Source organism: Vulpes lagopus, chromosome 3 (genome assembly GCF_018345385.1).
Source record: "Vulpes lagopus strain Blue_001 chromosome 3, ASM1834538v1, whole genome shotgun sequence".
NCBI classification, from domain to species: domain Eukaryota; kingdom Metazoa; phylum Chordata; class Mammalia; order Carnivora; family Canidae; genus Vulpes; species Vulpes lagopus.
This window is the reverse complement of record NC_054826.1, coordinates 48,819,557-48,941,452: the sequence shown is the minus strand read 5'-3', so window position 1 is coordinate 48,941,452 and position 121,896 is coordinate 48,819,557. Positions and strand designations below refer to the sequence as shown.

General features: G+C 48.4%; 1 protein-coding gene and 1 long non-coding RNA gene across 9 annotated transcripts; one reads left to right on the top strand and one right to left on the bottom strand.

Moving 5' to 3' along the window:
• Positions 1 to 489: 489 nt before the first annotated feature.
• Positions 490 to 104,167, bottom strand: ERGIC1 (endoplasmic reticulum-golgi intermediate compartment 1). 8 transcript variants are annotated; one of them, XM_041747404.1, is made up of 12 exons: positions 104,009 to 104,167; positions 101,335 to 101,457; positions 91,537 to 91,699; positions 55,383 to 55,444; positions 49,368 to 49,440; positions 39,043 to 39,137; positions 34,812 to 34,936; positions 26,813 to 26,917; positions 21,758 to 21,818; positions 16,926 to 17,026; positions 14,356 to 14,478; positions 490 to 2,342 (listed from the first exon to the last, which is right to left on the bottom strand). In XM_041747404.1, the coding sequence occupies exons 2-12, from the start codon at positions 101,450 to 101,452 to the stop codon at positions 2,235 to 2,237; spliced, it is 1,134 nt and encodes a 377-aa protein (XP_041603338.1). In that variant the 5' UTR covers positions 101,453 to 101,457; positions 104,009 to 104,167; the 3' UTR covers positions 490 to 2,234. The 8 variants fall into 8 exon arrangements, with proteins under 8 accessions (XP_041603338.1, XP_041603331.1, XP_041603332.1 ...); XM_041747397.1 differs by having other exon boundaries at positions 101,335 to 102,827; positions 104,009 to 104,136; XM_041747398.1 differs by lacking the exon at positions 101,335 to 101,457 and having other exon boundaries at positions 104,009 to 104,130.
• Positions 61,281 to 83,640, top strand: LOC121486493. The gene is made up of 3 exons (XR_005986647.1): positions 61,281 to 61,768; positions 77,352 to 77,494; positions 81,919 to 83,640. It is a non-coding gene; the product is annotated as an uncharacterized LOC121486493 (long non-coding RNA).
• Positions 104,168 to 121,896: the final 17,729 nt, after the last annotated feature.

Here is a 121,896-nt window from a genome sequence, read left to right as displayed (position 1 = left end):
ATGCAGCCCTTGGTTCAAAGCTGTGGGAAAATATGTTAGCCTGTTCTCAAAGAGATTATATTCTATTTTGGAATACCTATATGGAACAACTCCTATCTTTGAAATTTTACCATGTACCCCTTTTCTGCATACATGAACTCGCTCTGATCCAGGATGACTGACTTGCACATTTTATAGATTTAATTTTGATGACAGTCCCATGAGACTGTTTTATTTTACTCTCCTCATTTTCACCTGAGGAAAAAAGAGGCACAGAGTGGTAAGGACCTGGCCTGAGGCTACGCAGCTTGAAACTGGCAGATCCAGGCATATTCTGTAGGGATTCAATAAAGGAAGGGCTGGCTTCATGGGGTCCAGATTTTCTGATCATCCTGATGGATCCTCTCCCCATTTCTCAATTTTTCTCCTCTAGAATTAAATTCCATTCTGACTGTGATCCCAGCCCCCAGGCTAGCCAGCCACAGTCAAGTAGAAAGAAACACACAGCAATACTTCTGAAAATCAGCCTTTTAATCTATTTGAGCCCAATGAGTGGGGAAAGAATTAAACCATTTTTCCCCCTTGATTTTAAGAGAACGGGTCAGAGGTGTCTCTTCCATAGGAAACCGACAGCCCTCATGTCCTCAAGAGTTTGTTTGTTTTTTAAAAAGCATAAAAGTGGAATTTCAACTCATGTGCATGCCACACATTTCCCCGCCCCACCCTGCCCACCCTCTCCAGGTGCAGGTATTCACATACCAAAGAGACTCCTTTCAGTAACTGTGGAACAGAAAATGAAAAAAAAAAAAAAAAATCCATCCAAGTGGCCACAGATAGCAGAGATAACCAAATGCAGTTTACACTCACAACATCAGTCAACTCATATGCAGAAGGGGACACTTTTCTAATTGGAATCCAAAGCCAAAAATTACAAATGGCAAAGACTTGAGCTATCCATATAGATCATTTAAAAACTTCCACTGGACACACCCCTTAATTACAAAAGTATGCAAACAATCTTGATATAAATGGAAAACAGGCAGGCAGCTCTCTCCCTGGGACACAAGGGCGTACCTAAAATTCCCTGGGTGGAATTCATGCCTGGACCATTGCCGCTCCCTTTCAGGACTAAAGGGGAAGGATGAGCGTGAGTAGCAGGGTAGGGATCTATCTCAGGAGAAGTGGGAAGACAGTGGAGCTGCCCTAGGAACCAGAAACACATGTGTGGCCCGTGATGGGGGAACTCAGTGGCAAGTGGGCCACAACTGGGCTGCAGAGAAGTCCGAGTGCTATGCACCCCTCGGGAGCCTGGAAGATAGATGTTCAAAGACAGGAGGACTGGCCTGCTTTGCTTCCCCCACCTAAGGCCGTGGCCTGACAGCAACTCTCTGGAAGATGGTGAGACATGATTATTTTAGGGCTGCAGAGAAGGATGCTTTCTGTCTGGGACAGAAGGATGCAAACCATGTCTGGTGTTCAAAGGATGTCTCCCAGGTTAAAACCAGCCCTTCCACCAAGAGATGCTGTTGCCACACAGCACAGGGGCTGAGGCACATTGGCGGGGGGCGGGGGGTCAGAGAAACAAGGTGAAGAGAGGAAGGGGAACTCGCCATCCAACGTTTCCAATGGGCAAACCCAAGTCACCACCACTGCTACCCAAACACTGGGCATCTGCCTCACAGGAGAAAAAGAAATGGGTGGGGGTGAGGGACTCAGGGCCAGATTCCAGGATGGGCAAAAAGGGACAGAGCAAAAGAGAGGGTTCCATCTACGGCGCCACATCTCAGGGCTTGCCTGGGAAGTTCCATTCTTTGTTGAAGGCGCCGAGCAGAGGCACCTTGAGAGCCTGGTCTGCAGGCTGGTTGCCCAGGAAAGAAACCCAGTGATTGGTGCATCCAAATGGTGGGAGCTTCAGGATTGTCAAAGCCTGGCTGAGACCTGGTCGACGTGGATTCTGGGCTGTTCCCCTAAGAAGGAAGGAACTGTAGCCCTCCAGGGAATGGTCCCTGATATCCTCGAACCCACTATGCCTGACTCTGGTCTTGGGGCTCCCCAGGAAAAGGGGCACCACAACCACAGGCAGTGGAATTCATCTAAAATTAAAGATGGGGAAAAGAGGTAGCTGCAAAACCGTGAGCCACCCCCGACCTCCCCCAACCAGATCCTGGGCCAGATAAGAGGGCAGGAGGAGACAGGGCGCTGGAAGCAGGGCTGGCGGTCTCCCTGGGTCCTTGGCCATTGGGCCCAGTGGGTCATCAATGCATCTTGCCCAGCTGGATCTTCTTCCAAGCCTCCGAGGCTGTGAAGATACAGGAGTCCAGGATGCCAGCGACAGTGAAGGTCCCACCGATGATGGCACAGATCTGAGAGGAGGGGCAGGTCAGAGGTCAGTGCTGGATGGAGCGCCAGGCCAGACCCCTCCCAAATCATGAGACCATGGAGCTATGCAAGTACAGATACTTTGCCCCATAACCAGCAGGGTCTGGAACATCGCCAGGGCTCAAAACTGCCCCCTCCATACTGGATGACAAATTTAATAATAATAAAAGCAGTCATTATCAGCTCCTTTAAATCCCTTATTAACTTTCTGAATGCAGAAGGAGATTATTAGACCCATTTCATAGGTGAGGAAACTGAGGTTTAGTTAGGTAAGTAAGTTCACACAGTAAGTAGCAGAGCTGTGACTTGATCCCAGGTATGTCTTCACCCTGGAGCCTGTTGTCTTAACTTCCACTCTAAATTTATCAGATTTTTATTTATTTATTTATTTATTTTTTAATTTATCAGTTTTTATGATCCCATTTACAGGTGGATGAGTGGAGGTTCAGAAAGGCAGTGCCATTGGCCCAATGTCACACAGCCAGGAAGTGGCAATCCGAAGTGAACTCGGATCTGACAGGTCCAGGCCTAGTGCTGCCTGTTACTGTGATCTGGGAGGGGCTACACAGGCAGCAGTGGATGGACTGGAGCGAGAAATCAATCTCTCACTCTCATAACCTTGCACTCACTGTATTGGGGGGATGACTAGCAATCAAATAATCACACCAACAATGCAATATCATAACCAAGCCAAGTGCTACAGAGGACAGGGGGCCCCATAGTGCTACCAGAAGGCTTACATTAGTGCAGAGCTTCTTATGGCACTATATACTTCGGGGACCAGAAAGTTCTTTGTTCTGGGAGGGCTGTCCTGTGCACTGCAGCATGTTGATTAGCAGCCTCTCGGGCCTCCACCCAGGAGATGCCCATAGTATGCTTTCCCTCCTGTTGTGACAACCAGAATGTCTCCAAACATTGTCAAATGTCCCCTGGAGGTGAAACTGCCCCCAGTCAGGAACTGCAGTAGTTGGGTGGATGACGATGATGAATGTCACCTGTATGTCTGTACTTCCTACCTTCCTGCCACATAATTAAATAGAAGTATGACAAAACAGAGCTTACACAGCACTTTCTCTGCACCAGGCAGGGCTTGAGTGCTTTGTGTCTCCCTCTTTCCTGAATCCTCAGGCCAACCCTAGGGAGTCCTACTCTTCTACCTATATTCCAGCCAAGGAAACTGAGGCACAGAGACATTGAATCACTTGTCCAATGCCACTGTGTAATTAGTGGTTGAACTAAGGTTCAAAGCTTTGGAGTCTGCACTCTTGACATGACACTCTGTTGCTTCTCAGGCATGAGACTTCTCTGCCTAAGTGAATTACTAACTTTGCTTTGAATTTGTCAGGATTCTACTTGTGACGATATCAAAACAATGCTATGTTTTACTCAAAATTTTCTGGCTTATCGGTTGCTTTCAGGTTCCATAAAAGAATCAAAGTATAGATGACAGGAGATAAAGGAAGTTCACAGAAGGCTTGTGAGGCAACTTTAAATGTATTTTTCCTCTTGAGCACATACTTCATGCCATTCATAAGAACTAATACCACCCATGACCAGTATGCCACTCCTCAGTCATGCACCCATGGGGCCCACACAAGGAAATCACTTTTCTGAGGTCACACAGCAGGCGTGTGGCAGAGTGAAGTCTGTCTGTCTGCCTCCAGAGTTCTCACTTTTTTATCTGCCACATTTAAGAAGCACTTAGATGACCACAGGACTCAGAAGAAGCCCAGTTGAGCAGTCCTCAAGGGCTCCTGAGACCACCCTGGACGTACCACTGGGTGGCTGGCCAGCTGCTGACACTCAACCAAGGGAAGGCTCTGAGAGACAGTGGAGCCTTCCTTAATGGACCCTCTGGTGCCAAGCAGAGGAGGCCAGGAGACACAGCGGAGGTGAGAGGGAAGTGAGAATCGAACCAGTGTTTATTTTTAAGATGATATTTCCATGAGATGAGCTAAGCAGAGGCCTGTGAGGCCCAAGACAGAACAGGTCTGTACAGATGGGCTGTAAGTGGAGCAGCTGGCATTCCAGTAATAACAGCCCAAGAAACCAGAGCAGCCCCCCAGGGAGTGAAGAGGGCGGGGGGGGGGGCGCTGGGGGGATTATTGTGAAGTGTTTTCAGCAGGCAAGGCCTCTCCCTGCCAGCCTCAGAGCATGACGCAGGGGCACTTTTCAAGGAACATGACGGCAGGGGAGCTGGTTTATTTCGGTAGAATGGATCAGATGATAGGAGATTTTACACCGCAAAATGCTTTTAGAGCTTGGATCAGAGAAGAGGAAATTGTGACTTAAGTGCAATGGAGAAAAAAAAAAAAAAAAACACCACACACACACACACACACACACACACACACACACGCTCTGGAACCCGAGCCTGCCTGTGATTCATAAACACCTGAAACCCAGCCTGAAGCCTCCTTTTCCTGGGCCAGCCAGGAGCAGGAGAAGACAACACAAGCATGAGAAAATACACAACTGCAGGGGAGCCGAGGTCCTGGGGCACGCAAGCCACTAAGCACCATTAGAGTGAGCGGCTGTCAGCCTAAGGTGAAGGAGGCCCTGCAGTGAGTTCCCATGTACATCTTCTGATATCACCCAGCTCTGCAGTACATCTCCCATAATCCTCCGTCTGTGGAAGGTGCTGGTCGCTGGTCAAATGAGGAGGGGGGATTTCTGGCACATTTCAGGGTGGGATAAGGCACCTCAAAAGCTGGGAGAAATCTAGCAGCCTCTCTAAGGAGGTGGCTGGTCATGGCCACCCTGTGTCCTGAGAAGGCCACAGCTCCTACGTCTCAAACACAGGGAAATCAATGAAGCCACGAGGCTGGACCCAATGGTGTATCTGTCTTTGGACGTAGGCCGTACATTGGTGGTGACAAGATCACAGGCTTCACCACATTTGTAGAGCACATCTCAAAAACAGACTAAGGAAAGAGCTGCTGAGAGGGATGGTGGCCCGGCATCTCTCTCATCCACGGGGATGTGCCAAGGTGAATGAATACAAGTGAATACAAATGAAGATAAAACCAATCAGACACCACCTTATTGGATGTGGTACAGGGGGTTCCTGAGCAAAGTGGGGATGAGGTGAGTGCCAGGGGGCCTGCTAGGACACCCCCCTGCCACAGCAGCAGTAAGGGCTCAGCCTTGGAAAGCTGATTCGTGGTTGTCACTCACTCACTCTAGCCAAGGACAGCCTTTCTGGGCCTCAGCTTTTTTTCATCCACGGCTCGGGGAAACCACCCCAAACCCTGCCAACTGTCATACTTCAGGAAGTTCCTCTGGAGCTCCCAGCACTTAGTAAGTGCTCAGTAAATGATACCTCCTCTAAGCTTGTGGTTGACCGGAGGGCTCCAACCTTGTTGCTAAAATCTGAGATTTTCTAAACCTTTCTGAGACCCACTCTAAGAAGAACAATGGGTAAAATACCACTTATTTCCCAGAGCAAGCCTCTGGGTCTCAATTTTTCTTTTTTCTACCTGGCTCTTTTAGCTGAGAACAAGCCAATTAATAGAAAAACAGGACAGCAAAGGTGTCCCAGGCACCACATGCGGATTCTTTGCAGCTGCCCAGGTCCCAAGCACTCCAAGAGCCCATTGGACAGATGGGGTAGGTGAGACCTCAACAGGATATTTCCTCAGGCAAGTGCCAAGAAGTGTTTGTGATGAAGCATATCCCTCTGGGGAAGAGTGCCTAGGCCAGAGGTGGTTTCTACTCTTTGACCAGTCAGGGAGCTCTACAATCTCCACAAGACTCTACCTCAACCCCAAACACTGAGAAGTTATGAGAAATACCTGATACAAAGAGGCTTCTGGTTGGGACCCCTCTTGTCATGTGCCCTTGTGTCATCCTTACTTCTCATACCTCTGTTTCCTTACTTTACAAACTGGGAAGGCTAGGGGCTCAGTGGTTGAGCATCTGCCTTTGGCTCGGATGGTGATTCCAGGTCCTGGGATCAAGTCCTGCATCAGGTTCCTCACAGGGAGCCTGCTTCTCACTCTGCCTATGTCTCTGTCTCTCTCTGTGTCTCTCACAGATAAATAAATAAAATATTAAAAAACAAAACAAAACAAAACAAAACTGGGAAGGCTAATCCTCAATCCTCAGGACTGCTGTCAGACTGAACAAGTGTTCTTGTCTCATGCACACACACACACGCACACACACGTTGCCATGAATGCCTGTCCCTTGCCCCCTCACCACTGCCATGTTCTTGTGCCTCCTGACCAGGACCTAAAGCAGGAGGATAACCTCAGGAGAGGGTGGTGAAGCAGGGCCACTGATCAGAAGGGGCCACCACAGCCAGCACATGCAACCCTACTCTGGTCCACAGCCCTGGCTCCAGAAATGGAAACAAGGACAATTCGATATCCAGGCCCCAGTGAGTCTGAGAGGAACGCATTTTTTTTGCTTTCATCAGAAGTCATCAATAATGCCCCTTTGTTCTTTAGCAGAGATTTCCTGTGGTTCTACCAGCTTCCCAACCTCCTACTAGGCTAGAATGAAGTCAGCTTGTCTACCGTGAAAAGAAGGGGTGTGTGTGTGTTTCCCTTACATTTTAATTATGGCTCTTAATTCCTTATAATATGGAAAAGACGCGTTCAGTCGCACTGGCGGGAGAGCTGAATCCCTCTGTTGTTCCACCAACACTAATGTTTTCCCAATCCATAGCCCCTCCCCCACCATTTACTTTTCCACAGTGGGCAGTGGAGAAGCAACACACACACACACACACACACACACACACACACACACACCAACATGAGGGCGGGGGTGGAGACTGTGGGCTCTGGAGTAAACTTTCCTGTGGTCAGATCCCAGCTCTGTTACTCTGGCCAGGAAAGCCAGGTCACCCCTCTGGGCCTCAGTTTCTCCCGTCTGTAAAATGGAGCTCCCCCTTCCCCATGAGGACCCAGATGACCTCTGTCTGGCTGCCTGCTGTACCACAAGTGCCCGGGGAACTGTTCATTCACTGTCCCCATTCAGGCAGCATTGCTTGAAAAGCTTATGGAAAAGGCACAGTATGAGGAAATAAATAATGAATCGGAGTCGCATCAGATGCCGGTGGCGGCAGACAGACTGGAGCCGCGGATGAGAACACCGAAGCTGTGGCTTCGCAGGGGTGGGGGCTGTTGTGGAAGGAAATTGATGACTGAGTCCTGGAAAAGTGGGGGAGGACAGGGTGTGATGGTCTCCAACCAGTGGCATCACGCCTGCCAGACCCCCCACTCCCTCCTCTAGGACAGGAGCCTGGTGGGAGAACCGAGTCCTCTCCCCACCATTCTTACAATGGGGGCAAATACCCGTTTCCCTCCCCCAAAACCCACCTCGGCTGAGCACCTACTGTGTGTCAGGCCTGAGATGGCACTGTCTTCTGCCTTTTTTTTTTTAAGATTTTATTAATTTATTCATGAGACACACACACACACACACACACACACACAGAGAGAGAGAGAGAGAGAGAGAGAGAGAGAGGCAGAGACACAGGCAGAGAAACAGGCTCCACACAGGGAGCCTGACGTGGGACTCAATCCTGCGACTCAAGGATCACGCCCTGGGCCGAAGGCAGGTACTAAACCACTGAGCCACCCAGGCGTCCCTGTCTTCTGCCTTCTTCTTCAGTCTTTCCAAGTACTACAGAAGTGGGCCGACCCCCATTTCATGGATGGGGAAGCAGAGGCTCAGAGAGGGACTGTCTTGTTCAAGATCTCACACAGCTACCCAACAGAGGAGGGTGATGACAATCCAGGTCTGGAAGGCTGCAAAGGGCCTGCTTATTTTCTGTTCGACCAGTCTGCTTCACCCCCAACTGGAAGGCTCCCTGTAGTCCCTGTCTTCATGAACAGATGGCTTCTTTGTATTTCCTTTCTCAGTTCTGTGAAGTTTTACATATCAAATGTCCTGAAGTAAGGGGACCCCATCAACAAAGTTTATGAAGTAAAAAGCTGTGTGGCTATAAAAATAAGTGTAGTTTGTAAGAGAGCTCGCTCTGTTCCAATATTCCTTATGTGTCTCAGAATCTGCCTTCAAAAAGCAAGCACCAGGAGGTTCCATAACACTGAGAGATCTGTGCAGACCCAGTTGGAGCAATCTGTCCCTGGTACACAATCCTCTGGGAGATCTAGCTCTGCTCAAAAGTTTGGAAAGATTGGAATGAAAGTTTTTTACCCATTTCCAGCCCTGAATAACTGAGCTGCTAAGGTGGGCTCTGCGCTACAACCTCCATAATAGAAGCTGTCGTGGTATGGGGGTGGACCAAAGTGTATACCCCTCCATTGGTCTGCTCAGTGTTTGACGCCTGCTTATCACCTGCCTGCACTGCCCCAGGTCTGGAGACCAGCGATGATGAAGGCCCTGCCCTGCCTTCCTGGAGCTCCTGGTCCAGGTACAAGAGACACACCAAGGGAAGTCTGAGCAGGCGACATTTGGGTCCAGCTACAAAGCTGGTCTCCTCCCTACTCATATAGCCTTAGTGGGTAAAACCTCCCTAGTTTTAAGCCTGTCCTTCTCAATTGTTTTATTTATTTATTTTAAAGATTTTATTTATCCATTTGACACAAAAAGAGAGCACAAGCAGGGGGATGGCAGAGGAAGAAGGAGAAGCAGGCTCCCTACTGAGTGGGGAGCATGACATGGGGCTCGATCCCAGGACCCTGGGATCACAACCCGAGCTGCAGGCAGACCCTTAACTGACGGAGCCATCCAAGCACTCGTTCTCAATTGTTTTCACTGTCTCCCCTGCATCCCATCTTCCACCCGAGTACCTAATGCCTTTTGCCTATGGCAAATCCTTGCAGATGGCTAAACAGCTGAGTGAAAGGTAATCAGATTTGGGCAGGAACATTTGTGAACCACCAGCCAACCAGTCTTAGATGGATAGTTGTAGTTGATGTAGGTTGGTTTTGTTGCTGTTGTTGTTGTTTTTGTGGTGTGTGTGTATGACAGTGATTTTATCACTCATGCTCACAATATCACCTTGTTTCCTGCTGTAACATTTCCTCTTCATTTCCAGTAGGGAGTCACCATATCAAATCATCCTGGTATCGGGGACTCTGTTGCTGGAACATCTTTGAGGGCCTTTGTTTTGGAGGATGGAGGCTCCCAAGCTAAGTGGTGGTGGTGGTGGGGTAGTGGACGTAACAGAATGAGCTCTGGAGTCAAGCCCGAGCCTTGCCATTTACTGACTATGTGACCTTGGATAAGTTTCTTTACCTCTCTGGGCCTCAGTGAATTCATACATAAAACAGGAATAATATCATCTACCTTGGAGGGTTCCTGGGAAGGTTAAAGAAGATAATTATAAGATCACCCGGTATGTAGTAGATGCTTAATGAGTGTAGCTATACGATCACTTCTTCAAGCAGCTGTCTCTTGTACATTTCTGAGTACCTACACCCAGGCTAGGCTCTGTGCATGCTAGATGCTGTGGACACACAGGGGCATCAGGCCTGGAGCTCATCATTATCAGGCCTGGCAATTCTAAAGTGCAATCTAAAGTTTGGGGGGATTATTTTCCTGGCCAGGAGCACCTTGAGGGCAGGGATTATGTCTAATACAGCTACACCTGCTGCCCAATGAGGCATGCCACTGCCAACCAGTACTTTCTGGTAGGCAAAAACTGTCATGGCCCAACTGTCCCAATTTGGTACTTTTTCACTTTTGGCTGTTCCTGCCTAATAGAATAAAACACACAAGGAAAGTGATGTGACACTCCTGAAGTCATCCAATCTGTCACCACAACCCACTTGAAGGCAATCCCAGAAAAGGGGCTTCAGCAAGTGGCAGGGGCAGGGGACACATGTGCGTGTGTGGGAGGAGGCACCTTGAAGGGGATCACTTGCCTGTTGTTAAATACCATGTGTTTATTCCTTTAGTGGTGGAATTTTCTGGAATAGCACAAAGTGGAAGTCTGAGCAACATGCCCTGGGTGCCCAGATGGAGAAGCCCTGTGTGGCCTGGTGGAGACTTCCAGGAGGAGGGATCCTCCTCTGTTCAGGCTCAGAATGGCCAGGTCCTTGGTCAACCATGAGGCCCTAGAGGGGTAACCTCGAAGAAGCCAGGTACTTGATAGGCACAGATGCATCAGGGAGGCCCCACCGGCCTCTCCCCTCCACACCCCCTTGAACTATACCCCATCTCATTCCAGCCCACCCACAGCTGCCTCCGCAGCCCTGCAGCCGCCACATGACGACATCCTGGCCTCTGGCCTAAGCCCTTTCTTAAGCAGCCCCTGTGAGGAGCTATTTGCAGAGGCCCCCATTTGGGGCTTGGGGGTTTTGCACACAAGTGTTTGATTTTAAAAAGGAGAAAGAGAAGTCACAGCAGGTGCCTCCACTTCCATCCTGGCCCCACCCCAGACTGCTAGGGCTCCTGGGGGGTCTTTGTGCTGTGTGTGTCTGCATGTGAGCGTCATCCCTACATCTGCCGCCTCGTGACAAGGGCCTTTGAAGCTCCACAATGATGCCATCTGCCAGGGACAGCCGGTTGGCTCACTTGGGGCTGACCCCATGGTTGCCAAGACAACCGTGATGGTGGCATGGGGCCGTCAGGAAAACCACCAGGCTAATGATGTCAGGAGGTTCACTCAGCATGGTCCATGCTCGAGTGAAGGTGGAGGGAGCAGAAATGGAGGTGAGGCTGATGACCAAAGACAGGAGGAGAAGGACATGGAGGCAGGGAGGTATCTGGTCCTCTGGGTTATAAAGGATAAGCTCTTCCCTGTGACTTCTTGGGATCTCCAGCTCTTAGAAGCCCATCCCCATTAAAAGAGGCCACATGGCCTTCACAAAACATGCTATCGTTGGGCACCTCTGCACATACTATTCTCTGTGCGAAGACCCTCTCTCCTCCACTCATCAATCTAGAAAAATGTCTCCCCATCCTTCAAGACCCATCTCTGGGTTTCCTTCTCCAAATTTTCCTTCCTTCCTTCCTTCCTTCCTTCCTTCCTTCCTTCCTTTCTTTATTTATGATAGTCACAGAGAGAGAGAGAGAGAGAGGCAGAGAGAGAAGCAGGCTCCAGGCACCGGGAGCCCGATGTGGGATTTGATCCCGGGTCTCCAGGATCGCGCCCTGGGCCAAAGGCAGGCGCCAAACCGCTGTGCCACCCAGGGATCCCCCTTCTCCAAAATTTCCAAACAAATGGGAGTCTTTGCACTGTGCATAGTGCCTGGTGCACAGCTCCAATGGAACCCTTGCTGGATGGGACTTCATTTCTCTGCATGTTCACATCTCTTCCCTACCAGCTGGGAGAAGTATAAGGATGGGGATAAAGTCAAATTCAGCTATCTTTGTTGCCCAGCACAGGGCCTGGCATGTGGTGAATTCTAGCAAAAGTTTAGAGAATAAATGAAGTTGCTATCATTTCTCAGTCACTTGCTACAGGATTTTCACACTCAGAACCTCAGCTATGTGGTATATAGGAGCAAATAAGAAGGGGACACGAAGATCCTTCTCAACTCTACAATGAGACAGGGGAAAAGGGTTTTCTCTGCCATTGCCAGTGCCGCAGACTCCAGGGCCTCTGAGCAGCAGACCACACCTGCACAAACACACCTACTCATGTCTTAGTTTCTGTCTTACTCTGGGTATGCACTGGGGTAAAAAAACAAACAAGCAGACTTGGGGTGCTACCCTGTAGGGCCTTGGGTAAAATCACTTGCTCACAAGTTCCCTGGCTTTTGGGTTAAAGGGTTTGTGCACCAGCTGCCCCGCCACAGTGGCTGACCCAATCCACTTGGTACCAGAGAGTGTATGCAGGTCCCCTTTGCTGTGTATCCTCTCAATCTCTATTGTGGTGGATCTTTAATTTCTGCCAGTCTGATAGGACTGAATTGGGTCTTATATTTTGAATCAAATTCTTCCAATTTCTATGGAACTCAGGTATCTTTTTTCTTTTCTTTTTTTAAAGATTTTATTTAATTATTCATGAGAGACACACACATAGAGAAATAGAGAGAGAGAGAGAGAGAGAGAGAGAGAGAGGCAGAGACACAGGCAGAGGGAGAAGCAGGCTCCCTGGTGTGGGACTTGATCCTAGGACCCAGGGTCATGCCCTGGGCTGAAGGCAGACGCTCAACCACTGAGCCACCCAGGCATCCCTCGGGTATCTTTTCTTTTAAAAAAAAAAAAAAATTTTTTTTTAAATTTATTTATGATAGTCACACAGAGAGAGAGAGAGAGAGAGAGAGAGAGAGGGGCAGAGACATAGGCAGAGGGAGAAACAGGCTCCATGCACCAGGAGCCGACGTGGGATTCGATCCCGGGTCTCCAGGATCGCGCCCTGGGCCAAAGGCAGGCGCTAAACCGCTGCGCCACCCAGGGATCCCCCTCGGGTATCTTTTCATGGCCAGTATGGTCTCTTCCATGAATGGTCAAGTCCTCACCCATTTTTCTTTCTGGTCATTTAACTTTTTCCTACTGGTTTGTAGGAATTCTCTCTCTGTAAATTCTGAAGATTATTCCTTTCTTGTGTGTGTGACAAATACCTTTTTGTAATCTGTGTTGGGTGTCTTAGCTTTATGTTAGGTGCCCTCTGTTGCCTAGAAGTTTCAAATTTATATGGAGTCAGAAAGCAGCAAAAGTCTGTCATGAGGCTCATAGAAGCACGAGCGTTCTGACACCCTTTGTATCCACATGGCTTTCTATCAGGCAGAGAGCTTCTCTTTGATGATGTCCTTTGAGTCCCATGAGGCCTGGGAGGCAGGGAGGGTAGGGACTGTTCTTGGTATGTAGTGGATCATAAGATGGAGACGTTTTGTTGCAGACATCTGACCTTTTGCCTCTTAAAATCCACCCCTCTGTTTTCTAGTAACTGACCCCTCTTTTTTCTATTGGGGAACCCCACCGCTCACAATCTTTGTCCTCATGATCTGACTGGGGCCGGCCAACTGGGTTGCTCCTTTCATTCTCTAGGTCACAAGATTGGAATGGGAGCTGAGTGAGGCCAGTGACAGTACTATCTTATCCACGACTCAGGTCAAATTACCGAGAAAGAAGCACTTTCTACTAGTAAATTCTATTTGAAAATGAAGCCAGTATAGAGAAAAACAGGAGAAAAAAAAAGTCCTATTCTTGACAACATTTGTGCCTAGATCCAGCCATGCTTGAGGCTTAGTTACCCCTCAACCCAGCTGGATGTTAGGTTGTATCTTTTCTGTAACAGAGTCCTGACTAATGCAAATCTAGTGAGAGCTAGGAATGAAAGATCCAGGATTAGACCCCTGAGCTTGAATCACTATTAAAAATATGAAGAGGTACAAAAGCATAAGGGCCTGTAGGCCTCAATTTCCAAATCTGTGAGGTAGGGATAATCATCCTATCTCTTGCATCTCAGCTGACTCTGGCTTACCAAACATCTCTGGGCCTCCTGGCTGAAGCAGGGTGCCGTGAGCCTACTGTTCTGCCTCCAAGAACACTTTGAATGAAAGGCCAGGAAATAGCATCCTTGATAGAAATACTCAGCATCAAAGAAAAATGACAACAGCTCAAAGCTGCCCCACAAAAAAATCAGACTTGATGGAGACAATGGCAAAGAGAGGGAAAAAAAAGAGAATAAATTTAAAAATCAAAGAAAAAAATCAGAGAACAAGCAGGCAGGAAAGAAAGTAGAAACCTGACAGCAGCAGCTATAGTTAGAAAATAGACACAGAAAAAAAAATGAGTTAAATCTTCACTGTAAAATTTCCACAGAAAAGGATAAACCCTGCTAAACCCATAAGAACAAAACCTGGAGAGAATCATGAACATCTCATCGAGCCATATAAAAATCTGCTTAACAAATTAAATTGATTTAGTGACATTTCCCTTTGGAAAATATTTTCTTGATGACATGCCATCAATATTGACACAATTCTGATAATATTTCTAAACATCCTAGGGATCACAATCTTCTGTGTACAGCCTGAGGTCCTAGCCCTGCAGGCTGCCTCCTGTTCCTTTGAGCACCAGTAGGGGTGCCAGGAGAAGGAGCCCATGGCAGGTGCCTCACCTACTTACCGTGGTGATGAACCTGTACAGAGGTTGCCGTCTCTCTGTGTACTTGACCGTGATGGGGCTAAGGTCATAGCGGAACCAGATGGCAGGGATGATGCGTCCTGTATGGCTGTAGGCTACGTACTCCTAGGGTAGGGGAAGAGAGATGGGGGATGTGAGAACCAGACATACAAACCATGGCTCATGGGGGGCGGGAGTTGGATTGCAGAGGGTCCCCTGGTGACCCACAAGAAGGGGCTTTCTTCTGTCTCTGGCCTGGAGCCAGACTCCACCCGTTCCTCTCACCCCTTCCCTGGAGGCTCTGCTGTCAAGCATCTAGAAGGGGAAACATTGCTGAGGATATTTTCAACCCTTTTGGCTGCTTGAAAACTGATTGTATGACCTGAAAGCAACACCAGAATTAGGTGTAAAAGGACTGGTGTGATTTGGGGTCCCCCAGAGTAAAAGCCTATTTCCCCCTCTAACTCCTGGCCATGAATCTATTCATTCACTCATTGATTGTTTACTGTTTACACCCCTCTCCTGGGTGCTGGCCCAGTGCTGGCTGCTGGGGACCTTGAGGGCAGGAAGCTCTGCCCCATCCCCAGAGATGGGTCACAATCTGGAGAAGGGAATGGATGTAGAAGAGTATTTGCAACACTGCCACATTGTCCATGCTGTGCCATAGAGGCCTGGGGTGCTGGGGGCACCAGCAACAAATGACTGACTTTCCCCTAGGCCGGCTGGAAGGCTTAGTGGGGAGGGGGTCATTCCAGGCCATATCCTGAGGTGTATGTATGTGCATGTGTGTGGGTGTGTGCAAGACAGATGAGTATAAAGGCCATATGGGGAGTGGGCATCTTAAAAGAAGGAGCACACAGAACTGGAAAGACAGAGGGACCCTACCACAGACTTCCCGAGATGGCACTTGGCTGGTGGGATTAAAAGGATGCTAATGAGCTGAATTAATATGGGTCCTCTCTGGTTTGGGCATTTGCTGGAAACCTCTGGGCTATTCTCATTTGTCCACAACAACTGTAGACCCGACTAAGCCATAGGGCACCCCCAATCTCAAATGCTAAGGCCCAAGCTCTGACCTACCTGGCCTGATGGCCCACCGCTGGCTCTGATGGGCACAACCCACTTTTTCCCAGGGCAGGCTGGGGCCAAGGCCACAGAGAGAGCTGAGCAGGCTGTTCTGGCTGCTGGGTCTTTGCCAGAGCCTCAGGGGAAGAAGCCTTCGGCAAAACAAGATCAGCTTTCTCCAGGGAGAGCTGATGGGGCAAGGTGACTGTCTGGGTCACAGCCCAAGCTAAGGGATAGAGGAGCAGCACTAGGTACCATTTATCCCAAAGCCTCCTTTATGGAAAAAGTGGTTTTTTAAAACATTGCCTCATTTGATAGCCATCTTATGAGATGGGCACCATCCCCATTTTACAAACGTGTAAATGGAGGCACAGGACTGTTGTGCGACATGTCCCAGGCCACACAGCTAGCAAGTGACTGAGCCAGGTCTGAATAGGCATTCTGTGTCTCATCTTTTCTGCTCAGACTGCTTCCATATCCCAGTCATTAGATGCTGTGAGCACCTGACAGTTGCAATGAGATGCCCTTCAACAGACAGTGAGGAAGAGAAACAGAACTCCCTTTGGAAAGTGACACCAGAATATTAATCAGCACAGGTAGATACAGGCAGTGGGACCTCAAGTCACTTGAGACAGACTCACAAGCCCCTGTTCAGGCTGAGTGGGTGATGTGAGCAAGAGGCCAGGCTCTGGAGCCAGAGGAGAACCCAGTTCTAACCCCCCCACTTGGACGCTCTGTAGCTCTACGACCACCTCTCAGTGCCAATGACTGTGTCATTGTCCCCAAATCTGTAACATGGGAACAATCACAGCCCCAGTCAGAGCTATCATGACTGGAAAAAATGGTAGAAGTAGAGAGCTTAGCATAATATCCAACCCATAGTGCTCAATAAATGGGAGCTACTATTCTATTATTATCATCACCTGTAAGGGGTTTGGGCAGCCCTAGAAGAAAAAGGATAGCCCTGAAGATAAAGGGATCCACTGGAGGAGCCTCAACTAATGTGTTCCAAGCATTCACATCCATTGGCAGGGTCATCTCCGGGGAAGCTAGAGGCTGTCCCAGCTTGAAACGATGGTTACTCATCCCTTTCTGCTGGCTGACTGTGCTCTGCTTCCCATAAAGGCCTACCTACTTCTCTATGACTTTGAGTACTGGGGTCCTAAGACATTCCTGTTAACCAATGGTCATCTGGTGATTTTGGATAAAGTGCTTGCACCCCGAGTGTGAGAGCATCTGTTGTGTGTTGACCAATCAGGGTCCTGAGTCTGCAGGACTGGGGCGAGACGCAAGGCTCTTCCTCAACCCCATCTCCTGGTTAGATTTCCTCCCCTTGACTCGGAGAATGTCCTCTCATCTTTACCCAGGGACAGAGCCTGGCCAGAGCAGCCCCATGGGAGAGGCCCCCTCAAGGTACCCAGCGGGGAATCGTGCTGAGATACGTGTCCTTTCCTCTTATGGCCAGCAGGGGGCGCAATTGCACACAGCTGTGCCAACAGATTACGTACCTTGTTGGCCACCGTGTACTGGTAGGAGTACCGCTGCTTGCCACTCTTGTCCTCGTACACCGTGGGCACGATCTTCAAGATGTAGTCGTGGGAGGCGAGAGCTGCAGGAAGGACACAGCAGGATGAAGCAGGGGGAGAAGCACTGCCCAGCTGGCAAGTCTTTCTATGTCACTTCAACGCTAAACCTACTCGGTGTCGTAGGGGGGCTTCCAAATTTTCATTACCAAACAACCTCTCTTCATTTTCTCCCCTGGATATTAGGAATTGAGAGACTCCATCTTATCAGGATCTTTATTCCTGTACCATAACGGATAATTAAAATTCTGGAAATTACTCAAATGGCCATCAACAGGGCAAACATTGAAGAAGGGGTCCTGGGAGAAGCCATTGTCCAAGAGGTATTGTAAAGTGAAAAGAACCAAGTTACAGAACGGAGTGAATACCATGTTTCCATGTCTGGGGGCAGGGAAGACTCACTCTCTATATGCAAGAATATATAGAATTTGCTGGAAAGATACCCAAGAAACCATTAGCCGTTTTAGCCTCTGGGAAAGGAAGAGGGCAGGTTTTCATAAAGATCACATTTCACTTATACCCCAGGTCCTGTATGAAAATTGTTGCTTTTGAAGCAAGTTGGGTTTAAGTTTTTAAAAGAAAGAGCCCATGATGGGGTGCCTAACTGGTTCAGTTGGTGAGCATGTGATTCTTGATCTCAGGGTTTTAAGTTCAAGCCCTGTGTTGGGTGTAGAGATTACTTAAAAAAAAAAAAAAAAAACAAACTCTATATATTAAAAGAGCCCACAAACCAGAAAAGTTGCATTTATGAAGAACTGATTGATTTCTTTCCCCATTTTCAATTAATGGGAGATCCATTTTCCCTCCACTTGGCCCTATCCTATTCCACTGTAACTCTTACCCACCACTGCTGGATGGCAGGAGGCTGTGGAGGGCAGGGACAGAGCCTTACTCATCTCTTGTCCCAGAACCCTGGATAGGCCTGGCACAGAGTGGACAGTAGCAAGTGCTTCCTGAATGAATGAACGGATGGGGGGATGGCTGGTCAGAGGCATGAATGGAAGAACAGATGAATCAGCTTCTGATAAGCATGAGGTAAGTGGAATCAAACACTAATTTGACAGGATGCTGGCCCAAAGCTGCCAAATATCACCCAGGAAAGGTCTGAATTCCCTTGGATCACGCTTCTGGGATGCTAAGAGAAGCTCAAGGACCCCTCAGCTATTGTCTTCTAGAATGTCAGGTCAGGGGTCATGGAGCTGAAACCACACAGAAATTTAGTCTTTTGTGTTCCAATCCTGGTCTACTGGCTCAATCAGTTCTGAGTCCTTGGACTCACTTGCTGTAAGAGGTTAGAGGATACAGAATTCCTGCTAATGCTGCATCGTGGTAAGGAAAGGGTGGTGCTTCCTGAACTGTCTTGAGATCTGCCTCCCTCTGAAAACCTCAGAAAAGGCTCAGAGATAAGCCCATGAAGACCCCAACATCCCTCTGCTTAAGCCCACAGTGGTCCTCAGGTGTCAGGAGCAGGAGAGTACCTCAGGATTTAAAAGGCAGGCACTTGGGCCTCAGTCCTGCTCAATGGCTCTGGAGTGGCTCACAATCTGCATTGTAAACCAGGGGCCCAAAGATCATACTTGAGATACAGTGCTCCAAATGCCCATTGCCCCAGGTTAAAAACTTGAGGGAATGAAAGAGTGAAAGCCTTATGAAAATCAGACCTGTAATAGTTCTGTTAAAATCTGTAGGGATGATCATAAAGAGATCATAAAGAAATAGGGATTATCATAAAGAGAAAAAATAAATAAAAAACACCCACAAATCCACCATCCACAAAAACCCATGGATTTACATTCTTGTGTATAAACTGCTAGGCTTATATTTATGCTTTCCTAAAATTAAATCATGCTGTACCCCGCTCCCCCCTTTTTTAAAGATTTTATTTATTCATTCATGAGAGACGGAGAGAGGCAGAGACACAGGCAGAGGGAGAAGCAGGCTCCATTCAGGGAGCCCGACGTGGGACCTGACCTTGGGTCTCCAGGATCAGGCCTGGGCTGAAGGCGGTGCTAAACTGCTGAGTCACCCGGGCTGCTACCCTTTTCTAAGAACTACACACCACAGATACCAGCACAAGACACAGAAAGTAATAAGCTCCACTCTGTTTTATTTGCTGCAATATACCCTAGCACTGTGCCTGGCATACAGTAGGTGCTCAGTTAATATTGCTGCCTGAATGCCAGCGAAGTTCGGACACATCTGCATGTATCTCATAGCGCAGCCACGTAAATGCACCCAACCAAGCCCCATGGCTAGGCTGCTCCTCATTTTCACTGTCATAAACAATGACCTAATGAACATTATTTTCTGCAATTTTTGCATACTCTCTTAATTATTTCCTTAGCTTACTCTCCTATGAGTAGAAATGATGACTCAAAGGCAATGACCACTTTTAAGGCCTTTGATACAATTTGCCAAATGCCCACTAGAGAGACACTGCACATTCTAATTCCACCCACGTGGATTCCTTGTAGGTGGACCCCTCCTAGGGGCTGCTGGCCCTGACCTGATCCAGGTAGGCCCATGTACTTTTTTGTGCTCACAGCCCCCTTCTCTGCTAGCATCTCATTGTGGAAAAATTCAAACACACACAAAAATGAGGAATCATATAAAGAACCCCTCTGGCATCCTATTCCCCAGTTTTAACAATTAACAACACACAGTCAATTTTGCTTCTTTTGCTTCATCCATACCCCATCATTCGCCCTACCCATTTTATCTTCAAGCAAATCCCAGACGTCACATTGATTCATCCACAAATATTTTAGAGATAAAGACTCTTAAAGAACAAAACACAACAAGCACAATGCCATCATCACCACAGCTAAAACATTCAGTATCACTCCTCAGTATGTTCAGAGACTGGTCTGGGCTAAGGAAAAATAGTTGACTAGAAGTGGGCGTTACTTTAATAAGGGCCAGCTCGGGCCTCTCCAAGGTGGTGGCATTTGAGCTGAGACCAACATGACAAGAAGCAGCCCTCAGTGGGAAGGTCTGGGAGCAGAAAAGGCCCACTGGGGAGACCAAGCTTGGAGAGCTGAGGGAATGCAAGCCGGCCCTACCCCTGGCTGCCTGTGTCTGATCTAATGCATTTTTCTTTCTGCAGAAGCCAGCCTGGGCAGGCAGGATTTTCTGCCCATACTCTCTACTGGTGGACACACTCTGGGTCCTTCCTAGCTCGGTTCTATGTCAGTATCAGGTAGCTGAAGAGTCTCTGCTACCTGCTGGCTCAGGTGGATGGCCGCCTTGGGGTGACATGCTGCCCTTCCACAGAACCACACCAACTACACCAACATTGGAAGGATCTGCCTCTGTTAAATCAGATGCTTGCTGGGATGCCTGGGTGGCTCAGTTAGTCAAGTGTCTGCCTTCGGCTCGGGTTGTGATCTCAGGGTCCTGGGATCAAGACTGATCAGGACCCGTGTTGGGCTCTCTGCTCAGCAGGGAGTCTGCTTCTGTCTCTCTCACTATCCCTCTGTGCTCTCTCCCTCTCTCAAATAAATAAATAAATAAAATCTTAAAAAAAAAAAAACAAAGAAAAAAGAATCAGACATTTGCATGAAAATGAAGAGGCACTGCTACATGCTCCTCCACTGCTGGAGGCGGCACCAATGGGCATGCACACAGGAGTAAAGCCAGGGGATAATGTAAAGCAAATACCATAAATATCACAAGCATTGCTGTGATAGTAAAAAACTAGAAACAGACATTTTCCATGAGAAGACAATGCCTTAATAAAGCATGGCAGAGCTGTTAGATGGGCGGCTATGCCTCTGGCACCACTGGAAACAAGGTACAAAAACTGTGGTCATGTAAAGATGTCCAGGACAAAAATCAGGAGGTAAACTGCTGTCTACTGGCTTTGAGACAATGACTTCTGCTGATAGACAAGGGTTCATGGGGATGCGGAGAAATGACAAATGTGACTTGTTGAGAGTCGGGGATCGGTCATGGAGAGAGACGTTTTCTTTTGCTTGAATTTCTGACCAGCGGAGAGCAGAATGCATTTTAAGAAACAAGAAAAGCCTTGTGGTTAAAAAGGTGAGCTCAGGTGAGGATATAAGGAAAGTCAAGGTCACCTGTCCTGCAGGATCCAGCGGTGAATCCATTTAAGCAGATGGGCCTCCTGGACCTGTTCTGCGAACATGTCCAAGGCCCCATGTGTGTGCACACGTGTGTGTGTGTGTGCAAAAATTCATTAGATCAGGCACCAGGTGTGTGCAAAGGTGTGTCAGTGTGCGACACTTTAGTGGGGCCAAGGTGTCACAGAGCCCAGCAGGTAGAGGACTCAGGGAGGAGGCGTTCATGGGTGGAAGGGGCTCCAGCAGGAGAATGTGGAGTTGGGTGGGCAGCAGCCCAGGTGGGCAGACCTGACAGGGCCACCCCCAGCCCTGTTCTCACAGTGCCACTGGAGCCACAATGAATTCTGGTCCCGCCAGGGCTCCCTGTGGTATCTTAGGTGATTATCTCAACTAAAAACAATTATGAGGCAGTAATGATAGCAATAATGATGATAGTAGCTGATATTCCCTGAGCTCTTACGAGGTGCTTGGAGCAGTCACGTACTTTCCCTGGGGCGGGGGTGGGGGTGCAACACGAGCCACTTCTCTCTCTCTGTAAGACAGGGCTGATTCCACCTTCCTCACAGGCCAGCTGTGGGAATGGAGCATTCACACCTGGGCTTATAATAGTGAGTGTTCGATAGACATTCCCGTCTTCCCCTTTCCTTGTTCCCAGTTGGGATATGGGATACATACGGTTGGAGGTGAGTCTATCTGCTCCTCCGAGAGCGTTGAAAGCTCCGTGGACATTCTGGACCTGTGGAGAAGCACAGTGAGGGGACTGATCCCAGGCTGCCGCCTCCTCCAGGCCTGGCCCTGGCTGCTATGGGATGGCCAAGTGCAGCCTGGTGCAGGGACCTGACCCAGCATGGCCTACCTCATAGAGAAGTTGCAGGGAGCAAGGTACACACATAGCTGGGGCCTGGCACACGGTTGGCACTAGCAGGTTTCCCATCTTGGGGCCCTGTAATATGCCACTCTAGCCTGTATACTTCTAGTCATCTCATTTAATGCCCCCGATGATGTACTGTTGAGCCCATTTTAAAGAAGAGTACACCAAGGCTTGGAGAAGCACTGAAGCTTGTCCAGAGTCACACAGCTGATAAACGGTTGAGCTGAACTCCAAATTCAGGTATCTGATCTCAAGGCTGAGCTCCTTTCAATTAAGCCACTTTGGAAATACAAGTAAGGGTGGGTGTGGGTCCCAGCACACGCCTCCTGAGATCCCCTACAGCCTTCGAAGGACTCAGGGCTGCTGGTCTCCCACTGTATCTGCTGCAGAGAACATACAGGAGCTGTGAAGAGCCCTCTCCTCATGGCAACTGGCCCCACTGTGTGCCCCTGGCAGGGCCTGCTGTGGAATAGGCTGAAGGCCGCATCCTACCACTTCTCTGAGGATGAGGGGAAACCATGTCAGTTACAGGAAATCTAAAGCAGGGCAAGGCATGCCTGGTACATGGGGCATGCCACCATAGGCATGGTTAACAGGGGCTACCAAGCTGTCACCCTGGAGGGCTTCCTGGAAGAAGCGACACACCGAGATCTGTAGGAAAGTGGGAAGTCAATCAGGCAAGCAGCACCTGTGAAGCATGAGCCCAGAGCCTGAGGAATAACCAGAGGCCTATGTGGCCCCAGAGGAAGGTGGGGGAGGTAGGACAGACTTCTGGAGTTAGGAGGAGGGGGACAGACTTCTGGAGAAAGGGCCACTTCAGGAGTAGTGGGAAGCAGTGGGCGACCTGATCCTTGATCCCGGTCGCAGGTGGCTGATGTTTATTGTGCACTTAGCAGAGCTTCACACTCTTAACAAGCCCAAAGAAAAGGAAAGTTTGTCCATTGCTTAGGGAATGACAATCTGAACCCAACAGGATGGTGCTACGGAGACAAGAGCTAGAATGCTCCCTCCCATAGTCATGTGTAATGGTTTTCTCTCACATTCACTTGTGTCATTATCTGATTAACTTCTGTTTTCCCCTCTAGACTGTATGTTCCACATGGGCAAGGACCACGCTTGTCCTCAGCAATGTGCACAAGGCACATAATGTGCGTAACAGGTGCTCAATAAATATTTGCTGCATGGATGATGGATACATGAACTGTTTTTTTTTTTTTTTTCACTTAAAGAAAATCTCATTTCCCTCATAACCATGACCAAGCGAAGGCTGTCTCTGTCTTGTTCTGCCAGTGGCACATAGCAACATAAGACTGTCCCCTTTGCTACCGTGGTCTGTCCCTTTCCCTTCTCCCTGCTACCCTGCCTCAGTCGGAGCTCTGCCTCCCCTGGCCTTGGCTGCAGCTCTCCTCTCACCTCCATGCTGGCCTCATGGCCCACCTTCCACACCAACCTGCCCCAGTCAGCCCCACCTGCCTGAATCTAACACGGGTCTCCCGCCCCACATAAAACTCAGCTCCCTGTTCCCCTTTCGGGACACTTCGGCAACCTCTCCAACTCTGAGGAGCAGTCACTTCCCATGCCTTGTTATAGAACATCGTTCTGAGGACACGGACATCTGCTACCCATTTTTTCTAAAAGTAACCTTGAGGGTCTTTTACATGAAAATGACCAGCTGGGTGTGTCATAGAATAGAAGATGTGTGAGATGCCCATTGCCCAAGAGCCTTCCCTGTGAGCATGGTCAAATCCTTCTCACCCTTCAGGAGCTGGCTTACATGTCACCTGAGAGGTAACCTCTTCTGGGAAGCCCTCCCTGACTTCCCAGGCTGGGAGGAACCCTATCCCTGCTTCCATATCACTGCCCAGAACCCTATGCCTCTCTTGTCCTTAACCCTCCTTGTCCTATATTATTATGTGTAGTTATCCGATCTCTTCTTTTGAAAGCAAGAACTTGGGGTAGCCTGGGTGGCTCAGTGGTTTAGCGCCGCCTTTAGCCCAGGGCCTGATCCTGGAGTCCCGGGATCGAGTCCCACGACGGGCTCCCTGCATGAAGCCTCCCTCTGGTTGTGTCTCTGCCTCTCCCTCTCTCTCTCTCTTTCTCTCTGTTTCTCTCATGAATAAATAAATAAAATCTTAAGAAAGAAAGAAAGAAAGAAAGAAAGAAAGAAAGAAAGAAAGAAAGAAAGAAAGAAAAAAGGAGGGAGGGAAGGAGGGAGGGAGGGAGGGAGGGAAGGAAGGAAAGAAGGAAGGAAGGAAGGAAGGAAGGAAGGAAGGAAGGAAGGAAGAACTCTTTATTGTTTACCCATCATTTAGCCCCAGGATGTGGCATGGAGCAGAAATTTCAAGAGGGTCTGATGAATCCATGACTGTATAAGGCACAGTAATAGAAGACCTGGGGCCAGACATACCTGGTTTCTTATAAGCTGTGTGACCTTGGGCAAGTTACTGAATCCCACTGACCCGGTTTCCTCAGCAAGAAGAACAAATGCCATCCAGCAACCGTATGGGAGTCTTTGTGAGGATTACACAAGAGGACACCTGTAACACGGCTCTCTAGGTAAGAAGGAGCAGACTTCCAGCATCCAGAGTTCCCACAAGGAAGGAGTGTGGCATGCCAAAGACTGGGTTTGAATTCTGGCTGTGCAGAGCTGAGCAACCCGGAACTCAGGACTCTATGTGTCAATTTTGCCGTGTGCACACTGGAGTTCACACTGACTTTTTTCCCAGGGCTGTGGTGAGGATTTGCTGAGCTGGTGGGTCTACAGACAGCTAGGGCACTGCCCAACGCTTAGTATACGGAGGGCTTGCCACCCACCACCTGTGTGTGGGCAAACCCCCTGTGGTTTGTTAACTCCTGTCCCACTGGGGGTGGTCACCACCCCACATTCTGTCTTCTCCATGGGTGCATAAACCCGTCAAAGGCTGGCAGCATGCTTTGTCTTATAGAGCTTGGTGCAGAGTTAGGGTGCAGATGGCAACAACAGTGGTACTAGCTCATTTCATTGACCACTGACTCTGTGCTTGGCACTGTTGTAAGGGCTTTATGTGCATTAATTCATTTTACCTTCGCCACAATCCTGTGGGGCAGATACTATTACCGTCCCCATTTGACAGATGAGATAACTGAGGCTCAGAGGGAATAAATAATTTGTTCAAGGTCACACAACTAGTAAGTGGTAGAGCCAGGACTGGAATCCAGAAAGGCAGGCTGGGGAACCTCCACAAGACAATCCCCTGAATGGAGAGATGGCACCATGTGGATGTGAACCCTGTGTGAAGGGAGTCTATAGCAGGGCAGGCTGTGCTTCACTGAGCATGAAGGCAGGGAGTCTGGCTCATGGCCCCCAGGGAGCCTGGGCCTTCTCTATTCCCAAGCGCTGTCTCCGAGAGGAAAATCTCTGTGGCCTCCAAAGGGACTGGAAAGGTGGTGACTGGCCCCTGAGGCTGGGCACAAGGTGCCAACGGGGAAAGAAGCACAAGCGACGTGGAGTGGAGAGTGGGGGTGTGAGTGTACACGTGCCTGACAGGCAGAATACCCTCAGGAGGGTGCACAGGGGAGGCAGTACCAGCAGAGAGGCTCAAAGCCAGACTCTGGGTTCTAACTCATGCTCTGCAACAGACTGTATACCCTCCCCGGGCCTCAACTTCCTCTCCTGTAAAATGGAGAAAATAAAGAAAGTATCCGCTTCTTGGGCTGCTAAGAGAGTGAGAGGAGGTCATGAGTATAAAGAACGGTGCTTGGCAGGTCCATTGCGTGGGGCAGTGTGGCATGCATGTGTATATGAGATGTTCTAACATGAGTGAATCTGTGCATGTCTCTGGGCGGTACTCTGTGCAAGAGTCTGTGCGTGTGTGTTTGGTGTGTGCGTTTAGGGATGGATTTTAGGGTATACATATGAGCACATGTATGTCAGGGCATACTTTTGAGTGTGTGTGTGAGTCTGAGTAGATGTATGTGCACATACGTGGCGTAATGGTGTGTGTGCCCCTGGTGCACACCACAATCCCTGGAGGGAATCTACCCTCCAATACCTTTAACCAGGAAACAGGATTCTCATCAAGGATGGCTTGGGTGCAGGACCCGGGGTCCCGATCCCAGTGCTGTAGCTGGAGCAGACACCTCCCCACTCTGAGCCTCAATTCCAGAATCTACCTTCTGGACCAGAGTCAGCGAGCAGTGGGGAAGAGGGAACATCCAAGCCCCCCACCTGCCTGCAGCTGGTGGAGATCAGGTGGTCTGTGTTTAGTTTCCCTTCACTGCTGCCATGCAGGAAGCTGCTGGGCTGGACCCGCTGGAGATGGCTCTCTTCATCCTAACCAAGGATTTTCAGGGGCTTCCATCACCATGGGACCTCTACTGAGTGGACGTGGCACTGGGCTGGAGGCCAAAAGGGCTGTAGAAGGGCACAGGCTGCACACTGGCATCAGATAGATCTGCTGGGGGACCCGAGACAAGTGGCTCCTGTGGGCCCAGCTCCATGACCGGGAAACACACAGCACCCCCTCAGACCTCATAAGGCCACGTCGGCATGGAGAAAACACTAGCACTTAGTGTTGGTTCATGGGAAGTGCATCCCTTTCCCCAGGCTTCAAGTCTCAGCCCAAGGTTCCTAGGGCACTGGTTCTGTCAATAAAACTGTAGGCCCATGCTCAGGAAGGATAATATGGAGGAGCTGGTTGACACAGCAGAGACTCAGAGATTCAGGTCTAGATAAAGACCACCTGACCTTTATCTAGTTCTATTCTTTTTCCTCACCCCTTGAGACGTCATCTTTGTGCCCAGAGAGGACAGAAGGCTCCAGGAGACACAGTCCCTGTACACCCACCCCCAGCCATGCCACCTGTGTGTACCCTGCTCACCTGCAGTGTGTCCCCAAAGGAGAGCTTGTGGATGACATGGGTCATGTCCGGGTTCTGTGGCTGGGCTGTAGCACTGTGTGTAGACACGTGGAAATTGCCTGGGACCTGGGGGAGAGATGTAAGTTTCAGGAGTAGTCTCATTGGCTGCCCCAGAGGGTGGGGTGCAGGTCTTCACCCTGGAGTCGAACATATCTGATCTGGCTCCCAGTGTGGTCCAAGCCATGGGACTTTGGAGGAGCTACTGCCCTTCTCTGAGCCTCAGGTTCCTCGTCTGTAGAATGGGGGCAGTAACAGAAGCTATCTGAGGGGGCCATTGGGATGATGACGTGAGAGAATACATGCAAAGCACCCAGCTGGGCACCTGGCACAGGCCAGGGCTTGAAATGGCAGCTGCCCACCAGCAACTTCCTGGCTATTGACCCCATGGTGGGTTGAACCATTAGGCCCACAGACCAACTGAACCTTCTCTAAATCCGAATCAACTCTGCTACTCACCCAAATTTGCCCCACCACCCCAGACCAGGGGACCCTTGAAGGCAGAACTATGATGGCCTTCTTTCCTCCCTGGGCCTTGGGGCCCTGGCAGGGTGCAGCCCAGGAGAGGTACTGATACCCTGCGACAAGGACCTCCCTGAATTCTGCTGGGACATCTCCGTTGTACCAAAAGGCCCCTTCTCTACCAGCTGCTCAGGCCAAACCCTAGGTATCATCTTTTTTTTTTTTTTCTTCTTTTTTTTCCCCTAGGTATCATCTTGATGCCTCGTCTTTCTCTCACACCTGACCTCCTGCCTACCAGGAAAGGCTGTCAGCTCCACGCTCACAATGCCTTGCACCCGGCCTTCTCAGGCCCCCACTGCCGCCCTGGCCTGGACAGTGGGGGCAGCCTCCCCACTGGGCTCCCAGCTCCTACCCTTGGCACTCCCAAGCCTTCCCTCAACAGCAGCCGGGGGCCCTTCTGAACCCTACATCTGATAGTGTCACTCCTACGCTCACTCCCTCTGGCCATACCAGCCTCCCTGTGGCACCAGGAATGGCGCTACAGGGTTCCCACCTCGGTCCTGTGTGCCTGTGACCCCTTCTTGGAACCCTTCTTGATGTGGCTCTCTCTCCCTGGTTTCCCACAGGCCTCTGCTCAGGGAGCCTCCCAACCTCCCTTCCCCAAGCCCCTTGGTCTGCTACAGCACTTGGCAGCACCTGCCACCTGATCTTCATCTTGTTCTCTTCTGTTTCCTCACTGGAGAAGGTTGGCTCCATGCTGGTGGGGAGTTGGATCTGATTTGATCTGCACTCCCCAGACCCTGGCAGAGGCCCACAAAGTATGTCCTGGATGAATGAACACGCGATGAATGGCCCTAATTCTTAAAATAGCATTTTTGATTTTGACATCTGGTAATTTCCACTTTATGGAAAAGAAAATTGAAGCTCAGAGCAGTGAAAACACTTGCTAAGGAACACGTCAAGGGCTGTGGTTTGAACTCATGGCTGTTTGGACTTCAGACTCGGCATACTGAAGCAGGACGTGATACTCCCTTCCACCCTTTACCACAGCAGCCCTGGGTTGACAGCCACATGCAGCCATCCCTTGGGATGTGCTGGGTTTGGGAAGATGGCCCAAACCAGAGCCTGGCCCTGGATGGGCCTCTAGCCTGTTGTGACACAGACTTGCAACAGAATATGAGACTGCATGACCCCACTGGGCCAGAGGAATGTATAGACTGTGGGGGCCACAGGGAGGGCCCCCCAGCTCAGTTGGGAGTGTCCAGAGGGGGCTTCTCAGCAGAAAGAACCCTCTTGTACTAAGGCTCTGAAGATAAGTCTGCATTACTTGGGAACAGGGGGAAAGGTATCTAGCCAGATGGAAGAGCATGAATAAGCACAGAGGTCAGAAACTGCCCAGCCCAGTTTGTGGGCATGTTTAAAGAACCAGAAGAGTCTGTATTATCAAACCCCAAATAAAAGAACAGCTCACAGAGGGTGATAGCAGCAGGAAACAAACAGACATTAGAGAGAGATGGGGATGTTCAGCAAAGGCCCTGAATGCCATGCTGAAAAACACAGAGTTTATTTTATTCCAGTTCAATGAAGGTTTAGTAAACTATATTAGAGGAAGGAATACAGCTTATAGTTTCTGGCTTAGCAGCAGGCCATCAAAGTTGGCTTATTTTGTAAGCATGCCTGTTTCAAATACAAAGTTGTGGGCTTCTTATAGAAATCCTTCTGTCTTCACTAGGACCTGAGCTTTGTGGACCGACCTGGGAAGGTACCAGGCTGAAAGGGCATGGCCTGACCTCAGATCGTAGGTGAGGCTGGAATGGAGTCTGTGATGTGGGCTTCAGGGGCCTAATACTTCAGCCCAGCCCCACCTCCCAGCTGGGGTGCCTTGGGCAAGGTCAGTAACCTCTCTATACCCATTTTCCCATTGGCAAAATGGAGATGCTAACCACAAAGGGTTACTGGGAAGATTAAAGGAGGCAAGGAGTGCAAAGCCAATGGCAGCTGTTATTAGGTTGTGTTCCTAGGATGAATATGTTTGTCATCAGAACAAGGACCCTTCTGGAACAGAGAACAGCATGTACACGGACAGGACATGGGGTAAAGCCCACTGCATCTTTTTTTCTTTTTTAAAATATTTTTATTTATTTATTCACGACAGACAGAGAGAGGCAGAGACACAGGCAGAGGGAGAAGCAGGCTCCTTGTGAGGAATCTGATGTGGGACTCGATCCCAGGACTCCAGGATCACACCCTGAACCAAAAGTAGACATTCAACCACTGAGTCCCCCAGGCACCCAAGCCCACTGTATCTTAAAAATATTTTTTAACTTCATTTTTCCTTAAATAACTAAACACATTTATATTATAAAAAATTCACATAATAAGGGGATGCCTAAGTGGCTCAGTGATTTGAGCATCTGCCTTTGGCTTGGGTTGTGATCCTGGGGTCCTGGGATCGAGTCTCGCTTCAGGCTCCCCGCAGAAAGAGTCTGCTTCTCCCTCTGCCTTTCTCTGTGTCTCTCATAAATAGATAAATAAAATCTTAAAAAAATAAATCACACCATAAAGTGAGGACTACAGGCCCCGTTGTCTATCACCTCCGGAAGTAAGAAACCAATAGCGTCAGGCATGTGTCCTTTGGAATTTTTCCATGCAGTGACATAGGGCCTCCAGTGGGCAGAGTTCAGAATGGGGTTTGGAGCCTGGTCCTCACACTCCCAGAGTCAAGTGAGTCAAGGAGGCTGGCTCCCGCACATCTGCCACCCGCTGCCTCCCTGCGAGGCTGTGACTCAGTGACCCACTCCCTCTCCACAAGGAATCCATCACAGGTGGCTGACTCATGCCAGCACACGCTGGGCTGAAGAAAGAAAAAGACGATGCTTTTAGAGCCTGTGACTTAGGAACCTACGTCAGTGTCTCTGTAGATTTTAGAAACATATAGATGGAGCCAGTCCCCAGACTCGAGCCCATCCTGCCCTCCTCCTGGAGGCTGGGTGATTCAGTGGGGAGTTTGGACTACTGCGGGCAGCCAGTGCAGCTTAGAACATGCGACCTTGAATGTCTGACTGCTGGCTGACTTCCTGATGGACAGATAAGGAGGCTGTGGGGCAAGTGTGAGCCTGATACTAGGAGATAAAGGGGCAGGGGCCAGCTACTAACCTCACCCATCTCGAGGGCACACTGTCACTGCTGGTTCTCTTGCTGAGCACCCCATGACTGAGAGCTCCCAGGAGGCATAAGCCAAGGACAGGGGAGGGTGGCAGCTCCACACCATGCAAAGGGACAAGGGCAGGGGTGGCCTGACCTGGAGGGAATAGACACAAGCGGTCATAGCTCATGTGACCAAGATGCTGGCAGGGAAAAGCAACAAGGGGACAGGAGACACAGGGGGAAAGCAGGGACCTGGTGCCAGGCTGCCTGGGTTCAAATCCTACTTAATTCTTTGTGCCTTGGTCTCCTCAGAGCTGTTACAAGGACTAAATGGGTATATCTGGAAAAGGGCCAGGTAAGAACCTAATAGGTGGCAGCCTTTAGGTGAGGGCTGGCATGACATTTTCCTAGAATCCCCAGCCCTCCCCAAGCAGAGAAGACTCATCTCTTGAACGTCCTCCATGTACATTTTATGAGCACACTTACACCCAGGTGACAGTGGGTGCTAGCTGGTGAAATCCTGGATGCTCCCATGGGTGGAAGATAAGGAAGACCAGGGAAGGGGCATCGATGCTTGTCCCTGTTCCCAGGGTTCTAAGTGCTCTGTAGTTTAATTTGCTCATATCTTATAACCTGGGAGGGCAGTACTAGTATCCCCATTTTACAGATGAGGAAACTGAGGCTCTGAGAGGCTCCACTGCCCAGAGTCATTCAATCAGTGAGCACCATAGCCAGGGTTCTCACCAGGGTCTGTCTGCTCCAAAAAGCCAGTCCCACTTCACCCCGAGCCAGCTGGGGACCCCACCACAGCCTGTCTGAGGGGAGCTGACTGCAGCCTTGGGCATATTTGCCAAGGGGAGGAGAGTGTGGTGCTGGGCTATCTCCAGGGTAGTGGTCCTGCTTTTCTTGTGTCCACCCCAGGCTGGGTCCTGACAGGTTCTTTGCTCATTGTCTAGGGCATAAATATTTAAGCCGGGCAATCACACTCCCGAGGGGAGGCCCCCACAGTTGGGATTTGTGTGTGTGTCTGCTCATCTTCAGCCATCACCCCTCAGACAGGCCTTCCCTTATGCCCCTATCTCAGTGGGGTTCCTCCCTTATGCTCCACCCTCACACCCTCTCCATTCTCTTCATGGCTGCTTCATCGAGATTACACATTGGGTTGAGGGTTTAGCTGTGGGCTGCCCATCACTCCGTAATTGACCACAGTGCCACCCAGGGCAGAGGCCACAGCTGTTTCTTTCAGGACTGCATCCCAGTGCCAAGTGTGGAGCCAGGCACACAGCAGACACTCAATAGCGAGAGGCATGAATTTATCAGCAAAGGATGGGGAACAATGGTCAAAGGAGTCAAGCAGTGAGATGGATGGTAACAACACAGAGGGCATAATGGACAACGTGGTCAGAGGAAGCGGAAGAAGTGGCTCCAGAGGGACCCCATCAATAAAATCTGTGCGTAAGCAGCAGTTCTCCAGGCACACAGGTGGGGGCAGAGCAAGAGCCTGGTCCTACCACCAATTCATCCATCACCCTGTGAGCCCACCCTCCCTCCTCTTCAAGGCCACCACCCCTCCACTGTGGCCTGGACCCCATGCCCCCTGTGCTTTCCAAGGCCTTGTATAGCAGCCCTGTTCTCTCCCATGTCATTGGCTTTCCCTGCAGCTCCTGGGTCAGTGGTCCACCCTGCCCATGCAACCCCAGCCTTCCTCTTTGATCCATGGTCTCTTCTATATTCTAGGGCCCAACTAGGCCTGGTCCCATCCTACCTGCCTGGATGCCCCTTCTATCTGTCGTCATCCCCTCATCTTCCTGCTCCTGAACACTGGAATATATTAGAAATCAGTCCTCAAACCACATTTGCATCAAGACCTTGGGTTCTGGGGCACCTCAGGGTGGCTCAGTCTGTTAAGTGTCTGCCTTCAGCTCAGGTCATGATCTCAGGGTCCTGGGATAGAGCCTTGTGTTGGGCTCTCTGCTCAGTGGGGAGCCTGCTTCTCCCTTTGCCCCCAACCCTCCCCTTAGCTCATACTGTCTCTCTCTGCCTCTCTTTCTCACAAATAAATCAATAAAATCTTAAAAAAAAAAAAAAAAAGATATTGGGTTCTTACCTTTTGATGTCATGGACACTTTTCCAACATCATCTATTCACTGATGACTCCCACATTCACATTCCACCTCAGAACACTATCCTGAACCCCAGAAACATCTCCAATTTAACATCTTTTGGGGAAATCCCAAATGAAACACATACAGAATTGAACGACTGTTTCCCAGGACCATCGCCCATAGAATCCATGCTTGCCCAAGCTTCTGTATCTAGAAAGGGACCTCCTGGTTGTCCAGAAAAAAACCTAAGAAGTTGCTTTGATTTCACACCTGTCCTCACCACCCACATCCAACTGATCTGTAAGTCTTGTTGACTCCACATCCCTAGTCTGCCCACTTGTCTCCAACTCCACTGTACAACCGTGGATCATGACCTCTGCTCTTGGCCCTCTCCTCTGCGTTCCCCTCACAGCTGTCATGGTGAGCTTTCTAAAGTTTGGCTGTCCAACAGAACTTTCTCTGATGATGAAAATGTTATATAGCACTACTATGGTAGCCACTAGTCTCTCTGAATAACGTACTTGAAATGTGACCAATGAGATGGAAAGACTGAATTTTTCATTGTATTTAATTTTAAGGAATCTAAATGTAAAGAGCCCCCCATGGCTAATGGCTACCATATTGGATAATCTAGTTCTAAACTGTAAGTCTTACTGCATTGCTTCCCTGCTTAAAACTCTTAAATGGCTTCCCATCACAACCACCATAAAATCTGAATCACAGAGCACAGCACTGACCTTGTGATTTATTTTTAACCCCTAAAATGTGGCAGATGTGACATTCTCTGCTTTAGCACTTGAGGGAGCCCCGGGGCTCTCATGGAAGAAGTCCACTGCCAGGAAGAACACACACAGAGGCCATGTGGGGAGGAGAGGCCCTGAGACTACGTGGGGAGAGACACGTCCAGTCACACCAATGGCCCAGCCTAGCCGTGCAGCCACCCAACAGGAACCATGGGAGTGGAGGGCACATGCCCTATCTAAAGGGGCAGCTGCCCCCCTTGGATCCAGATGGCAGTTGCCAAAGGGATGTGGGCCCAGTGTGGTTAGAGCCTTTGACTTTGAAAAGCCAGAATCTGGACTCCCAATCTTTAGATATTGGCTCTGACGTGTTTGAACGCTGTACAGGATGCATGTAACTTGTCTTTGGGCTGGGTGTGGCCAGTGAGTTCGCAATGTCTGAGTCAGATGTCAGGGATCAGAGGAAAGGTGTTCTGACAGAGGCTATAAGCGGGCAAGCCGAAGCCAGGGGTGGCCAATGGCTCAGTCTGGCTGGGATTGGGAAGGGAGTTATGTATGGAACACAGAGTGTGATCTTGGCAAGACACTCCACCTCTCTGGGTCTTAGTGTCCTTATCTGCAACATGGGGCCACCTCATGGGGTTACTGAGAGGCTCCCCGCAGTAATCCGTAATATGTAAGAGGAGCTGGAAAGGGTGCAGCAGCACGTGTGGAGCAACCTGCTGGTTCCCTCCAGGGATCCCTGGCACTCTCAGATGCACGTGCTCACATCTCGGGAGCTGAAGTTCCTGGTTCTAGCAACAAAACAATAGCAATGCCTCAGTTGTCCTTTGGGGCCTACCAGGTACTTTCAAACTGCCCCACTCTCCCTCCTTGTCTCCTAGCCACCAAAATGCTTTTCAGTTTGTATATTGTCAGTCTCCCCCTACAGCACAGAAGCTCCACCAATGAGGGAAATCTGCCCACTTATTCCACCTCTTCCATTCCTTTCCCCCTATTCTGGGCGGCCCCAAGCCAAGAACCTCCCTGCCTTGGAACGCAGGAGGCATCCCATAAAAGTGTCCCAAATCAATGGGACAATGAGCTCGTAATAGCTCGTTTGGTCCTCATATAAACTTTGTGAGCTGGGTGGTGTCATTATCACATCCTCCCCCTAAAAATGGCTAAGATGGGTACAGCGACTTGGAGGGGGCTGCTTGGCCAAGAGGGGTAGGAGCTAGGATGAACACTCAGGGCTGGAAATCCCATGGTTTTCTCACCACCCTTGGCCTTCCCTGTTGGGAAGAAGAGTAGCCCCTTCCTAAACCAGCCAGTGGGGGCTCCATGCCTCGGGGAACCTGGAACCCCCCACCGGATTCGCAGTAGGAAACGTCAGGGCACCCTGATACGAGTTAGGGTCTCGCTGGGGGGAGGCCAAGTGAGCACACAGCTCTACCATCCAGTTCCTGGTAGGAAGGGGACCAACGGGATGAGGATTGGGTAACAGGGGCCCATGCAGGGTCTCCATACCTTGTTGATGCTGAAATGCCCCTCAAAGCGGCAGCCGGCCCCATTGTTCACTGGGATCCTCATTGAATTGTCGATGTGCCCCACCTCATGCCTGCCCATCTCATCCTGTATGTCGAGCCCGACCACTGCAGGGGTCAAGGAGAGGAAAGAGTTACAAACACCTGAAACAATGAGGGGGGCCCTCTCCTTCCTGGACCACCATGCCCCATCCACTCCATGGACAGGTGGGCCTCAGGCCATGTAGGCGCTCACAGTCTGGGGCCCAGAGCCACAGAGAGGAAGGCAGCCAACAGAGGGGGAGAAGGTGATGGCTGGGCCAAAGGGGAGCAAGCCCACAATGCCCCATCCCTGCCACTGCCTGAGGCTGCAAAGGAAGAGGGGGAAGAGCTGGGGGAGGTAGCAGCTAATGGGGTGAGGTATGGAAGACTGTGGGGTGCAGGGGTAACTCTGCTAAATGCAAGGCTATAGGGAGAAGCAGAGGGTCAGGGTTAAAATGTCTGAATCCTGGCCCTGCCTTTTACCAGCTGTGGAACCCCGGCCAAGGCACATAACCCCTCGATGCCTGTTTCTTTCTCTGGAAAATGAGAGTGATAATAATTAGACCTTCCTTGGAGAACTATGTGGATCAAATAATGAATATGTGTAGAAAATGCTTAGAACAGGGCAGCCTGGGTGGCTCAGCGGTTTAGTGCCGCCTTTAGCCCAGGGCATGATCCTGGAGACCGGGAGTCCTACATCGGGCTCCCTGCATGGAGCCTGCTTCTCCCTCTGCCTGTGTCTGCCTCTCTCTCTGCATCTCTCATGAATAAATAAATAAATAAAATCTTAAAAAAAAAAAAAGAAAATTCTTAGACCAGAGTCTGGTACATAGTACAGGGCAAGTGCCTAACAAATGGCAGCACATGATGTGTCTCAGTCTCTGGATTCGTTGGGCAAACAGGTCCAGACAGTCATTCATTCATTTCACTCATCATTCATCCATTCACATCTTCTTTTACCCAAAGCCTAAACCTTCAAGCCTTGTCCTCCTGGAGCTTGGGCACTTTTCTGGCTTCTCAGTATACTGAGAATACTGGTATACTGGTATACTGGTATACCCAGTATACCGCCCAGTATACTGAATGGGACGGGAGTCCTGGTCCTTGATTCCAATGTGACTCTCAACTTGTGACTCAGCTTCCCAATCTGTAAAATGGGCAGGCCCATGCCAGCTGCATTCCCTGAGATGGCCTAAGTGGCATGGGTTTATAAACCATGAAAACGCAGAAATTTCTCTGAAAGAAGCACTGGAAAGGAGATTGCAACACAGAGAAAGAACAGCTGGAAGCAATTATATGTGCGCCAACCCTAAAAGGGAAAAATGGTAACAATCGTATTCCTCAGTAGGGATAGGGAAGTGAGTGAGGGCCCATCCATAGAAGGAAACGTGATGTAGTCATTAAAAATGACGCTCATGGATCTGTAGTATGTGGGAAATGCTGATGCCGTGATGTTTGATTTAAAAGAAATGCAAACAGGTCCCTGTTTGATTCAGCAGCCCCACCTCTAGGAACCCGTTCTCCAGACACACACATGTCCAGACGTGTGTGCAAGGCTGCTCTGAGCAACTTTATTTGAAATGGTGACAACTGGAGGCAACCCAGCTGCCTGTCAATGGGGACTGGTCAATGGAACAGCCCTCTCTGGAATGCTGTGCAGCAGGTACAAAGACAGAGCTAAATCTACGTGTGGGGAGAGGTGGCTCAGAGCAGGCCAGTGACTCAGAGCTTGGCTCTGCCCTCTACCAGCTCTGGGACCTCGAGCAATTTACCTAACCTTCCTGTGCCTCACTTTCCTCCTTGTGAGGAGGAAGCTATCCGAAGCTTGTGAGGATCTTAAAAAAATTACCAGATACTCTTCTAAGTGCTTTTTATGTAAGAATACACCATCTGAGCATCCCTGTGGGGAAGATATTATCAGACCCTAGTGGGGGACACTAAGGCACAGAGAGGTTAAGTAACTTGCCTGAGATCTCACAGCTAAGAAACAGTGGAGCTTGGATTGGAACCCACAGAGTTTCAATCCAGAGGCCACACCCTTTGGCCACTCTGCTAGAGCACCTCTCATCTTAATGCACTAACACGGCCAAAGAATTCAGGCCAGAACCTGGCTGGGAGTAGGAGTGGAATAAATGGCCACTGTGGTTATCATCTTACTAATATCATGAGTAATATAAGAATAGCTCCAAGATATTAGCAGAAAAAAACAAGAAATCCCAGAAAGGTTCCACGTAGTTGGGACCAATTATGTTAAAAAAAAAAGCAAAACACCAAAAAATACTCCCACCTAAACATGCTATATGTTTGTAGACAGATGGACAGATGGACACATACACACACACGCACACACACACAGAGGGGTGGGCAGGGAGTCCCAACTCTCAGCAGAGGCTTCCTCTGGGGAGGATGACACCCCAGGAAACACGTACTTCTTTTACTTCTTTTTCCTTTATATATTTTTGTATTTTGAACATGATTTTTTTGAAGCAAAAAAATATATTCTTGTATTAGTTAACAATAAAATATTACTTTTTAAAGCAGGATATGAGATTGCACACACAGCGTGATCTCAGCTGTGGTTAGAAACGCACAGAAAGAACGGCCAACAGGATGGAATGGCGTCAGATGTCAACTGATGCTGTCGTTGGAGGTGGAATTATGGATTTTCTGAAGGTACAATGATGAGCATGCATTTTTTTTCTATAATAAAAATGTAAAGTTCTTTTAAAGAAAAGCCAGGGTGTGGGCCTCCAGTGAGAGGCGCCTGGGTTCAGGTTAGGGGCTCACATAGCAGCAGGGCCCGGAAGGCTGATGCAGCCTGAAGCTTGAGGTGGCCTGGTCCCTCCTGGGCCACTGCCCATCGCTGGGACAGAGCCTGGAACCACATCCCTTCCCTCCCCTGCCCCACTCATCCCAGCGCTCTGGCCTGACTAAGAATTTCCTTGTTCCAGAGACACAACCAACTCCTGAATGAGAAGCTGCCAGATGAATTATTTTTCTAAGAGAAAGAGAAAAAATAAAAATAAAACTGACCTATTTCAACAGGTTCCCTGGCCTGGGGCCCACTATGGATTCAAAATTGTGATGTAATTCTCACCAAAAGCAATAACAGAACTGAATTGCTCCCTATCTCTGCCCGCAGACACACCCAAAGTTCTGTCCTTCAGGAAGAAGGGAGTGGGTGGGAGGAGAAGGAGCGGTATCGGGTTGCATGCCCGGCTGCGGCAAAGGGACACCAGAACCCTAGTCCAGGAGGGGACACCCTGTCTGTCCACTTGATAAGAAGTGTAGGAATCAGCTCATCAGACCCTCCCAGACACCTCAGGTGATAGATAGCACTAAACCCATTTTGACAGATGAGGAAACAGGCTCAGAGAGGTCACATGTTGTTAGCCAGGGTCACCCAGTATTAGTGAGCAAAAGAGCCAGATTGTGACTCCAAACCAGACTTCCAGTGGGTTTTTTTTTATACTAGTAATTCATTCTCTTGGTTGAAACACATGAAACAAACAAACAAAATAGGGTATGAAGTAAAAAACCAAGTTTCCCAATAGCTGCTAACAGGTCAGAGCTGCATCCCCTCCAGGTGACTACTCATGGCTAGTTGGAGGTCTCCTTGCCTAGAGATCCTTGAGAGGTGATGTGACCTCCCCCCACCCCCGCCCCATCCCCACACATCACCCTGAAGCCTCTAGCCAGGGATATGGATCATAACAGCCAGGCCCCCTTTCTACTGGGTAGGACCAACTGTGGCATCAGTCACATGCCACAGCTCCCCATGAAATCAGGCTGTGATTAGACCTCTGCTGAACACATATCTCTGCTTGTTCTCTTACATCCCCTATACCCTTCTGGTTTCTCCCAGGAGCCCTCTCTCAATAACCCACTTGCAGAAAATCTCAGACTCTGCTTCTTGGGAACCTGACCTAGGAGACAGCCCCTGACACACCAACATGGCTACTGTCCAGAGGTCACCCCTGCTAGCAATTTCATGGGCTTTGTAGTCTAAAAAACCTCCAAATGCGTGCACATGGGATGACATTCTCCCCCCAAAAGGATTAAAGAGAATCTTATGCTACCTGCTATCTGTATGTGTCCTGTTTGCTGGCTTATCCTGGTCATCAGAGCTGCACACCCAGTTCTGCCTCAGGGAGGGGGTCCTGCTACAGCAGAGGGCTGTCGGGAATACTCACATTCGCAGTGCAAATTGGGTAAACTGATGTTCAGGCTGACGTCAATTTTACCCCCACTGTCCTTGTCCGGGTCATCGACGTAGAGCTCATTCACGCTAAGGGAGACAAGTACAGAAGCCTCTGTTGAGATGGGGCACCTATCCCAGCTGCAGGGGCCAGTTGGGGGCCATTTCCCTTGGTGACCACTGCTCAGATAAGCAGGACTCCCATCTCGGGGAAGCGTGTGGCTGCTAGGCACAGGGGATGGAGGCTCCCATCTTGAGGGCCCTCTCCAAATGCTGGCCTTACCACTTAGAGGGAGGGGGATGGGATGGTGGTAGGGGCATGGTTTTCAGAGTCAGACACATTCAAGTTCTAATCTCGGCTCTGCCACTTTCTACGTGAACTCAGGAAATACCATCACCTCTGTGAACCTGTTAAATGGGATACCACCACCCGCTGTTAATGGGGTGGTCTGAACACCTGAGAAATGTGAGTCTTACTAGGTAGGTATCAGGGCCTGGCACCACCAGGCACATGGGACCTTACTTCCTACTCTCTTGAACCTCCTCCCACTCCACTGGGTGGTCCTCCTCAATGTCCAGCTCTCACAAAGCCCTGGGGTGAACACCAGGTCCGAGACATGATTAGACTAATATGTTAGTGTTCCGTGGCCACCGCACCAAATTATCACAAAGCAGGTGGCTTAAAATAACACACGTTTATTATCTTGCACTTCTGGAGGTCAGAAGTGTTTTTGAAATGAGGGTGTGGGGCTGTGCTCCTTCTGGAGGCTGCAGAACAGAATCCTTGGTCTTGCCTTTCTCAGCTTCTAGAGGCTGCCCAGACTCACAGCCCGTCCTCCACCTTCAAACCCAGCAAGAGCCACAGGTTATCTTCACTCCTCTCTGACCTCCTAACTCCCGCTTCGAGCAATTCTGTCATTTCATCTTGCCCACTGGACAACCCAGGGTCACCTCCCTGGCTCAAGATGCTGGACGCCAGCACATTTATAAAATTCCTTCAGCCACATAAGGTAACACACTCACAGGTTTCAGGGACACTGACGTGGAGGTCTTTGTGAAGAGAAGCATAGTTTGGGGGCAGGGGTCTCCATGGATGGCCATGCCACCTTGCTATCCAGAACAAGGGCACCACATTAGGATCCATCAGCAATACGAATTTATGCAACAAATACTTTTTGAGTGCCTGCTACCTGTCAGGCATTAGAGACAGCAGGTAACCAGTCAGACGTAGTCTCTGCCTTCATCAACCTTACAGACATTGCTCGCCTTCTATATAAATACCTTCTACAACTATGATTCTTGCTCTGTCGCAAAGCTGTGGGGTGCCATGGGAGGGACAAACAGGGCAACTGACCTTTGGGGGGAGTGGGCCAGAAGGACTTCTCTGAGGAGGTGGGGGTTGAGGCCTAAAGGATGAGGAGGCTGTCCCAGGAAAGAGGGAGAGGGAATCCCTGAGACAAAGTGTGCAGAGGCTTGGAAGTGGTGGATTTAGGGAACTGAGCGAAGGTCACCATGGTTGCAGCACAGAGCAAAGGGAAGGGGGCCCTGTGATGTAGCTGGTTTATGGACAGGGAATGTGTCAGGTGGGCTTGGAAGCCCTGATGAGGCCTTCACAACCTGAGTGCAATAGCATGGTCAGGCTTATACTTCCACAGGCTCCCTCGGGCTGCTGCAAGAAGACTGACCAGAGGAGCCACCATCCCTGGGGAGTCCACACGGGAGGTTGATGCAGTGGTGCAGGTGAGAGCAGATGAGACATGGCGCCTGGACTGGGTATGGAGGAGGGGGAACAGGTGGGAGGGACATAAGATTTGGTGTGCTACAGCAGGCAGGATTCCCTGCTGGACAGGCCGTGGGGCTGGCTGGAGGGATGCATGCAGGCAGACTGATGAGTTCTATCTGGAACCATTTGCTGGACTGGGAGCCCCTGGAAGAGAAGTTCCATGTAGCTGTGCTGAACTCAAAGTGTCTTAGAGACATCCCCTAATGAACAGCTATGGGGGCAGCTTGAAGTGGCTGGGCTGTGGCTATTGTAAACATTAGCCAGGGTCTTGTCCACAGGATGTAGAATAAAGGCTTACAGATCTAAGCAATTAGACTCTCAGAAAATCTTCTAAATAGCCACATCTTGGGGGAAGAATGAGTTAGACCACGGCCAGGGCATTTTGTTTTTACTCAGACCCTGTCTTTATGCTCCTCGCACCTAATGTGATGTAGCTGGTGCTCAATTAACAGCAGGCTGAAAAAGTCGCCTGGGGTTTGTTTCCTTGTGGAAGTCACAAGGATGTTCCTGGAGACAAAAGAGTGACAGATTGTTGGTCCTCCAGTCCATTAAACCAGGAAAGTTCCAAATGAGCCTATGTTATCACATCTCTTCCTGTGAAATGTCCTGATCCCCATTTTAGAACAAGGAAGCTGAGGCCCAGAGAGGGTGAGTCCCATCTCCAGGGTCACACAGCAGGAAATTGCAGAGCTAAAATCCCAACCCAGGTCTGCTTTCTGCCTGAGCCCCAGGATTTCGAGGACTCAAGCTATCTCCCCTCCCTCTTGCTCTCAACTTCTGGGGTCAAGTAGGAAAATGGAGAAGGGCGGCCTGGCCTGGCTTGTCTAGGGGCCGGTGCTTGGCAGGTTCATAGTGTTGGCCCCTATCAGGGAACAAAGAGAACAAACGAGCCAGCTGGAGAGGAGCAAGCAGGAGCACAGGAGGTATGCCCGGGATGTGTATCTTCATAGCCAAATCCTCCTCCTCAGCCTTCAGAGCCCAATTTCTACTCCAGCCTTGATTTGCAACTCCAAAGGGCTGTTTAGTGATGAGATTGCTGGATGATTAGCAAAACACCACCGAGGAGGAACCCGATTCCTTTCCCAAACGAGCCACTCTTTCCTTAAATTGCTCACCTTTCCCACCTGGGAGGCGGGGCACTTCACTGAGGGATTTTGGGATGATGTCATCCCCTGGCAATCCTAGGGAGGTGACCTCAGCGCAGAGAGGTGAAATCTGAGTGCGGCACCCAGGTGAACTCACCTCGAGGCCCCAGGGACCTCTCCCAGCCCACAGAGCCCAGGCTCCCTAGTGCCACCTACAATAAAGGGGCTGAGGTGCTCAGGAGAGATGGGAAGCCCACTGCTTGGGCCAGTTTGGTTATGTAAGGCTAGAACTGGCTGCTCCCAGGTGCCATCCTGAAGGGCCCTGGGCTGCAAGATGAACGCAGTTCAATCACCTGTGCTGCTGACCCAGCGAGGCCAAGACAGCTACTTTCCGAATCCAAGGCAGATGTTCCATGGTTGTTGGCTTCCTCCTCCCTCCAGCCAGCGCTGCAAGCCTGCCCATAGCCTGCCACCTGCAGATGCCCACTAAGGCTAGCTAACATTAATGGCTGGGGCTGAATTGAAATTTTTTAAAAAAGATCTATTGATTGATTGATTGACTGATTGATTGGTATGGGAGGGAAGGACAGAGGGAGAGAGAGACTCCACTAAGCTCAGGGCTGAACTGATTTTAAAAGGTGAAAGGACAGCCAGAAACCAGCCCACCTGGAGGGGCAGTAAGTTTTTTGTGGATTTACTGCTGTCTGGGGACCCATGGGCCTGATTCCTCCTGTCACTAGCAAGGATGATGAGAAGCCCCACAGGGCAGTGGCAGACGGATGTGGGCTAACCTCCTGGCTCTGCTGCTAAGAAGCTGGGGCACCTGGGACAAGTTGTGTCACCCCTCTGTGCCTTGGTTCCTTAACTGTAAAATTGGAAAAGCCTTCTATGAAGTTTGAAGATAGGCAAAATTAATGTATGGTAATATAAGTCACAATAGTGGGGGTGGGAGTGGGAGATACTGACTGGGAGGGGGCACAAAGGAATCTTCAGGTGGTGGAAATGTGTTGTCTTGATGGGGTGATGGTGACACGGGTATAAGCATAGGAAAACATTTAAGTCTCAACTTTACGATTTGTGCACTTTGTTGTCTGAAAGTTATATAAGCCTCTCAAAGAGAAGGAGAGAAAACCAGGAAGGAGAGGAGGAGAAGAGGAAAAAAGAAGAGAGGAAAAACAAAAAAGCAGTCAGGATTTGGGCTACTTCCCAGGGCTATGAGCAATAAAGCTGCAGACTGCCCCAGGATGGGGGTGTGTATGTTACTCACTTACCTGAGGGCCTCGCAGGGGGGACCTTCTTGGTAAAAAGCAAAAGGCATCGTGGCAGAAGTCCAGACTCTCAGGGTTCAAATCCTGTCTCTGCCACCTCCTAGGTGATTAACCTTATGCAAGGGGCTTTGCCTCTACCAGCCTCAGTTTTCCCAGATATAAAGCAGGGACACTCATGGACATGGCACAATCTTAGTCAACAGTAAGCGCTCGATAAGAAAGGGTCTCCTACTTTCATGGTCATCATAAATATCAGTGTTTACTGAGTTGGTAATAACAGGTATCCACCCCACGGCATTGTGGGAAGGACTGTGCTGAGGGGCCCACAGCTGTTGTATTATATCGAGATGCCAATTATGACCTGCTGAACGAGGGGGCACAAGCCACCCACACAGTTTTGCCAAGTAGCTCCCTCAGCATCCAAGCTCCCACTATGGGGAAGTGCAACCCACAGGGTCGTTTTGGTTGAAGGCACAGTTTCAATACACCCACAGAAAGGGAGAAAGAGTCCCAAGATTGATTACTTACAGCTCCTAAGAGTGGGAGTGTATATGCCAAGAGCTAGGGGAAGGGCAGGAGCCAGCGGGAGATAGAGAGCAGAGTAGCAAGCACTTATTACTTAGGAGATGACTGGGGCAGAGGTCACTAACTCTCCTCCAACTTAACTCTAAGTAGTTATTTTAAAAAGTGCCTGGGGCAAAATAAAAGCGGGAACTCGTGGCATCCTAAACTCAAAAGTCCTTATCTAAATGTCCAGACTCTAAGCGTCGGTAGGGTTATCATACCATAAGATGCTTAGGCGGCAACCCAGAAAAACAAAGTTTGTTCTTCTCAAAAGTTGCTTTCCTCATCACAGGCATTAATGGGTTCATGGATATAAGGTGCTTCACAGTCCCTGGTATATTCTAAGGCTCGTTTATAAAAGGTGGCTTTGCTTATAACTGATCAAAGAAGACATTCCAGTTCTGAGCACCCAGCCAGTGCCAAGCACTATGCTTGGGGCTTTCACATGTAGTATCTCATTTAATAACCACTGCAAGGCAATGTTTAGTAGGGTTACTGTTCTCTTCTCACAAGGATGAAACCAGGCCCTGAGGAAGACAGATAAAAGACTGGTCAAGATCACATGGCTCGGAAGAGGCAGAGGTAGGATCTGAACCTGGAGCCCTAGGAACCCAGAGCCATGCTCTTTCCATTGCATTAAACTGGCTGGGGCAAGGAATCAGTGAAAACTGAGAGACAAGTGTCCCCAGGTAGACCTGTGATGCAAGTGTCATCATCTGATAATCTTCAGATGCCCACCCCATCCCCACCCACGGCCCAAGTAAACCAAGTACCCACAGGGCATGGAGACGTAAAGGGTCCACTCCCTTTGTGCCCTCCATCTGCTGAGTTGGTACCATCAGCTCTGGAGGGCTGCCACCTCTGACCCCCCCAACCTACCTGGACACTGGGTTGAGGGCTCCCTGAGCCAGGAGCACAGAGCACGAGATCACAACCCCTTGAATAAATGGGGGAAGTAACCAGTGTGTGCCGGTGGAGGAGAGGGGGGCACATTCCAGTTGGGGCACAAGACACAGCTTCAGGAAGTTGGCTGGCTTGCGTGGGGGTCAGTAAGCAGTGGCCATGTAGGGAGAGAGAGAGAGAGGGACTAGGGAGGTATGGGTGGGGGGAGCATAGGAGGAATGTAACCAAGGGCCCTGAAATTCTAGGCTGAGGCGTGAGTCCGATGACATCTATGGAAAACAATTTTATTTGCTTTTAGAAGAGCACTTGAATAGTTCAGATTCCTGCCCAAAGTCGCTGACCTCCGTGCTTAATAATTTGATTTAATGGAAACTTACACAGCAGTGAGGCCTACGGAAGGGCGTGGGGTGGAAGGGGAGGGATGCACGTTATGTAAGCAAGCTCTCCAGGACCTTCTTTTGAATTCTGACCATTCCAGGTATAAGTAAGTATTCTTACCTATTCCCTCCCAGGTGGAGGGCCAAAAGTCCCTTCTCAGCCACTGAGTCCTGCCCCACACCCTTCTCTACCACCATCACCCAGTCTCCTCACCGGGCCTTGGTCTCCAGGGTCACCTGGCCCTCAATCCATCTTCACAAGAAGTGATCTTGCTGCAACATGAACCTGGTCCAGTCACTCCGGGCTCAGAAGCCTTCAGGCTTGCCAGCACTCCTTCACACAACTACCCTGGGTCTCTCTACCCGCCTCTAGCTCCCAACCTGGGCCTCAGAGAGGGTGACTTGGGCTCTCAGGGAGATGGCCAGGTCCTCCTCCTGGTTAAGCTACTGGCCTCCCCATTTCAGGGCCTGCTTTGGAGCACGTGAAGACACAGTTCAGGCTCCTGCTAGGTGGGCAATGGCTACCTGGAGTTCTGACCGCCTGCTCGGCCACCTCACCCTATAAGGGTGTAATCGAGTCTTCCAGTCAAACATTCTGACCAAAAAGCATCTATTCCCATGCACCTGGGCATGCTCTGAGAAGAAAAAGGTGATATGACAGGGCAGGGGTGCCGAGGCTGGGCTCTGGCATCAGATGGACCTGGGTTTGACTCTGGCTCCACCACTTACCTCATTGTGGCCTGAGCCTCCTGGTGTCTCAGTTTCTCCAGATGTAAAGTAAGGCTAAGGCTAACAGGAGAACCTACCATAAGGGGTTCTGTATTGATTAAACAAGATGATCACTGTAAAGTGCTAACCTAGAAGGCTGGCTGGTACGTGTGTCCCCATTATAAATTGTAAATAGAAAGTATAATACATTGTATTGTACTATAAATTATCAATGGAGAGTTCCAGTCACTACATTTTCTTTTTATAAATCCTCGCTGGGTTAATCTTTAAGAGTGGCCAAGCCTGGGCAGTCAAAAGGTGGAAAGTTTTGCAGCCACATTCTCTGAGGAGGGGGGCCTGCTCCCCTGGAACCCTGAGGCTGCAGAGCACCCTATGGGGCCACTTTCCCAAAGGTAATTAGTGGCCTGTCTAAAGCCCAGGTTAGAGTCCAACTGCCCAAACCAACAGGCCTCCTTTCCCACTGAGCTGGGCCAGAATAGTGTCTTATGTCAGTGATAACCACAGGTCAGGGTTGGAGCAATGTTGATCCTACCAGCAGTGACCTCATTTCCTTGGGATACAATCTCATGGTGGGGGGTGAGGGGCGGGGAGCTGAACCACTGTGGTCACAAACTGCCAGGGAGGGTCAGCCATCCATTAAAGAATTGTGACCTTCATTTCTTTCCAAACTGGCAGGCCTTCCCAAGGTCAGAGAAGCTTCTCATAGAGGGAAGACCAGGAACAATCCTTTCTCCTCTGGATTTTTCTGTGGAGTCCTCAGTCCTTACCCCTACAGACTCCTCTGGGCACTCCTGCACCATGGTCACGTGGCAACAGGGAGAGAAGGGCCATTAGGGTCACTGCATGTCACAGATGGAGCTTCTTGCCCTTGGGCTCCCGACAGGTCTCTCTTCTCATTCCTGCCTCCTGCCTCCTTCCCTCCCTCCAGCCACTCACATGGCAAATGAAGAGCTTAGCAGAAGACAAAAGGTAAACACACCGTGAACGGCCCTATGGTCTGATACTCACCACGGTCTCTACTCACGCCTCATCTTTCTTCCTCTCCAGGGAGGTCCTGGGACCAGAGTGTCCAGGATGCCCCCAGGAGTCAGGAAGGGGAAATCCTGGAGCAGGGCATTGGGCACAGTAACAGGAATACACTGTGCTCTTGGGAAAGGAGGGAGCCCTGTCCTTTAAGCAGAACAAGCTGTCCAGGCTTGCTTGAGGGGCCCTTAACACAGCACACGGGACCCCACCTGCTCCAGTCCCAAGCTCTGACGTCACAACTTACCTGTCTGGGGCCCGCTGTCTCAGCACCCTATCTCACTGTGGGCTGAGCTGACAAAGAGCTAAATCAGGTGCCCCTCACAATATCAGCAGGAGGTGAGGGAGGCTGATCTCAGCTTAGGGGAGGGGACAAGAAAATTAACAATCATGGAATGTTCCTTATACGCCAGGCGCTGGGCAGTCTTAAACCTTTTTAGCATTGGATGGAAAATAAATATGAAACAAATAAATGAATGAAGAGCTATGGATCCATGGATATTAAAGCATTATTGGAAAAAAAAAAATAAAGCATTATTGGGTGCTACATTAAGCACCTTCCTGACAAATAATCTTGTTTAAACCTCGCCAAATATCACATACCTTCTCTGTCTCCTGCCCTGCTTTTTTTTCATCAGAGCCTTTTTTTACTGATTCATATATTCTAGTTCTGTTCACTTGTTCATGGCCTGCGTCCACTGTTGGCATTTTCAGCTTCTCTGAGCAAGGAACCAGACAGCAAATGAATGAGGCAGACCTGGTTTCTGACTTCTGTGAGCACAGGACCAAGAATGAGACCTGTTAATACACAACAGCGTGCAGGACCTACCCCAACTTGGTCTTACCTACTCCATTCTCTACTCTCTCTACTTGCTCATTCTGTTCCAGCCACACCAGCTCTTTATCTGCTCTGCACATATGCCAGGTCATTCCTGCCACAGGGCCTTTGCACTTCCTAGTGGCACTGTCTAGAATACATAAAGCCTCCCTGGTGCCCCAGCTGGGGCTCCCTGCTTGTTGTCACACATGTGCCCCATTTACCCTGCTCAGAATATCAGAATATCACCTCCCCAGAGAATGGGGTGCAGCCTAGAAAGACCAGCAGGTGTATGGCACACAGTAGGTCTCAATATCTTCCTGCTGTCCCTGTTTCCAACTCCAAATCATGATGGCGTGACCTCCGAGACATCCAGTGGCCCAAATGTACACAGAGCCGCCCCCCATTAGGAGCCGAATGGGACAAAGAACCTTCTCTGACCCCTGCATGGTCAGGGAGTCATATCTTGGAAAGCACACGAGCCTCCTCAGACCTGGAAGCTTTGACTCTGGTATACCCTCCCTTGTTTGGCCAGCAATTCTAAGAGCCAGAGAAGTTTGGCAACCTGTCCAGGTCACACAGCAAAGTGGTCACTGAGCAGAGACCTACCCCTAGGTCTCCCAATGCTTTGTCCAAAGTTTTTTCTTACCACTCCATGAGACCCCCTGGGCTTTGGTGTCATCAGGGTTAAAAATAGGATCAGAGTGACAGGGAAGGCAAACTGTCTCATAGTAGTGGAAGGCAGGAGGCTACATCCAGAAATGAGCTGGCAGGCATGTGGTGGTGGGGGAAGATAAGATCTGTCCAGATCCCTCCACCTCTCTGAGCCTCAGTTCTCCCCATCTGTAAAGCGGAGATAACTACCTCCTGGGGCTGCTGGAGGATTAAAGGTGGTAACACTTACACAGCTACCAGGCCTGTCTTGGACTAAGCAGCTATGTTTTTTTGTTCCCTATTGTCTTGTGGTTGAGAGGGAAACAAAGGAAACCAAGAAATTCCATGAGTGAGAAAGAAACTTCCAGTGTTGGACAGAGGAGTGGGTGGCCAGGGCCCAGCCCCGCGATGACTTTCTGAGTTGTAAACACAGGAATGAAGAGGCTTGGAAGCCTTGAGCCAGTGACCAAGGCAGGAAGCTCTGGGGTCTAATTCCACCTCAGGGCGGCCAATGAGGTCGTGACTGAATAATCCCAATGGCATTCTGTGTTACACATACCCCAGAGCATTTACTAGATTATCTGGGCAAAGGATTATTCTAGAAATCAGAGATCGATTCACAATGCGTCAGGCACTGCCAGGAAGCCCACGCTGATTCCTCACTGAGTATGGGCCTCTGAGCAGGGAAGGGGGCTTAGGTGAGGGAACCAAGCTCTGATGTCAGCAACCCCACCCCTCTCTGGTAGGAAGCTGCATCGTTTCTCTGAACTCCTCCAGCTTTCACATCAAATGACCCTGCGCTGATTCAGAAGGAAAAAAGCCCACTGGCCAAACAAAGGGAAGGCAGAGCCGGGTCCATGATTTCTGTTCATCTGAGGACCCAGGAGCCCCGCCTCCTCCCAAAACAGAACCCAAATGTTCTCTTTAGCTTCAATGAGTGTTTGCTTTTACTCTAACTTCAATACCCTTTTAAGAAATAGAGGAGTGAAGGATGCCACGGGCTTGGAAATGAGAGTTGGAAGGTTTAGAGGTCTCTCGCCTTTTTAAAGCCCCTCCCTCCTCTCGCTTGGGGTCTCAGAACACTCTAGAATGCCCCCTGAGGGGGAATGAAACTTACACTTCTGTTGTTATGAATCCGGTGAGCTCCGAGAGGAAGAGGAAGAGGATGAAGAGGCAGCAGCAGATAGAAACTGGAAGGAACAATACAGAGAGATGCACTGTTAAGGGTGAAGGGCACTGGTGGAAGGGGGTTGGGTCCTCTCCACCCCTCCCCTCTCTTCCCCCTCCCCTGCCTCTAGGAAAGCTGCTTAGAGGGAGGGGGAGAGATGCCACACCAATCACCCCAAAGCCCCTTCTTAGTAGAAGTAGCCCTGCTCCCAGAAACTGTAGACCACCTTAGGTACTGAGCTGACCTTCCTATGGGGACTCCCCCCCCCCACAGGTCCTCAGTCGGGGGCCAGCCTGGCTTCCTTCCACAAAAGTATATTAATGCAGAGGTCAGTCAAAAACAGGTTGGAAACTGGTAGCCCACAAATGTGTCCTGTTCGGCAAAAGTGGTAGGGATTTTAAAATCTGCAGTTGACACTGAACAATCTGATTTCACATCAAAGGCCAGATTGCTGGCTGCTCCACAACACTCAAGCCCTTGCTCCCACACAGGGTCTGAGCTCGCCAGTCTGTCAAAGGCCCCACCACTCCCTCTTGCCTCCCTGATTCCCAGGCTGAGGCTGAGTGTCTCTCGCCATCTACTGCCACCCCCAGTGGTACTATCACCCTGTGCCCACGTCTTCAACAGAGGTCAGAAAATGAGGATAACCAAGCACTTGGGCTTCAAGAGAAGGGACAGTTCTTCATGGAATGAATTCTTTATACAAGTCTGAAATGCAGGGAGTTTTGGAAAAGGGCTCCAGAGTTGGCCCACATCACTCATATTTATCTTGTCCACTGGGCCCCTGACAAGGGCAAAATCTGTGACCCCTGGAGCCACTCCTGGGGGCAAGACAACAAGTGCCCCAGGATCTGCCTCAACTCCAGCCCCATCTCCTTATACATCCTCCATATCTAACCACCCAGCCACACTGAGCCGCATGCAATACGTGTTTTATTGCTGTTCCTGCGGTTCCTGCCCCTCCCATCTTACCTCCCCCTTTCCTCCCTGTTCCCCTCCTCTCTGGGAGGGGGGAACCTCTCTCTGTCCTCCCAGGCCAAGGCCCAGCTCAAACATCTTTTCTGGTGGGAAGTTCCCCTCACCCTGAGAGGTGGAGCTGGTCACTCTTTCCTCTGTGTTCCCAGGATCTATTCTCACACTTTCCACATTTTATTGGCTATTTGTGGCTGCTTCTCTCATTAACCCGCTATCCCTGAAGGCAGAAACTCCACAGCTCCAATGCCTAGCCTAGCAGCGCTCGGCACACAGGAGGAAGTCACCACCAAGAGTATGGAATGAGAGCTGAACACCTCCTCTGGGCTTATCACAGAGGCGTGCAGCAGACAAGGGCTTACAAAGTTTGGTCCACAGCTCAGCTGCTGTGCGTCACTGGGTAAGCTGCTCACCAATCCCAGCCTCCGTTTCCTCATCTGTTAAATGGCCACATGCCTTATGGGGCTGCTCTGAATTTCCAAAACACAGACACTAGGGTTGAAATAGTGCCTGGCAGGTAATAAAGGCTTGAGCATTCACTTATTATTAGAACTTTCATCAGGGAGACCTTGGAGGGCTTGGGGACTGACAAATGGGGTGACCTCTACTTTCCTTTGAAGAAAAAAAGTTCCTGGTCCCACTTGCTGATTCTGCTACCTTCTTGACAGCCTGCTCCTGGGCTAGCTGAGCACTGTGGTAAACTCTGAAACCAGTTATCATCCATCCACCTACCTACCTACCTACCTACCTACCTACCTTAAAATGAACAAAGATTAATTCTGAGTGAAGAAGGAAGAGGACAAATGTTTGCTGGGCCCCTACTACATCATGCCCTGTGGTAGTAGCATGAATAGCCACCCTGTCATCTCACATTCCTGCCTGACGGGGCACATGTCCTTGTGAACTATGTAGAAATGGAGGCTCAGAGAGTAAGACACTGGGTCCAGGAACACACTGGAAGGCAGATGGGGGCACAGGCCTGGGACGAGTGAATTCTAGAGGCAATGCCCTAAGAAAAGAAACCCCAAGATCTAGGACTCCAAGTGAAAAGCAAGACAGGGACATCCCCAGAGTCCCCACCACACCTCTAAAACTAGACCAACCCATGGGATCCTAGAATGACTCTTCAATTCTTCAAACATTGAAAAAGCTATATGGGGCAGTATTAAATGGCTTCATTCTTTTTTTTTTTCTTCTCAGAAGAAGTAATACATGCACATGATAAGAAAAATAGTCAAGTTACATAAAAAAGCAGTGTGGTGAGTCTCTCTTCATCTGCAGACCCCTGCCCAGAGGTATCGGCATTATGGTCTCACATCCTTCTACAGTCATTTAAGCATAGATGTACAAATCCCTTTTTTCTCTACAAAAACAACAGTATAATGTATACATCCTTTTCAACCATGCTTTGCTCCTCAGCAACCTATCTCTAAATACATGCCACATCAGTTTATACGGAGGGGGGATGTTTCCTTGCTTTTAGAAACTAATTTCAAATGTCTTCCCAGCTGCTGGATAAATCCCCTGCACTCCTGCAGCCACTGATCCCGATTTCCTGGCTCACGTCCTTTCCTTTCTCACCTGCAAACTGCAGCTATGATGCCTGATAAAGAGTCCCACTGCCAGGGAAAACACCCTTCCCCTGTAATCTTCCAGTATTATGTAGGACCCACATTCCAGGATCACTTTCACCCCTCCCAAACTACTCTCAAGCCCCAGCAACCCACTGAATGATGTAATGAACAGTTACAAAATAGGGAGTTATTTCTGAAGGTTAATGCTGACTTAGGCCAATCCAGCTCTTCTAACTGCTTTCCTTGCCCCACCCAACCCTGCAAAGAGGCCCCAAAGTTCTAACTCCATCCAGATTGGAAGTGGTGGGACAGGGATGGAAGGCTCCTTTTGGGAATCTGTGCTCTGTTCAAGGCCAGTCAACCCAGCAGGTAGACACTTGTTAAGTCCAGAGTCTGCTCAGCTGAAACCCAAGCGTCCAATAGCCCTGATCATACATGCTCTGTGACTACTCACCCTACCACTTACCCATACTAGGAGGACAGAGACGTTGACTTAGTATCACTGTGGCCTCAGGTTCTTACACAGTGCCTCGCTCAGAGGAGGCATGAAATAAGCATTTGTTGAATGAATGGATGAATGAATGAAAAACATACTTGAAGGCAAGTAGGAAGTATTTCAACCAGAAAGGCCTTTGTGATACTGAAGGCTTGATGAAGGTTTTCCATCCATGTTTGGGCAAGAAGCTAACACCAGACTTCTGTTTGGGCTCTCTGACACCAGACTTCTTCTGAAACTGACTCAGGCAGTAGACGTTAGGAATGTGTCCCCTAGAGAGCATGTGTGAGTAGAAACTGTGCTGTGAGCAAAGGGGAACACAAGACCTAGGACCCAAGACCCAAGACTCTGGGAAGTCAAGGAATCTGTCCTAGGCCAAATGGCCACGTAAGTGAAGGAGGCAGAATTCAAACCTTGAGGCCGTGTGCTCCTCAAGGACAAAGACCAAAGCCCCTTCATCAACACTATTGTGGCACTTGGCACGGGATCTGGACCCAGGACCCAGTTAATAATCTGTTCACTAAATAGTAGCTAGGGGCTGGCTTCCCAGGCCTCACACCTTTTCCCCTCTTGTGTAAAGGAATTTGCTGTCTTGCATGTTGTGGCTGGGGCTGCAAATCAGACCACATCCCTGGAGGGCCATCTGGCAGTACCTTCTAAATTTTATAACGCACATACCCTTTGACCCAGTAATTCCTCTTCTAGGAAAGCTACCTTACAGAAATAACCATACAAGGATATAAAAATATATGGACAAGGATGTCTGCAATAGCAATAAATGGGAATCAAGAATGTCCACCCCTCAGGAGACTGGTTACATAAACCATGGGTCGCACAGATGATGGCAACGATGGGCTGCCAGACACATCGGGAGGGAGGAATGTAGTGGGCCATTTATGTGTCGGTATGAAAGGTGTCCAGGATGTGTCAGCTGAAAAAAGGGCAGGGAAGAGTGGTATGGACGGTATGCTCCCATCTCTGCTTATAACAAGGATATCGGTATACCAAAGCCTGCATTTATTCTTTAAAAATACTAGGAGGATACAGATCTGATTGTTACACACACTTGACAAGGGTGAGACTTTAGAGGCCGTGAAGCAGAGGTCTGAACTCCTGGTTGGTGGGAGGAAGGGGACAGGACACCAGGGTCATAAACTAGTTGAACAGATAAATGAACAAGCCCCTTGCCTCTGACGTGCCTTGAATATCCTCTCTGGGGACCCAGGCACCAAGCGTCACAGCATTTGCTGTCACAGACCTTCACAGGCTGGTGGCTCCTGGCGGTCAATGACAAGAAGAGTGTAGTCCAAGCACTGAGGTCTCAGCACATATCTCACACTTGACAGGTATGAACTCATTTATTCCCCAGATCAGGAAACTGAGGATCAGGCCACCTAGCTACTAGATGGGAGAATGAACCCGGCTCTGCCAGACCTGAAGCCTGCAGGACATACAACCTGTTACCTGGCTGCTCTATTCCCTTCCCCAGGGATGTGGAGACCCAGGAGTGGAGAAGGTACCCACAACGTCAATAAGGGAGGGCTGGGCAGGACCAGGTGGGGTCATCCCCATGACCCTGGTGCACCCTGGGAAGTAGCAATGGATTCCAACCTGACTGCCCAGCCCCAGGGCCCTGCTCACGGGACAGTCCATGGGGAGGGTCTCTCTCCCACACCAAGCACTGGTGAGGGAGTCAGGCAAGCTTACCTTTTGAGGGCTATGAACCCCCAGACAAGTCACTTCACCTCTCTGGACCCACTTTCTCATCTAGAATATGAGGCTATAAAGTATTCCTGCTTGCATGGCACTTTTAGCTTGTTTTTACTCAACTTCTCATGGTTCAGTAATAATAGATGCACAGATAGTACAGAGAGTTCCTATCCACCCTTCAACCAGCTTCTCCTCCTGTGCACGTCTTCTTTAACTAAGCTATAGACGTTACTCAAATCTCACCAGTTTCCCCGCTAATGCTTCTTTTCAGTTCCTGGACCTGACCTGGGACTCCACTTTGCCTTTAGTCTTCCTGTGTTCTTAGTCTTGAATCCATCGACACAGTCCCTCATTCTTTCCTTGGTTTCCAAGACCTTGTCATTTTTGAAGAGTACTGGTAGGTGTATTGTAGAACATCCCCCAACTGGGGACTGTCTGGTGTTTTCTCGTGATTAAATAGGCTCGTCCTTTTTTGGGGGGTGATGATCCCTTGGAGGTGAGGTGCCCTTCCCATCACATTCCACTGGGGGGTACATGACACCCACAAGACTTCTCACTGGTTGATGTCAAATTTCATCACTTGGTTGAGGTGCTATCTCTGCATAGCTCCACAGGAAAGTTACTCAGACTGCCCATGTTGGTCTCAGACCTCTTTCCTATTGCTTTTGTGTCAATGTACCTCCAGCCTTTTCTTTCCTTTGGTGCTTCTTTGCTTTCTTTGGCCTCAAGCTGATCCACGCTTATTCTGTACTCTTCCTGCCGCAGCCCTGGAATGAGCTATTTCTTCAAGGACACTTAGGTTCTTTTACTGAAGACCGGCATTTAGAAACCAAAATCTGGTACAATTACTCTTTTTTTTTTTTTTTTAAATGAGTAAAAACAGGCTTGTGTCAAAAACTCCAGTAGCCTAATGGGTATGAGAGGGAAAAGTCGGTCTCCCCATGATCCCTGAGCCCCCATATCTCCTCCCAGAGGCAATTACTACTGATGATTCCAGGTGTATCCTTCCAGAAACAGACGATGCCTATACCTTACAGCATTATGGTGAGGACAGATGAGATGAGGAACTATGAAGGGCTGGCAAGATGCCCATCCTTTCTCCTCTTCTTCGTCTCTCCTTTCCTCTCTGGCTCAGCAGCTGGGCATAGGGAGAGCAGGCCCAGGTATGGGATGGGGGGGAAGGAGGGGAGCAATGGCAAGGACACTACTCACTAATGGCCCCGGTATATGTCGGCTGCGTGAGGTCCTTGGGCACCTTCCTGTAGATGTCAAACCTGCGGAGAGCAAAAGGGGACAGGGGTGAGGTGGGTGCAAGGGGCATGTCTCAGGCAGCAGGGGAGGTGGTGTCAGCCATCTGGTCAGTGAGCCACAGTTCTTCCCAGAACCAGCTTCTCCCACTCTTTCAGGCCATCTCCTCCAAGAGGCCTGCCAGACACCCCCCTGATGGGACTCTGCCCCACCCCCTGGCAGTACGCCCTCACAACACTTAGAACTACCTGAGATGACCCTCGTTTGGTTATGTTTCTAGGTTGGTCTCCCCCCTCCCATCACAATGGAACCTCCACAAGGGCAGGGACCTTGTTAGGTTTTGTCCTGGCACATAGCAGAACTCAGTAAGCACTTGTGGAATGAACGGAACCCAAGTCTTGGGCTTCTCTGATGAAGGAAATAGGGAAACACACAGTCCTTCCTGAGTTCCATGACGGCACTGCATTCCTGCCCAGCGTCACCTCTCCTCCCCCTCTTCCCTTTCCTGCCTCCCTCTCCCCCTTCTGTTTCCACTCCCCCCTGCCCCAGCTCCTGCAGCCTGCTTGCAAAGATTCTTCTTCACTCCAAGCATGAAATTAACATAAAATCCTGCCTGGTCTCAGAATTAGCTTGTGATGACTATAGCTCTGGCTCCCATCTAACACAACTTTCCTCCCCACATACAGAGCAGATTCCTTTCTTTCATATGGGTCCCATCAGAGCAAACGAGGATCCTGGGGGCAGCAGAAGAATTTGGGGTTTGGGAGGCAGACAAACATGGTGTAATGCTGGCCAGCTATTCAATTAAGAGTTAAGGGGCACTGGGTCGCTCAGTGGTTGAGCGTCTGCCTTTGGCTCAGGTCGTGATCCGAGGGTTCTGGGATTGAGTGTTGCATTGGGCTCCCCGCAGGGAGCCTGCTTCTCCCTCTGACTATGTTTCTGCCTTTGTCTGTGCCTCTCATGAATAAATAAATAAAATCTTAAAAAAAAAAAAAGAGTTAAGGCCTTGAATCAGACCACCCTGGATTCAAATCTTGAGCTGGTCTTCCTTGCTATGTGACTTTAGGTTTCGCCGCTCCTGCCAGGCCACTGAGAGGAGTAATGGAAATAAATGTCTGTGGTGGATTTACAAAGCATTCACAGAGGAGGCGCCTCACACACTTGGCTTCCTTCCTGTCACTTGAACTTGAGCAGACAGTTCTCACAAAGTGGAGTTCTATCAACAGAGCTCTAAGTCCACACGGTGTTCCTCAGCTCTCAGGCAGGACTTGGAATGGTGAAGAGGCCGGCTGCTTCAGCCCTTAGGTGTGACCAGTAGTTGGCATGTGGTTCCCCTTCAGTGACTAGGAAAAGCTGTCAGCACCCTGCTAACCTCAACGCAATGACTTGGAATCTTGCGTAAGATCTGATATTTGACTACCCTGCGTTCACCCTAATTGCATGTGAAACGTGCTGGGTTTCCTAACACCTCAGGGGAGAAGATAATTCCTGGGGTTGCCAAGTTAAAAGGTAACACTTTCCCTCCTGCCTGCTCAGCTACCAGTTATCTGTTCTTGGGCCCTGAAGGGGCACTAGAAACTGGGGCTGGGAGTGTGGTTGAGAGGGAGGGGTCCATATGACTCAATTATCCAGACCTACTCACCTCTCCCATTCTGAGAATGCTGACCCCTTTAGGCACAGGAGAGGTAAGAACATGTGTGAACTGTAGAATTAGCCAACCTGGGCTCAAATGTGACGCCACACTGTGCAACCTTGGGCACATTACTGACAACCTCTCTGTGCCTCAGTTCCTCTGGCTGTAAAGTGTGGCAACGATACTACCTCGCAGCATAGCAGTGAGGACCAAGTGGCTCCATACATATAAAGCACTTAGGACTATGTTCAGCTCCCAGGAAGTATTATAAGAATATTTGCAGTTACTATTATTAATATTTATCTAACATTTACAAGCACCTACTAAATCCTCTTTTAGGCACCGGGAATACAGGTATAAAATTCGGCGCTTGGCCCCATGTGCCTATAGTTCATCAATAAACAAGGAAATGGAAGGGCACCTGGGGTGATGCACGAAGCTTCTGGCAGCAGGTGATGTCTGAACAGAACAGGAGGAACAGAGGAAGAGTGAGTGGAGGCAGAGAGTAGTCTGGAAAGGGAGAACAGCAAAAGTAGAGGTCAGGAAAGAGGACCTGAACTTGGCGTGCTGGAGCAGAGATGACCAGAGAGAGAGAGAGAGAGAGAGAGAGAGAGCACGCAGTGCTGGGCCCAGCCTGGAGGACCCGCACCAGAGAGGTGGGAGGGGCTTTCAATCCAGCTTCCCCCTCCGGGTTAAGAAGGGCCTCATAGTTTATTAACTATATAAGCCATCATTCCCAAACTGGGAGTTTCAGAGGCCACTCAAGGTGAGGAGGTGGGGTGGGGGTGGCTCGGGGCAGTGTCAGAACCCAGTAAGGGTGAAGAGGGGAGAATTGGCAGTGATCCCGGGGTGGGGATGGGGGAGACGCACTAATGTGAATATGTAAATACAGTGAGGATGGGAGCCAGGTGTCTCACTGTTGGGAACTGGAGGTACATAGAATAAACTCTGTGGTGCTAGAGTGGAAATGGAGGTTTCACTGTGAATTCATGATTTTCAACATACAGAAATACAGAAATACACATCATATTCACATGTATTTCCTAGCTCATTCCATAGAGAAGGCCCAGGAACAGTGACAGCCAGATAGCAGATTGCATCTGGTTCTTAAATGTTGGCTTCTAAATATTCTTCCCTCAGAGAAATGGCTGATTCCAGGGCTAGGCAAAGAAAACACAAGATGAGCTTGAAGTATCTTAAGTCAGAAAGCAAGAAAGTGTTCAAAGAATGATGGGGACACAAGCCAAAGAAAGGGCAAGGTGAACGTTACAATCAATAATCACAGGAATAGATAATAACCCATTGGATAAAACAGGAAGCCACAAATCTATATAAAGAAATGAATAAATCAAAAGTTTGATAAGGAAAAGGATATTTATATGCCTTCAAAGTACCTCCCCACAAAATCCATATTAATTACAAAGGGAAAAGAGTAGCTTTACAGTTGAGAAACTTGACATCATCTTAACCAAGTGACCAAAGCGAGTGTCACTGGTAAGGAGACATATCATGTGCCTCCTGATCTGACAGACTGGGGAGGGCACATTGTAAACCCCTGTGGGGATCTTGCTAAGAATATGCAACCTCAAATGAATCATGAGAAAGCAACACACAAACCCAAACTGAGGATTCATGACTAGCCAGCACTTGTTAAAAGCATCAAGGTCATGAAGGCAAGTAAAGGCTAAAGAACTTTCCAAAATTGGAGGAGACTAAAGAGACATGACAACTAAATCCTGGACAAGAAAAAGGACATCAGTGGGACAATGGCTAGGATTCGAATAGGATCCATGGTATCAATTACTACTACTGTATAGTGTTATCTTCCTGGTTTTGATAATGGTATTTTGGTTACGTAAGATGGGGTAATAACATTTGGGGAAGCTTTGGTAAAGGGCATATGGGAAGACTCTGCATTAATTTTGTAAATTTTTTTGTAAGCTAGAAATTATGGCGAGATAAAAAGGTAAAAAAGTTTTTTAGGGCAGCCCCGGTGGCCTGGCGGTTTGGTGCCGCCTTCGTACCAGGGTGTGATCCTGGAGACTCCCGGATTAAGTCCCACATTGGGCTCCCTGCATGGAGCCTACTTCTCTCTCTCTGTGTGTCAGTCATGAATAAATAAATAAAATCTTTTTTAAAAAAAGTTTTTTAGTTTAATGGAATTTAAGAAAAACAATTTAAGGGGGGAGATTTCACATAAAAACCTCACACAGCCTGCTTTCTTCACACATACCTGGTCACTGTAGGCATCTGATTTTGAGGTGCTGGCTTAACAAATGTTTGCTGACTGTGCTGGGTGTCAAGAGTATGTTTTTGTTGGGAGCAGGAAGGGTGGGTGGGGGGGTGAAGGCTGAGTGAGCAAAGGTCTAAGAGAGGAGGGTAGACTTGGACCAAACTACAGGAGGCAATGGTGACCAAAGGAAAGAGGTGTTCTGGAAAGAGTCACTGATGTGAAACCAAGATCACCGCCAGCTTGTGCTGGGCACTTTTACATATACATATACATATACATATTCACCTTGAATTCTTACGATAACCCTGGCAGACACTGATACCTCAGTTTTCCATGGAGAAGACTAAGGCTAAGCTATAAGCAACTTGCTCAAGGTCACCAAGCCCATGACTAGTAGAGCTGGGATTCAAACCGAAGTCTGAGTCATAGGTCATGGTCCTTCTACTGCTCTGTACTTGTGGGAATCAGTATAGAGCTCACTTAGTAAGTTAAAATCTTAAGGTTTTGCTACTACTACAGATGCTGCCCTAGAGCAGATAGGAATCTCCTGGAAGATAGGGAGCAGCTCCAAATACATTAATTCATTTAACAGATATTTACTAAGTACTTCCTGGCCACATTCTAGAGGGTGGAAAATGGAAGTAGTCAAGGTAGACATGGGCCTTGCCTTCATGAAGTTGCCAGTCTAGTAATGCTTTTGACTCCTTGAGAAGGGCCACCTAAACAAAATGTTCTCTAATAATTATCCCATTCTGTGCCATAAATCTAAGCTGGGGAGCGGTGGTGGGGTAAACTGAAAAAGACCCTGGGTTCAGAGCTGACCATAAGCCAAGTGAGTCAGCAGTTAATGTCACTAAGAAAATGGGCCACAGGAAGGCTGGTGAGAACCCAGGCATGTGACAGGCTGGGAAGTGAGCCGTCCTCTCTGGCTTACATTAGTCAATCCCTCATTGCGGTGATGTGGTGATGCGATTAGCTGTGGCCACCCACTGTCAAGAGAATGGAGGAAAGGGTAAAGGGAGTAGAGGAGGGGGAAGGAATGCTTACTATGTATCTAGTGTGTGCTCAGCCCATGCTGTGCCTGTGGCTGGCATGTTCTCACTCAATTCTCTTGGCCAGCCTTCAAGTTAGGGGCTTTTATTCCATTTTATAGATGACTCTTAGAGAGGCTGGTGGTTTGGCTAAGCTCACACACCTATGAAGTGCCACAGCAGGCATCTGAATCCAGGCCTGATTTACATTCTTGCTGCTTTTCCCAACAATGTGGGGACAAACCAAGACCACTTCAGTGGAAAATACATCTTAGGCAAAAAGGTTAAAGAACTGGAATTGGTTAGCCTCAAATAGAAAAAGCTAAAAGGTGGATTCTTTATTGTTGTCAAACAAAAAACTGCTCTTTTCCTGCCCTCCCACTAGACTGATTTTCTCAAAGGCAGGACCTGGATCCTCTTGCTGACCAGCCCTGTCCCATCCAGGCCCTTGGGGAACTGACTTCGATGAATCAATCTGCAAAGATAAGATCTACTGGCTGGTCTTAACAAGATTAAGATGAAATGGATAGTGAAGAAGCTGGGTCCTCAGGGGTTCCTTGTACTGGAAATTGAGAAATTTTCCTTTGAAAAGGGGGACAAAGGAAGAGAACCATCAGCTAGAGTTAAGGAAGGCTGACTATCTGGATGCCAAGTGCCAGGAGAATGGGAGCCAGTGACTGGAGCTAGGTGGGCAAGAGGTTTATTACCTGCTAGGACAGGATGCATACACAGAGACCCCACAGGCCTTGCCTTCAACACTGTCCATTGTCAGGTCTAGAAGAAACTCTGAGATCACTATATCCAACCCATTCATTTTATGGATGGGAAAATCAAAGCCTCAAGAAGAAAAGTGACTTGTCCAGTTCAAGGTATAATTAAACTCAGAATAGTTAAAACAAAAACAAGCCAATAAAAAACTTATGAAATCCTTGTTATTTCTCATGCTCTTGAAAAGTCATATGCTAGTGGTTCTCAACCAGGGGCAATTTTGCACCCCTGCCCCCTGCCCCCAGAGACATTTGGTTGTCACCCGGGGGAGTGAGGATGTTACTGGTATCTAGCAGGTTAAGGCCAGCGAAGCTAATGCGTCTGACAATCCTACAATGCACGGGACAGTCCCCCACAACAAAGGATTACTGGCCCCAAATGTTCAGAGAACTTAAGTTGAGAAACTGTGTTGTATGCAGAGCAAAACTTCACATGTGGGAAGCTCATTTTCCCACTGAGTCTATGTTCGGTCTGAAAGGTGGCCAGTTGCTTCTGCTCCCGCTGGGTGAAGTCATGGTCATGGCCTCAATTGCCCCCACAGAGACCAGGAATCTGGATTAAGCAGTCTTTCCCTCTCTCTTCTGCTCTATGCCTGAGAAGGAAGAGCTCACTTGGAGAGATCTGGACAAAGGGATCCACAGAGAAGAGAAGTCTACTTGGACTTGTGGCTTACTGTGATGGTCAGGTAAGTACAAGTATCACTATTTTAATCAAATGTGCTGAATCTGTGCCCCTAGCTCACTTTACCTTAAGATAAAACATACATCGACGTTAGTACTAGAAGTCGATGAGAATACAGGATTTCCTTAACAGAAATTCATTTTTCATGCCACATCCAGCCTACTGAGTGAGAAATGGCTGCATAACCTCACCCAAAATAAACATGCATAAGTCTTCTGCTCCCAAGCAAGGAAATTGCCGCTGGAAATCTCTGACTAATGGATTTCTTCTGTAATTTCTTTTCATAGCAGAATGCCTCAGCTTTGCTATTTTAACTTTTGCTGCTCGGGACCTCACTTCTCCCCTGCTCTTGCAGATGAATCTCAGATCACTCTGTGGTTCGCCATATGTGGGTGGCTACCAGGCAGGCGCTTGTGATGTCACTGTTTCCAAGGCTTAATGAAATTAGACGCCATTTAGGAGCAAGTCATTGGAAGTGGTGGGTCATTCGTCCCAAAAATAGCCAGTGAGGCTTTTAGTTGGTGCTTTGGCCTGTGCACCCCTGCCCACCAGCCTGTCAGATCCTTCAGTGCCAAGTACCAGGGAGTTAGGTGAAAAGTGTGCTTGTTCACCTACTCATTTCTTCCACCTTACTGAAAACTATTTGGGCGTGTGTGTGTGCACGTGCGCACGTGTGCACATGTGCATGGATGCTGGAGGGCACACAAAGGTAAATCAGAACACATCAGAGCCAAGCATGGGCAGAGTGAGAATCCTACAAGCACCAGTTCTATGGAGCCCTGGAATCACTTTCACAGCTCCCTGAATCCTGTCCTTGATGTTCGAACCACTAATATGAGCCAACACCAATCCTCCCTCTGCCAAAAGAAAGGAAAAAAAGTCTGTCTCCCTCTCCAGCCCAGACAGAAGAGCTTAGAGGGTGAAAAATGACCAGTACAGCTACACTGCAGGGGAGGGACCCCTGTGCACCCAGCCATACACACACCTGCAGTCTAGCTTCAGGACATATGTTCTTTTTTTTTTTTTTTTTTTTTTTTTTATTTATTTATGATAGTCACAGAGAGAGAGAGAGAGAGGCAGAGACACAGGCGGAGGGAGAAGCAGGCTCCATGCACCGGGAGCCTGATGTGGGATTCGATCCCGGGTCTCCAGGATCGCGCCCTGGGCCAAAGGCAGGCGCCAAACCACTGCGCCACCCAGGGATCCCAGGACATATGTTCTAACCACTGTGCCACATATCTACCTGAAACAGGGAGACAGATGGGGAGCTGGAGGAGTGGAGGTCTGGGTGATGACTCTCCGTGCACGCAGCACTACCACATGCATGGTTTTCCCTCTCTATCCCATCCCTGTGGCTCGCTCCCTAAATCTCTATCTATAGGGTGTGCTCTCAGCTTCACGCAGCACTACCACATGCATGGTTTTCCCTCTCTATCCCATCCCTGTGGCTCGCTCCCTAAATCTCTATCTATAGGGTGTGCTCTCAGCTTCACGCAGCACTACCACATGCATGGTTTTCCCTCTCTATCCCATCCCTGTGGCTCGCTCCCTAAATCTCTATCTATAGGGTGTGCTCTCAGCTTCAGTTGCCTCCACAGTGACCTTCCCCATACCAGAATGCCTTTTCTGACCACAGAGTCCTGGTCTTTACCCTTCTCCTCCTTCCCACAGAAGCCACCAAGTCTGGCCAAAGAGGAAGAAGAGCTTCCAGAAAGCCCCTCCTGAGGCAGCCTCCCCGACCTCCCCAGGCAATGTGGGCATATACATTCCTGGCCCAATACCCCCAAGATGATTGCAGGGTCCTCCATCCCTACTAGACTGAGATGAGTCAGATCTGTTCTTCAACCTCCTGTGGATCATGCAGGGTTTGGCCCATTAATGGCATTTGGCAAATTCCAGATGAAAATACAAAATGACGTATGTGCGGGCTATTCGTCACAGCACCGGCTATAATAGCAAACAACTGGGTGCCATCTAAATGTCCATCCAAGGGGACCAGTTAATAAACTACAGACCATCCATGAAGTAGAGGATGATATAGCTATAAAGGGGAATGAGGAAGGTCTCTATACAGTAACAGAAAAAAAGCAAACTGCAGGACACTGGCTTCTATTAAATTTATTAATATGTTTTGTGGAGAGGGTAGTGTTAAAAACAAATTTACACCCTTGCTTACATCTTCAAATCTGTGAGGTAATAGCCAAAGATTTTGTAACAGCCACAGTCACCCATCAATGGGCACACAGATAGACAAATTACAGCATAACCATACAATCACTCAGCAATAAAAAGCAACAAAGTATTGACATGAGCAACAACGTGGATGATTCTCAAAATAATTATGCTGAATGAAAGACAAACTAGGGTGCATATGGTATGAGTCCATCTATATAAAATTCTCAGCAGTGTTTTATGATTTTCAATATATTGGTCTTGAACTTCTTTTGTCAAATTTATCCCTAAATATTTAATATTTTTTATGCATCTCCTAAAAATAAAAGTAACCATTTGCGTTAGCTTTTTTTTTAAAGGTTTATTTTATTTATTTTTAAGATTTTATTTATTTATTCATAGAGATACAGCTAGAGAGAGAGGCAGAGACACAGGCAGAGGCAGGCACCATGCAGGGAGCCTGACGTGGGACTCGATCCCGGGTCTCCAGGACCACACCTTGGGCTGCAGGCGGCGCTAAACCGCTGCGCCACCAGAGCTGCCTTAGCTTTTGGTTATACCTTCTATTGCTTCTTTTTGAAGACAGAAAACTTTAGACAAGTATAAACTAGTCTAGGGTGATAGCAGATTGTCAGCTGCCTGGGGAGAAAGAAAGAGAGGAATGCATGGAAGCCTTAAGGGGTGATGGAGACATTCACTCTATTGATAGTGATGATGGTTTCATGGGTGTATACATGTTAAATTCCTCAAACTCTATGCTTTAGCTACGCGAAGTTTAGTGTATGTCAATTAATACCTAAGTAAAACTGTTAAAAAAATTTTAATGAGGGTCATGGCTAAAACACATCAAACACATAAAGCACATCAAACACAAACACATAAATCTGTAAGTTCATAATGACATTTCAGCAAACAAAAACAGCCTCTTTGGACACCTTTGGAGATACTAGGCCACCAACTTATTATTCTGAAAACTAGCATATAAAGGGAAAGCACTTACTCTCACTTTTTTGTGTACAAATGCATTTATAGGTAACCAAGTAGTTGATGAAGGCAATGTTATATTTTATAGACTATTTCAAACAATAATGTAGAAAGGCTAATAGAATTAGAAAAATCATCTAATACACATCATGGTGTATCTTTTGATAAAACATTAGAATTTAGCAATGATCAGAAACTTAATAAATGGACCTAGCTACAGCCACCTGAACCCAATGATCAACCTTAGTGTCTTAAAGAGAAGACAACCAGTTATTTGGTACCTTTTAATGCAATGCAATTGGAAGTACACAGCATACTCCTTAATAACTGGCCTAGATCAACCTCGCATTTCACCTTCCATTTAATCCTCATCCCACAGCAGTCTGGCCTCTGATATCAGCCTCCCCTCCAGTCTCTCTTCCTGCTCTAGCTAAGATCATTTGAGAGTCAATAAGGGCCAGATGCCATTGGCTCTCCTCAGCAGGCCTCTGCACTGAACCTGATAACTGTCCCTTCCTTCCTGGATCTGTCTTGGCTGCCTAAAGCTCCATGGCATTCCCACTCTCTGGCATCCTCTCCATCTGCACCTTTTCCTTCCACTATCCCTGACATCTGGGAGAGCCCTCAGGGGTCTGTGTTCAGGCCTCTTCTCTTCTAGCTCCCACAGCCAACTCATCAATGCCTTAATTTACTGTGCCAAGTTCCAGAGAGACAGGAGAAAGTCAACAAGATAGATGTGGCTCCTGTCCTCACAGAGCTCACATGGTAATGCCCAAAGAGCTTCCTCATTTCCAGGGGCATCCTGCTTGCCCCACACACTTGTTATGTCCAGAACAAAATTCAACAGCTTCTCACACAAAACCTGTTCTTAAGGTCCCAGAAGAAACCTGGGGGATTGTGGAATCCAAACTTGTGCAGCTTCAGATAGTTACAGTGAAACAGAAAGGACCGCAGGACTTGTGTTAAGAGGTAAAGCCCCCGACTCTTTTCAAGTCACCGTCTGTGTTCTCTCGGGGTTTTTAAATGTCTGAGAAATGGTGAGGTGTGCTGTGCCGTGCTGGCTGCAGGGGCCACACTGATGAACAGCATAGTAAAACTGGCTAATCAGTAAGATGACCAAGATATTCTTTTTTTTTTTTTGACCAAGATATTCTTAAAGAATGTTTTAAATGGTCTATCAGAAAAAAAGGGAGAGGTATCACTGGGCTGGACAATGCCCTTTGCCTATTGCCTGGATCTGGTCTAGTTGGAGAACAAAGCTCATACCCGGCAGGGAGGGGGAATCAGTCTAATAGGTCTAGATCCTAATGCAATCTGTCCTTTGAAAAGTGAAGCAAGCTTGCTCCCACCTCAGGCCCTTTGCCCTTGCCATTCTCTGAATCTGGAATGTTCTTCCCTCGGGTATCTGCATGCTTGATGCCTAATCTCATTTATGTCTACATTCAAATGTCACCTCCTTAGAGAGGCCTGTCCTGGCCACCAACTAGAATACCTCTCTCCATCTTCTTGCTCCACTGTCTTTTTCTTCATAGCTCTTAAGATCATTGCCTGATTTTATGGTGTGTTATCTGCATTTGTTCATTGCCCAATTCTGCTGTTAGAATAGAAGTTACAGGAGAGCAGGAACCGTGTCTGCCTTTGAGTCCCACTATATCCCTAGAGTCTAGAAAACTGCCGAACACATAGTAGGTCCATAGAAATGCTTTTGGAATAGATGACGGAGGCAGCTTTTCTCTGAGTGTGGTCCTTGCACCACTGCCTCAGAATCTGCCAGGCAGCTGATTAAATTTGCAGATTCCAGGGCCCCACTGTGGAGTGGGCGAAACCAGGATAGGGGCGGGATGGGGGGCAACATTGTGGGAAAAAGTGCACTGCAGGAGATGCTTGCGCGTGCTACAATTGCTAAGGTATCAGTGTGTGTTTATTTCTAACCTCAAATTTATTTCCTAAGACTTTCAGCATGTACCCACCTGAGTTACCAGGGGCTCAACAGAGGAATAGAAAAGGGACTGGCATTTCCCAGACCCTATGGGCTGAGCGCCACTTAATACACTTGACCTATTCTATCCTATTGAATCCTCCCTACCACCCATGAGATGCCATTGACAAATGTGTAAACCGAGGCCCAGAGAGGCTGAGCTACTTGCCACAGTTCACACAACCAGTGAGAGGCAGTTAGGCTAGAACCCTGGTCAGCCTCACTCACACACTGACCATTACGCTGACTCTCCCTGGCCTCCCTGAAGCCCTGCACTAGGCCCTGGGGACCTTGGCTGTCCACACTCAGCCCTGCCATCCAGTGCCTATGCAGAGCCTGGTGCTCACTGCAGCCTGTGGGCTCCTGGTGAGTGAGTAAAGGAGGAAGGGTCCCTCAGAGCTTTGGAACTGCACTGTGGTGCCACCCTGAGGCCTGGGCAGAACACAACGGGACAGGGGTCCCATCTCCTCCATCTGCCTCCCCGACACTGCAACCGATCAGCTCATGCTCTCACAGAAAGAGGAAAGGCCTGGTGTCCGAGTGAGCCTCAGGACGTCAGGCAGCCAGGGCTTGGCCAGGAGTCAGGCTTCCCACTGTCAAGGCCACAGGGAGCGTAGGCCAGGGGACAAGGGCTCCTCGAAGTGTTTCCAAATCACTGGAAACAGGATGAAGCTGCCAGCCCCACACCAGGACACAACATCATCCCAAGCGTGGAAGCTATAAATGGAAATGTATTCTTAGAGGGGCAGAACATGAGTGGGGGTTTTTCAGAAATGACCCATCATCGGATAAAAATACAGACGGCATTTAAATGCTGAGCGGCAGGAGCTATTCCGGGGACTGGGTTCTCATCCCTGCAGCTCCCAGCCAGGGTATGGCCCTCAACAGAGATTTAAAAGGAAGAATCCACTGGGGCCAGTGTTTTTAAGTTTTGGGGCAGAGTATTTGGGAGAAAGAGATTTGCGGAAGGTGCCCCCTTTGGGGAGAGCCTAAATGTCACCTGACCTCCATCTGCACCTGCCCGTTTGATTCAATTTTACTCTGTGCTATGAGACCACTTTTTGGACAACATTCTCAGCTACCTTAAGAAGTGAAGGCTGAGTTCTGGAGAGGTCTAGGGATAAAAGCCCTTAGATGGGATCAAGATTTTAAGAGGTTTTCAGGTCAAAAAAGTATAATAAAGAAAAACCTGGAGGTGGATTGATGTCATGGGAAGGGGAAAGAGTATTAAGCCAGCCTCTTCACTCATGACAGCTCCCTGAATCCCCCAAACTACCCAAGATACAAAAACAAGATTCAGCCTTTTTTTTTTTTTTTTTACAGAAAACGAAACTAAAGCTCAGAAAAGATTGTGTAGTGAGTGACGCTCCGGCTGAGAGACCCCCCTGCCCAGAAACACAAGCAGAAAGGAGATTGAGAGGGGGTAGAAGGGTGTTTCTGGTAGAGCAACAGCTCCTGTGGAGGTTCATGGCTCAAGAAGCCCAACATCACTCAATTAGCATGTGACAAGGCTGGGACTTGCACCCTCATGGGTCTGAAGGCGAAGTTACTGTGTCAGGCCGGGGAGCAGTGGTGTGCTTTAGAAAGTGAGGTCTGGCTCACAAATTAAAAGGTGACATTTTTCAGACTATCTCATGGAAAAATGCATAAGGAAAGGGATCAAAGTGCACTCCTTGGTGATCATTGTCATTGGGGCACAGTACTCTTCAGCTGTTCCATGTAAACAGGTTATAAATGAAAAAATATTGACAGATGAGGTCTTTAGGAGAGCTGTCTTGAGCTGGCCAGTCTCTGTGTTTTACCAGCTCTCCCTCCCTCCCACCCACCTCATGACCCCACCAGCACTCTTCGTGGCAGGAAGGCCCATTTTGTCTCAGTTCCATTCCTGTACATGCGCTGTGCCCTCTGTTTGCAACACCCCTTCTCTCTCCTCCTCCACCAGTTCATTCTTTCTGTCATGATTGAGTACCTACACCGTTCTAGGTGCTTGTACCAAACACCGTTCTAGGTGCTAGGAATGCAACAGTGGTCAGACCCAAAACTCCCTGGCTTTACCTAGCCCTTACCTAGCTTATATCCTACTAGGAGAGACTAACAATAAAAAAAACTAATATGGCAATGCCTATAAATATTATCAAGAAAGAATAAACCAAGCTAGGAGATAAAATATAATATAGGTGCTATTATAGATGGGGGGTGGCTATTAGGGAAGCCCCATCTGACAAAGTGACATGCAAATGGAGGTTTGGATGAAGTGAGATAGCAGCCACATGGATATCCAGGGAAGAATAATCCAGGCAGAAGCGATAGCAAGTGCAAAGGCCCTGAGGCAGGAAGCATATTTGGCAGATTTCTGCAAGAGTAAGGCAGCTGATACAGTTGGAGTGGAAGAAGAGGTTAGAAGACCCAGTAATTCTTTAAAATTGAATTCACATCTGAGCTGAGAATCCATCTCTAATTAGCCCCAGGCTGGCTGAGGCACCACCTTCTGGGTTGCCCACAGCCCCTGAGATTCACTCTGTCATTATATGGCACATGGTATGTTATTACTAAACATGTGTGGACCATAATCGTGAATGAACAGCACAACTCACTGTCTCATTAATACCACTTGTGTTTTCCTCTAGAAATTGTGAACTCCCACAGGGCAGGAACTGGCCTTACACATCTTGGGCTCCCTAGTCCCCAGAACTGCAATGTTAAGTAGGGAGCATGCATCATCTTTAAGTAGTAAGAGGCCCATCTCCTGGGCCACAGAAGACAAGGTCTTTTGCAGGCAAAGAGCTCACCTGAGATGTCCCCTTAGAAAGTCATTGGCTGCCTAACCACCCACCAGCAATGACACTTCATGGAGGAGGCCTATGGGAGGCAGGGAGTGAGTGAGAGAGGGAGCGAGGGAAGGAGACCTTCTCCCCACCCCATATGGTCAACATCTGCCTCACCCCTGCTTTCCTCAACAGTCCACAGCTTATCTAGTAAGCCTTTGCTTTAAGGAAAGCCCACATGGGAACACAAAAATATAAAACCACTAGGGAGAGACTATTCATAGATAGAAAATAACTTTTCCCTCTATGAAAAAGATTCCAGGAAACATCAGGTTTCCCAAATGACTTAGTGGGCCCAAGCACTGATCACCTACATACAGCTCACATCACCAAACGAGAGACAACCAACATTATGCGTCTCTGATGGAAGTACACTCCCAAGTAGAAAAATGCCCACTCAGACTAGGTAGGTACTAAAAATGAGACAAGTGGGCTGGCTGGGGCCTGCGGCACATCAACGGGTCCACAGACCCTCTAAAGGGAGCAGACACCTGAAACTAATATTACACTGTAGGTTAAGTAAACACTGTAGGTTAAGGAATTTAAATAAAAACTTGGAACTTAATAAATAAATAAATAAATAAATAAATAAATAAATAATAAAATAAATAAATAAATGCAGAAAGCCCCCAACTTGGCTCTTAGCTGGAACAAGGAGTCCCAGGGTGGCCAAAAATCAGGAAAAAAACAGAAATCTTGGGTCCTTTGTGAAATCACCAATTTAAAAATGATGACAACGAGCTTTCTGGTTGGTTTGTTTTGTTTTTTGAAGTAAAACAATATGCGGGATCCCTGGATGGCTCAGTGGTTTAGTGCCTGCCTTCGGCCCCGGGTGTGTCTCAGGATCGAGTCCCACATCAGGCTCCCTGCATGGAGCCTGCTTCTCTCTCTGCCTATGTCTCTGCCTCTCTCTCTATCTCTCTCTGTGTCTCTCATGAATAAATAATTAAAATCTTAAAAAAAAAAAAAAGTAGAACAATATGCAAATCAAAGGAAATACTTCTGTGGCTCAGATCTGGCCTGGAGACTATCAAATTTGTAAGCATGGCCTTAAATTTTGAGTTTTTGTATAAGAAGAGGCAGTACAACTATAAAGACAGGAGAGGGCAAAGAGATCTAAACGTTCTAGAGCTAGAAGGCAATTCTAAGATCATGGAGTGGCCATGTGGCCAAGAAGCTTTGTCTCTGGGATCAATTCCAGGCTGCCCAGCTGTGAAGGCAGGGATGGATTAGCAATGTCTGCAGGCAATGGGGACACTAGTGACATGCTTCCTGGGTATCTGGCAGGGCTAAATTAGTCCAGATCCATTTTAAAGGCAGGAAAACTGAGGTCCAGGAAGCTACAATGAGTTGCCTAATGTCACATGTGGGAACATCTATGAATCCCAGCAGAGATCTTTCTCAAAAAACACCCAGATGCCCCCAGATCTTTAGGCTTTTGGAACTGTTACCTACCAAAGACTCATCACAGAGAGAAATCATCTTTAACCAGACAATGCAAGTTAATCAGAAAATTAGATTTTCATAGTGATTCATTTTACCCGTGGTTTCTTAGGGACAGAACCTTTTCTAAACCACCAAGGGGGTCTGAGCCCTGACAAAGCCATTTGGGGAGATGCTGCCCAGGGCACACACACACTGTCCTGGTCTAGGGCTTCGAGATGGCCGAGGGGCCTGGCACCCACTGGAGGGCTACAGCCTGCCTTCAGCTCTCCTCCCTCCCACTCAGTGTGAGTCAGGGCTCTCGACCTCAGTGTGCTGGCGGCACAGTCTTCAGTTTTATTTGGCTCCTGAGCAAAATGTACTTTTCCAAAGGCCATTGATTCAACGAAGCCTGAATTTTGCAATGCCCTGGCAGCAGCAGGCCAGCCTCCTCTGAGCACATGCTGTCCCAGGGAACGGGACCAAAGAATGTGGTTATCACCTCCCCTTACCTTCTCCTTCCTTCTCCCCAAATGGGAGCATCAGTCCATCCACTAGCGGAGACCACTGGCATGCCTGATATCCCTCTGGCCTCTCCTGGTTATCCACCACACAGTGACCTCCCTGTGGCTCCCCATGCAGCACATTCTCCTGGACCAGATGTCAAACTGCGCCTGACAGCAGGAACAGCTGGAAAAGACTAGCCCACAGATAATCCAGCCAGGGAAGCCCCCACATCCTGCAGAGCCACACGCCTCCCCACTTTATATCATTGCTGGGGGATGTGGGAAGAACACAGGTCAGAGGGGCAGACAGGCTGGTGGCAGCCCAAGCAGTAACGAGTGCCTTGTGTATCTGTCTGCTTTTTAAAAATAGACTGTTATTTAGAGCAGTTTTAGATTTCACAGCAAAACTGAGCAGAAGGTAGAGATTTCCCATACAACCCCTGCTCCCCACACATGCAGGCTCCCCCTTTACCTGCATCCCCCACCAGAGCAGGACATTTGTTACACTGGATGAACCTGCACTGACACATCGTTATTGTCCAGAGTCCACAGTCTACATCTGGAGTCATTCCTGGTGTCGCTCATGTCATGGATTTGGACAAATGTATAATGACATTTTTATAGTTTCATACAGAGTGGTTTCACTGCCCTGAAAATCTTGTTTTCTACCCCTCTCCTTGACAATGATCTTTTTACTCTCTCCCAAATATTTTTACCTTTTCCAGAATGTTTTTTTTTTTTTCCTTTTCCAGAATGTTATAGAGTTTGAATTAGACAGTTTGTAGCCTTTTCAGACTGGCTTCTTTCACTTAGTAATATGCATTTAAGGTTCCTCTGTACCTTTTCATGGTTTGGTAGCTCATCTCTTTCCAGCACTGAGTAATCTCTGTGTCTGGAGGTCACGGTGTCCCTAGTTTTCCAATCCTCAAGGTGTGGATCAGCAGAGGCAGGCGTACCACTGTCTCATGTATTAGCTGAATGCCTTTGGACAAACCTTTCTCTGAACTTCCAGTGTTTGTCATTTGTTAAGTGGGGTTAAAAATACTAACTACCTCATGAGAGTGAGGATTGCGTGTGGAAGCGCATACAGGCCATTGATTACAGTTCGCAGCACAGAGAAAGCATGTGACAGATGTTAGCTGCAACTGTCATCATCACTGGCACCGTGGCTGTCACTAGCATTCATGGGCTTACTCCTGCCTTCTCTGCAGAGTAGCATGAAAGGAAGTAGACACAACCCAGGCTTTGAACTTGCATAGGCTGGGGTTCAAATCCTGACGGTGCTTAGGCAACTAGCTAGACTTCTCTGAGCCTCAGTTTACTCATCTGTAAAGTGGGAGTGGGGTCGGGATTACATCCCCCCCCCGCCCCAGTGCTAAGAGATCAGTAAGTGGAATGCAGAAAGAGCCTTTGGCACCACAGAGGCACCCATAAAAGGGTAGTTCCTAGCTGTGATGGAGAGGTTCTCAGCATTTCCTTCGAACAGCCAAGCTGAGCGTACAGTGCAAGGAAGGTAAACAGTGGGTGTATCTGAGGATGGGGATGAAGACCTGCTGGTTAGTAGCAGGGCCAGGAAAGGTGTTTACAAAGCCTAGTGAGGGACGCCTGGGTGGCTCAGAGTTTGAGAGTCTGCCTTCGGCTCAGGGCATGATCTCGGGATCCAGGATCAAGTCCCACACCAGGCTCCTTACACGGAGCTTGCTTCTCCCTCTGCCTGTCTCTGTATGTCTGCCAATCTCCCCCACCCCCCGGGGTGTGTGTGTGTGTGTGTGTGTGTGTGTGTGTGTATGTGTGTGTATCTCATGAATAAATACATAAAATCTTTAAAAAAAAAAAAAAAAGCAGAGTGAGTGTGAGGAAAAATGAGCGCTATCCTGCCCCGCCAGAACCCAGGGGATGTCAGCCAGTAACACCTCTGCAGCTAGCCAGTCCTGAGGGTCAGAGGACAGCAGAGGGCTGAAACACAGAGGAGGAGCTGAGGCCAGTTGGCGGTGTTCCTGTGGCCTCTAAGGGGTGGAACCAGGGACACAGAGAAAAGTGATGGGATAGCACCAAGCAAACAGCTCAAATGTGCCCACCAGCAAGTTCCACAGAATGGCTGGACCTAAACAAGAACTCTGGCATTCTCCCATGAAACCATCTGGGCCTTTCGCCCAAACAGGACCTGCCCACCTGGGGGCCCCCCTGCCCCACTTGTACCCAGAATGCATGGTGATGTGTCACAATCTGCCATGCGGTGCCAGTGACCCCAGGAGGGAAGGACGGTCAGGATCCCCACTTTCAGATGGGGAAGGTTAAGGCTGCCTAAGGTGGCACTTCTAGGGAACCTGGGAGCTGGGACTCAAACCTCTGACTTTCCAAGGCTGGGCGCTAAGCCTGGAGTTGACAGAGACTCCACTCAAAGGCCTCCCTATAGATGGTTTTCCATCACTCTGCATATATCTTGTTGCCCACTCATTCATTCAGCATCTATTCCACGGGTGTCACTAACATCAATTCTGTTCTAGATGCTAAGTTAGGTCCCTGCGATACAAAGTGACCCAAACAAAGGCAGTCCCTGCCTGCTTGGACCTAAAAATCAAGAAAACAAGTCCCTCTGAAACTGCCTTGGCAGGGGTGGCACCAGTAGGCCCAGAAAACCAGGTCAGAAACAGGGGCACACGAACCTCTCATAGGTCCAATATGAGACAGAAATGGGTGCCTCAGGGACCTCCAGGTGACAGCTGCTTCATACAGGTGGGAGTGTCTTCCCTGCACATCCACCTCCCACTCCCCAGACCTCTCATGCCTCTGCTCTCTTCCTGCTTCTCCCCAGCTGGCCTTCCCTTCTGGACTCTGCTCCAACTTTCTGGACCTCAGTAGCACAGAGCTGAGATTTTCAGTTCCAGAAAGACTAGGAACGTTAAAAAAAATTTAGTTTGGGCTCAGTATATGTAAAAAAAGCACACACACACAAACACACATACACACAAATGAGGGATCCATTAAGAATTTATAACACAGGCCATAAATATCTCCTGACATACTCGGGAAGAATCAATAGCACACTCAGGAGAGCATTTATATTGGGGATGCATCAAAGATGGAAATGTGAAAGCAGGAGAAAAGGAATATGGGGCCTAAGTTAGTTTCTTAGAGTGGGTGAAGCAGTGGATTAATCTCTATGCTATTTGTCTAAAGTATTCTATGGAAAATTTTTAACAAAAGTACCAAAAAGTATCAGACACTACAAAACAAAAGAATGAATTGTGGACACATGCAACAAAGGTAGGTCCCACAGATGTCACACTGAAAGAAGATTCCCGCACATCACATGTAATTCCATCTACATGCCATGACAGAGAGGCAAAACTAACCAGTGATGAGGGAAGTCAGGAGACAGGCTCCCTCTCGGTGGGGGTACAGGCTGGGAAGGGGCACCAGGCAGCCTTCTGAGGTACTGGGAAGGCTCGGTGTCCTGATCTAGGCCTGCCCCTGTGGGTGTATGTATGCAGAGAGCCATCAAGCTGTATGCTTAAGATAAGAGCATTTTACAGTGAGCTATGCTAATACCTCAACTTAAAAATTAATTAAAATTTTAAAAAGAAAAAAAAACCTCTAATCATTGGCCAGGTTTAGACACCCTTTGCACTGGCTCAGGATACTAGTAAAGAGACTGTTTTTGAATGTCTTTCTGTACCAACTTGACATGTGATTCCCTCACTCGTATATCTATTGACATCCTCTCTGGGAACAATCTTGAGCTAGGCGTAAGGGCAGATACATAGGAAGTGTTCCATGGACCCCAGGACGTACACGTATGTCAGGCTGACCAAGGAATCCTGGTTCTGCCCTTACTTGCTGTGTGACCCAGGCTAGGTGATGCCCTCTCTGAGATCTGGGGACCTGATATATAAAATGTGGTCAAGATTAAAGACAAAAGTGTCTTTAAAAGTGTCCACTGGCACATATCAGGTGACCCATCAAAAATGGGATGTTAGTATGGTTCATGCTTTAATCCTCTAGAGCAATGTTTTACCAACTGTTATGTTATGACTGATTAGTGGGTTGAAAAATCAATTTAGTGGATTGTAGCCAACATTAAAAAAAATTAGATTACAACAGAACAGAAAATACCTGTTTGCACTGCCAATAATAAAAGGAAGCATTGTTCTATGGAGTTTTTACACATTATACGTTGGGTTGCAATACAAAATGTATTTCTTACAGAGGGTAAACGTCAAAAGCTTTTAAAATCCCTGTTCCACTGAACCCTATGCAGCCCTGTGACATAGCAGGTACCAGCTCAATGTGGCAAAGCCCAGTTCTTAGGATTGTGCAGGAACAATAGTGCACGATGAGAATAACTCCAATGCCTCCAGGAAGTCACACTTCTTTTTTTAAGGCTCTAAATGCCCGGAAGTTGAGAGATCACGGAGAGCTGCCCAGAGGAAGCAGCTCTAGGGCAGCTTCACGGTGGTCTTGAATCAGACAGTTCTAGGTGGAATCCAGACTAGGCAGCAAACAGCACGAATCTCCTGGCAACAGGGTTCTTCCTCCTGTTCCACTTCTCTTTCAAGTCTCTCAGATGAGTTTAGAAGTCTCATTTAGCTAGGTCTTTTAACACCTAATAATCTCACTCTTTAATAAGGAGAAGAGCAGGCCTTGAAATCTTCTACCAGCAATAGCCCTAATGCAGAAACTTTCTTGACACTGCTTTGAATTTTATGGATACCTTGGATGCATGGTGGGTGACACTGGTTTTCCATTTCACAGGGATGAGGTAACACATTTTTTTTAAAAAAAACTCTCTATTCGAGTTTTTTTTTTTTTTTTTTTTTTTTTTTTTTTTTTTTTTTTTTTACAGTGGGTCCATTTAAATATAAAGTTTATAACAGTAAAGGCAAAAGTAGATAAGGCAAGAAGCATAAAAGTGGCCCAGGGATGGCTGAAATTTGGCAAACACTGCTAATGACTCCCCGAATCTGAGGCCAGGGAGTCCTTACCTCAGCTCTGCACAGCCTGACATCAATGAGTGTCATAAAAGGACATGCTCCCTGCTAAGAGGGGACAGCACTCAGGAGGGGAGAAATAGACCCATTTTAGGAAGGGCGGAGTCAAGGCCACCAGCCAAGCAGCTGTGGAGAATTCTTCATGGAAACAGGATTTTACAATTGCAGGGTGTCTACTATCTTGATGCTTTTGAACTCCCGTCACCATAGACGACCTTTCTCCAAACACACACTCCCCTGCGTGGTCTGGATGTCACAGTGAAGCTTCTGCTTAACATTTTTCTCTACCATAGTTTTCTACCACAGCTCTACCTTTTTCTCTACCTTCAGCTCATGCCATCCTGCATGAGTACAGAGTACAGGAAGTGCCTACCCCCACCCTTCACCCAGCTTCCCCCAATGGTAACACCTCACGGAACCCTAGAAAACCGCAGAAGAATTCTCAGAAGAGGAAATGAACTTTGGAACAATACTATCAAGTAGATCACAAACAATTAGGATTTCATCCATTTTTCTGGTCTTGGATCCAATCCAGGGGCCCCATTGCTGCATTTAGCTGCTGGGTCCTCTCTTGCCTCCTCCAGTCTGTGACAAGTGCAAGTCCTCCCTCATCTGCCACGACTTGGGACACTTCTGAAGAGTGTTTGTCAGTTATTTTGTAGAACCTCTCTCAAACTAGGTCTGTCTGATATTTTCTGGTGCTTTTTAGCCAGACAGTGCATCTCTAGGAAGACTCCTATTGGGATGTGCCCTTGTCAGTGGACATCGGGTCACGTGATGTCCAACGTCTCACTACCAGCGATGTCAGTCTTGAGCACTTGGCTAAGCCGGGATCTGCTAGGCTTTGCTGCTGTAAGTAATTATGTTCCCCTTTGTGATTACTAAATAATTGGGGGAGATACTCTGCTTAATAATGCATTATTTAGCAGAGATACTCTGCTAAATAAATGCGGGGGATGTTCTGCTTAAACTTTTACCCACTAATTTTAGCACTCAGATTTTAACTGTACCAATTATTACCATGTTGTTCTTTTTTTTTTTTTTAAGATTTTATTTTGAGAGAGAAAAAGTATGAGCAGAAGGAGGGGGAGAGGGAAAAAGAGAATCTCAAGCAGACTCCACACTGAATATGGAGCCGGATGTAGAACTCGATCCCACAACTGTGAGATTATGACCTGAGGTGAAATCAAGGGTCGTAGCCAACTGAGCCACCCAGGCACCCCATATCACCATGGTGTTCTAATGATGATTTTCAAATTCTGTCATTCTTTCTGCATTCATTAATTGGAATACCTATGCCTTTTTTTTTTTTAAAGATTTTATTTATTCATGAGAGACATAGAGAGAGAAGCAGAGACACAGGCAGAGGGAGACACAGGTTCCCTATGGGGAACCCAATGCAGGACTCGATCCCAGGACCCTGGGATCATGACCTAAGCGGAAGGCAGATGCTCAACCACTGAGCCACCCAGGTGTCCTTTTATTTATTTTTTTAAGATTTTATTTATTTATTCATGAGAGACACACAGAGAGAGAGAGAGAGAGAGAGGGAGAGAGGGAGAGAGGGAGAGAGGGAGAGAGGGAGAAAGGGAGAAAGGGAGGCAGAGACACAGGCAGAGGGAGAAGCAGGCTCCATGCAGGAAGCCCAATGTGGGACTTGATCCCAGGACTCCAGGATCACGCCCTTGGGTCAAAGGCAGGCACTCAATCACTGAGCCACCTGGGCTGTCCTTTTTTGGTTTTAAAAATAAAAGTCCTCAGTAGAAATTTACAAACTTGCTAGTGGCCAAGCTGGCATTGAGATAAACAATCTCTTCCTACATTTCCTTTTTTTTAAAAAAAAAAAAAAGATTTTATTTATTTATTCACGCGACACACACAGAGAGAGAGGCACAGACATAGACTGAGGGAGAAGTAGGCTCCATGCAGGGAGCCCGATGTGGGACTCGATCTCGGCACTCTGGGATCACACCCTGAGCTGAAGGCAGACGCTCAACCGCTGAGCCACCCAGGCATCCCCTCTTCCTACATTTCTATGGATAAACAGTCCACTGCACCCTAAGACCTTCCCTGTTTCTTTCTCTTTTCTTCTTTTCTTCTGTGCCTCCTCCTGCCTTACCCATCATCTTGGTTTTAAGAGCTGGTGAGCACCAGGCTAGCCCAGCAGTGCTCACAGAGCTCTGCAGTGTACACTGAGTTCAAACAAGGCTGGTAATTCATATCTGGGGCTCACACATGCTCTGTTTACCAGCCTAAGAAACTACTATGTGCCAGGCACTATAGTAGGCACTGTAACCTAAATACTTTCTCATCCTTACACTAACTTTAGTATGTCAGCAAGATGCTTCCCATTTAACAGATCAGTAGGCTGAGGCTACTTCATTTAGCCTACAGATATTTAGTGTTTGCAGTGCCAGCCACTACTACTGGTGTTGGGGAAATGAGGGGTGGGTAAACGAGATAGATAGGCAAGACCTGTGAATTAAGGAACTTCCATTCTCATGGAGGGGACAGATAAATGTTTTGATCAGCAAAAAGGAGATGTGATTGTCCTGAAGCATGCCAAGAACAATGAAGAAGTACACGCAATGATCCAACAGAAGGTGACAGGGAACACTTTCAGCTGGGTGTTTAGGGCAAGCCCCTCTGAGCAGAGACCTGAAGGTGAGGGAAGGAGAGGCCATGCTGACAGCCTGCGAAGGGCATTCCAAGCAAAGGCTCTGAGGTGGAAGGTGAAGTCAACCTGGTTAAGGGGCTACCATGGCCACCAGGGCTAAAAGCACAGGGAGGGTAAGGTGACCTAGGGTGAGGCCAGTGAGGAGGGGGGAGAATGGATCACACAGGGCCCTGCAGCCTGGGGAAAGGACTCTGGACTGTTATCCACGGTGGATCTGAAGCACAGTACTGAGTGCCCAAGAAGGCGGACGAGGTTTCACCCAGAGTGACCCCAGTGGTCAACAACAGAGCCAGGCTCCAGCCAAGGCTGGCCCAGTCTACATCTGCGCCAGCCAGGCCCTTCCTCCTCCACACAGCCCTGGCCCAGGCCCTTGGGCACAGCTCCAAACACCGTGGAACTCAGGGTCTGGCTTTGGAACATGTTTTCATGCTCACAAAGAAACACGGGTGTGGCTAATGCCCTGGACTTCTTCCTTACACGAGATCACTCTGCATCTCTTGCTCCAGAAAGACCCGAGCCTAGGACCCATGCTTGGCACCAGCCCAAGGCCTGCTCCCACTGTGGTGCCCACGGCCTCGATTCTGTGACACACACACCTCAGAGCAATCCTTCACGGTACTGAGATCTGCAGGCACTGTTTCCATTTATCTAGCAAGCTCACATTCACAAGGTATGGTGCCCTGGTTAAGGGCACAGACTTGGGAGCCCAGGTGCCTGGGTTCCAATCCTGGCTCTGCCACTAGCCAGGTGACCCTCGGCAAGTTAGCTCCTGATAACCTCACAAGGGTGGCCGTGAAGATGAAATGAGTTCATAGGTATGAGAAGACAGAGTGATGTGGTGGCCTGCGTATGCTACTTCAATGTTACCTATTACCATTATCAAGCTCCCCCACCAAATCCCGCCCTCCTCTGCTCCCCCATGGGAGGAGCTTTATATACCTGTGAGCTCACAGGCTCATCTGTCCCTCCTCTCCCTGGCATGGAGCCTGGCACTGAATAAATGCTGTTTGATGAAAGAATGAATAAATAATGAACAAACATGTATGAGTATAGGATGGGTAAGTATATGTCAAAGGTAAAATTAAAAACTCATAATTACTCAGGCCAAATATTCTCAACAAAAGTGCCTCTGGTAGAGTTGTGTGATTAAGGCAAGCCCTGAAGGCACAGGAAGAAAAAAAAGCACAGGGGGAGATAAACCAGCCAACATATAATCAAGAACCCCAAAGAACAGACTTCGGAATCTGGTGGTAGAGAAACCTGGCTTCCAAATCCTGGAGTTACCACCTACTGGCTGTGCTGTGGCCTTGGCAAGGGCACCATGTACAGATGGGCAGGCTGTTCCCTGCACAGCGTCACCTGACCAGGGCAGACAGCAAGAGTGGAAACTAGGACCCACTAGTTCAGCTGAGGGAGGTGTGGGCACTGCATAAGACTCCAGGAACCCCCAAAAAAGGAACTTTTGTTTTTAAAGATTTTATTTATTTGAGAGAGAGCACGAGGAGAGGGTAGAGGGAGAAGCAGACTCCCTGCTGAGCAGGGAGCCTGATGCAGAACTCGATCCCAGGACCCTGGGATCATGCATGACCTGAGCTGAAGGCAGACACTTGACTGAGTCACCCAGGCACCCGAAGGGAAGTTTTCTGAGGAATTCCCACAGAGGTGGGCCGCAGCTCTGAGCCACCTGTGTCAGCTCTCTGAGGCTTAATTCTAGCCTGCAAAGTGGAGTCAATTGACAGCAGTGACACCTCTCACCTGGTGAGGGGGTGGTGCTACTACCTCAATGATACTTGGTAACTTCCACCCCTTTCATGTCCAGTGGCAGGCGGGACTGTGAACTGTAGTAAACTCTCACACCCTTCGGTCTAGGAGAAAACAGTAAACAGAAAGGGCATGGGGTGGGGGTGGTAATTTGGGGCCAGAATGCAGCCTTCTGCAGTCAGCTGGAAAAAGTGATAAGGAGGTGGCCGTGGGAACCATGGGAATTGGGGGGTGGGGGACGAACAGGCCCCATTCACACAGAGCACTGGGCCATGGCCCCTGCGGAATGCGGCCTGGGTGTGGGGCTGGGCCTGGGAGCAAAGTTCCTGAATGACTGGCTGGCCGGGCAGGGGCCTTGGTCCCCTCTTGGGAACCTGAACAGCCAAGAGCAGTGTTTCATCAAAACAGGAAAAATCATAGAGGAAAAATGCACATGTAAGGGGACTGGTATTTACAGGGAACAGCCTTGTCTCCACCCAAGGTCTGAAAGGATGGACTGGGGGAGGGGACACAGGGGACACGCAGCAGAGTAGAGCCCTCCCCGAGGAAGGCTACCCACTGTGCACCCAGGCCTGGGGGAATCCTGGTAATCTGAAGGTAAGCCTGGACCAGGTGGTGTATGAAGGCAACAGGAACCTCAGAAGTAATGCCCTCAGAACTTCCTACTGGGCGTCACCCATCCAAAGTGTTTCAGGATCACACGCGTGCTCTCCCTGCTGTTACCTACAGGGCAGGGGAGCTTGGACTTTGGCTCAAAACACCTGGCAGGTAGGAGCCTCAGGATGTGGGGCAAATCCCTCACAGTTGCCTAATCCTGTTTTCTTTCTTTGGACAACAGGGCGCTCCCATCCCCATCCACGTGCTATGAAGGTGAGTTGAGATTATGAACTTGGATCTGCTGACCACCCAGTAGGCTCTAAATAGCCTTTTCCTGGGCTCATTGGGAGCGGCCTATGTTACGATCCTCATGGACATGTGGTAGCCAGCGATTTATCAAAGGCTCTTCCATCCTACCCCAGGCTTCTGGAACACACAACCCTACTGTCTGTGACTTTCCTGTATATCAACACAAGGATTCTGGCCTTGAGGCCACCAGCTGAGTTGCTCCTCTAGTGTGTGACAGAAGAAAGACCTGGGGTGTATGACGGTACACACCACCACCACTCTCACTTGAACCCTGCAGAAGGACCTTAACTGTTCTGCTCCTCCCCTTTGGTCCAGGGTGAGCTTTTTGCAAGATCTTACGATCCTTCACAGGCTGGAGGCTTCTTAGGATAAAGGACATATTCCTAAACATGTCCTATGAGGCCTGCATGGCCTGGCTCAGGGGACACCTGGAGCCCAGCACTCCTCTGCCCTACTGTTCTACAGCTACTTCCATCTGCCGAAGTGTCCTCCCCACCCTCAGCCTGTGTCCATGCTGTTCCCTTCACCCAGGCCTCCCATCCATCCAACCCTAAGCAGAGAACCAACCACTGGTTGGTTGGTTGGTTCCTTTCAGAGAACCAACCACTCAGCCACTGCAGTGAGGTTTCCTTGATCCCCAGAAGACTAGGGTCCTGGAGCCCTCTGTGTTTCCCAAGCAGCACTCATATCAACTGAGAACTACAAATTTAATTGGGTGTTTAATTGTTGAAACCAAAAACGCCATGGTGGCAGGGGCTATATCCCTCTTGTTCACCACTGGACCCCTAGGGCCTCCTGCAATGACCAGCATGAACATTTGCAAATAAATGAGTGAATGAGTGAATAAATGAATGGTCAAACAAACAGCCTTGGGGGATGAAAACTGAATAGGGAAGTAAAGCTGGAAACAGATGGGAACACCTAGATTTGATTATTCCTACTCCTGGAATTCTAATGGAAGGTGGGAGACAAGAACATGGAGAGGAAGCCGAGTCATATATAAGAGAGCTGCGTTGCCTTGGGTTGTGGGAGTACACAGGACCCCAGGAGGGGGTCAGTGACCCGTGACCATGGAGGAACATTTGCTGATAATTCATGTACATGATCTTGTTCTGTCTTAAACAATGCTGGCCTGAGGCACTATTATTAGCCCATTATTACAGATGAGGAAACTGAGTCCTGGGAGGATGAAGGACCTGCCTGAGGTCCCACAGCTGTGTGGGGGTAGGGTCAGGGAAATGACTTCACACAAGGCCGCGAGTTCTTGTTAAGGGGGAAGAGAGTTAAGGGGGAAGTCTCTTAGGCAGGGCATCCCTGCAACAAAGTCAAATAAATTTATTAGCATCTCCCTGAAACTTCTGGAACAGAAATGCTTACACTGTAGCAAGTCAGCATGGTAAGTAAGAATGAATTGCATTGTTCCAGGCATATCAACGGAGAACCTACTCTAGCCAAGTCCAATGCCAAGCATCTCACCTGCATCAGCCCATGTGATCCTCAGAATGGCCCCATGAAGCTGGCACTATCATTGGGCCCATTTTGCAGATGAGGGTGAAAGAAGTTCCTGTTACTCCTAGTTTAAAATGCCTAAGAGTATTCTCTTTCCTGTATTATGTTAATGAATCTCAAATACATCAACATGTTCCTAATCTACTAATGGCTTTGGGGTCCCAATACTATTTTCCAAAATGCTTTTCAGTTCCCCAACTGTGAATTTCCTGTGGTGGGGTTTTCAGGGGCTCCAACCCTTGGCCACAATTCCAATGTTGCCCAAATGTCTGCAGTGGGCTTGTAGGCGTTTCATATGCGTGAATTCAGTCCCAGGTTGGCCTCTAAGAGAGGTGTGAATAACAAGCAGTTATCCCATCAGGGAGAACACTCACTCGCCGTCCGTCCCGGGGAAACACATTAACCCAGGCCAACAGGCTTTCCGTTCCCCTTCATCCATGCCCTAGAGAGTTTTTATATTCACTTGATCCCTTTCTTTTTCCTAAGCACTGACTTTGTTCAAGAACCTCCTATGACTCCCCACTGCCTGACACAAAAATGTGCAGACTCCGAGCCAGGCCCACCTCACTTGCCTGCTGTTATTACCCACCCTCTTTACTGACACCACTATCCCTGCCTCCCAATCTGTCATCAGGCTGCAGAGCCCCTCAGCTACAATGCCATCTCTTCCCCTCCACTGATCAACCCTGGCTCATCTCCCAAGTAAGTGTCCCTCCTCCAGAAAGCCACCTAATTCACTCCCCACTTGTGCATGTGTGACCATCTCCTTCCTCTCTGATCAAGCAGTGTCACCAACGTGGCCTCCACTCCTCTCCCACCTGTGTGAACAGATCCCACCTTCCCAACAGGACTCTGCTTCTTGTGAGCAGGGCTCAATTCCACCCACCTGGGCTGGCACTCGTCTTGTCTGAGCTTCTCCAGCCTGGCTGCTAACCCAGCCTCACTGTCATTTTGGCCACCCTTTCATAGAAACGGCTCACTGCCCACCCCCAGAGACATGATAAGGCACCTGTCTTTTCTCTGGTCTCAAGTGCCGTCAAGTTGCCTCCTGCCAACAGGCCACGAACTAAGTCACGGATCCATTGTCCCCTTCTTAATTGAATAGGATGTGACTTACAATTTAAAAAGTGACATTTGATTAGCTGAAGGTCAACATTTTCCAAACACCAAGTCTGAGTGGAAAATATGAATCAAAGAAGCCTCTTGGCAGAGAGACTAAACACAAGAGCCAGCAGCTGCTCGCCTGCCCCCTGCCGGGCTGCACCCTGGCCCACCTCTACAGCCCAGACTTGCAGGCTGCCACACCACAAATCGAACTTGGCTCCTCACCTCAAACCCATCCTTGCCGTGCTGAGGGGTCAAGGGCATGCTCTCATCATGCCCCAGATGCATTCTCCAGTTCACTGTGTGCTGACACGTCACTCCTGCCCCTGCCTCTGGGCAGGACTGGCCCCCTTGACCTGGGATCCACCCAGCTCTGCTCATCACTAAGCTCTTGAGGGTGACACGGTGGGGAGGCCCTCCTCCAGCCCTGTGAAAAGTTTGATCAGAATCCCCAGAGTTCCCTGGATGTTCTTACTCTAAAAACTCTTGCTCATTTAATTGTCCACCTTCCCTGTTAGAACAGAAGCTCCATGACAGCACGTACCACAGTCTGTGGGGTTTAGCTTGATTCCCCAGCTCCAGCACAGTGTGTGGCACACAGCAGGTGTTCACAGATAACAGTTCATGAATGACTGAGTAAAGGAGCAAACAAGGTGTGAGCAGGGATGGAGACCATCTCAGCAGAAGTGCTGGGGGGATCTTTTGACCAAGCCGAGCTGCCAGCAGAGAAGCGTGGGGGCATGCCAAAGGACATGTTCCCTGGATCCAGACCAGGTATGGAGGCAGGTGACTGTGCTTCCTCTCCTGTCCCCACTGCCCTCCTGGAAACCAGCATCCCCATCCCTGCCCAGCAGTGTTTCGGGTGTTCTGAGAAATACCACTCAGGGAGGGGGTAAGGGAAGAGGGTGACCTGTAACTTTCCAGGTATTATACACACAGACAACATTTTTGTTTCTTTTTTTTTTTTTAAAGATTCATTTATTTATTTTAGAGAAAGAGAGAATATTCAAGCAGACTCCTGCTGAGCGTGGAGTTGGACATGGGGCCTCATGACCCCATGAGATCAGGACCTGAGCAGAAACCAAAAGTCGGACACTTAAGTGACTGAGCCACCCAAGCGCCCTTTTGTTTCTTAAATTGCTTTTGTAACAAATCACATATGGAATAACAACCACAAATGTGTATTCACTGGACTCTCTGAAGGGCTAGACTGCTTCTAGAACTTTCACATTACTAGAAGTTCACCAGTGCTCTCCCCACCTCACAACTGAGGAAACTGAATCAATCCCAGAAAGGTGCCGTGATTGGCTGTACTAAGCAGGGCCAGGGCACAAACCTGGAAGTAGTGCTTGGGGTTCCACTCTTCTGACCACTACAATGCCCCAGAGAGGGTGCATAAAATACAGAGTCCAGGGCCCTAATGCCTCATATCACAAAGTCCAGGTGGGGCCATGGAAATCTGCATTCGAACACTAAACTGCCCTTAGCCAGCTGGGTAGACTGTGACCCCCTGGGCCTCATTTTTCCCATCCGTGAAATAGGCAACTCCTTCCCCACAGGGCTGCTATAAGGGACCAAGTGAGGGAAATGCTTGGAATGTGTTCAAAAGACAGCACAGAGTTACCTGGCAGGAAGTTCCACTGAGGAAGCAGCAGACCCAGGAGCCACTCACAAGTCACTGACCTTGCTGGGTCTGGCTCATTCACTGGACATTCCTACATATCACAGCTTCTGTGCAATATCTTTCCAGGCAACAAGTGCACAGACCAATTAAGCCCAGTGAGAGGGCAGATGCCAAGTCCATGTCCCCACACTGGGGAGCCCCAGACTGTGAGACCAGCTGGGGCACTGATGGCCATCCCATGGGCCCTCGGCAAAGACATAAGCACATTTTCACACACACATGCTACACTTGCATACACACAGGCACTTCTCTGACCAACAGGGGTGGCCCTCCCCAGAGCTCCTCTCCCTTGGCCAAATCCATATACCCTCTCTTCTCCGGGCTGTTACTGCCAAGATGCTCTAGATTCCAAGGTTGCAGTTGTGACGTTGCCACCCACAGGGCCAGAGATGGATGTGGTAGCCTGTATCAATGTTCAAATACCTATGCAAAAAAAAAATAATCCCAGCCACATGTACTGGGCACTTCCAACGGCAGGGTGTCATGGTGGGCAACCTACCATCATTATGTCATTGAAGTGCTCCTGTCCCCCAGGAAGAAGGTACTGCCACTATCTCCCTTGATGATGTGGGTAAGGTGCTAGGAAATCAGAGAGCCTGCAAGTAGCAGAGCTGTCATTCAAATGCAGCTGGGATTCAAACTCTGATCATTTATTATTCGACATATTTTTTAGTGTGTGTGCCCAGTACTGTCCTAGGCCTGGGGGACCCAGCAGTTACCAAGGCAGAACAAGGCACTGGCAGTCTGGTGGGAGACTCAGAGCCAAGTCTCCTTGGCTCCTTCCAAGGGAGAGCTCCCTGCCTGAATCTGTGGTGTCCACTGATGGCATGCAGCCCACAGGAAGACCCTGTGAGGTGGTAGGATGACTTTGGCCAGCAGAAACCAGGTCCTGCAAGCTAATCTGCCCACACAGGGTACCTGGGCAGAATGCACCAGCGTTTTGAAACATTAAAAGCTACCTCTGGGCCTCGCTCTCTTCCTCTCTACTCCTTTCCCATGGAGTGTTCTTAATGGGAACTTTCAGCATTGAGCTCAAAGTGGAGGCAGGAGAAATGCAAAACCGGCCCCCTCCAGCAATGAGGACAATGCACCTGATTCTTTGGCAATTTTCTTTTAGCAGGAATAGACTCAATTATAATAGTCTCTCCTTGGGATTTCCAGACACAGGTGGATCTCTCTAAGAACCTTTCCAGACCATCTCTTAAAGAAGATCTTAGACAAATCTCCTATTTAGGGATGGGATCATCCCAAGGACACACTCAGTGCAGGTGCATGCACCAGGATCAAAAGCCCAGAGGTCCCAGGTGCAGCATGCAACAGCAGCTCTAGAACAAGCTGCGTTCTGAGTGGCTGGCTCGTTGTGCTTCAGTGAGTGCGGGGCAGGCAGCAGTCGAAGTGGAGTGATGCGCCTGTGTGGCCCCGCTGCAAGAGCCCTGACCCAGGGCGGGGCGGAGGTGGGTGGGAGAACCTTCTCAAAGCTCCTTTGACTCAGGCTTAACTCAGCTCTGACGAACCACCTGGCTTTGAGTGTGACCCAGTTTTACAACCTGGGCAACCAGAGCTGAGTTGGGGAAAGTCAGGCAGGTCTGAGAGTGAAACCAGCCCCCTGTCACCCGGCTTGTGGGGTGAACTTGGACGGAGCCCCTCAGATTTCAGAACCTCAGGTGCCCCCAACTCCAAAAACGGGGGCTGGCTCCATCCTCTCGAGGCATATTGATTTCTAATCAGCCCAGAACCTTAACACACACCAATATTGGGGCAAATCACTTCCCCTCAGTTGCCTCCACCTGCAAAATGGGGAAGTAAAAGCCCCCCGTGAGAAATGAATAGGATGACTTATTTACAGTGTGTAGCACCGGGCCCAATGCCCAGGAGACACTCAGGACACATTTACTTCTATAATCACCCCCACCCCCAACTGTCAACATCTGAAACATCTCACTTCCCTCCTTCCAGAAATATCTGACTGCGGAGAACAAGTCAGGTCTAGTTCTCTGTACCAGGGACACAGAGGGGTTGAAACCCCCAGCTGCATCGTTGGCAAGGATCTGAGTACCTAACTAGCACTCACCAAGATGCAAACGCCTCCCCCAGCAAACTAGACAGGGATGGGAGTCAAGTCCAGGAAAGCTGTGCTCCGTCCCTTTCCAGCTGTGTGAATCCTCTGAACCTCAGTGTCCTCATCTACAGAGAAAACAATCATCTCCAAATCACACTTCATCTTCTAAGGGCTTTCTAAACTCTTGAATCCCTCAGGACACTCCTGATCATGGACAATTAAGTTATTTCAGATGTGTGACACTCAACTTCAGGATTACATTTGAATTACAACCGTGAAGCCTTCCTCAGGGCTTTTCCCAGCCTACCTAATCCTAAGAATCACTGAGGAAAAAAAAAAAAAAAAAAAAGAGTCACTGAGGATACTCTGAAAATGTAGTATCCTAGGCCCATCTGGGACCTGACAAGGCCCTGGGGCTGTGGAGGGGGGGGGGTTGGTATACAGGGCCCTGGTGATTAGGGAAACCCACCCATTCTAGATTGAACAGAAAGGCTCAACTGAAACTGAAAATTGAGCAAGCTGAGCTTCCAGGGTCAGGTATCTAACAGAAGGCATTACTTTCTGGGGTCAGAAAGCCTTGAGTTTAGGGGCTGGTTCTGTTACGTTGCTAGCTACGTGACTTTGGGCCAAGCCCTCAATCGCTCTGAGCCTATCTGTTCAAAATGGGAACAATTAGGGCTAACCCCTAGGCTGCGGTTGAGTGTGGAATGTCAAATGTCCTCTCCTTCCCAACTTCCCAACCTCTGTGGCGGCTACTGTGCCATTCCAAGCAAGGGAAGCCAGTGAGGATGGGGGAGGGGGGTTACCCAGTGGCACACCGTTTGGACAGGCAGCCAGCCACCCATTCCCACTTTGGGCAGGCCCAAGTAATGTCTGATTTCCCAATTCCTCAAGACAAAGTCAGTAGGAAACATTTTCCATTCTCACTGCTAGAGAAATAAATCCTTTCAGATGTACCCTTAGGAGAAAACTAGACACATTTCCAAACACAGAGATCTGGTAACAAAGCATCCAATCTCAGTGAAGTTGGAGCTCTCTGCCAGGTGCCAGGCGGGTGGGGCATCTCACCTTTTTGGGGTTGGCCCCTTCCAACCTGCCCCTCTCCTTCCTTCATTTGATATTCTCTGAGCACCATCCTGTGTGCAGGCTTGTGGTGTCAGCACCAAGGACCAGGCAATGAGCAAATAGATTTGGTCCCTGCTCTCAAGAGTTTAGACTCCGTGGACAAGGAACGTTAAATGACAAAATACACTAAATGATCCGAAGGATGTGTCCAGGGGTGATATAAAGGTTTGGCCAAGCAAGGGGTAGGGAACGACCCAAATCAGACTGAAGAGGCAGTCTGGGAGGATCTTTTTGGAGGAAGAGTTCCAGATGGCCAAGCTAATCCAGTTAGTTCCTCCTCTACAAACTCTTTGCCACCCCCATCTACTTTTCCTGCTTTCACAGTACTCACCACAATAAAAAATAACCTTTTATGCCACTGCTTGTCCACCATTGCCCATATTTGTTCCCCACTAGCCTGGAAGCATCACGAAGGTAAAGACAAAGTCAGTCTTGTTTTCCTTGGAATCCTCCTCAATAAGTCTTTAAATGAATTGTGAATGAATGAATGAATGAATGAATGAATGAATGAATCCCACTTCCCTGAGCCTCCACCTCCTCCCCTCCACTAGGGGAGTAACAATACCTTTAGGCCATGGCCTGGGAGCCCGGGCACACTGCCTGTTCCCAGTGGGCGGGGCGGGGCGCTGCTGTAACTGACAGGTATGGGACATGGGGGAGGAGAACTAGGCGAGGAAGCTGACGCCTCTACTCTGTGAACAAATCACTTGAGGACTCTGCCGCAGTCCAGAGGACAAAACAATATCAAAAAGGCATGATGGGACACATGGGGAGCCCTCCCTTCAACAGCATGCAGCAAAGCAGTTTCCCAGGTTCCAGAAGCAACTGATGCTGTCCCCAAACAAATTAATTTCACCCACTGGGCCAGTGATTGGGTGACAAGTTCCCAAACAGGCCCAGGGCTGCCTTCTGATTTCCCGGCTCCTCAAAGCAGTCCAGGGAGGCCAGCATTCCTGTGCAAACACAGCCACATGCACCGGGCAGGTGATGGGTGCCAGGGACAGAAGGACGGAGGGCAGCATGAATACACTATCTTGGTCCAGACCAGCGGCATCTACAGAAGGAAGCCTTCCCCAACCAAAGACAGCAGCCAGGGATGGTGGAAGGGGCACTGGAATCTGCCGTATGGCCCTCAGAGTGGGAGCGAAGGGGTTGGGGTGGGTGGGTAGAGAGGGTCAGGTCCTGCCCTGGGCCTCAGTTTCCCTATTGGCTAAGTGACACATTAATCCCTCCCTCATAGGTCAAGATGCAAACATGCTATGAGGTAAAACGGTGAATCTCATCCACCTCTCCCTGCACCAAGTTTTGGATTTGTACATATTGTGTGCTAGTTGTCTCTGAAGGCAGCATTTCCCAAAGTGTGGCACCTGGGCCACCAGTATGACCTGGGGCGATTTGAGGTAAGATGGGGACCTGGTAGCTAAATGGCATTAGGCTTCACACATTCCTGCTGAGTTCTCACTTGAACATTCTGAGAACATCAAAGAAGCCTCAGGCAGCGCTATTCCTTTTTTTTTTTTTAAGATTTTATTTATTATTTATTTATTTATTCATGAGAGACACACACAGAGAGAGAGGCACAGGCAGAGGGAGAAGCAGGCTCTATGCAGGGAGCCTGACGTGGGACTCCATCCTGGGACCCCAGGATCATGCCCTGGGCTGAAGGCAGTGCTAAACTGCTGGGCCACCCGGGCTGCCCTCAGGCAGTGCTATTCCGTGGTCAACCTCTCATCTTTCTGGCTGTGGCCAATGTCCTTCTTCTTTTTTTTTTTTTTTTAAACAGACTCAACAACTTTGGCAGGCACCAGCTAGCTGGAATGGAACAGCCCTGCAATTATTGGTAGCTATTTATGGCAGGGGACACTGCTTCGCCATTTTCAAAGATGTTCTCAAGCTAGCTTTTCTAAATAAAAATATGGTTTAAAAATTGAATACTTTAGAGAAAAATTATTAATATTATATGTTGTTTAGGAGTATGCCCCCAACTTATGAAGCTGATACCAGAATGGTGGAAGGCTGAGAAGTAATGAGAGGAGTTACCACCTCTGCTAGTGACAGGCACATCTTACCCCATCCTTTTCTCTTCTTCCTGGCACATGGCCTGCCTGGGTCTCCTGGCCACTCCTGCAGCTGGGTGGGAGCATATCCCTTGGTCAAGACGGAAGTGATGGTGCTGTATCCACATCTTCCACTTAGCCTTCCACATCTCCCCTTGTCTCCCCACTGCCAGGCCTGAGAGAAGATCCAACACAGCCTCAGGGAGGACAGAGCCACAAGATGGAAGGAACCTGGGTTTCTGGGTACTTGTGAAGGGCAGAGCATCCCCAGCCATTTTGGGACTTTATGTGAATGAGAAATGAACTTCCATTGCATTAAATCACTGCAGTTTTCAGGTTGTTTATAGAAATTAGCTGACTTAGGCTAATATAAAGGAGGCATCTCTAGTCCAATTTTCTGCCAACCTGGAAATCTATGATAGTCTGGATTTCCTGGTGCTTTCTTTCTGTAACAAATAATTACTGAGTACCTAACAGATGCCAGGCAGTCTTAAGGGCTTCATAGAGACAAACTCAATTAACCCTCATGACAATCTTGGGAGCCAGGCACTACTGATTCTTTGGCTTGTCTTGCGATGAGGCAAATGAGGCTCAGAGGTGTGAAGCATCCTGCCCAAAGTCAAACATTTAGGAAGTAGTGCAGCTGAATCTTGAACTGGACTGTTAGAGATGGACAAAGCCCTTCCTCTGCCACAATGCCATGTGCCTCTGCTAAGCACATCACCCAGGGATTGCCATGCCCTCTGTGCCAGTCCCTGGGCTGGGTCCTGCAGAAGAGAGCACAAGTGTGACACTGCCATAGCCTGGAGTCCTTTGAGCTGAACAGGAAGGGAGGAAGGGAGCAAGGGAGCAAGGGAGGCATGTAGCACAGAGACAGATGGAGAGAGGAGGAGCTGGCATAGTCAGGGAGGGCATTGCCACTCAGGAAGAATAGGAAAGGTTTCATTGGAGGAGGTGGTGCCTATGGGTGGCTGAGCAGGGCGGGTGAGATTTCAGCTGGTGGAGACCAACAGGGAGATGCTCTCACCCAAGCCAACAGCCACCTCCTGGGTCCACAGGAATTGGCTCAGGACAGGCCCACCATCCTGTCTACTGTCGGGGGCCTAAAATACTGTGGGACAAATCTTTAAACCACCCCCCTGCACTGGATGAAATACTCCTAGTCCTTTCAAGGTTTTTCTTACAGGCCTCACTCTCTGACAGGCCTTGTTCTCAGCTCTTCTTTCAAAGAGCCCAGGGAGTAAGGGAAAGAGTGGGGATGATGGTGTCAGACCACCCAAGCCATGACGATACCTCCTACCCCCTCCCATGAGATAGGTGGTTCCTACTGCAATGCCCCTCCCTACAGGACAACTTCACCATGAAGAAGGTAGGGAGAAAGACAGCTGATCAAGGGTGGGGGGGCAGTACAGGGGCAGCCTGGCAATGCTGCCTGAGCCAGCAGAAGGTGAAGGCCACCAGTGATGTCATGCAGTACCCCCGAAAATAGGCACCAAGAAAGCACTCCCCGTCTAGTCAAGAGAAAACATCAGACAAATCCAAACTGGAGGACATTCCTGAAGACACTGGACAGTGTTCCCCAGGTCTGCCATGGTCATGAAAAGCAAGGACTGTGGAACTGTCCTCAACCACAGGAGACAGGGGAGGCATGAGCACTGGATGTGATGTAGGGGCTTGGATTGAATCCTGGAGCAGTAAAAGGACCGGAGTGGAAAACAGGTGAAATCCACATAAAGTCCAGATTCAGTTGATAATAATGTACCAATATCAGTTTTTTAGCTGTGACAGGGGAAGTAATGTTTGGTGTGAACCGTGGGGAAAGCCGGATGAGAGTATCTGTATTATCCTTACCACTTTTCTGTAAATCTAAATTATTCCCTCCCCCCAAAAAGTGTATTTAATTAAAAAGAGTGAGAGAGAGAGAAAGAGAAGCAGATGCCAGAAATAAAACAAGTCTCATGAGTTTGGGGGTTAGGGAGGGGAGGATTTCTATTTGGCCCAGTGCATACATCCCCCAGCTTCTAGAACTGAGCCTGGCACACTATAGGGTCCCAATAGATATATTCAATGACCAACTGGCTCCACCACTACAGCCCACTCCTGCCTGCTGCCAGGGGCTCCAAAGACCAGCTCCAGCTGCTCCCCGGTAGAATGGCTGCACCCCTCTGCTTGGCTCCGCAGCAGGGGCTCACTAGCCGTAATCTCCTGCCCCCACAGATGTGTATGGTGACAGGAAACTATCATCCAGGCCCGGCCTCCTCTACAGTGACCCAGAATCCCTCCAAGGCTTTCAGAGAGACAAACTGTAAACACAACTAACTAGATGGCAGGTAACATTGGCCGTAGCAACTCCTGGCTAGACATGTCTCCAAAGGCAAGGGAAACAAAGGCAAAAAATGAACAAGTGAGAACTCATCAAGATAAAAAGCTTTTGCACAGCAAAGGAGACAGTCAACAAAACTAAAAAGACAATCTACAGAATGGGAGAATATATCTGCAAATGAAACATCAGATAAAGGGCTAGTATCCAAATCTAGAAAGAGCTTATCAAACTCAACACCCAAAGAATAATCCAATCAAGAAACAGGCAGAAGACCTGAACAGACATTTCTCCAAAGAAGACATACAAATGGCTAGCCAACACATGAAAAAATGTTCAACATCACTCAGCATCAGAGAAATATAAATCAAAACTACAATGAGATACCACCTCACAGCAGTCAGAACGGCTAAAATTAACTCAGGAAACAACAGGTGTTGGTGAGGATGCAGAGAAAGGGGAACCCTCTTACACTGTTGGTAGAAATGCAAGCTGGTACAGCCACTCTGGAAAATAGTATGGAGGTTCCTCAAAAAGTTAAAAATAGAGCTACCCTACCACCCAGCAATTGCACTACTAGGTATCTACCCCAAAGATACAAATGTTGGGATCCAAAAGGAGATTTGCACTCCAGTGTTTATAGCAACAATGTCCACAATAGCCAAACAATGGAAAGAGCCCAGGTGTCCACCAACAGATGAATGGATAAAGAAGAGGTGGTATATATATATATATATACATACATACACACACACACAACAGAATACTACTCAGCCATCAAAAAAAAAAAAATGAAATCTTGCCATTTGCAACAATGTGGATGGAACTGGAGGGTATTATGCTAAGTGAAATAAGTCAATCAGAGAAAGTCAATTATCATATGATTTCACTCATGTGGAATTTAAGAAACAAAACAGAGGAGCATAGGGGAAGGAAGGGGGGAAAAAGCAAGACAAAATCAGAGAGGGAGATAAACCATAAGAGACTCAATCAGAAAAAACCAACTGAGGGTCGTTGCAGGGGAAGGGGTAGGGGAAGAGGTGACTGGGTGATGGGCATCGAGGACAGCACATGATGTAATGAGCACTGGGTGTTATAGAAGACTGATGAATCACTGAACTCTACCTCTGAAACTAATAATATGTATGTTAATTAATTTTTTAAAAAAGAAAAGATGGCAGATAACATCAGGCATGTCCATGGAGTGGCCCGCCAAAATTCAAGGTGACAACACGTACCTCCAGGGCACAAGAGTGTGGTTAAGAAAGTCAGCTCTGGGGGACGCCTGGGTGGCTCAGTGGTTTAGCGCCTGCCTTCAGCCCAGGGCGTGATCTTGGAGTCCCGGGAACGAGTCCTGTGTCAGGCTCCCAGTCCTGTGTGCGGGCTCCCGGCATGGAGCCTCCTTCTCCCTCTGCCTGTGTCTCTGCCTCTCTCTCTCTCTCTATGTCTATCATGAATAAATAAATAAAATCTTAAAAAAAAAAAGAAAGAAAGAAAGAAAGAAAGTCAGCTCTGGCATCACAGATGAGCCCTCAAGTCTCGGCTGTGTTACCCGCAGTTTGTGTGACCTTAGTCATGTCCTGTCCCTTCTTTCTGCCCAGCAGCCTCACCAGACAAAAGGGAATAAAAAATGGCTCCTACCCAACGTGGTGATCAACTGAGGGAATCCAAGAAAGCCCATTAGCCTAAATGGGGACTATCATGGGCACTCTTGTTATCACAACACAGTCCTGCGAAGGTCACCTGCAAGATATGCCCTGGAGGCTAAAGATATTAAAGGATCTGGAGCAAGGGAGTATTACTTAGCCCCGGGACTGCTGGAGAGGAAGGCAAGGTCCAGTGGCAGAACTGGCGGGGTCGTCCCATCACCACCCAGAGGAAGGAAGCCCCAGGCCCCAAGGCTACCTCTGCTCACACCCATGGATCCCTCACTTCTCTGCCTCGGGCTCCAAGTCCGCCAGTCCACCTCCAAGAGTCCAGGGGCTCTGCCCCAAGTCCTGTCCATCCAGCCAGGATGTGGTCACACTGGAATGTGTGACACACAGATGACATGCTGCCAGCCACAGGCCCTTGTCAGCTCTAGGAAGGCGTTGGTTTGACCCAGTATCATGTTCAACAAAAATAAAATTAGAAATGATTACTAACTGTTTTCACACAATTTATAAGATTTTCATCATTTCCTGAAAAACTGGGGAATCTGAGGAGCAACCAACCACAGAGCCTCATTGGAGCTGCCCCTTCCCAGTGAAGTGTTGCTTTCCCATGGGCTACAGCACGGCCTGCACCAAATCACCCACCAAAATGGCTTCAGGATGTGACCAACCAATCATTTCCTCTCACCATAGATCTATATATAAAAATTTCTCCCAAGAAGACGTACGAATAGCTGACAGGTGCATGAAAAGCTGTTCATCATCACTGATGGTCAGGGAAATGCAAATCAAAACCACAATGAGATAGCACCTCACACCTGCTAGGATGGCCACCAACAGACAGAAGTGTTGTCCAGGATGTGAAGAAAGAGGAACGTTTGTATACTGTTGGTGGGAATGCAAAGTGATGCAGCTGCTCTGGACAAAAGTGTGGAGGCTCCTCAGAAAGTTAAAAATAGAAACTTCCTAGGATCCAGCAATCTCACAACTGGGTATTTATCCAAAAGAGCTGAAACCTGGGTCCTGAAGAGATGATCTGCACCCCCAAGCTCAAGGCAGCATTCACCACAATAGCCAAGATGGGGAGACAACCTAAATGACCATGGACAGATGAACGGATCAAGAAAATGTGGTACAGACACACAGTGGAGTATTTTTCAGCCTTAAAAAAAGAAAACCCTGATATGTGCAATGATATGGATTAACCTTGAGGGTGTTCTGCTAAGTGAAACAAGCCAGTCACAGGAGGAGAGATATGACCTGATATGCCCGTACATGCGGTATCTGACACAATGAAACCTGTAAAATTAGGGAGTAGAATAGTGGGTGCCGGGGCTGGGGAGAGGGGGAAACAGGGAGTTGCTCTTCGAGGAGTCTAAAGTTCCAGTCATACGAAATGAGTAAGTCCTAGAGATCTGCTGTACAACCTATAGTTAATACTGCATGCTTAAAACTTTGTTAAGAGGGCAGATCTCATCTTAAGTGTTCCACCATAATTTTTTAAAAACTGAAGTAGTGTGACCACAGAGTCATGGCGTGCGAGTTTCTCACAGTGAAAAGAACTGTTCTGTATCTACACAGGGGCAGGGGGTGGTTATATGAGATGATGCCTTGAATTTCATAGAAGAGTACACCAAAAGTCAATTTTTTGTATGTTAATTTAAAAAAGAAAATAAATTACTCATAACTGTGTCTATTTTGTGGAGCCAGAGTGACTTTTAAATCCAATGACATGACCGGCACAGCACTCCACCCACAAGCTGAGGAACCATCAGGCATTACTAGCTAAGATTATCATTGCCTTCTTTCCGCCTCCAAAGAGATTCCAGCCCTGGACTGGAATGCAAGACAGAAAATCTAATGCCACGAAGGGGTTTCTGCCACCAACACCAGGACCCAGTGTTTCAGGGACCTGTGACTGTACTTTGGTTTCGTAACAGTCAGGCCTCTCATCTCCAGCAGGGTTTTCACCTTTTTGGAGAAACAGAACATTGATTCCACTTCAGAGGGATCATGCTTCCTGTCCAGCTGTGCTGTCCCATGGGTTACAGGAGCAAGGGGTTCCAGGGGAAGGATTACACTGGCAGGGGTACCAGTCCCCAGGGGCCCCTTGATGCACCAGCTGTGTGATTCACCATCTCTGAGGTCCATTTCCCTGAATGTAGAATAGGAACAATAAAGCCCACTCAGGGTGAGTAGATTTGTAAAGCACCTCCATATCCCCTCGCTCTCGGCAGTACAGGGAACCCCTGAGTTTCTCCTGCCTCTCCCAGGGGTCAAGACTCTTAAAAACACATACTAGTGATAGAGGTGTTGTTTTTTTCCTGTCCTATACTTTTCCTGCATATAATGTTAAAACTGACAACAGACAATTAAGCTAATTCCTACTTCCTTAAAGGATCAATTAGGGCTGTTTCCCATGCTATATTCTGAGAAATGGTACAGGGCGCCCTGTGAACAACAGGGTGGCTTTGACGATAGTTTGGCAAAAGCTGGGCTGAACCAAGTGACTCCACTCCCTCTCATGCAGGACTTCTCAGAGCTTTTAGAAAGGTACACACATGTCATGAATCTCTAAGCAAGGGACACAGTATGCAGCACAGACTGGGAGATCCTGTGTCGTCAAATAGGGCAGGGCTTTGGGAACTGTACACCACATCCAAACCACCTGGGGAGCTTATTAATTTGGGGTGGATACTGAGATTCTGCAATCCCCAGAGGTTCACAGGTGATGCTGAAGCTGCTGGTCTGGGACCACACTCCGAAGAGCAAGGGCATCGATGGAAAGGTAGACCACTTATCCACCACTTGACTGGTGAGGGAGGAACAGTCCCAGAGTAGGGAGGTGGCTTGCTGAAGGTCACATGGGAGTGACAGGTGGGACCAGATTCCACTCCCAGCCTTCCCTCCAAGCTGCCCTAGAGCTCTCAGCTCTGCTTCCTATTGCTTCTCCCAATTTTGAACCATCTCCTATCACCACTGTGCACTGGAATCATGTGAGGGCCTTTAAAAGAACACTGATACCAGATCCCCCACCCTCAGAGCCCCATCATTGGGTCTGGAATGTAGCCTGACTTGGGGGACTTTTTAAAAACCCCTCCAGTGATCCCAACTCACAGCCAGTGTCAAAGGCCACTGATGTAGAGGTGGTGGGTAAGTCTCACCCCAAATGCCCTCCTCAGACCCTGCCTGCCCCTCTAAAGCATGAAGAAAACCACCTAGCAGCAACTCCAGAATAAAACATGAAAGGATCACCAGTTGGGAAATGGCACTTAACAAGGCCACAGCTGGCCACAGCACTATCTCAAGATATTAGGTATCACAGTCAGGAACCCAAACTGCCTTGAGAGGAGAGATTTCCATCTCATCACATGTCCAGAGGTGCAGGTAAACATATGCTCTATGCCTGAAAGCCCCAGGGGCCAATGTGGGAAAACCTGGACCCTCCAGAGTACGATGCTCCAAGTTAGTGTGAGACTGTTCGTGGGCATCTTTTTCTTTTTAAGATTTTATTTATTTATTCATGAGAGACAGAGAGAGAGAGAGAGGCAGAAACACGGGCAGAGGGAGAAGCAGGCTCCCCCTGGGGAGCCAGATGAAGGACTCGATCTCAAGACCCAGGGATCACGCCTGAGCCAAAGGCAGATGCTCAACCACTGAGCCACCCACGCGTTCTATTACTGGGTGTCTTTAAAGACAATTTCTGAATCAGATGTCAGGCCAAATGAGGCTGGTTAAAAAAAAAAAAAAATTAAGAAAGAAAGAGCGAGCTGATGAATTTAAGCTTCTTAATGATCCCTGTAAGGAAAGAATTAGAGATGAGAAAGCCACTGAATCCAATTAGAGAAGATTTCCATTCTCTCTGAACTTGGTGAATGAAAGGGGAAAAGCTTTAGAGATGAGCCTACAGCTGACAAGTGGGGTTCTGGAGCCAGTTTCAACCCTAGCACCTTCTGCGGACCCACACTGCTCCTGAACTCTGCTGCACCTCAGTGGCTCACCTATAAAGGGGGATGACACCACTGTCTGCCTTGTAGGGGTGGTGTGGGGTTAAATAAGTTGGTATATGTGACATCCTTGGAACAGTGTCAGGTGCTAATAAGTGCTCAATAAACAAAATACAGACTTCATTTCCACATCATGTTTCCTCTGGTCTAATCTTCATTTCCCTTTTGCCCTCATTTTTAAGCCCATTTATGTTTTTAAAAAGTTGTAAAATAGAGGCACCTGGGTGGCTCAGTCAGTTAAGCATCCAACTCTTGATTTTGGCTCAGCTCGTGATCTCAGGGTCGTGGGATGAGGCCTCACATCAGGCTCCATGCTCAGCATGGAGTCTGCTTAAGTTTCTCTCTTTGTCCAGAACCCTCCGCCCATGTACTCTCGCTTGCTCTCTCCCTCTCTCTCAAATAAATAAATAAATCTTTAAAAAAATTGTTGGAAAGTATGTGTTTCTGTCAGCTTCCCCAAGTTCCTTCTGGAATGAGGCAGGGTAGAACTATAGACACTCATGTTAACTAACTGCTGAGCGTTAACTATGTGCTCAGAGCCCCCTGAGCTGGGGCTTAGCTTGGTGCAGGGAGTGAGGGGGGCCTCCCTCAGACAAAGCCACATGAGGAGCTGAGGAATTCATACTTGATCCTCAGAGCAAGGACCCTGTTTGAAGGTTGAAACCAGGACATGAGAAAATCAGGTTAACTGTGGAAAGCTCACTACGGAAAAAAGAAAAAAACAGGTCAACTTTGGAAAGCTTACTCAGGGTTCTCTCAAGAAGGTCGGGGGTCTCCTGGAGGAAAGCTTGAAGCAATGGAGGCCGAACCAAGGCACTGCTGGAGGGCTGGGGGAGGGCTGGCATCATGGGCCTGTGACCTATGCAGTTATGTAGGATCCAAGCTCTGAGGGATCCATGCTTATTTATTTTAATGCTCTGGTGTCACTGTCCTGAAATCCTCAACACTTTTCCAACAAGGGGTTCTGCATTTTCATTTTGCACTCGGCCCTACAGATTACATGGCGGGCCCTACCTTACAGAGATACCTCTCGCCTCTACATCTACCCTACCAGGTGAAGCAGTAAAGGTTATCACTTATCTTTAAAAAGAAGCTGAAGCTATAAGAAGGTAAACTAATTGTCCCATGGCTTGGCTGGTCAGCAACAGGGCGGCAGCATACCCAGGGCTTAGGGCTTCAGCTCTGGGGCCTCCACTGTGGGAAAGCTGGTCATCTCTGCCCCCTCTGAAAGCAGTACCCAGGCTCCTCTGGGAACCACCCCCCACCCCCACCTCAAGCTGAATGGGAGGTAGGTGCTACTGACCCCTGCCAGCCTGAACTGGGTTTGGTCAGAGCCAACACCCACGGATCTAGGTCACATGGCCAGTTCCACAACAGCAGCCGGCCAGTGATTAATGAAACAATTCAACAGGAGCAAAGCAAACACAAGTTATCTTTGCAGCCCCAGGATCCTGCCTCCTCCAACCCCCAGAAAGTTTAGAGAGAGCAAATTCAAGGAAGGAAGGGAAAATTCTCCACCAATAGCTCAAAATCTGCCCAGTAAAGGAAGAGTTGGCGTACCAAAATCACACCATGCCTTTGACTTCCTTTGAACAGACCTGGAGAGACATTTCCAAGGGCGTGTATGGCCCAGATGCTGTTCCAGGCACTGGAATTAGGATAGGGAAGAAAAGAGATAACAATCTTTGGCCTGGGGGCTCATGTTTTAAGGGGAGGGGGAAAGAGATGAGCATGATAATTAAAGTGAATTACACAGTGTTAGGAAATACAGGTGCTTACATGAAATAACACAAATAATGAAAATAGTGGCCAAAATATATTGGGTGCTTACTGTGTCTAAAATGCTTTACACACATGGACTCGTTTAATCCTCTCAACAATGGGTACTGTTCTCGTGCCCATTTCACAGACAGGGGAACACACAGGAGGTAAGCTGCACAAGGTCCCATATGCACTGAGAAAAAAAGGAGTATCGATAAGAAAGGGCAAGAGGGCAAGAGACTGCTATCCCCTCCTCTCCCGGCCTCCTCCTGATTCTGGCTAGTTGTATGGCGAGCAAAACAGGCAGGAAACCTGGTTTATCTTCCAGGCCTCACACTGGAGAGTGGGTCCAATCGCAGTAGGCCCCTCTCCATTCCCCAACAGTTCTTAAGAGATCGGACCGGTGGTAGGACCCTCCAAGAGTTCCCTTTTCTCCCAGAGTTAGCTAACAGCCGCTGAGTTCTAATCTCAACTCCATCAGTTCACCCATATATGGCTCTGGGCAAAAAGCTTCTACTGGGCAGCCTCTCATTCCTTTGATTTAAAATGAAGATTAAGACTCCCTCTCATAGGTGACAAGGGAACAAACATCAAGTCTTCAGAGCCTGTTCCGGGATTAGACACCCCACTCCTGGGACCTACGATGCCCTCCTTCCCTTCTCTGCAGTGCTGAGAGGGCAGGGCCACACGTACCCAGCTCTGTACTGTGGGCCACGTGGCAGAGGGCCGAGCAGGGTAAACATCTGATGAATGAACACTGAAGAGGAAGAAGGTAGGTGGAATGGTGGAACCTTCCTTAGGAACTGAGCCCCGGGGTTAGCATCTTAAAAAGTCTGGGTTCTCAGTACAAATGGCTTGTCCTCCAAAGCACAAAGGGGTGATATCTATTCCCTCTATCCTGTGGTAAGCCCAAGCCCTCAAGAAAATGTATTAAAACAATACCTCATTAAGCAGGGGACCCCAGGCACCTGGGCACCCCAAACCTCCAACTCAATGGGCATCAGGTTGGAAGCTGTGCATGATCTGGGACTTTGGCCCACCCCTCAGTCTAGTTTCCATGAGGTGCAAGGCAAGACCCTCAGCCTGAAGCTTCAACTTCCTCCTAAGGGGTTAGGTGCAGAGTGAAAGGATGAAATGACCAAAAGCGGTAGTTTCCCCAACAAGGTCAAAAATCACTGAAACCTACTAAATCATAGGAGCGGGGTGGAGTCCAGTAATCTTAATTATCAGACTGGTAAGGGGAGGCATTGTGGAACCAGGAAACCATGTGCCAACCATAGCTCTTGCGGCCCGCTGTTAATTGTCAGTATAAGGACTGTCCCTTGTTTCATCGGAGGAACTTTCCTTCTCTGAAACCGCCCTGGATCTGCAAGCATTTGTCTGAGATCCTGGTGCCAGCCTCTGGGCTTCATGGAAGGGGCAGGAGGAAGTCAGTAGATGTCTGTCTGCCACATGGCATAGGTGCCCGGGAAAGGCTGGAGTACCACATCAACCAGCGCATGGAGGTCACTGCCAGGCTTTCTTCCTGGGAAGGCTGTCACTTTGCCCTGACTTCACTCTTACCTGTAGAGAGGGAAGGGGCAGGTAAGGAGGAAGAGTTCCCCCGGGGAGGTAGGCATCAGAATCCCTATTTATGGGTGAAGAAATGGCCTTACGAAACTCCTCATCTCCTGACATCCTACTCTGAACTCTAAACCCTACAAGACTCTGAATTAAATGCTTCTCATGCAACCAATCCTCATGGGTGAGGACCTTATTTTAGCTCCAACCTGCAGGCAGTGAATTTTAGAGATACTGAGAGGGTTCAGACGCTTGCCCAAATCACTCTGTAGCACGGCTACGGGGAAGTCTGAACCTAGAGGCTTCATCCCTAACTTCTAGAATATACGGAGCTGCTCAGTGGAGGGAGCAGAGCCAGGATTCTAATCCAGCTCTTCCCCACACTGAAGCCCTGCCATTTTCCTGGCCAGACCCCCACAGGGTCACTGCCTCAGGCAAGGGCATCCCCTGGGACCCCATGCCTCAGAGGAAAGTCTGGCGGGGACCCTTCCCAGGCAGGATCTCAGAAGGCCTGGCCTAGCACAACGTGCGTGGACCATGAGGCAGCTGGACCCCACAAAGGACCCATTGTAGAGACTGCAGGAAGCCAAGGCCAGGCCAGGCTAGGCCCTCTGGGGAGCCCTGCCCGTGGCTCCTGACCTCCTCCCCTTCCCATGGTGCCCCCATACTCAGAACAGGACCGGGGCCGGCAGAGGCCTCCTGTTCTGCCTAGGCTGGGCCGGCCTCAGTCTGTGGAAACCTAAAACCCTGCAGCTGCTGCCAGGCGGTATGGGGCAGCGGACCCCCGCGGATCCCTGGGCGCTCCTTGGAGGTGCCCGGGCGCACCTGTCAGTAGGGGTGGGGTCCACGACCCGAGGCTCCGGAAGGGCAGGCGCGGGCGGCTCGTTCGCTCCCCGCCGGGCTGCGGGGTAGTTAATCTGTTTCCCGGAACGGGGGCAGCCGCGGCGGCTTTGCGCGGCGTCCAGGCCGGCTGGGGAGGGGGCTCGCGGGGGGAAGGGGTGCGGCGGCCGGGAGGCGGGTGGCTTCGCCTCCCGCTGCACGAGGGGGCCCCCCGAGGCTCCGGCCGCTTTGTGTGCAGCGGGGGGCCCGCCCCGGTCGCCGAGCGCCTGCCGAGGCGTGCGCCGGGCTGGGGGCCGCTCCCGCGAGGTGCCCGGGCCCGCTGCGGCCGCGCCCGCCACACTCACCTCCTGAAGTCAAAGGGCATCGTGCCGCCGCCGCCGGGGTGGGAGCGCTGCAGACGGGGGGCCGCGGCGCCGCGTGCGTCCCAGCCCGCGGCCAACGCCTCCTCCCGCCGCCCCGCCCCCGCCGGCCGCCCCCGCCCCGCCCCCGCCCCACACCCGCCGCTCGCCTCCCGCCGCCGGGAAGTGACGCTCCGCGCAGCCCATTGGGCGCTGCCCCGCCCCCGGCCGCCCCTTCCGCCGCCCGGTTAAAGGGGCCCGCGGGCCGGAGGGGGAGGGGCCGGCCTCCGGGGCCGGGGCGCGCGGGGGGCGCGCGGGGGGCGCGCGGGGGGCTCCTTGGAAGCCGCCCACTGGGTTTTCCTTCACTTCTCCCCAAGCCTCGGCCTTGCAGAGCTCTTTTGCATCCGTGAAACAGTTACCTTGAGTTGTGAGGATTGAATGAATGAATAATCCAGATTTGGGTCGCGCACAGCGTCTAGCTCTAAGGAGGAGGTCGGGCAGTCCCAGACTCATGAAGTGGATCTACCATTTATTTCCCTGCTGTGCCTCTCTGGGAAAGACACTTGGCAACTCTGAGCCCCCACTGCTTTCCACGTCTGCCCAAAGAGACTGATGACATTTGAAGGGTTTTTTTCTGGGGGTCGGATGAGAAAGCTGGGAGACTGGCTTAGTGCAGTGCCTGGCACCCGGTGAGGGCTCCGTCAGCCCAGGTGATTGCGATGGACCACCTGGCTGCCTCTGCTAACATTCTTCCACTTAGGGCTCATCTGAACGGTTCTCACTGAGAGCTGGCTGTGAGCCAGGTCCCTACAGGGCATGCCGGTTGTCTCACGCAGATTGCAACCTGCTCTGTGACTTGGTCCCCCACACACACCTCGCCGAGCCTCAGCTTCAACCTGCAAAATTCACAGATAATCAGCATCTCCCTCCAGGATGGGTGGATTAGAGGAGATGGTAGTTGAGGTAACACAGGACTGGTATAAAGGAAACTACTTCTGAACTTCCCTGGGGTAGTGTCGCTGGCCCCGCCTCCGAGGTTTCTGTCACAGGGCTTGAAAAATCCCAGGGGAGGCAGGTGAGCGCTCAGGATCTAAAAGCAGGACCAGAGGGCAGTTTCCTCATCTATAAATAGAGGTAAATCAGGGTACCTGTTCCTCTGGGAGGATACAGAATGCACAGCACCAGCACTGGGTCTGGCGGGGTGGGAGCAATGAACCAAAATCTTCCCCTGGAGCATACCCAATGGCCTGACCAGCTGCCTCTCCCTCTCTCTGACCTCCAGCATTTCATCCTTCATTCATTCATTCATTCATTCATTCATTCAACAAGTGGCCTGGCAGTTTGGAGAGAAGGAAATTATCCTGAACTGGAAGTCTAGAACGGCAAGAAGGTGTGAGGTCCTTGTGTGGCCCGCCACCAGGCTCAAACCACTCTTTGCTGGCCCTGTACAGGAAGGGAGTCACACAGAGGTAGCTTTTGATCACATGTCCCCCCCTCCTCAAAATGTGGTCCACAGTCTCTCCGGTGGTAGTCCACAGGCCAGCTGGCTTGGGCATCATGGAGCAAATTCTGGGTGTGCATTTAGCATGATCTCCGGGAGATTTGTTGGCACATCTAAGTTTGAGAGAGGTGCTGCTGCAAAGGACCTTGTTCCTGGAAGCCCAGAGGGGTAGGGTTTGCTTGGGCTATTCTTTTTGCCTGGAGCACTTCCTTCTTTGTCTCTCACCCTGCTACATGGGCAGTCCCCCAGTACCTATTCTCCCTTTCTTCATAACTGTAAACCATGTGAACAGCACCCAGACCTTGGAGCCATACCACATGGGTTCAGGGTTCATGTTCCAGCTTCTCCACTTACTGACCCGTTCCCCCATTTGTAAGTGTATCTCAGTTTCCCCACTTGTAAAATGGGGGCAATAGTAGTACCTTCCTCACAGGTCTATTGTGAAGATGAAATGAGTTGATATGTGTCAAGGACTTAGGACTGTGCCTGGCATAGAGTAATGCAAAATAGGGTTGGCTGTCAGTATTATTTTTCCATGGTGATGGAGCTGCAATTTTTGGCTGGTCATATAGGTGCTCAGAATAAAAGTTGCATTTTTCAACTCCCTTGCGACTGACTAGGCGTGGCCATGTGACTAAGTTCTGGCCATTGAGATGTATGGGGGAAGCATCTTGTGGCAGCCAGAGGGATAGATGGTAAATATTACCCTCTCCTTTCTCCATATGGCTGCCCAGAATATGGATGCCACCATCCTGGACCATCTGGTGAAGGTCATACAGAGCAGAGCAACAAGATAGAAGGAACCTGGATCCCTGTCATTGAGTGGCACAGTATATGTCCTCAAACATCTAAGCGAGAGAGAAATAAGCATCCCTATTGTTTTTTTTTAATTTTTATTTATTTATGATAGTCACAGAGAGAGAGAGAGAGAGGCAGAGACATAGGCAGAGGGAGAAGCAGGCTCCATGCACCGGGAGCCTCATGTGGGATTCGATCCCGGGTCTCCAGGATCGCGCCCTGGGCCAAAGGCAAGCGCCAAACCACTGCGCCACCCAGGGATCCCTAAGCATCCCTATTGTTTAAGCTACCTTTATTTTGGATTTTCAGGCATTTGCATCTGAACCTAATGCTTATACACCTGTTCAGACTGGTGAAGTACTCAACAGCTCAAATATTATATGCAGAATTGGCCAGGCTCCCCGTTATATGTTCACATGGCACATTGGGAGAGTATGTCACAATTTGTGAGTATTGTTAATTGGCTAATATCTACCTTCCCATCCTGACTGGAGGCTCTCCAGGGAGGATAGATGGCTGTTTGCTCACTCTTCCAGCATCCAACCAGAGCCTGCACATGGCAGAGGTACAATGACTATATGCCAAAGGCTGGATAGAGGCTTCCCAGGGAAGTAGGCCTTCCCACTGAATAGAGAAGATGGGGAGGGAGCACATCCACAAGAATCTCTGGGGGCTGTTGGGGGTCTTTAAGTAGACCAGTCTGCCAGTCCCAGGTAATTCATCTCCCCAAAAGACTAAGATGGGACTAAGGAAATCAGATTATGTGGGAAAGCCCTGGATCTCTTTGACCTAAGGAGTGACTTAATTAAAGTTGGGTTTTAGGATTACTAATCTTGTAGGACCCTATGGTAGCCAGCCACCAATGTTCTTCATCTGAAGTTCCCATGCCCTTGTGCAATCCTCCCACAACAAACAGGACTGACTTGGGTAACCAACAGGACATTGTAGAAATGACAGTGTATAACTCCTGAGCCAAAGTCACAAAGGGCATTAAGGCTTCCACCTAGGCTCTCTTGAATCACTTATTCTGGAGGAAGCCAGCTTCTTTGTCACAAAGATACTCAAGCCCCACATAGAGGAGTCCGAGTGGCCAGGAGCTGAGGCTTTCCATCATTGGCCACGTGAGTGAGCCATGCTGGAAGGGAATCCTTAGTCCCAGCCAAATCTTCAAAGCTACATTTCTGACCTATAGCCTAACTACAGCTTCACAAAACACCCTGAGCCAGAACCACCCAGACAAGCTGCCTCTGAATTCTTGGCCCTTAGAAACTATGTGAGATAATAAATGCTCATTTTAAGCTACGAAGTTGTGTGTCATTGGTTACTCAGTGGTAAAATTAATACAGGCTCTATCCCCATTGGGTTTTCTATAAGTACCTTCTTTTTTTTAAATATTTTATTTTATTTATCCATGAGAGACACACAGAGAGAGGCAGAGACATAGACAGAAGGAGAAGCAGGCTCCCCGCTCCCCAGAGCCCGATACAGGATTCGATTCCTGGATCCCAAGGATCATGACCTGAACCAAAGTCAGACGCTCAATCACTGAAACACCCAGGTGCCACCTGTTTTTCTATCAATACCTTCTCCTTGCCTTCCTCCACCTCACCCCCAGCTGGCCAGTCAGACAGTAGTCTAGCTGAGTGACCTGGACACATTGCTTAACTAGTTGGGTGTCTGAGTATGAAATGAAGGATAATAATACCTTATGCTACCTTTAAGGGCAGGAAGCCTTTAAAATTTCCACACTAATCAATCCACCTTCTGGTATTCATACCGTTGTGTAATCTCTTTCCTTAGCACATAAATTGGACTTATTGACTCACTTCTAAGGAACAGAATATAGCAGGAGAAATGGCATGTTATTCCTAAGACTGTTTAGAAAGAGATGGTGACATCTGTCTTCTCCCTCTTGCTGTTGCTTGCATGGGTTGCCCTGGGCAAGCCAGCCATGCTGTGAGGCAGCCTTTGGAGAGGCCCGTGGGAGTTAGCCGGCCTGTGAGAGGCCCGTGTGAATCTCCCGAGACCTGACAACAGCCTGTAAATGAGCTTGGAAATGGATCCTGCAGCCTCAGCTGAGCCTTGAGGTTATTGTGGCCCTGGTGGGCAGCTGGATCGGCCCAGCGGCATCTGTCTGACCTGTGTTTGGATCCTGGGAGATTAGTAGGTGTTTGTTGCTTTAAGCTATGAAGTTTGAGGTGATTTGTTATACAGCATAACAAATACGTGGTCCTAAAAGTATACTGTGAAAATGAAGTAACATGTGTCTAGCATGCAGCAGGTGCTAATTAAATGATTGCTAAATGAATCAATCAATAAACAAATGGGGACACCTGGGTGGCTCAGTGATTGAGCATCTGCCTTTGGCTCAGGTCTTGATCCCGGGATCCTGGGATTGAGTCCCATATCAGACTCCCTGTGGGGAGCCTGCTTTTCATTCTGCCTATGTCTCTGCCTCTGTATGTCTCTCATGAATAAATAAACAAAATCTTTTTTAAAAAATCCATAAACAAATGAATGTTTGATAACATAGAATGTTCCCTGAATCCAAATGCTCATTTGCCTCCACCCCCCTCCTGCCCAACACGTTACCAAAAGGTGTTTTAAGCAGGGGAATGGCCAGCTCAGATTTCCTTTTCTGTAATGGGAGACTAGTTTGTGTTCCATGGGTGGGGCGGGTTTGCTGTGGTCTGGATGGAGAGAGATTAAGAAATAATAATCTTTTGTCAGCTCAGAGAGGTCTTAAGGGTAACTTAGTCCTCTGAACAAACAACTCTTCTTTCTTGCTCTATTCAAATCTCCTCACCAACTAGAAGACATTCATTCATTATGACTTATTCACTGAACACCTCTTGATGATAGGACCTCTGGATGAACATGACACATGCCTGCTTTCAAGAAGTCAGGGAGGAGGTGAACAACAGTGTGGTATCAATACAAAAAGCCAGGGTCAGGGTACTAATTCCTTGTGCAGATACAGCTTCATGTGGTAAGCACCATAGTATAGGCAGTACCAGAGGTCCCGGGAGGCCAGGGAGGGGTCCGTGATTGCTCCCATAGGGATGAAATGGTCTGAACTCTTTCAGCTGAAGGTAAAATAAATCATCTCAAAACAATGCACACTATCTCAGGGGGAAGAAATCCAGGAGTAGATTTGGGTTTCAGGTACAGTTGGATCTAGGCACATTGCATCAGGAATCTGTCTCCATCCTAGTCTCATCTTTCTTCTTCTGACTTCATTTCAAGGTAGCCTTGCCCTTTGTGGTGGCAAAATGTCTGCCTGAAGCCCCAGGTTGACATTTTCCTGCTCAGCAACTTCAGCAGATGATGATGACCAGTTTCCTGATACCTCCAGCAAAGTCTCCTGGGTTGATCCACAAACACCTGGCTTAGGTCTCAGCCCTGACCTGTGGCTCCTGGAGAATGGAGTGTGCTGAACACCAGCCTCTAGTGCCTGGAGTGGAATTAGACTCATCCTTCACACACCTATTCAGACGGGAGAAGGGTGGCTTCCTAAAGAAACCCTAGATGGGAAGGATGCTAGGAGGCAAAATCATCAGGTATCTTATCTAGGGATCAGGGAATGTTAGCTGGACAGGTAACCATGTGTGCAGAGGGGGGATGTGTCTCCTGCCTCAGCACCAAACTCTGTATCCTACACAGGTGCACATTTGGTGGGAGGATACATGGGTGCAATATGTTCAGTGTTCCCATTTTGTATTAAGTGCCCAGGTGTTCCCCCACAGCTATGCAGGAAACTACTTGGTCACCAGCCCCTGGCAGGTAATGTTATAGCATTTTCTTTCTTTTTTTTTCTTTAATTTTTTTAAATATTTATTTATTTATTTATTTATAGAGACACACACAGAGAGAGAGAGAGAGAGAGAGAGAGAGAGAGGCAGAGACACAGGCAGAGGGAGAAGCAGGCTCCATGCAGGGAGCCCAATGTGGGACTCGATCAGGGGTCCCCAGGATCACACTCTGGGCTGAAGGCAGCACTAAACCCTGAGCCACCCAGGGCTGCCCTGTTATAGCATTTTCAATGCACATAAGGAAATCTCAATTCTTTGGATTCTCTTTTTCTGAGCCTCACCTTCTTCCTTTTTCATGAGTCGTCACTCTACCTCTGAATCCAGATAAATCTAGGCGGGTCTGATTTCTCATGCGAGGTGCAGTTCAGTCTTATGTCTTCCTTGAGATCCATTTGCCTGACCTCTTTCTCCTTGGCACATTAACTGCTCACTGAGCTCCTGCTCCATGAGTCTCAACACCCGATGTGCTTTGTAGTGTGCTAGCCTGTGTTTCAGGCTCCTCCATTCTCCTGTCTGTGTGACCCTGGGAAAGTTTCTGAACCACTCTGTGCCTCAATTTGCTCATTGGTAAACTGGGTTAGTAGTGCTCATATCATATTAAATGCCTTGATGGAGGGTCAGCACATAGTATAGGTCAGTAAAATTGCAATTTGCCCACACCCCTCCACTCTGAGAACTCTAGGGAGGGTGAATGCAAAGATAGTGGCATTTGGTCCAGCAGAAAGGAGGGCTAGGTGTTACACACATAGAGTGGACCTCTGGTCAGCCGAGGGTGTGGCCTTTCATCCACACTTTTCAAGAGCTGTGAGGGTCACCTGTCTGAGGTCTGAGGTCTCCCCCAGACGGTGCTAGCTTCTGCCTCCAGAAGTCACCTCCACAAGCCATGTGACTCAATGCCACCTGCTCACTTTCTTTATCTCTTTCTGACCCAGAGCTCACCTGGACCCTTTCCTTCATTGTCTATGGTGTGGCTTGAGGCGGGGTGGTGGGGTGGGGCCTGTACAGCCAACACTCAGCTGTGCCCCCACCCCTGAGGGCTTCTCCCTCCATTCCCGTTCCTCAGCTGGACCTGGAAAGGCCTTCATATGGCCTAAAGCATGCATTTGTGTCACAGCATATGGGTATCTCCATGTGTTGGCAGTGCTGACGTCTAACCCGGAGCGGGTAGGTCTGTTCTCCTAGCTGATGACTGTGCCATGCTTCCTCAAGGTGAGCTGGGGATTGGCAGAGTGTCAAACCAACTTTGAGGAGGAAATAGAATAGGGAGGTCTGGGTGTGGCTCCATGTCACTGAAGCAAGTCCCTTCAGCTCCCTGAACCTCAACCTCTTTCTGTGTAAATTGGGGATCTTTGAGGAGTAAAGGTCATTTGTTCATTCATTTGAAAGTCAATGATGCACCTGTGAACAAGACAAGCATGCATGTGTTTAGCACCCCCTAAATAGTGATAAATATACCAAAGTCCAATAATAATATGTTCTCGGTGTCCCCAGCCAGGTCCACACATTTTCCAAGGAGCCTGCAAGAGAGAAAGTCCAAATGAAAACCTGGTTCACTGTGACCCCCAGAGTTGCCTGACAAGAGATGAGGTCAAAGGTGGAAGAGAAAGCTCTAAGCTCAGAGAGCAGGATCCTACGCCTAGCTCAGCTGGTTCCTTTCTGCATCACCATGGGGTCCTCTCAGTCCCTACTGTAGCCTTAATTTCTTCCTCTGCAAAATGAACGTGGCACCCAGGTCACAGGATAGTTGACAAGGTCAAGTGTTTATCCTGTGGTTGTATCAGAGCCCCCAGTACTTTCAATCTGGTTCTAGCTGGATCTCAAGTCTCATCCCCTCTCTGTTCTCAAGGCCATATCAGTGAAGTGAGGAGATCTGTGGGAACAACCAAGGCGTCTCCTTGCTGTATGAGTTTATTCTTTTTTTTTTTTTTTCATTTTCTTCTCCTTTCCAAAACAAGTACATTTTTAGCAGACCCTAGATGTGGCTTCCTACTGAGTTAAATTCAAGAAATCCTGACTGAGCCCCAGGAGGTGTCTGGGTATTAGGAGTATAGATGTCAGCTGGGCCCTCCTCTCCAGAAGAGCCAGCCCATCAAATGACCTCCTTATGCCCTGCCCCCCCTCTCACGAGTCATATAGTCCTCAAGAACTCTAATCTGGCCTAAATCAGAGTTATTAAAGTAGAATTAGCTTTCGTGATTTCTTTTGTTTTCATAAACAAATTAAAAGAATAGTAATTACTTAATTTAAAAACTAACCTATGAAAAGACATTCAAACAGGAGAAAGAGTCCACAGTGAAGAGTAAAGCCTCTTGTCCCCCCGACTCCCCAGCAGAGGTGACCACTGCTGAAAGTTTTCTTTACTGGACTGGGTGGCGCTTGATGATCTCAGACTTTCCCTGGAAAGAAAATGGACGCAGACATCTCTCTGCTTTCCCAGCCAAATGCTCTGAGGCCAGGAAGGAGGAACAAGATTGGGAACTTCCCGAGAAGTTGAGGGTCCACCAAAAGGCCAGAAGGACGGCAGTGTCCTCAGGGGGCCTGTTGGGAACCAAGGTCAGTCCTCTGGGTGGGCTCAGGGGAGATTTTGGGGTCAGAGTTTGGCTAAAAGATACCTTCAACCCACTTCCAAGAGACCCACTAACCTTGTCAGAGAAGGTCTTCTACAAATATTTGTTGAGTGACTGTGATAGGCTTCCAACTAGGATTATAATTAGGGTGAATTAGGAAATAGAACTGGAAAGACCCCAAATCTTACTATGGAAGCAGGCAACAGGGAGAGAACATTGGCTGCAAATCTACTCTCTGACAAGGGCTTTTGTCAGGCTATTTTCAAATTAAGTTTTAAATACACAAATAGTGTAGAACTGCCTTTTCCGTGTAAAAATGAAAACTTGACGGATGAAGTGAAGCCCCCGCTTTGCTCTCTAGCTCCAGTCTTGGTTTCCTTCTGCCTCTCCAGGGGTAACCTCTCTTTCAATTTGGTATAAATCCTTCCAACTTTCTTCTCTGCATTTTTCATAATATACGTTTTCTTCTCCTTTGAAGAATAATGGGATCATATGTATTATTCTGCCATTTAATTTTTGGATCAATAATATATCTGAGAGATTTTTTTTTTCAGGTGAATACAGATCAACACAGAGCTCAGAGTATTTCACATTAGCCCTACTGCAGATGATCACATAGTGGCTCAGAGGATGTAAGTGACTCACCACAGCTGGTGAGTAGTGCAGCAGGATTCAGACGTGGACAGGTCTTTCCAAATTTGGACTCCACCTGCCCTTTACCTAATCTGCCTGTGGTTTATACCCTAAGTTTCCTTTGGCTTATGATGTCATCCATTTAAAGGAGACTGATCATAAGGCATGGGACAAGTTGGCCACCTCTTTCCTGTTAAAATACCTCCATGGTTGCCCGGTACCCAGGGCCTGGGTATTAAGTCCCCCGACCTGGTGAGAAAAGATCTTCTACATAGGGCTCCTTATAAATTCTCCAGCCTCGGGCAGCCCAGATGGCTCAGGGGTTTAGCGCCGCCTTCAGCCCAGGGCGTGATCCTGGAGACCTGGGATTGAGTCCCACATCTGGCTCCCTGCATGGAGCCTGCTTCTCCCTCTGCCTGTGTCTCTGCCTCTCTCTGTGTGTCTCTCATGAATAAATAAATAAAATCTTAAAAAAAAATTCTGCAGCCTCCCCTGCTCAATGCTCCATTCAGAATGCACCAGCATCTCCAAGCGATTAAGTTAATTCTGGCACTATCCACGTAGAGATAGCATCAGATCTCACAGCTTAAGGACTCAATTCTGCAAGACTGCCCCACTGCAGATGTCATTCCCAAGTCTGGGATTGTCATCTGTGCTTCTGAGTGACTAGCTATAAGTGAGAGTTTCCTGAGACCTCCTTCTTGGGTTGAATTAATTTGCTAGATTGGCTCCCAGAACTCAGACATTTACTTATTTTTACCAGTTTATTATAAAGGATACTGATGAACAGCCAGATGAAATACATAGGGTGAGGTATGTAGGAAAGGGTGAGGAGCTGCCATTCTCCTGTGAGCACCTCCACATGTTAACCAACATGGAAGCTGTCCAAATGCTGTCCTTTTGGGTTTTTTATGGAGGGTTCATTACATAAGTATGATTAGTCAAATCATTACCATTAGTGATTGAACCGAATTTCCAGCTCCTCTCCCCTTCCTGAAGGTGGTGGAGGGGGCTAAATTACAACCCTCTCATCAATCTTGTGTTGGTTGCCCTGGAACCAGCCCTATCCATCCTTAGGGGCTTTCCAAGTCATCTCAGTAACATAAACTCAGGAGTGATTGAAAGGGACTCGTTGTGAATAACAAAAGACAACTTTATCATGCTTATCATTTAGGAAATCCTAAGGGTTTTATTTTATTTTATTTTATTTTATTTTATTTTATTTTACTTTATTTTATTTACTTTTTAAAAAGACTATTTATTTTAGAAGCAGAGTATATGTGATCAGGGTAAAGGGGAGAGGCAGAGAGAGAGAGAGAATCTTAAGCAGGTTCCATGCTGAGCACAGAACCAATGTAGGTCTCAATCCTATGACCCAAGCTGAAATCGAGTCAGGTGCTTAACCTGCTGAGCCACCCAGGTGCCACAGACTCCTAAGGGTTTTAGAAGTTCTGTATCAGAAACAGGATGAAGACCAAATACCTATTTCTTATACCACAATATCACACTCCAGAAAAAAAATAACTAGCAAGTCCCCTCATGCCACACAGTTATTTCTTCTCCAAATCCTTGCCCATATAGTCCTCCCTGCCTGGTAGACCAGGTCCTCACCCTAACCCTTCTTTGCCTAGTTTACTCATACTTTACACATTTCTATGTATCCTTTGTGACAAGATAAAGGGCCATCCACTCTTGGTCACCCTCCCAGTCACCCCCACCCCCACCCCAGGCTAGGTTAGCTGTCCCACCTCTGTGTTATGGCCCACAATGTCTTTTACTTATGGATGTCAAAACATTTTCCATCCTATTCTAACTGCCATTATATATCTGCCTCCCACTTATGAAGGTGAGCTCCTTGAAGTGAGGGTCTCTGTCTCATTCCTCCATACCTCCAGGCTCCAGACAAGTCCTGTGCTCATGGTGGGCATGGCCAACATGTTTGTGGAGTACACATATACCTCAAAACAGTGAACAATGGTGTCTATTGTCTTGTGTTGAGCTTTCAGTGATGATATGAGAGAGAGGAGGTTCATAAGATGATAGTATAAAAAGAAAAACTCAAGCTCTCTTGAATTAAATTTACCCAAATGGCAGTCTTGCTATCCAAATGCATGGTGACTGTGTTGGATCATATTTTCTCAAACCATCTTCTAGCTTAACTCTTCTCTTAGCTCTGTAATGTTCCTCTTTTCTTCTCTTTCATCTGGTTTTTGAGGCTCCTGAAAGGGGATGCATGCCAAAGTTTTCATCTGAAATCAATGCTGACAAGAGCTTGTTGAGCCTTGTGGCTTCATCTCCATGGTTACATCCCTTGTTTCAAAAGGCATTAAAACCCTCTGCCCACTCTTGAGACTGGCAGGGTTTTCCTAAGAAGGACTGGGGAGTTTGCTTTTAGAGGAACCATTCCCCTCCTCAAGATTGCAGCAAAAACTCATTATCTCTTAATTAGCATTTGCCTCTTGCCTCAAAATTTTAATGTCATCTTCTGTTGCTACTAGAATTAAGGGAAGCCCAAAGCTTTCACCCATTTCCCCTCACTTCCTTTTTCTCTGAACAAATCTGAGGGAAAATCTCTTTTCGTTTCTTTTTTTCTTAATGTAATTTAATGCTTCTTTCGGGCAGCCTAGGTGGCTCAGCGGTTTAGCGCCGCCTTCAGCCCAGGGCGTGATCCTGGAGACCTGGGATTGAGTCCCACATCAGGCTCCCTGCATGGAGCCTGCTTCTCCCTCTGCCTGCCTCTCTCTCTCTCTCTCTCTCTCTCTGTCTCTCATGAATAAATAAACAAAATATTTTATTTATTTTTTAAATTTATGATAGGCACACAGTGAGAGAGAGAGAGAGAGGCAGAGACACAGGCAGAGAGAGAAGCAGGCTCCATGCACCGGGAGCCCGACGTGGGATTCGATCCCGGGTCTCCAGGATCGCGCCCCGGGCCAAAGGCAGGCGCCAAACCGCTGCACCACCCAGGGATCCCTAAACAAAATATTTTAAAATACATATATAAATGGGCAGCCTGGGTGGCTCAGCGGTTTAGCGCCGCCTTTGGCCCAGGGCATGATCCTGGAGACCTGGGATCAAGTCCCATGTCGGGCTCCCTGCATGGAGCCTGCTTCTCCCTCTGCCTGTGTCTCTGCCTCTCTCTCTCTCTCTCTCTCTCTCTCTCTCTCTCTCTCTCTCTGTGTCTCTCATGAATAAATAAATAAAATATTAAAAATAAAAATACATATATATATAATTAAGAATGGAATTTCTGGGTCATAAAATTTGTTTGTTATTTTTCAGTGTGGCAGTCCCAATGTCCACTGTTGTTCTGTGAAAGAGAGGTATATGCAAAATGATCTCCAAAGGAGCTGTAAGACACAAGAAAAAAACCTGACAAGTCCAGCTTGATGAGGTTTCTTAAGGGGACTTATAGACAAAAGCATGCCTTGGGCATTTCTTGGGCAGCCACAGGACCCCACCTTTGTAAGACCTGCTTTTATAGCCTAGAGGCTGGAGAGTACAGTGCTGGCAGTCATATCTCCAGAACCAATCAAGGATGTATTTAAGGGTGTTGTTAGACAAAAAGAAAGAATGTGGGAGGGGGGGAGCTGTGCTCAAGAAAGCTTCAGGTCACAGAGCAGTCATTATGGCAGATTTGTCCAAGATGACTTCAGCACAGTTTACATACCTGTCATCAACAGTAGATGATCCTTCAAGCTGCTCTATAGCCTAACACTATTGTCACAGCTACAGTGTGCACTGGTTTGGTGGGTGTAAAACAACAATGAGGTTTTATTTTGCATCTTTATGACTAAAAACAGGATTAAACATCTTGTCATAGGTTTCTTGGTCATATTCGTTTCCTCTTATCTGTAGAGTATCTAAGTCTTTTGCTCATTTTCCTATTACATTCCCTCAGTTTTATGAATCTGTAGGACTTTATTTTGGATACTAATAATTTATTGATTATACATTACAAACATCTTCTCCAAATTTATCATTTGTCATTTCATCTCTTTTGGTGTCTTTTGATGAACAGAAATTACTTTAATCCAGTCGAATGTATTCAACTTTTTCTTTGTGGTTTCACTTTCTGTATTTTGCTTAAGAATCTGTCTCTCCCTGAGATCATAAAGATATTCTTTATTTTATTCTAAGACCTTTTTTTCTCCCAAATTTATTGGGATATAATTGATAATGTTGGGTAAATTTAAGGTGTATGATGTAATGATTTGACACACATACATACTGCAAAATGATTATCACAATAAGATTAGCTAATGCATCCATCACCTCACATAGTTACCATTTGTGTGTGTGTATGAGTGTGTGGCAAGGACATTTGAGATCTACTCTCTCTGTTAGCAAATTTCAAGTGTACCATACAGCAAGTAAATATAGATAGTCACCATTATGCACATTAGATCTTCAGAACTAAAATTAGTTCTCATAACTGAAATTTGTACTTAAAAAAATTTATTTCTTTCTTTTAGAGAGAGAGCATGCAGACATGTGAGTGGGAGGGAGGGGCAGGGGAAGAAGGCAAAAGAGAATCTCCAGCAGACTCCCCACTAAGCATGGAGCACAACTTGGGGATCAGTCTCATTACCCTGAGATCATGACCTGAGCTGAAATCAAGAGTCAGACCTTGACCAACTGAGCCACCCAGGTGCCCCTAAAGTTTGTACCTTTTGAGCAACATCTCCCTATTTCCTCCACCCCCAGCCATTGGTAACCACAATCTAAACTATGTTTCTAGGAGTTCAATTTTTTCTAGATTACATGTACAAATCAGATCATACAGTGTTCCTTCTCTGACTTATTTTATTTAGTATAATTCCCTCAAGTCCATCCACATTGTCACAAATGACAAGATTTCCTTCTTTTTTACAGCCATAATTCTTATAAGATTTTCAAGGTTTTAAACTTTCATATTTAAGCCCCTGACTCACCTGGGATTGATTTTTTTGTGTGCTAAGGGGTATGTTTTTTCCATTTGGAGAGCAAATTTTCCCAGCCTTATTTACAGAATAATTGGTTCCTTAGCATTGGTTTTCAGGGCATCCTCAATCAGAAATCAGATTTTCTATTACATGTGAATCCCTCTATCATGACTTTTTATTCTATTTCATTAATATATTTGTCAATCACTGTACCAATTTCGTATGTTGAATGTGTTTGCTTCATCATAAATTTTGATATATGGTAGACTAATTCCCTGCCCAGAATTCTGCTTTGGGAAAATCCTAACCTTTCTTGGCCCTTTGCTCTTCCATATAAACTGAAGATTCAGCTTGCCAGGTTATAAGAAAAACTAAGTTGGGCTTTTGATTGAAGTAGTATTAGGGTACTTTAAGGAGAATTGCCATCCTATCCATGAACATGGTATGCATCTTCATGTATTTAGGTTTTCTTCAATGTCATTTAATAAATGTTGCAAGTTTCCTGAAAGGATCTTGACAACTTATCTTAGGAAACTTAAATTTGTGGTTTCTTTGGAAATAATATCTTGAGTCCATGTACTTCTAAGACATACTTGTAGTCACACTATATATAATGTGCTTTTGCCATTTATATCACATTATATCACTTTTTCATAGGCTTACTGGATATCAGTAGGGAGGAGTAACTATCTTGCTATTACTGGATCCCTCAGAATTCTGGTTTTCATTTTGCTCAAGACTCATAAGAGTCTTAATTTTTTCTAAGAACTTGGAGTTTGGGGTCTGACTACCTTGAATCACAATCCTTGCTCTCCCTCATCCTAGACAACATCCTTCACCTCACTGCTCCAATTTTCTTCATCTCTAAAATGAAAATGATGATGTTACCTCCTTCACGGGCTGATTGTAATGATTTCATGAGATAATAGAGTCAATTGCCTAGCACAGAGCCTGGCACATAGTAAGAGCACAATGAAAATTAGCTATTATTATTTCTTCACATAAACTTTTTACATCACTTCTAATATGCTGGGTATCGATTTTTCTAGCTGAAATCAGGGTTTGAAAAATTGGACAACAAACATTAAGATTTCTGTTTTCTGTTTAACCTTCTCTTTCTCTCACTTTATTCCTCCTCCTGCCACTCTGCTTCCCACCCCCTACCCCCATCCCCTGGCTAAATTCAGATGATTGATGTTGGATGAGGGCTCCTAGACTCTAGATGACAAGAGTGGTGAATGAGAACATCTTCTGCTTTGAAAATGCCATCTCCAGGCCAGCTCTTGAATCTGTCCACATTTCCCCAGCCACTGCCTGAGTACAGGTCTCATGGCCATTCCCTGATCTTCTTGCCTCTTGCCTCTCTCAATCTTGCCACATGAGAAAGACTTCTCCATCTCAGTTCCACCATCTGGTAGTGCCATCTCTATTTAGAGCCTTCTATGGCTCCCCACCACCCTCAGCATGAAGCCCACACTCATTAGTCTGCTTTTCAAGGCCCTGCATGATCTGGCCTCCATCCAATTGCTATCACTGACCAAATTCCTATTCAGTGTCTTACACATGTTGGTGATCCGTGATACAAAATTAGTGGGTAAGAATCATTCTTCCATTCTATAAGTGAGGACACTGATGCTCATGTTGGTGAAATCACTCCTCAGAGACTCACATGTAGAAAGTACAGACACAGGATTTTAATCCCGGCCACTAGCTCTCCAGCCAGCTTTATGTCCACTTACCTTGGCTTTCTGATCAACAAATGAAATCTTAGCTTAATCCAGTTTAACATGGAAATAACCCTGGGAACACACTAGTTTGAAGTCATTCATACTGCTTCTGTAGAGGTGACTAAGAGGATCTGAAATGGGCCAGGGAGAGGGTAAATGTCAAAAGAGTAGCTTGAGATAAAAGAGAAAGTGTGCCCACTGGCCCTTTTCATCTCAGGCTGAGTTCTGGGTGGGGGGTGAGCTAAGCATGGGGCAGGGAGTAATGATGTGGTTAATGAGAGGAACAGAGTAGGGAGGGTGGATGAGGTAAAGGCTGAGAATGACGTAAGAGGTGATAAAGGAAGTGATTATGACCAGGAAATAAGTGTGCTGAAACCACCCTAGGAGGATCATCAAAATATTCCTGGCATCGATGGATACTTAAAAAATAGTAACAATTACATTTAAAAATCTTTGTGCCACTCATTTACCTGACCACTCAATCATTCCAATAACCCTGAAAATGGTTATGACTATTCCCTTTTTACACAGAAGGAAACTGAAGCTGAAAGAAAGCTTAAGTGAGTTTGCTTAAGGCCCTCAGCTAAGAAATGATAAAATCCAAAATGCGCTACAGATCTGCCTGGTACCCCAACCTTCTCCACTCCCCCCCGCACCCCACCCACAATGCCCTCCACCCATGTGCCATTCTGTGGTCATCTTTGTTCCTCCAAATGTGGCTGAGTAGTTTGGGGGCCATGTAAAGATCATAAATGTTCTGCTAGATGTAAAGTGTTCCAACAAGAAGGAAGAATTGAAGAGAAAGGCACTGGTGGTCCTGCTGTTAGGTGAACGCAGTATTAACACATCCTCACATTTTCTGGGCACCCAGGACCCATGCATTTCTTGCTTAAAAACTCCCTCGTCCATTTCCAGAGGCTACATAGGCCTCTTTCCAGACCCTACCTAACAAGGGTAGACCAAATATCTACTTTTAGCTATGACGGAGTCGGCAGAGTGATTGCAGGCTGGGATGTCCCCACATGGCTGTCCAGAGACTGGATCTAGGACAGGAAGAGAAGGAGGAAGAGAGGAGGCAGTGGTCACAGGCCTCCTTTTGCTCTGTCTCTGGGCCCCTGCAATGTTAGAGACAGGCCTGGTGGGGATATCATTATTTTTTAAAATATAAAATTAATGTAATGTACATGCCAAGAAGAAATTAATTGTTCAAAAGGTATAACATGGCATGTCAAAGCCTTGAGGCCCTCTCCAGAAATAAGGACTGGAAGAAGTTTCTTGTGAGTACAGGCAAGACCCAGAACACTGAAGGACAACAGTGCCCCAGCTGCTTATGTTAACACGTGCTCAGTTCCCTTAGCTTTGGTCTTGCCAAGTGAGAAATGGCAGGAAGAGCCCAGAGAAAGGAGAGGAAGCCTGGCTGTCTGAAAAGCAGAGAAGAGCATTCACAGGTAGAACTGGCAGTGGAGAGCTGGGAAGAGGTGGAGAGAAGGTTTTGGGAAGAGAGCAGGGCTATTTAAGTGGGGTTTTCAGAAGCCTCCAGAGCTCTGTACAGTGTACCACCCTCCTACATCTCTATAGGAAATCAGCAGTAAAACCTGTTCTTGAGACTTCCTTTCTTGGCAATTTGGTGGACCAGACCATTGTATACTCTTTATGCATATATTTCATAATAAAGAAAATTAAAAACAAAATCCAAACACTTGACAATACTTCAGGATTGTCTTTGTAGTTAAGGGGGGGGGGGTGGTCAGGCTATGCTAAGACTAGCCTCAGTACAGGAGCGAGGCCACTGGAGGGCTAGTTTCCACTGGGTAACATGTCTATACAGTTTTCTTTCTTTGTCCCCCTTCCCTCTCTCCTATGCTCCCTTCTTTCCTTCTTTCCTTTTATCTATCTATCTATCTATCTATCTATCTATCTATCTATCTATC

Excerpts from the sequence above, each read along its gene's own strand:
- ERGIC1 (XM_041747404.1), bottom strand. The coding sequence starts at position 101,452 with ATGGGACCTTGTGCAGCTTACCTCCTGTGTGTTCCCCTGTCTGTGAAA. Across the intron at positions 14,479-16,925 it reads AGTACACGGTGGCCAACAAG|GAGTACGTAGCCTACAGCCA; the intron begins GTACGTAATCTG and ends CCCCTACCCTAG. Across the intron at positions 2,343-14,355 it reads TGTACAGGTTCATCACCACG|ATCTGTGCCATCATCGGTGG; the intron begins GTAAGTAGGTGA and ends CCCTCCTCTCAG.